The 139,188-nt window shown below is 37.9% G+C and overlaps 14 protein-coding genes and 2 non-coding genes across 23 annotated transcripts in view; 12 read left to right on the top strand and 4 right to left on the bottom strand.

Moving 5' to 3' along the window:
• dram1 (DNA damage regulated autophagy modulator 1) overlaps positions 1–3,137 on the top strand; it is a 6,015-nt gene extending 2,878 nt beyond the window's left edge. Inside the window, exons 6-7 of the mRNA XM_005811946.2 lie at positions 1,590–1,682; positions 1,755–3,137. Coding sequence (XP_005812003.1) covers positions 1,590–1,682; positions 1,755–1,793 — 132 coding nt within the window. The 3' untranslated portion in view covers positions 1,794–3,137. The remainder of the gene's footprint in view (positions 1–1,589; positions 1,683–1,754) is intronic.
• On the bottom strand, positions 2,921–7,193 carry washc3 (WASH complex subunit 3). Its single transcript, XM_005811934.3, has 7 exons — positions 7,059–7,193; positions 6,077–6,175; positions 5,918–5,983; positions 5,700–5,837; positions 4,899–5,018; positions 4,743–4,807; positions 2,921–4,655 (listed from the first exon to the last, which is right to left on the bottom strand). The coding sequence occupies exons 1-7, from the start codon at positions 7,107–7,109 to the stop codon at positions 4,568–4,570; spliced, it is 627 nt and encodes a 208-aa protein (XP_005811991.1). The 5' UTR covers positions 7,110–7,193; the 3' UTR covers positions 2,921–4,567.
• Positions 7,194–7,423: 230 nt separating this feature from the next.
• Positions 7,424–13,809, top strand: LOC102237212 (zinc finger protein 23-like). 4 transcript variants are annotated; one of them, XM_023349833.1, is made up of 9 exons: positions 7,424–7,536; positions 8,026–8,228; positions 8,306–8,386; positions 8,464–8,562; positions 8,642–8,752; positions 9,613–9,730; positions 9,799–10,432; positions 11,053–11,111; positions 11,641–13,809. In XM_023349833.1, exons 1-9 carry the CDS (start codon positions 7,503–7,505, stop codon positions 13,098–13,100), a joined length of 2,799 nt encoding a protein of 932 aa, XP_023205601.1. In that variant the 5' UTR covers positions 7,424–7,502; the 3' UTR covers positions 13,101–13,809. The 4 variants fall into 4 exon arrangements, with proteins under 4 accessions (XP_023205601.1, XP_023205602.1, XP_023205600.1 ...); XM_023349834.1 differs by having other exon boundaries at positions 8,306–8,401; positions 8,521–8,562; XM_023349832.1 differs by having other exon boundaries at positions 8,306–8,401; positions 8,467–8,562.
• Positions 13,810–15,884: 2,075 nt separating this feature from the next.
• On the top strand, positions 15,885–17,260 carry LOC106700044 (tetraspanin-7-like). The gene has a single exon (XM_014473656.2). It carries the CDS (start codon positions 15,946–15,948, stop codon positions 17,032–17,034), a length of 1,089 nt encoding a protein of 362 aa, XP_014329142.1. The 5' UTR covers positions 15,885–15,945; the 3' UTR covers positions 17,035–17,260.
• Positions 17,261–20,850: 3,590 nt separating this feature from the next.
• LOC102236690 (differentially expressed in FDCP 6 homolog) lies at positions 20,851–31,533 on the top strand. The gene is made up of 12 exons (XM_005811943.3): positions 20,851–21,315; positions 21,891–22,031; positions 24,360–24,542; positions 26,260–26,490; positions 26,570–26,716; positions 26,830–26,938; positions 27,856–28,085; positions 28,166–28,273; positions 29,048–29,214; positions 29,300–29,498; positions 29,588–29,678; positions 30,917–31,533. Exons 1-12 carry the CDS (start codon positions 21,220–21,222, stop codon positions 31,102–31,104), a joined length of 1,890 nt encoding a protein of 629 aa, XP_005812000.1. The 5' UTR covers positions 20,851–21,219; the 3' UTR covers positions 31,105–31,533.
• An 826-nt stretch (positions 31,534–32,359) lies between these two features.
• Positions 32,360–35,870, top strand: mcat (malonyl-CoA-acyl carrier protein transacylase). The gene is made up of 5 exons (XM_014473650.2): positions 32,360–32,927; positions 33,522–33,609; positions 33,706–33,923; positions 33,996–34,133; positions 35,518–35,870. Exons 1-5 carry the CDS (start codon positions 32,514–32,516, stop codon positions 35,788–35,790), a joined length of 1,131 nt encoding a protein of 376 aa, XP_014329136.1. The 5' UTR covers positions 32,360–32,513; the 3' UTR covers positions 35,791–35,870.
• Positions 35,871–39,620: 3,750 nt separating this feature from the next.
• Positions 39,621–50,667, top strand: ttll1 (tubulin tyrosine ligase like 1). Its single transcript, XM_005811933.2, has 10 exons — positions 39,621–40,387; positions 40,513–40,630; positions 41,537–41,745; positions 41,821–42,001; positions 42,106–42,243; positions 42,359–42,467; positions 43,338–43,481; positions 44,265–44,351; positions 46,954–47,117; positions 48,809–50,667. The coding sequence occupies exons 2-10, from the start codon at positions 40,518–40,520 to the stop codon at positions 48,936–48,938; spliced, it is 1,275 nt and encodes a 424-aa protein (XP_005811990.1). The 5' UTR covers positions 39,621–40,387; positions 40,513–40,517; the 3' UTR covers positions 48,939–50,667.
• Positions 47,717–47,802, top strand: trnay-gua. The gene is given in 2 exon segments: positions 47,717–47,753; positions 47,767–47,802. It is a non-coding gene; the product is annotated as a tRNA-Tyr (tRNA).
• On the bottom strand, positions 48,573–48,659 carry trnay-gua. The gene is given in 2 exon segments: positions 48,573–48,608; positions 48,623–48,659. It is a non-coding gene; the product is annotated as a tRNA-Tyr (tRNA).
• A 1,807-nt stretch (positions 50,668–52,474) lies between the features above and the next one.
• Positions 52,475–74,371, top strand: pacsin2 (protein kinase C and casein kinase substrate in neurons 2). 2 transcript variants are annotated; one of them, XM_014473652.2, is made up of 11 exons: positions 52,475–52,605; positions 61,033–61,109; positions 61,404–61,560; positions 62,627–62,862; positions 64,301–64,456; positions 64,549–64,724; positions 64,818–64,938; positions 66,988–67,118; positions 70,660–70,791; positions 71,774–71,955; positions 72,830–74,371. In XM_014473652.2, the coding sequence occupies exons 2-11, from the start codon at positions 61,053–61,055 to the stop codon at positions 72,940–72,942; spliced, it is 1,461 nt and encodes a 486-aa protein (XP_014329138.1). In that variant the 5' UTR covers positions 52,475–52,605; positions 61,033–61,052; the 3' UTR covers positions 72,943–74,371. The 2 variants fall into 2 exon arrangements, with proteins under 2 accessions (XP_014329138.1, XP_023205902.1); XM_023350134.1 differs by lacking the exon at positions 70,660–70,791.
• Positions 74,372–75,329: 958 nt separating this feature from the next.
• Positions 75,330–84,840, top strand: arfgap3 (ADP ribosylation factor GTPase activating protein 3). Its single transcript, XM_005811931.3, has 16 exons — positions 75,330–75,479; positions 76,039–76,157; positions 76,821–76,893; positions 76,977–77,108; positions 77,226–77,306; positions 77,685–77,778; positions 77,867–77,926; positions 78,042–78,088; positions 79,048–79,202; positions 79,284–79,415; positions 79,496–79,621; positions 80,473–80,628; positions 81,762–81,888; positions 82,038–82,125; positions 82,677–82,801; positions 82,902–84,840. Exons 1-16 carry the CDS (start codon positions 75,411–75,413, stop codon positions 82,917–82,919), a joined length of 1,602 nt encoding a protein of 533 aa, XP_005811988.1. The 5' UTR covers positions 75,330–75,410; the 3' UTR covers positions 82,920–84,840.
• Positions 84,841–85,167: 327 nt separating this feature from the next.
• LOC102236191 (inhibitor of nuclear factor kappa-B kinase-interacting protein) lies at positions 85,168–87,807 on the top strand. Its single transcript, XM_023350478.1, has 3 exons — positions 85,168–85,745; positions 85,825–85,942; positions 86,689–87,807. The coding sequence occupies exons 1-3, from the start codon at positions 85,534–85,536 to the stop codon at positions 87,586–87,588; spliced, it is 1,230 nt and encodes a 409-aa protein (XP_023206246.1). The 5' UTR covers positions 85,168–85,533; the 3' UTR covers positions 87,589–87,807.
• Positions 87,808–90,618: 2,811 nt separating this feature from the next.
• LOC111611852 (inhibitor of nuclear factor kappa-B kinase-interacting protein-like) lies at positions 90,619–92,006 on the top strand. Its single transcript, XM_023350480.1, has one exon. The coding sequence runs from the start codon at positions 90,814–90,816 to the stop codon at positions 91,348–91,350; it is 537 nt and encodes a 178-aa protein (XP_023206248.1). The 5' UTR covers positions 90,619–90,813; the 3' UTR covers positions 91,351–92,006.
• A 104-nt stretch (positions 92,007–92,110) lies between these two features.
• ckap4 (cytoskeleton associated protein 4) lies at positions 92,111–96,216 on the bottom strand. The gene is made up of 2 exons (XM_005811940.2): positions 95,451–96,216; positions 92,111–93,638 (listed from the first exon to the last, which is right to left on the bottom strand). The coding sequence occupies exons 1-2, from the start codon at positions 95,766–95,768 to the stop codon at positions 92,460–92,462; spliced, it is 1,497 nt and encodes a 498-aa protein (XP_005811997.1). The 5' UTR covers positions 95,769–96,216; the 3' UTR covers positions 92,111–92,459.
• A 1,356-nt stretch (positions 96,217–97,572) lies between these two features.
• Positions 97,573–138,830, top strand: uhrf1bp1l (UHRF1 binding protein 1 like). 4 transcript variants are annotated; one of them, XM_023350058.1, is made up of 23 exons: positions 97,573–97,951; positions 108,684–108,846; positions 110,882–110,920; positions 112,429–112,520; positions 112,713–112,902; positions 112,997–113,137; positions 114,014–114,181; positions 115,151–115,331; positions 115,423–115,506; positions 115,579–115,755; positions 116,123–116,235; positions 122,918–123,059; positions 123,169–123,362; positions 124,127–124,849; positions 125,933–126,573; positions 127,590–127,673; positions 129,761–129,909; positions 131,106–131,263; positions 131,341–131,491; positions 135,176–135,465; positions 136,326–136,428; positions 136,513–136,664; positions 137,554–138,830. In XM_023350058.1, exons 1-23 carry the CDS (start codon positions 97,908–97,910, stop codon positions 137,680–137,682), a joined length of 4,308 nt encoding a protein of 1,435 aa, XP_023205826.1. In that variant the 5' UTR covers positions 97,573–97,907; the 3' UTR covers positions 137,683–138,830. The 4 variants fall into 4 exon arrangements, with proteins under 4 accessions (XP_023205826.1, XP_023205829.1, XP_023205827.1 ...); XM_023350059.1 differs by having other exon boundaries at positions 97,574–97,951; positions 135,176–135,435; XM_023350060.1 differs by lacking the exon at positions 127,590–127,673 and having other exon boundaries at positions 97,574–97,951.
• On the bottom strand, positions 120,007–122,902 carry LOC111611825. Its single transcript, XM_023350062.1, has 2 exons — positions 120,185–122,902; positions 120,007–120,027 (listed from the first exon to the last, which is right to left on the bottom strand). Exon 1 carries the CDS (start codon positions 121,349–121,351, stop codon positions 120,350–120,352), a length of 1,002 nt encoding a protein of 333 aa, XP_023205830.1. The 5' UTR covers positions 121,352–122,902; the 3' UTR covers positions 120,007–120,027; positions 120,185–120,349.
• Positions 138,831–139,188: the final 358 nt, after the last annotated feature.

The following is a 139,188-nucleotide window of genomic DNA, read 5'->3' as shown; positions in this document are numbered from 1 at the left end:
TTAAAAAAGCATTATGTATATTTTATTTGCAAAAATATGCATAAAACCCTGGCTGCAACACTTTATTAATACATGCACAATGTTGAACACTGTGACAGGGATATAAATTTAACCCATAAGTTCCTTTCTCCTCCATCACCTTGTTATACTTACTAATTTATCTTGGCACTAAGAGCAGTTAAACTTTCTGTTAATTGATTTAAAAAAGACCGTATGTATTTATTTTTAGAAAAAAATATCTGTTTATGTCTTTAAAATCTATCCAAAATATACAAACCAGAGCAAAAGCCACAAAAGTCACATTGTGAAAGACCAGCGCTGTTTGTGAATAGCTTTTTTCTACTGTCTTTAAATTCAGAAGTTTTTATTTATACTTTAAGATTACTATGCTTTTAATCAGTGAGTAGAAACCCAGATGAGGAATTTAATCACTTTGTACGTTTCTTTAATTAATTTGAAACACACATATGGATGTATTTAAAAAGCAACACCACAAACACTGGAAAATCAAACGAACTTAGCAAAGATATCAGGAAGAAAACTGCGATCAAGCAAAATGTCTGTTGCTAGAGTATGTTAGAGTTAGAGTTAGAGTATTAGTGTCAAAAATCTGAATGTTCTTAAAGGGCCAGATGTGCCAGAATATATTGATAAAACCCATTAAACTGTTAAAATATCAATAAATAGCTCCCCCTCTAGGATTTTTGTAATCGTTTGAGTGGATTTTTGCAATCAGAATTACAGATTTAGAAATATTTGTAAGGAATACACACATAAAAATGTACAGTGGACAAGATTTGGCCCCAGGGCCTTAAGTTTGACCCCTGTGTTTTAGAGGAAAAAAAACTTGAAGAATAAGAGACCAATTCTAATCTAACTACATAAATGAGACAAAGAAACAACTGAACGCCAGGAATCTGGAAAGTAAAGAATCAACTAAATCTGGAACAAAAATATTGAGAGAACAATAAATAATCACAAAATACAAAATCCAGATTAACATGAAACTTAGACTGAGAAACACCATCTGAACTGTGAAGTATGGAGGTGGCAGCGTCATGATGTGTGGGTGCTGCACTTCACAAAAAAGTGTGTCAAGTAAATGTGGAAATATTGAATCAACATCTCACATCATAAGCAAGACGGGGGCTTATTTTACTTATTTTGTCAGGAACTTTGGAAAGCCTCATCATTAGAAAGCTGCCATATAAATTAAAAATCAAAGGATAAAAATATATTACCATAAAGCCAATTCAATTACGCGGGTAAATTAAAAAAAGATGAACGAGTTTGACTCAAGTTTAGGAAAGTTTGGAAACATTATTTAATAATACTAAAATATTTAGTTAATATTTAATAAAGCATCATTGTATCAGATATTTATAGGTCTCCATTATTTTGTGGGTAATATTCTGTTAAATGGGTCATCTGGTCAAAAATATGGGGTTCCATTAGTGCCAAAAGTATGCTCATATTCCATACAAAAAGAGTGAAAAATATGGAATATTTTTGGATTAATACCTCATTAATTCGGTCATTCAGATATTTCTGTGTGTATCTGTGGCTTATTCACATCTGACTCTATGCAGGATTATCCGTTCCACATCGCCAGTGCCGTCTGCGAGTGGATCGTTGCCTTCAGCTTCGTGTGCTTCTTCCTCACATACATTGACGATTTCAAAGTGAGTATCACAAGCCAGAAAGGTGTTCACTTTTTATTGTTTTCTAAAAGCTTTGTTTTTGTTTTCCTGCAGACGTTTAAGTTGCAAGTGAGGACAGAATATGAGGACTAGACGATCACCAACTTAATTTCAATGAATTTGTGTATTTTATGTAATTTTTTGCACCAGAGCTTTTTATACAATCAGATATTTTTATCACTTGAATTGTTTCACATAATATTTTCCTATGTCTGATCATTACTGGTGTATTATTATTATTTTTTAACCTTTTTATACAATCATTTTATACGAGTTTTAACTTTTTCCTGTTTAAGCACCACTTTGCACTTTGACTGTTGCCACAGACCTGTGGCCACTAATAAGAGAAGTTCATCACACATTTTACATGTGACACATGCAGCGCATGAGGGAAAACAGAAAAACCACTAAAACTGAATCGAGGTTCTTATATTTGGTGCTTCCTTCACAAGTATTGTACAACTGTGTTCAAGTTTTTTTAAATAAATTAAACTTTTGTTGCAGTAGCACAGTTACAAGATGAGAAGTTCCTCCTCTAGTTTATAATTTTTAAAAGAGAGGAGCAAGTTTTAACTGGTATTTAGTTGTAACTATCCTGTTTTACTTGAATGGCATGTTTTGTTTTTACCATTTTAAAAAGCAGCCAAGCGCGTCACGTCAAATCTATACCCTAAGGAAACAGGAAGTCATGAATATACTTATTGAAACTGTAGATACTTGATCAATTCAAAAGGTAGAGCAGACAAAAATGTTTAATCTTTTATTTATAGGAATTGTTAAGGAGGAAAATAATTGTGCCAAGTTTTTTCTTTTTTGGTGGTAAAACAATTTCTTAACACTGGATAAAATTTGTTTAGTGTTGAGAATCTTTCAATGCTTATGCTCAAACTTCAGGTTGGATTTTTCTAAATTTTTCAGTGTGAGATTACATTACTGCAACCAAGGGTTAATTTATTTTAAGGTTTTTATGCATCAAAGATCGCTGACAGCAGAGGAACCTGATATATACTGTATATATGCTGCGTAAAAAGTCAATCATTTCCTGAACTTTAAGCACCAACATGGAGGCCTAAAAGCCGATCAAGAAGACTGAAAACTTACTGTGACACAAAGTAATAAAAATGTACGGTATGGAATATATTTAAGAAATAAAGTGCCTTTCTTGTGTTATTCAGTGACAATAAGAGGTGAAACATGTCCAGACTGCATATAAACTCATCCAGTTTTTGTACTTAGATGTTTATTTTTGTTCAAACTATGAGTATAAGTCATCCTATACAGTTTTCCAGGTAATGTGGACAAAACTCACCTTCACTACAAATGTTTTTACAAGAGAAAATCTAACTGTATCCAGCAAACTACTGTCGTACTTTTGACTAAATGTACTGTAAAGATTATTTTAAACATCTGAAAAATAAACTGCACGTTTTGTATCAATACATTCATCTTTAATGGAGACCAACAGCATTTCTTTATATTTTATATCTTTAATTAGTGACTGCTCATGTAGTGTTAGTGCTTTTCCTCCTGACAAGACAGAAGGTTTGGTAAAAAAAATGTTTTTTAACTAAATAAAGCAGTAATACTTTGCACTCCAAACTTACTGACCCCTTGTAAAAATGTCTGAAAAGACTCAAAATAAATTGCAGCAGCATATTCTAATTTATAGGAACTCAAAACGCAATTGCATGTTTTAAATAATTCTTTAACTTGTCTTAAATTAGTCTGAAATTTGATGTGACGAAAAGACCCAGTTCTCTTGTGCTTCAAAATGGGAAACACAAGAGTTCATACTAATAAAGCGAAACAGAAAATCAACTTGTAAAGAAAATAGATCTTTAGCAATAACTAAAAATCGTTTACAATGTTTACTGTTAGAGCTGCAGATATTTCAGTGCAAGAAACAATTAATTTATTTATATAACCCCAAAAAGTTTGGTGGCCTTAATATGAAAAACATTTTTTAAATGATTATGCTACTGAAGAACAACAACCAGAAAATACATTCATTACCTATAACTAAAAAAAAGGTGAATTATTTTGACTCACACAGCAACATCAAGAAGAATTTATGTTTAATTTACATTGAAATAATAATTATGAAATAACATAAAACTAAACTAATTATTGTTTGGTTTTATGTCCACCCAAGTACTAAATATCATACAGTCAAGTTTGTGCAACAGGATAAGATTTATTTCCCCCAATATAAACACCTCCAGTTTCATAATGTCATGAAATTAAGAAAATGCTTTAAATCTTTTTAATTTCCTCATTAAAAAATTTAAGTAAGTGTATTTTTTTCCAAGATATTTGAGCCAAATTAATCCTAAATACCCCAGAGAGAAATGTTTAACTGGTAAATCTTACAATTGGTTTCCTGGTGCAGCAAATATCTCAGTTCAAACCAGCATTAATAATAATGAGGATTTCGTATTTCGGTGCCAAACCTTAATGCGCTGCACAGCGCTAAAGGTGGTGCTGATTTAGAGACTTGATTTAAATGTTTAATAGCTCCTAAGGTCAAAGTTCATCTCCCACTGCGTCGTTCTTAATGCTAACTTGAACAGAAATAGTAGCTTTTTATGTGAAAGCAGGACTCCACCTACTATATCGTACAAACGGTACTGTGTTTGAACGTTGTAAGTTTTACAGATTCAATCCAAAATAATTCCAAACAACTGAAAAACAAACATAAAGTTAGCTTTCTGACAAGCAGCAAAGGGATTGTTGACCATTTCCAGAAGAATTGCAATTATTTAAGCACCTTCATGTGAACGTTTTCACAACCTGCAGCAGCAAACAGCCTGCAGGATGCGCATGTTGCAACGGACGGCCTTGAACATGGAGCTGTGCAGAGGCAGAAATCAGTCGCTGAACGATGATTCGCTGTCAGAGCTGGTGGCAGGAATATCCTCATTCTCTGCTCCATCAGGCACCGGAGCGTCAGGTGTGCTGTTGTTGGCAAAATATCATTAAATTCAAGTTTATTTGACAGGAAACTGTCAATTTGAGACTTAAGAGTTAAAAAATAAAACCTACTCAAGCAAGTTTGGATCCAAACCTTCCATAAGCATTTTATTACGAATAGCCATTGGCGGTACTCCCTGGATAAACACATAATTAAAAATATTTTTAAAAACCCACATTTTCTTTAATGAAAGTTTTTTTTAATAGTTACATTACATAACACCGTACCACTTGAACCATTTTCAGGTAACGTGCATAACGTTGGTCCTTAGCCACAGTCATGACATTCTCTGGAACCACTTCTGCTTTTTCTGGTGCAGGTGCAGCTTCTGGGTGACTCTGACCGGGCTGCAGCACAAAAACACGCAAACAGTTCTTCACAAAACCAGAAGCCTTTGCTACGCACGATAATTTGACGGTGAAAGATGCAACTGCATTCAAATACAGAAACCAGAGTTTTTATTTCGGCACACAATTCCAACCAAAACATGTTTTCTGTTTTTCTGATATTTGAGTTTTTTCTTTATCCATCTAATTAATTTTCTTTCATCTGAGAGGAACGGACCAAGGAACCAAAAAGACTGGAAAATTCTTCAAAATTAATATAGGATCCTGTTAAATCTGTTTTATTTTTTTCCCAAATTCCACTTGTTTCATTTTAATTTTCCTGAATTCTATTTTAACCCAAAAATATGCAATAAAGGTGAGAATGTGTGAAAAAAACAACCAATCTATTATAATAGAGGTATAAATTGACTCATATTCTGTACCAGCGGTTCAACAGAACATTGGTTTTACAAGGAATATTTTTTTAAAAACGCGAACATTATCTGCAAAATTAAGAATTTGGCTTTTAAAAATGCTTTAGAGTTGAACTACAAGAAATAAAAGTTTGTGCACATTTAAATAATGATCAGTAACTTTATTTTTTTTTTCTCTTAAATCTGCAGCTACAGCACTTAAAAATCAAATGCAAAAATATTTGTAATAAGTCAATAAATTTGTTTGTGGTTGGGTCTGTTTTCCTACCTGTGAGGGAGGAGCTCCCCCTGCTGTTACGCCGTCTGATTGGTTCTGACTGGCGCTAACCGGTCCATTAGACTGGACACTTTGCTGCTGGTTGAGTCCATCCACTGTGACTTCCTCCAGTCCAGGGATGGATGATAACTGCTCAGAGTAGACCATAAATCCATCAACAAAATGGCAAACATTCATTAAAACTACTTGTTGTTCATGTTAGAACTTACTTTGGCCTCCAAAATACACAAAGTGGTTTCAATTTGTTGTATGCGAAGGGAAATATTTGAAAGTTTCTGTGGTGGAAGGGTTAAAATAAGATGATTAGTGACTTCAATCAGACAATAAATGTTTCCTGAAGTAGAGAGAAAGAAAAGAAGTGCACAAACCTCCTCGCACACAGTAGAGAATCGGTTAAGGAAGCGAACTGTGTGCACAACAAACTGATTGAGGTGGGCGACGACTCTCCTTTGTTGTATAGCAGGAACCTAAGACAGCAGAAAACAGAGATGAAGGACTCTACTCACAGTTGAAAGGAAATCTGCAAGTACAAGTGTCTAAAAAATTATGATAAACAGACATAAAGAAAGGATGATCATTAGACAGTAGCTGGGTTTCCATTTCAAATCTGCACACAACTTCGCAATTGCAGTGTTTCCATTAAATAGAAAACTGTAACCACACATGAATAACACTGTTCACAGATAAGTCATTAAAACATGCCACTCAGTGATCCTCCAACTACTTCCTGTCTTCTTCTTTGTGGTTTGTTCCAGTGGCAACCTCCGGTTGGTGATTATGTGACAAAAAAGTGTTTCGATTTTCAGATTTACTGCAACACTGACTGCTACAGGAGATCCTACTTGGCCACATCACTACAACTCTTTGAAGACAATTAGATTATATGAGTTAAGACAACATTAATTATTCCTTTGGGATAAATATGTATCTATGAATTTGAGTTTGAAATGGACGCACTTTAAGATCTCTCCCACCCCTCAAAAATTATTTATTTACGTCTATTCCTTCCAGTTATTCAATTAGTTGCTACTTTGTGCTGGCACATCACATAAAATCCGAATAAAATACATTGACGTTTATTGCAACGTCTCAAAAAAGTAGGAAAAATTCAACTGCCATATTTTTGGAAGACAAAGATTACAATGAATGACAGATTATAACCGATGTCAGTTTAATATTTGAATATAATTTAAAAGTGGACAACTATAAGTAACTTACAAACGAGCCAAAGTTTTCCCTGCAGAAACCGAGAACATCCTAAACATCACTTGAACAGACGAACTGTTTTGTTATGCTTCTACTTCCTCGGTCAGCTTTTAAAATGACAACCAAGGAGTTTAAAACACGAACCTTCGTGAGATCAACTCCAGAACCAACGATTGGCAGACCGTCTTCGTCCATGTCGGGTTTTCAAAACTGTAGATAAAATAAGATATTAAAGGGAGGAAAGACTGAAAGCTGTGACCCGTTCATGTGACTCCGAAATGCGTGACCTTTGCGTCGTGACGTCACCAAAATGTGTTTATTTTGAAGACGGATTTTTGTTTTTAAATCGTTTGATCCGACTTTAACAACCACGTATCGTTAAATTGACTCCCTTTACACACGGCCTAGATAATGTAGGCTGTGTAGTTAGTCTATGTGGGAAAAAAAAGGAAAATAGTTTCGTATTATTGAGGCTTTTATTTTGAAAAGCGGAAACTCGATAAGGGAGTTGAGGAAGAGACGATTGCGTTCTAACAACGCAACCGTCTGAAACATAAAATATTTTACAGCAGATTTATTTGTGCGCTAATGGAGGCTCTCAAATCAAAACAAAAAATGATCGGTATGTATCTTACTGAAATGCTTTTAATTAAATTTATCGCTGACTATGTTTTAACTACTACTCTGATACTTGGGGCCCGTCTATTTAATGAAATCGTGATATTTTTAAACAACCACCCTGCTACGCAATGGAAATTGTCATCATATTGCTTGGGACTTTTTACATTATTAAATATTACACTTTGTTGTTTAAGCTAGAGCTGTTAATTTATTAGTCGGCGCAATTAAATGAGATCTCTCCAGGAATGATTCCAGTTCATAACCGGTCAACTCAGATGATCACATATCGAACTGAATATATATGAATTAATAATTGTGTGTTTGTCTTGTTTAGATAGATTACTACTTCTATAATATGTAATTAATGTGAAGTATTTTAAAAAATCGAAAAATTAAAAAGATAGCTGCAAGTGAAACTGCGAACTCCTACTGAGTTACTTATTGCTGCCCTCTAGAGAGCATTTGTTCACACTACACCTTTCTGTTCCAGACCCATGCTTGCCTTTGCCACCCCTTCGCCTTCTGGTGCCCCCTTTGCAGCTTCAGTCTGCTGCCATGTGGCATGTGGTGAAGCAGAAGGACGTGATGAACTACTGGAAGGTGCAGGAGTTTGTGTGCATGGTGACGGACGCAGTGCCCCACCTGATCAACCAACAACAGAGAGCACAGCTCCTCCTCGGCCTAAGAGCCAGGGTCAGCAGCAGTTTGTGTCACAAGCAAATGTTTTCCTTTCTCATATTAGTAGTAACACAATTTATTGGCATTTCCAGTTGATCTTGGAGCTCTGCAAAGGCTCTGCTTTAGGAGAAGTCGATGCTCAAGGAATCCAGAGTTACTTGGAGAGGCTGCCTGTTAGTTCTGCAGATGTAAGTTTTAATAAATTACTAACGGTTTAACTCACACTTGTTTAACGATGCAATCTCCGCAGCAGTGCATGGATCCAGATGTTAAAACGACCCAGTTGACTTTTGTTGCACTTGTTCAGAGCTTGCTTAAAGATCCGGCAGAGAGGGCCTATTTTTTCCAGGTGAAGATGATCTGAATTCATAATTTCTCTGCTTTGATTTAAGGAAACAGTTTTAAAGATGCTAAATTGTTTGTGACAGGAGGTGTTCCCTGCTGAATATGGTCAACAGTATGATGCAGCGCTACAGGTGTTATTGTGGGAGCTGCTGTCAAAGCTGGAGAAGCTACTTCCGATTCCGGACCTCAAGCAGGTACAGCCCCGTTCAAAAATATTCAGACCAATGTAAGGTAATGTATAGCTTGGAAGTGTAAGGAAAATGATGCATGCTTTTCAATACTTTTAATGACAACTTCATTCTAATTTAGGGTATCAACGTAAAGGGGGGTGAACACCAATGCATGTTACAGATTTTTTAAAACATATTTCGGTTTCCTTCCACTCTTATCACATAAAATCCCAGCAAAAAAAGTTTGTTGTTGTAAGGTAAAAAAGCCTGAACATGTTCAAAAGATATTATTATTTTGTACGTTTTTGTACTTCCATTTGGATCTCAGTGCTTCTAAAAGCAGACCAAGTATTTTTTTTAAAAACACCCAGCTGTTTTTTGGCAATAACTCATTGCATAAGCTGTTTTAAAAACCTCCCAATCATTGAGTCACACTCCACTGTTACCTAGCAACCACAGCTGAGCCCAACACTGTCACCTAGCAACCCAAGCTGAGTTCCAGCATGTTTGGTCAGCTGGTTTTACTGCCGTATGCGTTGTACAATGGCTTCTGGAACAGACAAGAGTTTTGTTGTTGACTTACCATCCGGAATCCACTTGTTGCATTCTTGTTGCTTGTGCAGGAGGCTCCACTTTTGCTTTTCAAAAATGTACGGTTGTATAACTGTGCATCTGTTTGCAGGCATTTTTATGTGCGTTGAGTTGCAGCAGTTTTTTTTTGGACCAGCTCAAAATACATAGAACTGAGCAGACTGATTTCCCATTATCTAAGAATAATTTTACACAAAGGTAATGAACATGTTTTGTATAGACCATAGACCTATCCTGACATGTTCAAAGAAGCTTAGTAGGTCACCTTTAATAGGTCTGCTCTGTTTCTGCAGACGAGCACCTGGCTCATCTCTGCTCCGTCTGTTTTGGAAGACTGCATCCAATCGTCATCAGAGGAGCTAAGCTCTGTCTTCAAGCACTACAAGAGCTCAGGATTACTGAAGATGACATGTAAGTTAAGACGAAACAGCACACCATTTGGAAGTATTCTTCAATAAAATATTTTTTTTCCTTCACAGATGGGCCATGTTCTACCACTGGTAGCTGTATCATGTCTGCTCTGTCAGTTCCTCCCTCACAAAAGTCAAATCTATCCATTGGACAGGATTCTGTTGACAACTACGCAAACACGCTGACCCGTATCACTCTGGCAGAGGCAGGGCAGTGCAGCGTTGTAGCCTTTTACACCGAAGTGGAAGTCAGAGCGTCTGATCTGGACGCAGAATCACCTGAGATTCAAGTTCAGACAGAGTGTTACGAAGAAGAAATTGTTGCTTTGAGTGCAGGTGTGAGCGGCGGTGGTGAGGAGGAAACCGGGGAAGCTGCGGGTGTCGCTAAAGCTTTGGAAACTTTGACCAAAACGTTTGCATTGAGGAAGGAGAGCTTAGGAAGTGAGACTGGGCCATTGTATGCATCAGATGAAACAAAGGACAAAACAGAGAGAACAACAGAAGACGACACAGAGATGATAGAAGCTGTGGACAACTACCAGCCTGTCGTTCACCAGGACATTACAAATGACTTCAGTGAAGCAGCTGCTTTGCAGGAACCCGACATCTGCACCGCCACATGTTCACAGACAGGTTCGCCAAGATGGCAGAAGATGGAGGAAATGAAGATGACAGCAGGAGAAAAGAACGACGCAATAAAAACGTACAGAAACATTCCTGCTATAATTGTTTTGTCAATTTCAATTTATATCACAAACGACAGCTTGTGTGAGCTTTATTTCTTGCAGCTGCAGCATAAGCTTTGCATTTAAATCCCTTCAGATCCATAATGCACTCTAACTCATTTATGTTAACTTTGTTTGAGCTCAACAAATACACTCTAACCATTACAAAAAACTGTCTGCAGAACAGAAAATTAAAGAATTACACATTTTTGTCCTAAAATCTGAAGCACAGATTTCAAATGTCTTTTAAACATTATTGCAAGTTTAAAAAAAGCAAAAAAAAAATACTTATTGTTTCTGCAAATATTTAACAATAATGTAATATTAATAGTATGCTACTGCTGACAGTCGGGCTTAGATTCTATACTTTATATAATTCTAATAGTGTTGTTCATCATATATCTGCTATATTTTTTTATTAAATTTGGTTAAAGTGGTCAACTAAACTAATGAAATTTATTTACTACACTGCTAACAGAAAGTACATATTTTCTAGATTTTTTTTTTTTTTGGCAAATCTGATTAATCTGCAACCTGTTTTTCAAGTTGTTGAAAAATATATGAAAGTTTTTTTTAATTGTGGGTTTTTATTTCACAGGGGTGCAGCTGATGTGACCTTTGACCCTTCTGTGGTTGCAGTGAAAGGAACAGACAAAGGTAACCTGACTTGTCAAAGAACCGAATTGATAATCCCACTAGAAATACGTTGTACAACTCCTTTTTGCCAACAGGACAGGTCTTACCCTAATCTTGTAACACATCAAAGAAGGGATAAATACAGTTAATCAATTTACAACTGATTGTTGATTAATGGTTCATTAAATTAAATTTACTTCCAGATGATTAACTAATAATGTTCGCTAGACCGTCTTTTAGTGTTGTAGTTTGACCTCCATCCAGCAGAGGGTGCTAATGGTCATCCTTAAGCATAGACTTTTTCCCCATTTCACAAGTGAAATAAGTTGCCATAATATTCATATGTTTTCTGAATATTAAGGAGTTATTGACTTACAACAAGCCCATAAATCTCGTCTTATTTCATGTACACTAAGATGTTTGAACTAGAAACTAGACCAGAAATACTTTGTAAGATTTAGGTTTTTTTGCAGTGAGACTCTTAACCAGCAGTGCCAGTGATTAGGTAAATGTTAAATGATTTCACTCTTTACTTTCTGTCTTTATTCAGATGAGGTAATGTCAATCATCTTCACCTGCTCTCGCTGTCCCTTCCACGTCTCGGACGACGCCAGTCCTCCCCACTTCCACATGCAGAGCGTTTGCACCGATGTGTATAGGAGTTTCACAGGGGAGAAATTTATCCCGTCACCGTCCAGTTCAGATGAAATATTCACGTCCATCAAGCTTTTCCCTAAAGGAAACGCCGAAAGCCAAGATGGCGGTCCCCAGGCTCACAGCAGGAAGAAATCTCTGACGTGTGAAACGTGCGGAAAAACTTTCACTCGGACGTCTGACGTGAGGAGACACCAGCTCACGCATACAGGGGAGAGACCCTTCCATTGCTCACAGTGCGACCGAACCTTTCAACACTCCTGGGATTTAGCGAAGCACGAGAGCAAACATCACGGCGTGGCAATTTCCTTCTCCTGTCAGCTGTGCGGCGGCTCCTTTGCCAATCTGCGGGCCCTGACCGTTCACCACAAGAAATCGCACTTGTCGGAGAGCCAGCTGCCTCACATCTGCTCCATCTGCAGCAGGGGCTTCCCCACCGACGACGAGCTGCTAGAGCACAGGAAGTCCCACGTCAGCATCAGGCGCTACATCTGCCAGCAGTGCGGCGACAGCTTCGACACGCTGCTGGCCCGCGCCCAGCACAGGCAGGCGCATCGGGTGAAGCGGCAGTTCAAATGCCCACAGTGCGAGAAAACATACACCCGCAGGTCTGACGTTAAGCGACATTTATCCACTCATACTGGGGAACGACCACATCAGTGCAAGCAATGCAACAAACGGTTCTCTGTTCATTTTATGCTGGTCAAGCACCTCCGGGTTCACACCGGTGAGAGACCTTTCCATTGCTCCCACTGCTCCAAAAGCTTCACGCTGGCATCTGTGCTGGCCCGACATGAGCGGATGCACACGGGGGAGAAACCGTTCCTCTGCTCGCAGTGTGGGAAGGGGTTTTTATCGCAAGGAGAGCTTTCCAAACATCACAGGTCGCACCTGGATGACAGGCCCTACTCCTGTCTGCAGTGTGAGAAACGATTCAAGAGCAAAAAAACCCAGCAGGAGCACATTGCCTCCCACAGCGGTGCACGGCCATACCCTTGCACCCACTGTGGGAAGGGCTTCTCCAAGCCGTACGCCCTAACCAGACACAACCTCATCCACACCGGGGAGAGGCCATTCCCCTGCGGACACTGCGAGAAGTCCTTCCTGACGCTCGGCGAGGCTCAGCTGCACCGCAGGATTCACACCGGGGAGAGGCCGTACCCCTGCGACGCCTGTGAGCTCAGGTTTAAGAGCTCGTCGGAGCTAGCGCGCCACAAACGCAGCCACTCCGGGCAGAGGAGGGAGAAGCCGACCTGCGAGCTGTGCGGGAAAACATTTCCGTCAAAGGCCAAACTGAACAAACATATGGAGACGCATATAGAAGCTGCTGACCTCAATAAGGAGGCATTTAGATAATCGTATGTCGTATGTATGAAATTATAGCTTCATTTAATGTATCACCCTGTGGGTAAATTATGTGGAAAAATATATTTTTTAACTTGCTTGACAGAAATCAATCCAACATTGTATTTTTTTGTACTTTACAATTATGGTGTAAGTTAAAGTCATAGATGAGTTCAATAAATGACTTTTGCTCCATGAGTGTTTGCTTCATTTTCTTAATGTTTTGTAGTATAAACATGTCATGATTCCAGCCCTTCAGCTCTGCCTTGGCTGTGCTGATTGCTCATTGCCCTCACCTGCACTGAGCTGGTCCCTATTTAAACAACTGCTCGTCACCAGCTCAGTGCGAGATCGTCTGTTGCCACTGTCACAGCTTTCAAGCCTTGTCTCATGTTTCAAAGAGTTTTCTGGTTTCTGATCCTGCCTGTTTTTGACCACAGAGTTTTGCCTAATCCTTCTGCTGTTGAAGGTCCTGTTTCTGACCCTGCCTCCTGCCTTCTGGATTCTGGATTTTCACTGCCTGAGACCCTCCCATGCATGACCCTGGACCGTTTCATGACTCAGCCTCTGGTTGGTGGATTTTGTTCCTGTCGCCTGTTTGTCCCCTGAGACCCCCACAGATCTCCCCTTGTCCATTCACCCTCCCCTCCCCCGGCTGGACTCCTGACCCCTGTGGATTCCTCGTCCCTGACCCACTAGTGTGACCACACCCTTCTACACCATTTACTTTAGTAATAAAACTTTTTGGTTAACCATCCTCTTGTTGGGTTCTGGCTGATTCTGCTTTTACCATTACATAAACATAGTCTTTAACAGACAAACAAACAAACAACATATATTACATTTCTGACTTTAATTATGAAGAATTTGTTGTTTTTCTTGTAAATGTGTGAAATTAATGTGGAAAAATATATATATTTTTGTCAGAAATCTTTCTCTTAGTGACTACATTTATTTATCATTTGAAGTAAACATATTACCCCCAATTTAAGTAATATGTGCCTTAACATTATAAGACATCATTGTCTAGAAGTACAGTTAAGTGAAACATTAATGTTGATCATTCTAACTGGTAATCAAACAAAAAGACGAAACAAAGTCCACTGGCTTTGGGATTTTTTTTCCTTTATGTCAGGTGATGTTTTTCCTTATTCGAAGAAGTAAATGAATGATTTACTTAGCGGATAATAGTGCAACAGCTTAAAAGTGTATGACCTCCAAATATTGCTGCTGTAACGCCAGAATCCACATATTCCCCGATCAGCCATAATGTCAGTGTTATGGTCCTCCTTATAAAAGGCATAATCTGAATGAGTTTAATTAACTGAGAGGTTTTAATGAGCTCTGGCTGATTGGGGGAAAGCCATTCGTCGAGCAGGAATCACCTCCATAAAACCGGCCCAGCCGTTAAACGGGGCACCAGCGTGTGACTGTGTCGCCCACTCAGCCGACAGAGTGCAATAACTGCACAATAATAGTGGAAAAGGGTCAGAGGTCTGAAATTGGCTTTCTATTATTAGATCAGCAGGTGTTTGGAGTGAATCCCAACAGACTGAATGTTGTGTGAAAAAAGAATAATGGATACTGCATGCAAAGTGAGGTCCATATGTTGGGTTAAAGTCATTTATAGTTATATTTATCTGAGAGAAATAACAAAATGCTGCAGCATGTAAAATAAAAAACTAAATTAAGACCAGTTATATCACAAAATTGACCAGAGAATGTTGTTGACTTTGTTTGGGGTTATTCATACAAAGATTTTAACTCAGCAGAATAACATGTATGGTATTTCTTTTGTGTGTTGCTATGACATAACACCACACCCTCCATATTTATTGAAGCATTTTGCACCAAATAGTATGTTCTATAATATATTAAGCAAGTCCAACATCAACATCCAAGTTGCGGTTTTTATAACATTGTTATGAATCACTAAGAGCAAAAAAGAGTAACAAAGTAATAATTTGCATATCTGTTTCTGATAAATTTAAAGTATTTAGTCATTTGAATTAAGTGTAGAAAGCGCACCAGCATTATTTCTCCATATTTATTGATAAATGGACAATAATTTAACACATATTTCAGCATTACCTATATAATAACTTTTACAACCCAGTTGTTTGGCTTGTAAAAGTTGTAATTCTTGTCACATTATGTAATTTCCATTAATTTTCTTAATGTGAAAAATTCTAGAATATTTTAACCATAACCATATTTGTCAGTCATACTAAATATTTATACTGTTAATAATTAAAACAAAGAAAGAAGGGAAATTTTGATTATTTCTTTCTGTAGCTCTAATTGGTTTCACTAATGATTTTTTTTTTAGATAAAATACTTTCAGAAAAATATGTATTTTCTACTAACCAACAGGTGTTCATTCATTGTTTTTCAAGAATTGTTGGTGTTTAAGAGTCTCTGCAGGCTTCCTCCATATTGGAAAATAATAAACCTGGAAGGAAAACCTCCTCCACGCCGAGAGAGGGGGTCCATCGGTTTACTCTCCCTCTGCAATCACCGGACCGGAGCGAGGGGCAGCGGCAAGCAGACAGACGCCGGGAAGTAACCATCAGCGGAAGAAGTGGAAGGACCGTTGACCATGCAGGTGGAAAAACAATTTCCAAATAAACGGATAAATAGAGCAGCTGCGGATGCAGATAAAGACCCGACTCGAGTCCCATCATTGTGATTTACAGTCTGGGTGACGTTGGAGCTAATGGTGGCGGATTAATAACCGGTCGTAAAGAAGAAGAAGGAGGAAGAGGGAAGACTCTGATAAAGGAAGGAAGACAAAAGGGGGAGTGTGTAAAAAAAAAAAAGAAGAAGGGGGAGAGCGGATAAAGCCTGAGCGGAGATCATGAGCTCCGCACTCCCTTACGACTCGCTGTCGGCCCGGCCGAGTCCCAGCAGACGGGCTTTGGATTGGGAACGGGAGCAGCTAGCGGTCAGAAGACTTTCCTCCCCGCTTGGTGTGAACCTGCTCACTCCTCCTCCTCTTCCTCGGCGACCTTCGGCCATCCCAGGCTACCTGCTGCCTCCCTACCAAGACCAAGAGGAGCAGCTTCACCAGCAGCACCAGCGTCTGTCCTTGTCCGTTTGCTCCGAAGCCTCGCTGGCGCCTCCCGCCCCCCCGCCGGTGGGTGCTGCCCCACCTTGCTGTCGCCCAGTGGGAGTCATGCACCTCCTCCGTCTGGGTCTCCTGGCTTTCAGCTGCCTCTTCTGGGCAGCAGGGTTGGCCATCTTCACCCTTGGTGTTTGGGCTCAGATCTCCTTGGCGGACTACATGACCCTGTCAGCCAATCGGTACCCCAACGCCCCTCTTATCCTTCTCTCTACCGGGGCAGCTGTTACTGCTTGGGGGTTCCTCGGTTGCCTTGGGGTGGCTGCAAACCTGCCCTGTGTCCTGAGGGCCTATGGGTTCTTCCAACTTGCTACTCTAGTCGCCGGTTTGGCCGCTGGTCTTTCTGGGCTCTTCTACCGTGAAGACATCGCTGGAGGATTTCGCAGTGGCTTGCATCGAGCCGTGGCAGGCTACACAGAGGATGAAGGCCGTGCCGACGCTCTAGATAGTCTGCAGAGAGCTTTGGAGTGCTGCGGTGCTGAGGGTTGGCGCGACTGGCTGAATTCGGACTGGGCCATCCAGCACATGACTTTCCTTCCCGCTGAGAATGGCACCTCGGTCTCCCTTCCCGACAGCTGCTGTGTGAGGCGGAAGGGTTGCAGGAATCGGCCGCTCCTGTCGGATGACAATGACGGAGTGGCGGCTGCAGGAATCCATCCACACGGCTGCTTCCGGAAAGTCTTCAGCTTGGTCAACGACAACGTCTTCCATATTGCTGCCACTGTTTTAGGGTTGGCCTTCACACAGATCGGGGGCATTGCCCTGGCTTGTCTTCTGGCCAACAAACTGACACCCAGACAGCACGGACGTGTCGTGGCACACTAAAGACTTGACTGATCTATTGACAGGTTGGTTCTGAATGAGGGATGACATCTCAGAGAAGTAAAGTATAGGAACAGGAGGTTTGTTGTTCAGGACGAAAGAATCAAAAATGTGACCTATTATGCTTCCCAGACCAGGTTAGGAGAGATTTACGGGTTAATCAAAACAAACTAATTACATTATTTATTTATTTTTTAGCACAAATTCATTCTTAGATATTGAGATTTTAGTCTGCATGAATGATCTGTTTTAGAGCATTTTGTCACTTTAAATCCAAATAACCTGTTGCTGAGCATGCCCCCCAACTCAACACTTACACTCACACACAAAATGGCTGCAAACTGATGCACAATTATACAACCATGCATCTTTGAAAAGCAGAAGTAGAGCCTCCTGCACAAGCAACAAGAATGCAACAAGTGGTTTCCGGATGGTAAGTCAACAACAAAACACTTCTGTTTTCCAGCAGCCATTGTACAGTGCATACAGTGGTAAAACCAGCTGACCAAACATGCTGGAACTCCGCTGGGGTTGCTAGGTAACGGGCAGCGCTTGCTGATTTGTGAAGTTACTTTCTAGAGGTTTTTGAAACTGCTCATTTCCCAGAGACCAAAAAACATTAACGTATTGCCAAAAAACAGCTGGGTGTTTTTTTTTTTTTTTAAATGCTTGGGCAGTTAAGACCCAAATGGAAGTACAAAAATGTGCAAAATTTAAATAGGTCCCCTTTAAAGCTCATAGATGGCAATTTGCTGTAAATTGTTGTACTTGGTATGCAGAGAGATTTCTTAAGTTCTTATAGCTGCAAATCCGCTGTTCAGAAAATTTGGCCCATTTGAGGTGAGTATTAGAAGATTCAACAACTGCTGCTCATGTTTAGAAACAGCTCTAGCTCATCATTTTCTCCCTTAACTAATATTTCTTCAGCCTTGACGTTTGCACAAGTTGGGGCCAAAACGTTGGGTACCAGATATTTAAGCTTTCTGAGAGGGAAGAAAAGAAATTTAGGTCGGACCCATGAAAGGAAAAAATGAAGGCAGTCAGGATATACAGAAAGAAAGAATAAAAGACACACGGGATAATGGGAAGTTGGAAAGAAGGTGGAGACATAGGAGGAAGAAATGAAGGATAAAAAAGGAAGGGAAAAGACAGAAGGTAGGAGGCAAAGATACAAAGAAAGGAAATAAAGACATGAGAAAGAAGGAAAATACTGAATACATATTCCAAATTTTTCCAAACTTTGTAGGAATCCTGACTTCTTCAGTCTCTCTTCCTTGGAAGTGGACAGAAATTGTCTCAATCTGAGCAACTTCTAAAACTTGCAGCAGCTACAACTAGGTGCCATGGCGATGACAGTGTTCAGTAATAACAGAATATAAATTATCTATATATGTATATATTAAGAAGTGTCACTGATTGTGTGATTTTATGTGAATTTTCTTTGCTTTCTTTGTTCAGCTAAAACCTGAAGGTGAAGGAATTCCCCTGTCTAAATATTTAGGCTCTTCTCTGCTTCATTTAGTTTCCCCATCACAAAAACTTTCATGCTGTATATAAACCCGCCTGCAGTCATATTCACTGGATATTTCTTTCAGAAGCTTTTATTTTTTTCCAGATGTCACTGCATCGGTAGATGACCCCAGAAAGAAAAACTGGAATTTATTCCAAGATGTGTCGCATGTACAACTATTAGCATGAAAACTTGAAATGGGATTGAGTGCATCTCTAATGAGTGTAAAGGTGTTTTTTAATTATGAAGTTTTGCATTTCTTTGCACAACTCTAGCCGCTTACATGTATTTTGTGTTCATTAATGTCATGTTTCTTGTTGTTCTTCCTGTCAGCAGCATGACTGAGACTTTAAGCTATATCTGTCGACTATAAATGAAAAATCTTTGCTACATTACATCCTATTGATTAGAGCGGGGGATGGAAATGTCAAGGTCTGCTGCCCTTGAATGGATTAAATGTATAAATGGAGGAATCACTCTTGCAATGCAGCAGTAACTGCATGCAAACACAGAATTACTAATCAAGCATATATATAAAATAAACTACTTGCTATGCATTGCCTGGAATTCAATGAGTTCTTATTTTTTCACTGCTGATTGGGTTTTACAGAGCTCGGATTTTCCATGTAAACTCATCGAAGTGTGCCAGAGTTGTAAATTCTCTTTCCCAGGAAGAAAGCCAATCATCATCAGGACCTTTGGCCAAATAACCGTGACTTACAGCCAAGTGAATGATGGTTTGTTTCCGCCTTGCACCTGAGATGCCGGTGACTAAGTGGCCATAAACGACGGCTTCAGAAACAACATGAACGAAGCTGCATTTACTAAAAATCTAGAATCAGTCAATGAATTTACAGTGTTAGTGTAAAAACCACATGCATATATTGGGTCCATGTGCACAGGGTCTGGTTTTATAGGCTGGAACCATGACAACCATTTTCATGATCTAATTATTCTATTGATTAGCCTACTTTTGCTCCAGCAAGTTGTGTGGAGGCTTTGTGTGATCGCATGGCTAATGTTTGACCTATTTTCCTTGAAGGGACACCAGACCAGCAGATACAGTTCAGACCAGAGGTCACAGTCTCTCATCATGAGCATGAATATCACATTAATTTGGGGATTTTATTGATTTACTTTATTCTTTTTTCATTGTTGACGTATGTGCACCCCCAAAAATATTGGGTTAAGTTGCAGCTTGACCACAAAATTTTTATATTTAATTATCAATCTTTTGTCATAATTCTGGTTGGATAGTTTCCCGTTTTTTCTGGTATATCTACGTATGTTTTAGCACAATGTTTGTTAATGGTTACAGTTGAGAAACATTGCTGATTTAAGGTAAAGTTGAAAATACCATACTTGGCAGAGGGTAACGTTTCTTTAGGTTTGAAAGCTTTGTCTTTCTTGAACAGGTTAGCATAGCTTTACGGGCTATAGGAAGTTTTTTTGATTTTTCTTTGATAAGATTTTAGTCTGGTCAGCTCTTCTTTGAGCTGTTTTAGGTTTTAAGTAAGCTCCTGCTGGCAATGCCCCCTCAAACTCAATGTTTACACTCACAGGTGAAAATGGCTGCAAACATATGTGCAATTACACAACTTTGAAAAGCAGAAGTGAAGCCTCCTGCACAACCAACAGTAATGCAGGAAGTTATTTCTGAACAATAAATCAACACTAAAACACTTGTCTTTCCCAGCAGCTATTGTACAGTGGCTGCCATACAATGGCTACAGTACAGTGGTAAAACCAGCTGACCAAATGTGCTGGAGTTTTGATTGTTTGCTAGGTAATGGCACAGTACCTGTCAATTATTTGGAGGTTCTTGAAATGGCTCATTTTCTAGACATCAACACATAATAATTAATTTATTTATTTATTTTAGTTCTTGGCCTGTTTTCAGAAGCAGTTTAGTCCCAAATAAAAGTTTAAAAAATGTAAAAAAAATATATATAAAAAAAGGGGGGGAACTTTGCATAATAGGTCCCTTTAAGTTTGATTCAAGAGGGACAGAGTTTGGCCAAGGCTTTTAAAACTTTTGTTTGGAGTCACAACAGAGCAGTAATCAGAAACACACTTCAAAACCAGTTTCTGATTATATACAAAATGTTAAGCTAAATGAGCTCCACATCACAAACTCAATATCTGAATTAAACCTGGAGGAATATTTTTAGTTTTGTCTGGAACAACATCTTTAACCATGAAAAAACTGACGGAATAAACGTCAGACAAATCACATTTCATTTCTTGGAACATTTCCTGGTTGAATTCTCAATGAAACGTAGCCTTACGCTGAAAGGATGCGTTTCTAAACTCTGTACCACCGCACATGATCTGAATTCTCCTCCAAAATGTAAATATTATGCTTCCAACTTTCCATAGTAGACCGCATTTGTATCGCGAGCTGGAGAAAAGTGTGCGTAAAGGTGCGTTTTCTATCTTATGCATGCGTAAAATTGTAAGAAGCGAGCCTGCAGCTTTGGACTCTAGGCGTTATCTCCATTTACTCCGCCTCTTTAAGTTTGCCCTACATCTGTCTGCTATGGGCTCTTTACGTGAGCGCAGCCAGCTCTGAGCTCTGCCGTTATTTGTAATATCACCCCCGCTAAGCAAAATAAAACAAAACGAAGCGCACCGCTCGGAAATGTAATTCTTCTTGCTCACTAAGCGGTCTCCAGAAGATGGACCTTAAATCCGAGCTCCTCAAGTCGATCTGGTACGCTTTCACATCGCTGGACGTGGAGAGGTGCGGGAAGGTATCCAAATCTCAACTAAAGGTAAGCGGAGACCAATTTTACAGAAATAATCAGGCTCTGACTGATTTCTTCTGGGGTTATTTTTTTGTTGTTGTTGTTGTTTATTTTACTTTTTTATTTCGCATGTCCAAACTAAAGACTATAGCTATGGCTGATTTCCTGTGAGATTGTGTTTTGTGGTATGTGAAGCAACACTGGAACACACCTTTTGAGGACAAATATTTAAAACTTATACCAACAGAGGCATGCGAACAGATCCAAGTTCAAAGTCCAGCTTTTTTCCTGTGGCCTAGAAACAAACGGTGACTCAATATTTCTACTGTCAGGGGTTTTTTTTGCGTGTGTTTTGTTTTAAAGTGGGAAAGTCAGCATCTTTTCTCTGCAGTTTTTCCCTCTTCAGTAGGTTTTATCTTAATCGGTCCAGTCTCCACATGCCTTTGCTGCTCAGAGGAATCCCAGGAAGTAGCAGACAGCTGTCCTGACATGCTTCCAGCCACTGGAAGCTGCCCGTGTTTGTGTTTGTGAGGAAACATTGCAGAGTGTAGGAGCATGAGGAGATTTAAAGTGATACGCTTATACTTGTTCTTTCTCCTCAGGTCCTTTCCCACAACCTGTACACGGTTCTGAACATCCCACATGACCCGGTTGCCCTGGAGGAGCACTTCCAGGATGATGATGATGGTCCGGTTTCTAACCATGGCTACATGCCCTACCTCAACAAATATATACTGGATAAGGCACGGCTGCAACTTCTGCACCTTCTTTTGACATAAAACTGTGTGGATCGTTTTCCTCCTGAAAAAAACATCAGATTTTATTTAAAAGCTCCTGGTGTTTTTAATACTTCTGTATACGACATACGACCTGAGGAGATAAAATCAATAATGTTGAGATTATCTCTAAAATTTAATATAAAATTTAATATAAAAAAAACAAACAAGAAAATTTCTGAGTTTGAAAAGTCAAAATACATTTTTTTTTAGAAAATGTATGAGATTAATCTAAAAAAGTCTGAGTTTTTTTTGGGCGATTTTTTAACTTTTCAAACTCAGAAATTTCCATGTTTTTTCTAGCAAACTGTTGAATTCTAAAGAGCCTATATCTCCAAATTCTTTCTAGAAAATTAATGAGATTAATCTACTAAAGATTTTCTTCCAATTTCTTGACTTTTCAAACTCAAATTGTCCATGTTCTTTCTAGAACATTTCTGAGTTTTTGTTGGAAATGTACTCCTCTGTTTTTAAATCTACAATTGCCCTAAAATGTTGTCATGTCTATTCACTCTAAAAAAAGTTCCACATATCTGTGGAAGAGAGAAAAAAAAAACATCACAGATCCAACACCGTAAGTAACTTTATATATCAGATGCTTTTCCAAATATTTATCTGTTGTTTCACAGCAGACCTGGAGTTTTTGTTTTGGAAAAGTTCAATCTTAGTCTTATGTGACCAAAGCGATTTGTAGTTTGGTGCATTTGTGAGCTTTTGAGAAAGTATTTAGCTCCATAATCCTCATCAACACTCTGCAATGAAGCAGAAATAAATATTTGTCATAGTTCCAGCTGTTTTAAATTCTCTAACTCTTGCTCTGACTAGATATTTGCACATTTAGGTCAGGAGCAATTTTCTTGTAGACATTTTTTGACTCCTGTTCTCGTCTTTTAAAGTTGTGCTACATCATATTTACACTCGTGGGAAACAGGAAGTCGAAGGTTATTTATTTAAAGCTTGCCAGATAATCAACCAAAAATATACGTTTTAAAAATTCTTAAAATACATCTATTTAATAGGAATTGTTAGAGAGTCAGTAAGTGTGTCCGAAGTTAATTATTTTATATATGCGGTGTAATTTAGTTCCTGAACAGCAACAAATATCCCAGTTTCTTTCTATTGGAATCAGTTATTTAGGCCAAATTCAGCACTTCAAAGTAGCACAGAGTATTAATACAACTTTTCTAAACATCTTAAATAATTTATTAGTAAGTATTTTAGGATCAGTTTGAGGGCAGAAACTGTCACATGTCATAAGTTTAGCTCCTAAATAAAAAAATGTACTAATGCTGAAAAAAAGGGATTATTTAACTAATAAAAAAAATACAGCAGAATATAACTCATAATAATCCATGGTCTCGTTATTACATTTTGTTAATATTTGTTGCTATTTTGTAAAATCTTTGAAACTTTAGATTTGATCATTTAGGCAAGTGTGACAACATTTAATAAAACAAGACTAATATTTGCTCATTAAAGTGTTGACATTTATTTTGTGAGCGTAAATTCAAATAAGAAGTGATAGATATTATGTTTCTTTGCCCTGTATTGTCTTCCTATTCTGTTTTAAGAAAGAAGTAGCCCAGATACAAGTGTCGTAGTAAAAACTAGGGTTAAAATAGAGACAAAACTGTCAAACTAAGTCATGTTTGTGACCCAATTGTAGAGTCTGACTGAGGCAAAAAGGAGAATTTTAAATAAAAAATATAACAAGAAGAACTTAAAGAGCATGACAAAGCATGAAGGGAACCAGTGACAGCAATAGAAAACAGAGCAAAGAGAAATGAAAGGTAAAAGTACGGAAGAGGATTAGAGCCTAATCTTTTTTTTACTTTTTTCTCAGAATTGTGACTTTAATTTTTTCTTTTAAATCAAAAGTGAGAATTCTGAGATTAAATCTTCTAATTTAAAGTCCAGGTTCTGATTTTTTTTTAAAAAGAAGAAAAAAAGTCAGAATTATTTTTCTTTTTGATGGCTCTAATCTTCTTCCATACAAAAGGCTTTAGGAACTAGTTTGAAAAAGAAAGAAACGTACCATAAAGTGAGTTAAACACAAACGTTATTTTATTAACTGGAACCCATCAGCTGACTCATAAATGCATGTTGGATGAATTAAATTTTTAAGTTTTCCTTTACCCGGTAACATTAGTCATTATTGTGTTGGTTATTTTAAATAATAAATCTAAAAGAACACAAAACTCTCCAGTATGAATAATATTTTTGCAAACACAACATGTTAAGTTTAATATTAGATTTAGAGGAGACACATTTGATCACATGTTTCTGTACTTCCAGGTGAAAGAGGGGATGTTTGACAAAGAAAGATTTGACGACTTGTGCTGGATGATGACCATGAAGAAGAATTTCAACATGACATCGCAGAGGCTGCTGCTGTCGGAGCGGGACTGCTTTAAGCTCTTCTGTTTGTTCAACCTGCTGTCTGAGGACAGCTACCCACTGGTGATGATCACAGAGGAGGTAAAGGATGCTCCGATTTATCCACCCACACGCCTTTACCTGCTCTCATGTCTGTTTGTGGATGCAAATGGAGTAAATGGAGATATTCTGATAAAAGCTGAGAAATGGGAGATGTTTATCTGATGATAAAATCAATTTGCGGAAAGGATTTTGAACAAAATTGAAATTTCTAACCTCAGGTCTCATACAGAATCGGTGTTTGTTTTTCTTTCTTCTTTTTTTTGCAAAGCATTTCTGGAGTGAACATTCAAAATGAAAACATGACATTGTCTGATCTGTACATAAACGTGATATCAGAACTTTTCATTTTAACAACACACACTTTCTAGGAATTAACTATTTATTCTAAACAAGCTTTTACAGGTTAACTAGGTTTTGCATTTTGTACTGTTTTAAGAAATGCACCACTTGTGCTAATGTTAATAGTAATGTTAGAAATGCTCCAAAGCCACAACAAAAAAAAACTTCAAAAATCCTCAAAGGTTCACAGAACTTCTTCCCATTAAGTTTCCTACAGATTATTTTTGATTAAAAATCTTTAACTTTGCTGCTCAAGGAAAAATTTTGAACATAGATCACCATTAATGTCTTTACTGCTTTTGTATTTATCATTTCATCATTTTCATTTCTTCAATCAGCAGTAGTTCATGTAAAATGATGCTTCGCTACATTTTTTTTGTCTACAACAGTAAAATAATTCTGAAGCTTCTTCCTGTTTCTTTCCTCGTCCGTGGCATTATATTTGTGCCACTAATTTGAGCATGCAGTGAGACTGATCTGAGCGCACATATCTATGTGAACTAATAATAATTTGAGGCGTTTAAATCTCACATACGCTCGCTCTGGAACTAAACCCTGACAACTTTTGCTGAACCAGACAACTATCAAATTAAGAGTCCCACTTGGAGCACTTTTAACAGCGCTCAGAGCAGGTAGTTAGGTTTGGTTCCACTATAATTAGGATAATGTTTTACTAGCCTAACTCTTTAGTGCCCTACATGCAGTTCATTATGCATGTGGGCGGAGCGACGGCTCCTCTAGCACATCTAAAAACATATTAAAAAATGTTTGCTTTTAAACTATAAAAAATGTAGCCTAGATGTCAGGAATCATTTATACGTTTTTTAGACTTGTTTCTAATATGATTAATATAATCTAAACTCTGCTGACTGCTGATTAAATCCAAGTGACAGACCTTTAATGTCTTATTGTTACTCTCCTGATTTGCATTACTTTGGTGTGGAGTGCTGTAGAAAACCACAACCAATGCTCTTCATGTGAATCTTTCCGCTTTTATTTTCCTTTTTCCAGCTCTTCTGGGTCTGTTATTATTTATTCTTTGAAAAATGCAGCAAAATAAGTTGAAAAATAATTTATTTTTGTATATGTGTTTGTTAAATAATGCTTTAGAGAAAAACAACTAACCACATGATGAAAACACCAATAAGTGCAGCTCTGTCAGCGAAGTGGTTTCACATTTCTTCACAGTGAAAAAGAATTAAAGCGCAAGTAAGTTAATGAGGCTCTTCCTTCCTCCACTTCCTCCAAAACGATTTTGGTTTCCTGTAAGTCAGAGACAAAAATACCCCCTCTGTTGTACAATAAGCACAGCAGCATTCTCCTGGAGAAGTATAAAACCAGAGGCTTTCTCTAATCTAAAGTGCTTACAAAAACTAAACTAAAATAATCCCAGTTGTGACATTTTTCCTGCTTCTAGGTAGAATATCTCCTGAAGAAAATCTGCACAGCTATGAGCCAGGAGTGGGATGTGAAGCCCTTAGAGGACCTTATAAGTCGGGACCCCACAGTGCAGGAAGAGGGCATGTCGGTGTGGACGTTCCTGGAGCAGATGAGTACGGGTCAGCTGCTGAGGGTCACCAGCGTCGAGGCTTTCAGCTTGGCTTTGCACGAAGTCTTCCTGGAGATGTATCACAATGTCCTCAAGAGGGTGGGTCCTTCTGAATCCACTCAGGAAGCGTGAATGCGCTCCAAACATTTGACCCAGAGTGTGCTCCCCCGTTTCACAGGGCTATATGTGGAAAAAGGGGCACATGCGCAGGAACTGGACGGAGCGCTGGTTCGTGCTCAGGTCCTCCTCCATGGTCTACTACGTCAGCGAGGACTTAAAAGACAAGCGAGGGGAAATCCAGCTGGACAAGAGCTGCGTTGTAGAGGTGGGTGAGGAAACATCTCCGGCAGGACTTTGATCCGCCCAGAATTTGCGTTTCACAAACACACGTTTCAGAGTCTGAGCCTGTTTGCCTTCTTCTTTTTTTTTCTACTTCAGCCTGTTCCAGACAGGGAGGGGAAACGCTGCCTGTTCTGTGTGAAAACCCACAACAAAACCTACGAGATGAGCGCTTCTGACCAGAGGCAGAAGGTGGAGTGGACTCAAGGTGTGTGAGAGAGTCAATCAGCAAAGGTCAAATTAAATCTATACTGATGTTATCTGAGCAGGAATGATTATTTAAAGGGGAGCTTTTATGCAAAATTCACATTTTGCACGTTTTTATACTTCCATTTGTGGATCTCCTGCTTAAAAAAAACACCCAGCTGTTTTTTGGAAATAAGTTAACCCTTTATGACCTAAGTTTCAAATCTCCGCCTGGATATTTTTTGCTTATTTTAATTGTACCAAGTTCTTTAAATGTCCTGTGAGTAAATATATTTGCCCATTTCTGCATAACAACAGGAACCTTCTATATCTAGCAAGTTATTTTTGCAATTTACCATAAAAGAGCGCCCCTCACTAATTTCACTCCCTGCTACAGCGGGAGTGAAATTACCGTAATAACCCGATATTGGCTGGAAAGCGCAATGTCTCCCTTTTCAGAAATCGTTGGGATTTTTCAGATAACGCAAAGTGTGGCAGAATTACGGTACTGGAAATTTGGCTGGACTGTCGCCAAAACGTTCAGTCTGGAAGGGTTAATGTCCTGAACAGTAAATAAATAAACTAATAAATAAACAGTAAATAAACTAAATAAATGAGGTTAAACAGGACAAGAAAGCTTGTAAAAATTTTACAAAAGTCTTCCACCGTTAAATAGAGAAGCAGTGTTCAGCTTCTATGCACCACAAATTTGGAACAAATTTCCAGAAAACTGCAAAACAGCCGAAATACCGAGTTCCTTTAAATCAAGACTAAAATCCCAGCTGATTTTAACGTTAGAAATGAAACTTTAATCAAACATGCTTCAATTGTTGACTGTGAGTCCTAAGACTTTAGAACACACTTGTTTCACTTGTATCTTGTCCTGCTCAAGTGAAACTGAAATAAAACATCTTCATTTGTGTTTTCTTACCTTTGCAGCTATTCAAACAGCCCTCCGTCTTCAGCGTGAGGGTAACTCCTCCCTCCACCAGGAGCTGAAGCTGAAGCGGCGCGTCCAGCGGGAACACAGCAACCGGGAGCGCAGCCGCAGCACCCGGAGCAGCTGCAGCAGCCGGAGCAGCCAATCAGATGACTCCAACTTCCAAGAGATGGAGCGGATGGAGAAGGAGAAGGAGAAGCAGGATTTGGAAATTGAGAGCATCATTCAGGTGAGATGGAGCAGAAGGCGGAGTTTTGTCACCGTTACGCTTTGGGGATTTTGTTGTGCTTCACCTTCTGCGTTTTGCAGCATGCGCGAGAGTTGGAGATCCGCAGAAGGGAGTCGGAGGAGAGGGAGAGAAGGAAGCAGAGGGAGGTGCAGATGGATCTGGAGAGACAGCTGAAGGAGGCTGAAATGGTTTGTCAAAGTTAAAAAACTCAACCAGCTCACTCACTTACCCAATGTGAGAACAGCAGCAAAATATTAGCAGTAAAATAAAACTCTCAACTTAGTACAATACTAAACACCACTACTACTCTGGCTAATTTACCATAATAGTCAAAACATTAGTGGTGAAATATTAGTTTTTAGTCTTTGTTTTTTCTTTTTGTGTTTGTGTCCTCCATCCCTGCAAAGCTTACGCTTTTGGCGCAGATATTTAAAGATATGAGTACATATTCAGCTGTCACCTAAAAAGAACCATTATAGATGGCTGTGACCTTATAGACAAAAAATGTAACAAGAAATTCATAAGGAACACTCTGACATTAATTTTCTTAATTTGTTGCCATGTTACGGAGGGAGAACAGATTATTTCAGACAGGTAGCTTTGGCAGCTAAAGACCAAACATACCCAAATCCACATCCAATGATGAGAGAAATAAAAACAATTAATGAGTTTTTGAGAAAATAATTAGTTCCCATGTTACAGAGGGGGAACAAATTATTTCAGGCAGTTGAAATATTTGGTTCCTCCCACCTAACTTTGGCAATTAAAGAGCAAATGGTTTTTTAACTGGTTTTTACCACTGTATGTGGTGTACAACGGCTGCTGGAAAAGTGTTCTGTTGCCGACTTACCATCCAGAAACCACTTGCTGCATTCTTGTTGGTTGTGCAGGAGGCTCTGCTAATGCTTTTCAGAGATGTTGTTAAGGCTCCAGTTTGCTGCAGTGTATCTGTTTGTGTCCAGATGAGGGACAGCATGCAGGCTGAGATCCAGGAGAAGGAAAGGAAGGCCGAGCAGCAGAAGAGACGGATCCAGGAGCTGGAGCTGACGCAGCAGAAGCTGGAAGCAGCTCTCAGCATGGAGATCCAGGCTCGGCTGGAGGAGGAGAGGGCCCGACAGGAGCTGGAGAGGTTTCGCTTGGCGTTCTTACGTCACGTTATAATCGTGTTTGCAGAAATGTGTTGATGGAGACATTCTGTCCCTTCCTTTTCTCAGGTTGCTGGAGGCTGAAGAGGAGAAGAAGATGCAGTTTCAGCTCCTCCAGGAACAGGAGAAGATCTTGCAGCGCCTTAGCTCCACGTGCGAAGCCTCAAACGGGACGGTGGACGAGAACACGCCGTCCGCCCTCTACTCGGCCTCCGTGGAGCTCCGAAATTTGCAGGCATCTCGTAAGAGGAGCCATCAGCACCTTGAGGTGACAAAAGAAACACACATGAAGCAAAAAAAATTAGATTTGGGGGGAAAAAAGTCAAACACAGATGTGAAACTTTGTTGGATTTCCAGGAGATGCAGGAGAGGCTGAGAAACGCCAGTCAGCACGTACGCCACTGGAACGTCCAGCTGAACCGCCTGATGACGCCGATCACTCCTGCAGGTACGAGATGACTTCACCGCATTGGAGAACTTTTAATGCCTGCACATAAAAACTAAATTTTCCTAATAGTGAAATAGAAAACGCAAAAATTCTTAAAGTTCAAGGAAAGTTACTTTCTATTTTTCTAACATAGAAATTCACAGGCCTGTTTCATGATTTACACAATTCTCCAAAATTTGGGAAAAAATATTTGTTGCTAGATTGGATAGATTTGTTAGTAAACACCAACTACTCAATGAGAGTCAGTATGGATTTAGATCACAAAGATCCACAGCGAAGGCAGTTCTTCATTTAATAGAAGAGGTGACCAGTGCATTAGATAAAAAGAAATCTGCTGTTATTGACTTAAAAAAGCATTTGATACAATTGATCATGAAATACTCATCAACAAACTCGAGCATCGAAAATTTCTAAACTCCTCTGCCCTTCATATTCTGTACTGTTCATGTATTTTTGCCATATTACAGTGTGGAAGTTTGGGGCAACACTTACAAAACTTCACTTTAACCATTTAGACACTCCTAGTGTCTAATCAAGAAATGCTATGGCATTTTACTGGACAAATAAGTCTAGTTTGTGCTCACTTTTATAGAATCAAATTCAATCCAGACGAATCCAAATCATTCCAATGAATAGTTTTAAAACTATAAGTTTTACTCTTTATATAAACTTTATTATAAGACACATTTTTGTTACTGTCTCTCTTTAAATCAGACCAAATTTATCCTTTAACCCCTCTGTAACTAACAGATAGATAGATAGATAGATAGATAGATAGATAGATAGATAGATAGATAGATAGATAGATAGATAGATAGATAGATAGATAGATAGATAGATAGATAGATAGATAGATAGATAGATAGATAGATAGAGATAGATAGATAGATAGATAGATAGATAGATAGATAGATAGATAGATAGATAGATAGATAGATAGATAGATAGATAGATAGATAGATAGATAGATAGATAGATAGATAGATAGATAGATAGATAGATAGATAGATAGATAGATAGATAGATAGATAGATAGATAGATAGATAGATAGATAGATAGATAGATAGATAGATAGATAGATAACAATGGATTTAACGTTGACAAACTGGACCAATGAATCATATCTAATATTACTTGTTAATTAACATCTTCATTAATGGACATTTTACAAAATTAACTGCATAGTCAAAACAAAATCAAAATGTAGCTTTTTATTATTTTTTAAATTTTTTTGCAGAGCGTTTGGACAGTCGTCTTCAGTCAAAATATACTTGTCCCAAAAAAGAAGGAGCGCTGGCCAGCAACGAGTTCATCTGTAAATATAAGATAAGGAACGAACAGAACAACAGAATACGTGGAGACGAATCGGAGAATCTGGAGGTGCAGCTGGAGGCCGACAGCCTCTCAGAGGAATCAGGATGTTAGGAGTTTTAATCACATTTCAACTGTAATTTATCTTAAAACAGAGCAATATTTGGAATCACTCAAGAAACACCTACAATGTAATAGAAAGTGTACAGAGACGTTTTTCTTAAAAGCAGCAAGTTGGGAAATTTCTGTAGACGAACAAATAAGAGAAGAGGATGGAGTGCAGATGAATCACAGAGAAAGAAAGAAAGAAAGATACAAAAACTATTTCTGAAAGCTATTTAAGAGACAATGTTCTTCCTGCAGAAAGCATTGAATCATATTTACAGTATTATATTTTGAGTGTAAAGATGGAGAGCAATGATGATAACATAAGTCCCAGTCTAATTAGCACCGAGCAATACTAACAGTTTTCTACAATAAATTCTCTGGAGGTGTTGAAACAGTTTGTCATGTTTGTCGCTTCAATTAAAAGTCTGAATGTATTGTTGCTGGTTTTCTTTTGCTTTTTCTCGATTGTCGTCTGGTGGAAATTATGTGATGCAAACGGGAAGATGTTTTATTATCTTGTTTTTTTGTTCTAGAAGAGTTTTGTTATTGGACAAACAAGATTACATATAAACGTACATATAGTGTGCAAAATTTTTATTATTTTCCAAAGATAGTTCAGAGAACATTTTTGCAGCTAAAGGTTGGCAAAAGGTTTTCAGACTGAGATCTTGTTTTTTCACAAAATATACTGTTTCATTTTAATGGTTTTTAAATCCATTGGAAACATATTAACCTTGAAATGTTTATTATTTAACTTCATGAAGACAAGTGACAGAAAGATCCAGCACTGAAATAGTAATATTGTGAAAAACAAACTTTCTGTCAGCGTTTTGACCACAACTTACTTAAGTTATGCAGCATAAAAATAAATAAAACAAGACACTGCTTTAATTTTATCTCAGAAAGTGACTAATCGGTGAGATTTTACATGTTTCATTCTCAGTATACGTTTCATACGGGAAGATTGATGGTGATGAAGCCTTCCTACCTCCATTTCTTGTGAATAATCACAAGTTTCTGAGTTTATTAGGAATCTAATTGGTTTCAAGGTTTGTAGATATTTTTTATAAGCCCGTGTTATGATTTTTGAGGGTTTTCTTCAATCTTTTTCCGTATGATTGACGTCACAACATCAGTAATCATTTCTCACTGTTACAAACTTTAAATTCAGGCATTTAAGTTTGTAACTGTGACGCGGAATATTTTTTGGCCAGAGGGGGCGCTGCAGAGAGGAAGCACCGGATCGTGAACCGGAAGAGAAACAAAACCGCCCGAGTTTTCTAAACAATATGGCTGCTCCCTATGGCTGTCATGCCGAGCTGAGAAAATAGTTCAGTTTGAACTATTTTGACTTTTATGTTAGTTTTGCAGCTTGTTAAAGCTAGCTGTGAGTTGGTTTTATTCGGAACTAGCTCATGCTAGCACCGAAGGTTGTCGGAATGGCTGCAGCCTTCAGATGGAAGGTCAGACCGGTGCTGTATCTGAGCCGGAGACTGTCCACCCAGGAGCAGGCTGGACCTCCGGACTCTCCCCCGGAGAGCCAGTTACCTGCGGTCAAGGTGAGAAGACCGAGAAAGGATCCCAGGGGCCATTCCGTGCTTCTCTTCCCCGGGCAGGGTAGCCAGTTTGTGGGTATGGGTAAAGGACTGACGAAGTACCCCAACGTGAAAGAGATGTTCTCCGCAGCGCAGAAGATTCTCGGCTACGACCTGCTGACACTGTGCCTGGAGGGGCCGGAGAAGGACCTGCTGAAGACGGTGCACTGTCAGCCGGCGGTGTTCGTCACCTCTCTGGCTGCGGTGGAGAAGCTGCACCATGAAAACCCAAAGGTCACACAAGCTTTACGCGCTTGTTTAATTCCCATTTCTGTTGAAGTTTAACTCAAGATAAAGTAGAAATACATTTTAGTTTTCACCTGTTTTTCTCAAGTAAAAGTAAAAAGTACGCGTCCAAGAAATTACTCAAGAAAAAAAAAATGTGAAAAGGTTACTCACGTATTGAGTAACTGATCAGATCATCTGATTTAATATTTAAAAATGATGTCATCAGATTGACAAGAAGTATAAAAACATACATTAATGATATTTGAAAGTTTTGCCCCAGAAAACGTGCTAAGCCTGGTGGTTGGGCTCTAGGGCAGTCATTCATCCAGCGGCCCGCCGTGTTTTTGAGTTAAAAAATGCTTAAAGTTGACAGGAAATTTGAAATTATCACTTGATAATTTTGTGTTATTGGAAAGTTGGAAGATTAGTATCTGAACACCAACTATAAAGTCTTAAAAAATGCAAACATTTAAAAAGAAATGTAAATAAATAAGCAATCCTAAGCCTGGTGGGGCCACATGTAAAACCTGGTAGCCCGCCAGGCTTATAATACACTGAGGGAAACCATGATTTGTGCGTATTTTCCTCCGGTCTCAACAGGCTATTGAGACGTGTGTCGCTGCTGCAGGTTTCAGTGTTGGTGAATTTGCTGCTCTTGTTTTTGCTGGAGCCATGAACTTTTCAGAAGGTAAGAATCACTTTTTGTCAAAGATGTTTTAATATAGTGAAAGTCTGATGAGAGACTCTTAAAGTTTTAATGTTATTCCTTCTGCTGGTCTTCTAGCTTTGTATGCAGTGAAGGTGCGTGCGGAGGCCATGCAGAAAGCCTCTGAACTGGTTCCCAGTGGGATGCTGTCGGTCGTTGGCAGACCGCAGGCTCATTATAAATACGCCTGCCTTCAAGCCAGAGAGCACTGCAAGAGTCTGGGGATTGAGGACCCCGTTTGCTCTGTGGCCAACTATTTATTCCCGGATGGCAGGGTCATTGCAGGGCACCAGCAGGTACGAACCGGCGATGTTCAGCTGTAGATTTGGCACCAGTGCAATATTGATGTGGCTTTGGGTTTTGTTTAGGCCCTGGACTTCCTCCAGCAGAACTCGCGCCGTCTAGAGTTCATCAGGGCTAAACCTCTCCCAGTTAGCGGAGCATTCCACACCGAGCTGATGGCGTCGGCTACCAAACCACTAAAAGAGGTGCTGCAGCAGGTGGAGGTCAGTCAGCAAACGTTTCCTACACAACAGGCTGCACTTCTGCTTTATTACATCCACCTAACAGAACTACAGTTTTCTAGTTGCTCTGTTTACTCTGGTTCTTTTAATTTGTGCCCCCTCTGATGCTTTTTCTGTTGCAAACATATTAAAATTGAAGGGAAAATATGCCTTAAAGTCTCCTATTGAATGTTGCTGTTTTATGTGCAGGAGGCTAAAATAAAATGAAATCACATTTTTAAAAGTTATGAACATGTTTAATGAGTAAGAAAATGTTTGTTCCTCAAGTTAATTACAAACAAATGCTCTTCATTTTTTACATTTTATTTGTATAGTTCCATTTTTATTAAAAGAAAAATAATATTACAACTACTAAAGTTAAAAATTTCTGATTAGACTTTATTTTCCTGACATAATAAACAAACAAATTTTATATTTTATATTGGGGGGATATAAAAAGATTAAATGAAAATTACCCACATTCTCGTTAACTATTGAGAATCATATATGTTGTAGTTTAAACAAAAGCCAATCAGTAAATAATTTTTTAAAGAATTTAAGTAAAATTTATCAGTATATTATTATGTAGATACATTTTTATCAAATGTGTAAATATTCTTGGATAATATAGAATCATTTCACTATATACTAAGTTATTTTATGTTTACTGATCAACAGCATAGCGGGAAATAATTTAAAATATTAATTTGGTTCAAAAAGTAGGGATCAACATTTGATTGGTTAACCAACATAGCAAAACATTTTCGACCAATCACCGTGGCTCTAGCAGTGTTAGCTGTGCCTACTGAGTTTCATTTCTGATTAGATCATTTAAAATGCTCTGCTGCTCAGGAGTAGAATATAATTGATTAAATATAAGTGAATCATGAAGTATTCTGTTAAAATGTAGGAAATACATTTTTATATATTCTTGCCTTTTTCGAAACATTAGTTTTTTTTTATTAATGATGCATAGCTGTCCAGTTAATCCAGCTGCTCTACATAGTTAGAGTTTATATTGAGGAATGTTTATTTGCAAAAGAAAAATTTCTTTTTTTTTTGTTTTGGGCCTGCACAGGGGCAAAAGTGTCATTTTATTATTGCTAATTTTGTTATTTTATTATGTTTTTTTTCTCTTCACTAGTAGTAGAATTGTTGTTTTTATTATGATCAATAAAGTAATTAAGGTTGCATGTTTTTTTTTCTCCTTTACTACTACTACATCAACAAAAACACACCAAAAGAACTACAATGGACTCTTTTTTGTGCATTTAATTTAATTTCTATGTATCTTCGCTTAATCCAAACACCTGGATTTGATTTGTTCATATCACAATAATAATTTCTTTTAAAATTGCTTCGTTTTTCAACATTATTTTCCTTTCAGGTGCGACGCCCCGAGATCAGGGTCTACTCCAATGTGGACGGAAAGCGCTACATGAGTGAAAGCCACGTTCGCAAGCAGCTGGTCAAGCAGCTGGTGTCGCCGGTGAAATGGGAGCAGGCTCTGCATGAAATCTACGAAAGGATGCAGGGGGAGAATTTCCCTCAAACATACGAGTTGGGCCCCGGGAAGCAGCTGGGCGTCACGCTGCAGAAGTGCAACAGGAAGGCCTCTCAGTTGTACGCTCACGTGGACGTCACTGCAAGCGAAAAGTGACTCTAATGATGGAAAAGATTGTGTCTAACTGTGTATTTAATGAAATGTTTTTAAATAAACACGCCAGTCGGTTTTTCTCATCTTGAAGTTTATTTGTAAGACGTGGGGAAAAAAAAGCCTCGTCAAATCTGCAACAGAAAGTCCAGCTCCCGTCATTTAATCACAAGCAAAGCTACACATCGTTTGTAAAAACCTTGGCCTCTTAAACCAGTAAGAAACTGCAAAAGACTGCAGGCCAGCAACAGTCCAGTCATGAGAAACATGCTTTCTGATATCAGTGCAACAGCAAAACAGCCTTCCAGTGCTACAATGTTCTGGCTTTTCAGGAAACTTTTTAAAAACAATTAAACCAATCTGGAGGTGCTTCAGTGAATTTAGCAACACATTTTTTTAAACTCTAAGGAAGGCGATCCAGTCTGTCGTTAATGTCAATACAGCTCATGGAAATGGTATAAAAAAAGAAAAGTAAACAGCAGAAACAAAAATCAGCATTAATTTTAAATCAAATGCAAACTTAATTTTTTTTTTTTTCATCAAACATACGCAGACTTTCTTTGGGCCTCTTCCCAGGCCTCCTCTTACATCCACAGTCCACCAAAAATGCTTGCTGCTGCCAAAAGTGCTACAGTCACGAGTGCTCCTCTGGTCCAGCCAGGGCAAGCCACCACTTTTAAACTGCTCACCTTGAAAATAAAAGAAAATGATAAAAACAATGTGATTTTACAGCATTAAGTGAATAGATATTTTAGTGTATCTGGAAAGGTTAAGTGGATAGTTTTTCTATCTTTAACATTCATGACAGGCTATGCTAGCCGCAGAGAGCTAGAGGGGATAAGCAGTGCTACACTTAGGGTGATTGACAGCGCTAAGACCCGCCTTCTGGCTCTTGTTGGTTGTTTTTACTTAGCACTGGAAAAAGGCAGAGTAGCTTGATTTTTTTTGCATATTAACTGTCTTATACCAATCTGTCAAGACATAGTGTCAATTTCAACTAAAATACAAAAAATAATTTTTGATAAAAGGTTACATACTGCACCTTTAAAGACCCAACGCACGAAATCTGCAACTTTTTTTTTCTCAAAAAAACATAAAAGAACTCTTGTTTGTTCAACCAAAAATAGTTTTTGTGTGGATTAGATTTATGGAAGAAATTAAATTATGAGCTAACACAAAGCACAAATATAAGCCAGCTTAAAAAAACTGTTCAAAAAAGGAGCTTATTGGGAAATATGTTGCATAGGATGGGTGTTTTAAAGACCAAATATGCTATTGTTGATATTAAAAATGTATAAATAATTCTACTTTTAAGGATGAGACTAAGGTTTAAGTGTCATTCAACGTGGGAATAATTTAAGAGTTTATCTGGTGTGGGGAGATTTAAATGTTAGTAGGTTAATGATGATGAGAGGAGATAGAAATCATAAGATCTTTTATATTTTATCTGCCCCTTTTTGAACAAATTATGTAAAATTGCATGGCAATTTTACATAATTTGATCATTTGTTTTATTATTTTTTTCTGTTTTTACTTTTCCTCTGTTCAAAATAAATAAAAAATTGTATATAGTTTATAAAAGTCTGTTTTTCAAGAGCTTACTTAGAATAAAATATTTAACTGCTACTTGTTCTCACAAAATTAAACCTAACATAATCAAAAGAAACACTGCCAGGTTTCCCACAGTGTATTACAAGCCTGACGGGCCACCAGACTTTGCTTGAGCCCCCACCAGGCTTAACATTGTTTATTTATTTTAGTTTTTTTTTAAGACTTTATAGTTGGTGTTTAGGCATTAATCTTCCAGTATAACAATAACACATAACTATCGTGATATTTTCAAATTTCCTGTCAACTTTAAACATTTTTTAACTCAAAAACATGGCGGCCGGCTGGATGACTGCCCAAGCGCCCCGAGCAACAGTCTTAGCAAGTTTTCTGGGGGCAACCCTGCACTGAATCGAAGATCAAATAATTACCCAGGTTGCCTTTGCCTCTGCTCTGGGGTTCCCCGGCCCGGACGTAGTGCTGACAATCCAGGCCTTCACCGGAGCCAACAGGCTCTGGAAACCCCACAGCTGGTTGTGGAGATCCCTGTAAAACACCAACCAAGATAACAACCAAAAACATAAATATCCAACTAGAAATATGAGATCAAAACATGTTTTTGTACCTGTAGATGATCCGTGTCAGAGTCCGGGCAGGTCCCAGCAGGTAGAGAGGAGTTGGCGGCCGGTTTGGATCTCTCCTGGCCCACTCCTGGTCCAGAAGGTCTCCGATTTCAGCCAGCTGTCGACCAACGACCCTCGCTGCTCTGTCACGGATCCTAAACCAGGAAAACAGAAAGCATTATTAACTACCAACAATAAAACGTCTTTAAAACCCAATTGTTTGGAAGACTTGATCAAATATTTTCTCTTTGTCGTGCTTGTTGTTGGCACAACTCATCCGACATGGTGTGTTTACATGGAACAATGTGCTCAGGAACTGAAACAGGAGCAGGGAGTGTCCGTACTGTACCTGAGGCTCCCGTCCGCCACCTCTCCAGGTCCAGCCTGGAGGGTCACAGCACGGTTCGGATGCCTGGTTTGTTCCACCATCGTGTTTTCTGAGCAGGAGCAACATTTCCACATGAGTTCTTGTCAGATTATGTTGATTAAACACCACATTGATAATGCAGGATGGAAAGAGCTTGCACGTGATCATGCATTATCTCTGGACTTCTAACGTTCATAAACAAGCTGTGTAAACAGGAGAACATGTGACCAGGATGGGTGGCGCTTGTTACCAGGGAGAGAGTCCAATTAAAATAAAAAAAAAAAAGATCTGAGGTGGTGACTTCATCCTTCTGATGTCTGCTGCTGCTAAGCTGTTTCACTTCCCTAATTTATTTGGAGCTGGTTATGTTAGAAAGTGTTGCTCTAATAATGTTTTTATAACAAAACTTGTTCGATTATGTTTGTAGGTTTTACTTTTAACCTCCTGTGATCTCCTAAGCTGAGATCAGACCTGTTGTTCTCATGCTCTTTAATGCAAATGCCACATTTCCATAACCCAAATCAACCAAACGGCTCTTTTCTCCACTCAGCAGGGAGAAATACAGCGTCACTCGCCTCAGATAATCCCCATAAACTTTAAATAGGTTTACAATTTTTAGACAAATTTACCAAAAAAAAAAGCAGTATTTTTATATGTAAACGTGAGGTTTTATTTCCCTTAATATCTTTTTTACATAAAATATTGAGTTCAACAAGAGCAAAACTAATGCGGGCTGGAAATAACCCTTGTAGCCGCCCGTAGAGGTTTGCTTTAGTCATAACAAGAAACATGAAGTCATCGTTCATGCCTAAAACAAACAAAGGTCATTTTTGAAAATCACACTTAAAGGATTAGATATCAACCCTTCAACTCATAACATTTATTAGTTTCTTCATTTTTCAAACACGCATTGTGTTTCATTTTGTAATAGTGCTTTATTTGAATGTTTATCGAAAGTAAAGTGCTCCCACCCTGGCAAGTAAACAGGTGCACTCACAGTGAAAAAAGAAAGTAAAAATACCTTTAATGTAGATTAAATAGGACGCCGCCCTGTAAAAAATATAAAACCCATTATCATTAGCAGTTATCGTTAGTTATAAAATCAAATAAATAATCGAAAGGTGTTTGTACTTACAGCAGCGTCCTTTAATCTCGTTGCTCTCAGGTAACTGCTGCAAAGTACAATTGGCCACGCCTTTACCTGCTGCTAGCAAATTTGACCATTAGGGGGAGACAGAAACACCCGATAAACACCAATTGAGTCGTAACAAGTTATTAATTTTGGTTTAAATGTAGGCAAGAAATATATTACTCTACAACTATTTCTTACTGAGAATTCAACTTTCTTTTTCAGTTCAGTCCACCTCGGTTGGGTTAATATAGCACCGATTCACCACAAATCGCAGGTATTTTAAAAGACAAACAAATATTATTTATTACAGATCATCAAATTTGTACACTCATACAGACAGGTTTAATGAAATTTCTCCATCGCGTATGACGAATTCAACATATTTTGGCACTCTGCAGCCACCGGCCTGTTGTTAAAAATAGAAACAGTGAAATAGTGACCCCCTGTGGTAAAACGTAGCAATGACACCCCGCAGTGACATCACTGCGTCCTCCGTTGCTAGGTTATTCTCGTAATGCAACATCTTCTCGGCGTTCCTGAGACACACCCTTTTCAAACATTTATATTAATCATGCGGTATTTCACTAGTTGCACAGAAATTGTCCGGTTTTTAGCTCGAAGAAATGCCTCGTTGTAGTTTGGCCGTCTTGGGCGTTGTCGTCACCGCTTCACGTCGTCGGAATCAATAAGTGCCGCTACAGCAGCTAACATGGAGGCGGCGTTCGCTCGCTAGCTTTCAGCTCACGGTGATGCTTTACAAGCTGCCTGGCCGTAAAACTGCAGCCACCAGCCTGCGGATGAGACTGCATCCCTGACCCGGATGATGGCCGCCCAGTGTCTGCAGCAGCCCGGGGAGGATTCAGCAGCCTGCTAACGGAGCCCGTCAGAGCAGCAGATGCTGATGACTGGATGCTTCCTGGCACTTATTTGCAGGTAGCTGACTGTATATAAATCTTAAAGAGGATCCTAAATGATCTCACACACATCTCAGGCTGTGTTTATATAAATATGTTCGTGAGTATTGTGTGTTTGATATTTGTTGACATGATGTTTTGAAGGCACCATGGCCGGGAAGGTGAAGTGGGTGACAGATATTGAGAAGTCAGTCCTCATCAATAACTTTGAAAAAAGAGAATGGGTTCAAGTGACAGAAAACGAGGACTGGAATTTCTACTGGTAGGTTCTAGCACCACATCATAATTAAAAATACGTCTAAAATTTTTTTATAATTTCGCTAATTAAGCAAGGAAGAAATATCTTATGTAAGGAAAAAAAATATACTTTTTCTCCAAAATAACAATTATATTCACTCTTTATATCTGTTTATAAAGTCAAAGTAGTAATCTCAATACAAAAAAAAATCTTATCTTTAATTTTAACGCACATGCAGTGAAGCGAAAAACAAGTAAATAAATAATTGTTAAATAGAAAATCTTGAATCCTGGCGTGGCCGACTTCCTCTCACAGTCCAAAAACAACATAACTGTTTGGTTAATTGGTATTTCTAAATTGCCCTGAGGTTTGTGTTTTTATGATTCTTCATCCTGTATGGCTCCTTTCCGCCCTAAAGAACAGGCCATTCAAATAAGGCAGGAAATAGATGAAAGTAAACAGCTGCTCTGCCTAAACTTACATCTAAATTAATATTCCAACACATAACATTTTTAGAAAAATACAACATATAACGATTTCTAAGAAAAAGTGATTAAATGATTAATAAAAATGTGTGGCACACTTTTCAAAGAACTTGTTTATTAGTAATCCATTAATTTATTTTTCTGTGAGGTTTAAATTTATTATCCTGAGTTCTTAGCCACTCTTCAAAATGGGAATATACCATTTTATTTCAATGTTAATTAAAAGGAAAAAAAAAGCATACCTTATCTCGTGTTTTCCATTCTTTCTGAAGCTAATTCAAAGTGTTTCTTTAGAGTATGGCTGCTTTTTAGTTGGTTCTATAAATTTAATTAGGAGTTTATGCTCTTTTCTCTTACTAGGAAGAATTAATTGAATATTATAATTTGTTTGGTGGGAGATGGTCCAGTAATGAAGCTGTTTAACTTGATGTGTACCAACATGCAGGATGAGCATCCAGACCATCAGGAACGTGTTCAGCGTGGACACCGGCTACCGGCTGTCGGATGAGCAGCTGGTGAACCATTTCCCGAACCACTACGAGCTGACCAGGAAAGACCTGATGATCAAGAACATCAAGCGCTACCGCAAGGAGCTGGAAAAGGAAGGAAGTCTGCTTGCAGAGAAGGACAAGAACGGAAAATACATTTATCTGGGTAATGTTCCCCAGAGGTGGATATATGTACAGTCGTGAACAGTCCTGATGTTTTTCCTTTAACTTCCTTGTGCAGATTTTGTTCCTGTGACGTTTATGCTCCCGGCTGATTATAATTTATTTGTGGAGGAGTTTCGCAAGAATCCGTCCAGCACTTGGATCATGAAGCCCTGCGGGAAAGCCCAGGGGAAGGGCATCTTCCTCATCAACAAGCTATCGCAGATTAAGAAGTGGTCGCGCGACAGCCGGACGTCCACGTAAGTCAGGAAACGTGTTTCCTTTCAAGCTTTGGATGGAGAAAAACCACAAAAGAGTCATCATGGTATTCTCAGTGGGTGTTGCCGCTCCGTCCTGCCTCCAGGTTTGTTGCAGCATCCAGCGGGAAAGAGGCGTATGTGATCTCTCTGTACATCGACAACCCTCTGCTGATTGGCGGGAAGAAGTTTGACCTTCGACTTTATGTTCTGGTGACAACATATCGGCCGTTAAAGTGCTACATGTAAGCACCTTTCAAAACTATATCCTGTATATGTGTCGATTATCCGCCCAGGAAATCATATGGTGTTTAACAGAAAATATGAATTCGAATAAATCTGTCTGATCTGATCTGTTAGGTACAAACTGGGGTTCTGCCGGTTCTGCACGGTGAAGTACACACCCAGCACCAGTGAGCTGGACAACATGTTTGTGCATCTCACTAATGTGGCCATCCAGAAACACGGGGTGAGTTGTCATCAAAAGGAACAGCATTTTCCTCAACTTAGGTGAAGTACAGATCTGCTGCTGGTGCAGAAATATACAAAAATCAAGTACTGTCACTTTAATTTGAAAGCCTGGTATTTATTTTGCTAGTCTTATAGTTCCACAAATATAGTCGTTCATTTTAGATGAACTTCTTCATCATTCAAACAATCTGTTGAGACTGAGGTTGAAGTTATTTCTCTTAATTTGTGTAACAGTTGAGTTTCCTTTTAGTAATCTCAGTTTTATTGGTTGTTTTCCATTTTTCAAGCATTTTTCAAGCATAACCAAACAAATTATCTGCAGTAGGTAATATTCACATTCTAACATAAAGATATTCAAAGTTGCAGCTATGAAACAACATTCAGATTTACTCAGAAATGTCTGGAGCAGCCAGCCCCATCTTTGACTAATTGTTCTCCCCAATTTCTCCCTGTCTTTTTTTTTTATTTTTGTAAAGTTCATACTGGTTAAGTATTAGTGTTACTCATTTTCACTCTATCAGAAATGGTCAAATCAGCTCAATTCTTCACTGGAGGTCCTTCCAATAAATTAAAATTTTTGTTCATGACCAGAAAATATCTCTGATTTGCAACAATTCCATTATGTTAATGCAAACCTGCATCCTGCAGATTAGCTAACCGCTGAAACACCTGCTTTTAATGACAGCAACTGGCTACTACTTTCTCTCATCAAACACAGGGATGTAGGAATGACACAACAGTTTTCCCATGACTAAAACGCATCAAAAAATACTTTTTTTGGTTATTTTTAAGGTCGTAATATTTCTTTTAGTTTTTTGAATCTTCACAGAAAGCATCACATTTCCAGTTTATCTGTGTTTTCCAACAGGACGACTACAACCACGTTCACGGGGGAAAGTGGACAGTCAGTAATCTTCGCTTGTACCTGGAGAGCACCAGAGGAAAGGAGGTGACAAACCGGCTGTTTGATCAGATCCACTGGATCGTGGTGCAGTCACTGAAGGCGGTTGCAGTAAGTTTATAGCATGAATGACTGAATAAAAGAGTTGCTTATTTCTGATTATGTTTTCTCTAATTCTGACACTTCTTTCACACAACTTTTTCACATTTTGCCACAAAACCACCTCAAACATCAATGTAGTTTATTGTAAATGGGTTGAATACAAATGGATGCCATACTTGAACTTTCAAAAGTTTTCTAAATCCTTAAATTTTGCTCTAAATTGTTCTGGTTTCTCACATTAAATTGCAACGTAACGCACTGAAGTTTGTGCAAGATGTGTGAATGCTTTTGTAAATATTTATTCCTCACTTTTTCGTCGCTGGGGAAGTCTTGCGCTCACTTATCCATATTGTGTAATCACCTTTCAGTGTGCTGAACCTGTTTGCAGATACTTCCCTGTATGCACCTCTAGCAGAAAACAGAAACGTTTCACCAATGAAATATTACACCTCTAAAACCTGCAGGTGCTAAATAAGTTTTTTTTGTTGTAATTTAAACTTGTGCAGGCAGAATCCGAAACCTTTTACGTTGTTTTTTTAATGTGACAAAAGGCCGTCTGATTTCTGAGAGCTGTAAAACCACCTGCATGTCTTAATATTGTTTTAGCCCACAGGACACTAAACACACTTCCTTTTTTAAATACGAGCTCTTACTCACTTCCTCTCAAAGGCATCAAAGCATCTGCTGCTGATAGATGTGTGGTGTATTTATACTCTGGTTGTTTGATAACTGATGAAACAAATGAAAAATTATTCGTTTTGCTGATTCAGTCTGTGTTTTCTTCCCTGTTAGCCTGTGATGAACAATGACAAGCACTGTTTTGAGTGTTACGGGTATGACATCATCATCGACGACAAGCTGAAGCCGTGGCTCATCGAGGTGAGTCATTTGTTGCACACTCGAACAAAAATGATGTCGAGACATGCGGTTGTTGTACATTTTCTTTACTTTCTTTTTTTTCTTGAAACACGAACAACATCCATAGTCCAACGTGCGTCACACTCAGGCTGCTATCTACTACTCGGCTTCTTCAACACAGCAAGCACTTAGGACCCAAGGCTGCCCTACGCGCCTGTTCAAAAGTCCTGCTTTTCTAAACTCCTTTCACTCTCAGCCAGAATAGTTATCTACATATATATGAATGCACAGCTTCACATGGACAATGAATCACAGTGTTTTTCAATAACAAAAAAAGCAAAATATTCATAGGAACAAGAATAGAATCCTTTTAATGGAGGGGGGGGGGGGGGGTCCTTGATCTAAAGTCCCCAGCAACTGATCCCCCACACATTTCTCCAAGCCAGTCGCATTGAAATGTTTTCACCTCGTAAGTTATGAAGCCTAAAGAATAAACCCTTTCCTGCAAAGCTGGGAATCCAGCTTTGGGTTTATTTGGAGTCTTCTGTTGATCTGGGTTTTTTTTCAATAAATAGTTGGAAAACTGTCTGGATCAATACTTGGAAAATGTTGGATGGATGTTGGATGGATGGTTGGATGTTGTATGGATGTTGAATGCATGGATGTTGTATGGATGGATGGTTGGATGGGTGGGTGGATGGATGGATGGATGGATGGATGGATGGATGGATGGATGGTTGGTTGGATGTTGGATGGATGGTTGGATGTTGGATGGATGTTGGTTGGATGGATGGATGGATGTTGGATGGATGTTGGTTGGATGGATGTTGGATGGATGTTGGTTGGATGGATGTTGAATGGATGTTAGATGGATGGATGTTAGATGATTGGATGGATGGTTGGATGGATGGATGGATGGATGGATGTTGGATGGATGCTGGTTGGATGGATGGTTGGATGTTGGATGGATGTTGGTTGGATGGATGTTGGATGGATGTTGGTTGGATGGATGTTAGATGGATGGATGTTAGATGGATGGATGTTAGATGGATGGATGGATGGATGGATGGATGGATGGATGGATGGATGGATGTTGCATGGATGTTGGTTGGATGTTGGATGGATGTTGGTTGGATGGATGTTGGATGGATGTTTTTCATTACCAGCTGACTCAGGATGTTCCCTCTGTCTCAGTTTCTTCCTGTTTTCCTTTTAGGTTGTAATTCAGAAAACCTCCCTATTGTTTCAGGCTAAATAAAACCTTCATTATAAAGAGTTCCTGACTAAATAATCAATCATTGGTATTTTCTGATCAGTACTGTCTCTCTGGTAACCTCCAGAATGAGACTTGCTCATCTTCTCCCATCTTAGTCGCTCGTTTTGTGCTGCTGGTTGGTGAGAAGCTCTCTGTGTGTTTGTGACTCTTTATTCATCTAACAGAAACTGATGGAAACACAGCAGACACTTTCTATTTGCTGCTCTCTGTCTTAGCTCTGGTAAACATATCTCTCTGTGGCCTCGTAATGAGTCACAATGCACTCATTTGACGGTTGCACGTTGTGCTGCTGGGTTTCTAGGCTGTGTCTGAGTTATTTCTGCTAGCGGACACCGATCCGATCTATTTCCAGCGGCGCAAAGTTGTTTGTAGGGCAAAAAACGTTCCTCTGTGAGGAACACGTTCCAGAAACTCAGTGAGTCTGCTCCTCAGTCCCACCGGTTCTGAATTTAGCACTCAGTTACAGACGGTGAAATGGTTTAAAAGCCTCTTGTCATTTTTTGGTACTTTTCTTCCAAGCGGCATTTTTGATATTAACAACGTCGCTCATTGCCCAGTCGTTTTAGATTTTACGCACAGTGACATTTCACCAAGAATTCATCCTAATAAACAACAGAAAGTTGGATTTCTTTCCTTTTTATTTGGTAATCTGATATGAAGATTTCAAATATATGTTTTGCAGCTTCTTCTTTCATACCTATTAGCATCCTAACTATTTGAAAAACATTAAAATAAACAAAAAAAACCCACAAATTTAAAAACAAGTGTTTATTTCAGTGAAATGTATGTGAAATACATCAGTCTGAAACAATTTTTAGAAATATTTTAATTATTCAGGGTTTTGGGAATGATCATCAATTAGTTCTGATATCTTTTACTTGATTTAATATTGGAAATGTCATCATATTTATGTTTATATTTCTTATATTGTTTGCACTGTTTTGGTTGGCTTTAATCTCATTGTACATGTATACAGTGACAAACAATACATTTTAATTCTAGAAATTTGGTTTTAGTTAAAAATGTATTTATTTTAGTTAAAAATGAGAAAACTGAAAACGGATCATGGAGAATAATGTATCAAAATCATTTATTTAATTCAAATATTTCACATTTTATACCACCACAATAAAACAACTTTTAACATTTCTAATTATTTTCAATCAAATTTAAACAAAGACATATAGTTATAAAAATATACATTATGGTATTTAAATGTGAATAAATAAACTATTGCATTATTAATCACTTCCCACCAGCCGTGAACCCACTCAGGGTTTATTACAGCCTAAATCTCTCTTCTTCTTCTTCTACTTCTGTAAATATGGTGATGTTTGTGACCCACAGGTTAACGCCTCTCCGTCGCTGACCTCCAGCACAGCCAACGACCGCATTCTGAAATACAACCTCATCAACGACACGCTCAACATCGTCACGCCCAACGGGGAGATCCCAGACTGCCGCTGGAATCGCAGTCCGCCCAGAGAGGCCCTGGGGAACTACCAAGTCCTGTGAGTGACAGAAACCCTCCGCTAGCTCTTTGGGGTTAAAGAATCCATCATGGCGGACAAAAACATCCTCCAGCCTTTGGGTAGAACTGGCGATTGTAAATGACATAAGATGAACTGAACATTTGTCACATTAAAAATCCAATTTGAGCTGTTCTGCATCTGAAAGGAGCATCATTGTTGGTTTAATTTAATTTAATTTAATTTACAGTTTTTATTTAGATTTTCTTTATACAGAGTCTAGGTTTTTTTCTGCTGATCTATATCCTGTTTCGTGCCAATTACATTTTGATTTCCTTTGATAGCAGAGTGTTTTTAATTTTATTCCTAAAACTAACATCTTCTTTGATCTATAGATTTATTTTATTTTATCAACAAACTTTTATTCTTATCTGACAATTTATTTGTTTTTCATATATTCTATTTGGTAAGTCCTATTTTTGTTTTTATTTTATTCCCAAAACTAACATCTTCTTTGGTCTAGATTTTATTTTATTTTATTTTATTTTATCTTATTTTCACAAACTTTTTGAAAAAGATTCTGCACCATTCCCTCAGAGCAGTAATGTGTAGACTCCACTGTTGGGTAAACATTGTCACACCCTTCGATAGCTCAGTTGGTAGAGCGGAGGACTGTAGTGGACTATCAGTAATCCTTAGGTCGCTGGTTCGAATCCGGCTCGAAGGAGTTGCTTTTAGGTCAAAGGTTGAGATGGAAATGAATGTAAACATTAAGTTTGACCTGTTCAATTGATCATTTCAATCACAATTTAACCAATAGATTAATTCCTAAATGATTAAAGTTAAATGGAGACAAATACATTGAGAATTTATTAACTATATAATTAGTCCAAATTTTATTTTTGAATAAATACAAGATTGTTTCCCACTTAAAAAAAAATAATTTTATAAAATATCACTAATGTTAGTGTTAAAGGTTAATACTGCTCTAAACGGTGTAGCACATAAAATATTAAATTATTTAAACAAATCCAGAAATAATTACATCTGATTTAGAATTAGGAATTTCACATTTAATAATTTGATCTGAAATGTAATTATTCATTTATTCATTCCTAAATTTAAATGATTGTAAAGATGTTTATTTTTAAAGTGTATTTTTTCCTAATTTTACTTTAACTCTGACATGTGTAAAATAAAATACTTTGTTTATTTTCAACATGGGGGCATACAAACTCATTTCCAATCAGAAACAAACTTCTTGGTCGAATGAAGTTCATTTAAAACTTTTATTTGCCAGACGTATGATTAATTTTATGCTTAAATCTACATTTATCTTATTATTGGGAATTGCTATGGAGTTGAAGCTGATTTTGTGTTGATTGAATGTGAAGTGTTTCTGATATTTTTGTATAGGTGGTTGGTTATATGTAGCTAAACAGGGTTTTTTGTGTAGTTTTTGTTGTGAATGCAAAGTACTGGGAAGAAAATAAAAGCTCCTTCGAGCCGGATTTGAACCAGCGACCTAAGGATAACTGGATGTTCCACTACAGTCCTCCACTCTACCAACTGAGCTATCGAAGGCCGTTTAGAGGCAGTGGCACACACTTTATCCCGACGCTGTTGTGTTAATCCTGAAACCAGAAAGTTTTAGACTCGGTGTTTACACGCTCCATGTCAGAGCAAACAGAGGAGGAAACCGGATCTCAGTCGCGCTGTTTGTTTTCCATCAGGTATGACGAGGAGCAGGCCCAGAGCGAGAGCGCCGAGCATGACCTGAGGAGCCGCTCGGGTCAGCTGCTGGGTTCAAAGGGCACCCGGGGGAGTGCTGGCGCCCGTCCTGCCGCAGCCACATGGAAGTGAGGCGATGTTACTGACTCCGAATATGACTTCCTCTGTCTTACTGTTAGAGCAAGAAATGAAGACCACCCAGAGTTTTGTCAACGGCCAGCCTTCATTTCTCCAACTGTGGCACACTGTTGTTCAAATGTAGAGCGATCGGTAAAGTTTAACAGATGGAGACTTTGGGTATTTGTAGGGAATATCCTCATGACCCCAATGGTCTACGACCTGAACTATGCATGATTGTCGATTACTTGCACCTAACTCTGATCTGCCAAAAAGGGTGCTAACATCGAGGACAAAGTGTGTGAAGGTGAGAAGCTACGCTTGAAAAAAATAGAGGTATTATGAATGCAAATGGTTTTAAAGTTAAGAAGTTTATATGCAGAATTAGAGTTGCTAAATGTTTATAGATCCCAAATGTTTTTTAAATGCTCATGCTTTACAAGGACTGTATTCAGTGCAGAATACCGCACTTTATTTATTTTTTTAATTTAGACTTATGTGTTAGAATGTTAATAACTTCCATTTTGCATTTTGACAAATTCAATATGCATTACATCAGAGATCTTATAGAAAAGTCTATATGTAGTTAGAATGTACTTGAAACGTTCTTAAAGACTTTCCAATCATTTAAGCCCCGATGAGTAACAAAAATCAATTTTTTTAAAAAACTCAGAGGATATTGGAAGCAACAGATAGACAGTTGTTTAACATTGTCTTGTGACTAATCACTGTGTGAAATCACCTTCTAATGGACAAATATTTAATTTCCCTTTGATTTATTATGTGTTTTTGAATTAAATTGAAATGGGCAAAGGTGAAGCCTTTTCTCCCCATTTAAACAACCCAAAAATAATGACAGTACAGATACAATTTTAAATCTAAGTTGTTATAATTTTGTGAAATCAACAAGAAAAGAAATTTTGCTATTTAATTTTGACTGAAGTAGGTCATTCTGATACATCTTTAACCCTGCCTTGAAAAAGAAACACATTAGTTGTTTTTTAAGGTAAATGTTTAATGGTATGCTGATCACAATGTGGTTTTTATTTACAAACACAAAAAAATTATGTAACAGGATTCTTATTCTGTGCTCATGCTTATTTTTTCTTATTAAATCCTGCATTTTTACGTTGTTAAACTGTTCTAAAGACTCCTAAAGCCATTAATGAATGTAACTGAGACTATTTAAAACAAACTTTTTTTTTTAATCATCTTTGTTTTCTCATGGAGTCATACTTCATTATAATGTTTCTTTTGTCAATAAAAGCATGATTTCGCCTTATTCCCCACAACGACAAATGTTTCTTCATTCCTCATGGAGATGCTACCATATATATTAAGCATAAATGTGCTAATTTCTAACCAAAAATCCCCAAAGCACAAGGTATCAGCTGCACATCCACCTGTGAAGTTAAATTCAGTGAGAGATTTCGGAAATTCCCATTGTTAAAGGAACTGGGTAAAGCCCTACTTGGTTCCCACTGCTGGTTTTCATTACATGATCAGAAACAATTCAGCTTTTGTCACTACCTGTTTGCAGCTGTGAGCTAATTCTGGATGTGTCTTATTCATTATTTTTTTCTCTATCCCAAGAAACATTTCATTTTAACTGATTTAAACTCAGGTTTGAGTACATTCACATTCTTCTGTTGAAGCTCTGATAAGAAACGGTTAAAATGTGATTTATTATGTTATGAAAGTATGCACTGTTCTCTTTGCTAAATAAAGCTGTGGTCAGATTTCATTTTTAGTCCGTTTCTTCTTGCAGAAGAGTTTCGATTTGCACAGGTCTGTAAAAAACGGAAATGTAATCATTTAAGTTTCCTTTCTCTAAAGATGCGTTTTGGGTGTTTTGTTTCTAAAGTGGAGGGCAAGTGTAAACTATATGCGGGTTATTTTGACATGCACATCTGAGTATGTGGAAGTGAGCTGGTCTACACACAAGTGTGTTGCTACAAAATGCCTAATTTGCAATATTGTTCACCCACTACATGAACTTGGACTCTTCTGTGCCCCCTAAGACTCTGAAGATTTTTTTTTGTTTAGAATATTTAAGAAACTTTAATCCATTTATCTTGATTGAGGGAGCATAACAAGTAAATTTGCTTTTAATTAAAACAAATTCTCCCCACAGACCCACACTGCAACAACTGTAGTCTACCAGTGAAGACAGCAAGCCAATAAATAGATTTGGAACCAGATTTAATAACAGCATTAGGTGTAATCAGAATATGTTTTTAAAATACAAAGTGAAATGTAGTTGGTCTTTATTTTACTGCCTACCTCTGAAAAGGCAATTAAAAACTCATAAAACCTCCACAATATCTGGAAAGTAGTAATCCCCCAAATGTTTTTGAGGATGTAACGTCAGTAAGGCGTTCTACAAAGCTGCACTGACGTCAACTTCCGTCAGTTCTGTCCGCCTTCAAAATAAAAGCCCTTTACAACTATCCCAAAGAAACTTGTTGATGTTGCAAACTTACAGATAAGACCTAGGATAGCTAAAAAACATTATTTTTGACTTATATCAAATGTAATATAATATAATAATCAAATATCAAAATTCTGACTTTTTACTTGTAGTTCTCTCATTTGGCAAAGTCAAACACAACATCTATACTGAATATCTCTAAGCTCTTAAGTGCTAATTTTCAATGGTTTGTTATGATGTGTCGCTTTTTGAGATACTCCAGCCTCTTTCATGCTTAACTGGGGTATTGATTCAGCAGATGAGGCTGTAATCAGTCATGGGTTTGGCCTGCAAAGTGAGATTTAACTGGGTGGAGGGGGTAATTATACCTTCACTTAAGGTCAAATTATTTTAAATCCATTTTTGTCCATTACTAAATGACATCAGCATTTAAAAACAGGGTTCTGTAATGGTTGGCCTACCAAAATTACTCTAATTACTCGGCAATAACAGGTCACAAAAGATCCAGTTGTGACTTTCAGCTCAAGCTCCATCCTCAAAAATATAAAATTTGGTTAAATATAAAGCAGTTCTTATCATGTTTGAAGCAAGAAACTGCTCACTTCCATGGAACGTTCAACAAATATTTAGTGACAGAGTAAGGGAAAACAGTTTAAGAGGTCAATTCAAATAAAAATATGTGTTTGTGTACATACATTTATGGATATGGCACGAGTGAGGAGTTGAAACAAAGAACAAATGTAAGCAATTTTACCAGACAATACAAAAATATAAATGTTTGGAAAATATATGGTGGAAGAGGAGCTGTAATCATGATAGAAACTGAAGAAAATTTATTATTTGTAATCCATCTGACATAGTGGCGTGAAACTGAGGTGAAGGATTTTTGTAGCAGCCGATGTAACCTGAATACCATCAAGTATGTAAATAATAGATATTTTTACTTACAAATTATTGTTATATATTGTAAAAATGTGTGTTTTTTCACCTCTGCCTTCTCCAGTTTTGCTGGTTTTAGTCCAGTACTTTTGTGTTAGAAATATTGATAGTTATTTTATTTTGAAAAGCCTGACCGGATACAGAGTCACTCTCTCCGGCTAACTGAAATTAACTCACAGTAGACAGTCAGTTGAGCCGTAGTGCTTCTGAGCGGATAAGCTGGGAAAAGATTTGTAAACTGGAACCTCCGTAACGAACTACTTTTCAGTTAAACCCGGAGAGTAAAAACAAAAACGATAAGACGTACTCCAGGTAAGTTTTACACGAAGAGTTTTGGATTTTAACTGCTTTACTAACTTTTTGCTGTTGGGGCTGTGGCTCTTTCGCTAACATTAAAGCTAACTAGGGGCTAACTTAGACTTTCTTTCAAATAAGAGGGAACTCGATTGGCTGAGTAAAGTATAAAAATAACAATATTAGTTGTAAATATTGGTAGCAAATGTTCTGGGAATATGTGAACTTGATTAAAAAGATACACTTTTGAACTTGATGACATTTAACTGCCTGTGCTGCAGTATATTTAGTTTTTCAGAGCATTAAAAAGTTAACTGAATTAAGCAACGATCGTTGTGGCGTTGTTTGCTAAATCAGTAACGTCTGGTTAACAGCTGGTTCATTTATGCCGTTTCTCATCAGCTGCATATAGCTTGCTAGAGAGAGTCTCAGTGTTTCGTTGCCTGTAGTGATAAAGGGCGGGGCAGGTTTCGCAAGTGAAGATAAACTCCTGGTGCATGTCATGTTCAAGGCTCACAACATTGCAAAATTGGCCCAAGTACTCAAGAAAAAAATGGTTCTGCCTCCATAAATGTTTCTTGAAAACTGGATCCCTGCTTAGTTCAGTCAGCTTTACGCATTGACAACTGGGTGACAGGTTTAAGTCTTTGCATTTACAATGTACAGGTGTAACTCAGGTGACATTCATAAAAATAAATTAGGTGTGTGGGGCTAAGACAGCGAGTCTGAAACTCCTAATCGTCTTCAATTTAGTTATTTATTTACATTTATTTTTCATAATGGCAAGAAGCAGTGTAAAATAACTGGCATGGGTGTGTATTAGATTATCAGGTTATCATAACCAGGATTAAACATAAAGATTAAACATCACCAGTTCCAGCTTTGGCATGAATGGCATCTTGTATCCAAATAAAATAAAGGTTTTGTGAACATGTTGGTTTAATCAGTAGTTTTGATCTTAAACTAAAAGGAGCCAATTTTTTTAATATATTCTTTTAAAAAAGTGTAAAATAGTCATTAGGTTTTTTTTGTGCAAAACACAAACACTCAATCTTTATTTACTTGACCTGAGAAAAGGTGCGCCCCTCAGACAAGGGTACACTGGGTGAAGAGCCACTGCGACGCATGTTTTATGCACTGCCTCTATCACCACAATGCATACACACACAAAAATGAAATTGTATGCAAATTACTCTATTTACAATTAAACAGAGAAATATCTACACCGTTCATAAATTAATATACCCCTATGATTACAGTTACAATGCTATGTATTGCAAGGTTTCCCCCAGAAAACTTGCTAACCCTGGTGGTTGGGGGCTGGGGCAGTCATTCATCCAGCAGCCTGTCGTGTTTTTGAGTTAAAAATGTTTAAAGTTGATAGGAAATTTGCAAATATCACTCAATAATTATGTGTTATTGGAAGATTAATACCTGAACATCAACTATAAAGTCTTAATAAAATGCTAACATTTTAAAAAGACTTAAATAAATAAGCAATGCTTAGCCTGGTGGGGGCACAAGTAAAGCTTGGTGGCCTGCCAGGCTTATGATATACTGAGGAAAACCCTGTTTAGCATATAGCTTTATATCTTAAAGCAGTGGTCCCCAACCCCTGGGTACTGGTCCGTGGACCAATTGGTGCCGGGCTGCGCAAGAAATAATTAAATACTTCCGTTTTATGTATCGAGTCTGGAGGATCTTTTATTTTGAAAATCCTTTAACCGGATTCAGTCGGTTACATCTTGAGCGCCAACACTGAGCCCACAAGCAGCAGAATGATTTGGAAACAGCAGCAACAGCGTTGGTGTCGGTGCGCAGCAAATTTGTGAAGTGTTGTGTGCACATCCACCACCTCCTCCCCCTCCCCGGTCCGCAGCAAGTTTCTGAAGTCTTGACCGGTCTGCGGTACTAAAAAGGTTGGGGACCACTGTCCTAAAGCAAACCTTTAAGGCTTAAGTTACTTGTTACTACGACATCCTGAGTTACATAAAACAGGGAACTGTACTGAGGCTGGCAGTCAGCACCTAATGGGTCCTGGTGATTCAGTGGAAGCTTTCAGTCATCGTACACCTTCATTGTTCAGCGTGAGGTTTGTGGTTTTGTGTGTTTCTTGTAGGAACGTTGCTAGGGTAAAGCGGTAGTGAAAATTCGGAGTTCCTCTTTCTTTTAGAGGCCATGTGAACTGATTCCTTTGCCAAATAATCGAGCTAATCTTAGGTTTTCCAATTTAGAAAACACAGGCAGTGCTGCTTCATTGGGATTAATCTATTATTAGTGGATTCACTGGAAAGACCCATGAAGCAGTTCAAAGATCTCTTATTTGTGAGCATTGAAGCTTCAGTTTACGATCCGAACAGCTTTACTTCACACATCAAAAAGACAATTAAGTATCTTTTGCAGATGGTTTGTATTTGTAATGCTTTCCTGAAACGTTTTGGAAATAGTCGAGTGGTTTCCACAAGGTGGGAAAAAAAAAATGTTCCTGTCGGTGATGTAAGGATCTCCCCTTCCCTTTCATATAACACCGTTTCCCTCCATTATGTTCCCATCCACGTTGCTGGCATGGTCAGTGGAAAGTGCCTGAAGATGTGGAACAAACGGCATTGTTTTTCACCGTTCACGAAGCGTGCAGTAGGTGTGTGCTCGGCCCGTTATTTTGAGGTCAACCTGCTGTTGATAGACTGGTGGCTTTGATGCAAAAGTATGTTGCCTCTCGAGTACAAATTTAGTCCGGTGGCCTTTTAAAGCTCAGCGTATGTCAGTTTACAATGGAAAGTGTCCACATTTGGGCAACAAAAAGGGACCACGTCCTCGGGAGATCAGCAGTCATGTGCAGCTGTGGAGCTTGCACAAGGAAGGAGGTCAGAGGTGACTGAGAGGGAACAAGTTTATGTGCACATGAGATTTTTAAAATAAGTTATAGTGGGGATGTTTTTGTCTTGTATTGGCATGTTGAGCTTAAGCAATCTCCTGCTGTGAAGTTGTAATAAAAAAGGGATAGATCAGCTCAGCTGCCGTCCCCTCCTGTGAGATATTGCAACTTTTTTATGCAACATAAATGGAGTTAAAAAACATATCTTGTTCCTACCTGCTTCTGTAAGCAGGTTTTGCTTAATTGCTCAAATGAAGTTGTAAGCATTATGTCTTTTCCCCCCTCAGCTTTGGAGTTATATAATCACAATTACTTGTTAATCTTCTGTTTTTTTAGCTGTTCTCGTGTAGTTGGTGTTTAACTCTACCATACACCTGGCTACCTGCATTTAAAGCCATAGCAAAGGTAGTCAGTCTTATTTTTAGGCAAAATGGAAAACTTGTTTCTTCTTTGAAGTGAGAATCATTTAGTGTTGGAAAAACTTTTCTCCACTCACATTTGTTACGTTCCGACCACAAACTTCAACGCGTCTCGTTGGGATTTTATGTGATGGAGCAACACAGAGTACCATGTGATTGGAAGGTGGAAGAAAAGTGTTGAAGACGTTATTTGAAAAGATTTGCAGCTATAATGGAAATGAAAAGGTGACAAAAGGTATTTGCACAGGGAGGGTGAATACAAACTAGGGATGCAGCTTGCAAATATTTTAGAAATAGATTAATCCATCAATTCAATTAATTAATTGAATTGTCAATTAATTGGAGAAAAAATGGCACATTCTACAGATTTTTCATTCAACCACAAGCATTTTTTAACAATAAGCATTTAATAACAATTAACAATATTAGAAATACTTTAGAAGGTGTAAATAAACAAATAATCCAATTCCTTTTTTAAAGATTTTATTGCCTAAAATGCAATATCGTAGCTTTGCTTTAGTAAATCTCGTAGTTTTGACTAAAACATATTTATAGACGAGTGTTTTTTGTCTTAAATGCAAAATGTATAATTTTTTTGTACAGTTTGGCTTAACTACTGCATTTGAGTTTTTTTGCCACCAAATGGCCGTTTTTTTGGATATTGCGGTTAACGATTAATCAATTACTAAATTAGTTGACAATCATTTCAATAATTGATTAATCACAATTAATTTGATTAACCGTTTCAACCCTAATACCTTTTACACTTTATAAAAATGTTAAACTACTACTTTTTAACAGTAGTAGTTTGACGCTACGTGTTGCTAGATCAGAAAATCCCAAATAAAATACTACAAAAACAGTTGTGCTAAGTCGGGAAAGTTCAGGAGACATGAATGCGTCTACATGGTTTGATACTAAAGTTAAATTTGACCATAAAAACCTGGAAAATTAAACGCTGTGGATGTGCTGTGTTAACTTTGTGTTTGTCGTTGCAGTAAATTTTAATCCTGTGATGTAAACATAAACAGCCTTCAGACATGCGTGTCTTGGCCTGTCAGCTGTCAAATCAGTTCAGTTACGATCTGTTGCCGTTTTCTTGCTTTTCAACTCCATTTGTGACACTCTTGCCATGGCAACCCTCAGCGCACTTGGGATTAATCAACGGCTGTTTGTGTGAAGACTGTAAGGTTTGGCCATCTTTAAATTTAGCTAACGCAGCTGCTGTAATGTAGCTGATCACACATGCAGCTTGTTGCTGAGGTGTGAATCTGCAGTAAACTTTGGTCATCATCTCTTGGTAATCTTATCATTTGCCGCTACTCAAACATATCCCTCAATAAAACCAGAATTAGTCGATGGGATCTTGCATGATTGTGTTTGCAGCTTTGGTCGCATGCTTACATAACATGCCAAGGTTCAGTTTAGGCATGGGAGCTCTGAGGAATGCATTTGTTCACATCTATCTTAAGGCTGCTGCCAGCAGCCAGATTCCAGTGTGCTTAGCAGTTCACTTCCCTATCGACATTTAGTGGATATCATTGTTGGGCTTGATTATGTAATCTCCAAATCTTGTAATCATGTGGCGTTGACGAAATCCTGTTTTATCAGTTTAAATGACAAAACCTTTAGTGTGTGATTGTTTTATCTCTTTATTCTGGCTCCAGTGTGTTGTTTCTCATCTTCTCCTTATATGAGGCAGTGAACGTAGAGGTTCCCAGCAGAGTGGAGGACTGGGTGGACTTCAGACCGCCACTCAGTCAACAGCCTTGTTTACAGTTATGGGCCAGGCTGCGTTCAATTGTTTAAAACTGCCCCCCCTGTGTCACACGGAGCCAAGGGTATGCAGGCGTTTGTTTCCATTCAACGTTGATTACATTAGGACGAAGACAGAGCTTTGGTGAATGAGGAATTTCCTAAATATTATTACAATTGGGCTCTATTTAATGTTCATTTAAACATAGTTTTATTAATAATCAGTTCAATTGTATTTTACCACCTAAATAAGGCAAATAAATCTTAGCTGCGTGTATATTTTTTCTCTAATTTTATTTGTTTACTTATATTTCATTCTGGAAAGACTGTCAGGGGAATTTTCTGCTCGGGGCCCTTATTCTACGAAATCCGGCCCTGCCCAAGAGGTTCCAAAAATTTGCTAAGCATTGTGATGGTTTGGTTACCGTACTTTAAAACAAAAAGGGATCCAGTCTTCAGTAAATAGTTCACAAGAAGCCTGAGTAAATTTGAATATTTGGCATTCTCTTGAAATGGTGACGGATAACATCTGCTGCGCTCACAAAGGCTGGAGCATTTGTAAACTTTAAACCTGACTGTGAACTCAATCGGCATTAAAAGGACGATTGTTCATGTTGTTGGTGGTAACCACAAAGCAGCCCACTGTCCAGGAACGGCCCTGGAGGACGCAGACCACTGACCGCTCATCCTTTCGCTGTCCCACTCCTCTAAAAGAAACTCTGTGTGATCACACTTGGCTTCAAAATGGATCTTGTTCGACTGGAATTTGAATCAGAGATGGGAGTTTTGTTAGATAATATAATATTGACTATACTGTACGCTGGTTTAAAGAATACAACAAAAGCATTGTCTAATTTAGCCTTTTATGTGTGAATAATTAAAAAAAAATAATTCAGGCCTATATAATACATTAAGAGTAGTATGGAAATGTATTAAGAGAATCATTTACTATTTTATTTGACTAAAACAGCCCATTTTACCATTTGATACTTCTCATATGGTTTTGTTTTTAGTTAAATACAAAACTCCTTCATTATTTGTACCAACTAGAATGTTTTCTACTCTAATTTAACATCCTCTGATATGAAGTTACTTTCTGTTATCTACTCTTATCTGGTTTGGTCATCATGTCATATTTTGGAAGCTGACTGAGCTAAACATGGCTCACAACTCCAATTAATAAAAACAGGATGCAGTTTGAAGTCTTTAGAAAACAAAAGCACAATTAGGCTACATCTAAACTGGTTAATATCAAAGTTAACATGTTTGGTTTTAGTATTTTCCAGGTCTGAATAAGTGAAAAAACAAAGTTTGGGGTTTTTCCTGGAATTTTTTAAAGGACAAAAGAAAAAGAAAATCAAATTTTGCCTCAATTAGAAAGTTGTTTATTGTTTTGTGTTTGCCTTATAATTTCCCCCCATCATTTGATATTTAGGTTTTTGACTTTATGAGCTCATAAAAAACAACAATATAGCTATTTCCCTACTTTTGTGGGACTGTACATAACTTTAAACTCAAGTTGAACTGTACTTGCTGACTTTGTAGTCATTTGTAGTAAAATCTGCATCATGCAATAATAATGTTTGCATAATATGAATCATGCTAAATGATCAAATCCTTAACTTTATAAATGTGTTTCTACTTTGGGTTCATTGCAGACATGCATAATGTTTTCTTTCTGTAAGACTTTCCCACCACTTTATCTTTTTCTGCTGCAATAAATGACAAACGTCTCAAAATGTATTAGTAGCACAGGGAGCCTGAATGCAAAGTACGCCATTTACTTATTTGTTTTTATTGCAGCAATTCTTTTTGGCTAATATATATACAAGAACAACAGCACTTAGAGTGAACTGTTGCTGCTAATTATTTCTAAATAAAACTTATTGATCTGTTCAAAAGCTTAAAATATTAATGGAGAGATCATCAACACTCTCCGGTTCGTCATGATCTAATTCCCTTGCTACTTTTGTTTTCTTTTATTGGGAACAACAACATAAAAAAATGATCTCAAATAATTCCTGGAATCATTTAAATCCTAATGCAAATTTTCAGTTGCAGTCTGTTGGAGCTAGACGTTGCCACCGTCTGAAAATCTAATCACAAGAGAGTGAAAGGTGAAAAGAGGCAGATGAGGAAGGGAAGACGACCGAGTAACCAAGTGGAGAGCAAAATGAGGGGATGAATGAGAGAGAGAGAAAAGGGAGGCTGTGGAGTTTGAAATGATGGACGTGATGCGGAGACGACTAACAGAGACCCGAGTGTTTTGCCCGTCTCAAGGAAACGGAAGCCGCCTGCTGTGTATCCTCGACAGTCACTTTTTGTTTATCTCTGCCAGAGCAGAGACTCTGTGTGTGTGTGTGTGGGCAGAACCTTCCGTGGGTTCACTTCGTCATCAATAAAACCACATGAAAACACCCACCTGCTGCCGGGCTTATCTAACCAGATCACAAATGTATCTTTTGGTGGCTGTCTTTGTAAAAGTGAAAATTAGGCTTGGATTAAATCAAAGTCAGTTTGTTTTCACCTTTAATCAAATGTGTAAAAACTGAAGTCTTGAGATGTTTTCATGCCTTTATGAATCTATAAAAAATAAAAATTGCATTCTAAACGAATTATGTCAGAATAAGTAGAAATGACTAAATCACAAACAAAACTATTTTTAAGCCTATATCCTATATTTAAATCAGTTTAAAAATATTTTAGTTATTATAGCAGTAATATGCAATTTTAATTAAATCAAACTCCAAATAGTCCAAAAGATTAATTTACTATAAACTTTAAACGGTAAAGAAATTCTTTATATTTCTCAGATTTAGAAATATTTAGTATCACTGACATCATTGAAACTTTGTTCAGGAAGGGGAAAAAAACACCAGGAGCTAATAATGGATTTTATAGATATGTATATTTATTACCAAATCGTATATATTTTGATGTAAAAGAAAAGCACTGAAGCATTATCAAATATTTACAGTTTGAACAGCTCAGTTTTCTGAAATATTTTTGAAGCCGATTAAAGTCCAGCTTTTGTCAAACGTTTGATAAGTTGTTTATGCCTGACGCTGTTCCTGTATTTGACATTTCACATTTGTAAATCTGTTGAGTGAAAAGGCAGATTTACAGTTCAGAGTCAGGCACATTAATTAGTGTTTAAAGTGAACTGATTGTGGATTGTTTTTATAAACTTGTCTGACTTTCTAATTCAAGCAACGAATCATTCTTATCTAAAAGACTCCGCCGTCCCTCTTTGATTTAATAAACAACGTTCCACCATGACGATACAGAATTAGTCACTTTCTAATTGTAAAGCTTTTTTTCCGATGGGTGAATTTCAGATGATTTGTTTTATTTCACTTTGGTTCATGTTCTCTTTGTTTTTTTTGTTTTTTTTAGCGTAATCTTAGGCAGCAGCGATGTCGGGCGCCTACGATGACTCCATGAATGATGTCTCCAGTGAAAGCTTCTGGGAGGTGAGGCTTTCACAATCTTTTCCTCAAATACAAAATCCTTTTTCTGTCAAGTTTCTGCTGTCTTTACATGCATTCACAACTCCGCTTCAAGATAAGTTGAAGGCGAAAAACAAAAAAAGCTACTAGATTGTCGTTTGCTTTTTTTGTTGCGACGTTTGGGAATGAATAATCCTAATCTTTCAGAAAGGACAAACTATAAAAGAGAAGTTCCGTTCTTCCCAGCCAGATCCTGATTTATAACACGTTGTAAACCTTTCATCTGTGTATTTATTTATTTTTTTCTTTTACGCTCAGGTTGGAAACTACAAACGCTCGGTGAAGCGGGTAGATGACGGCAATCGGCTGTGTAGCGACCTCATGAACTGCATTCATGAACGCGCTCGTATTGAGAAGGCGTACGCGCTGCAGCTCACAGAATGGGGAAAGCGCTGGCGGCAACTCATAGAGAAGGGTGAGAATATCGGAGAACGAATGCTTGTTGCTGTTGAATTGTAGTTTTTTATATATAGGCACTTAATTTAGTCATATTTTCAAATTTATTGATAGTTATTGATACTGTCATTGAAAAACGGTGAAGGAAATGCTAAACTAATATGCTAATCAGTTTTTTAACATTATCATGGAAAGATATTTATTAAAATCAATGATAAACGACACAATAAATGCCCACCCGCATTTAGACCAACACAAAGTAGCACATGTTGCGAAGTGGAATAAACATTATATATTCAGCCTTCCAGAGTGAATTGATCTTTTTCTGCAATCGCAAGTTTAAACTTCCTTTGCATGTTGAAAAGCTGGATTTTTGCTACAATTTCAATTAATAATTTTTTTTTATTTACTTAACCAGGTAGGTTGGGAACAAATTCTCATTTTAAACAATTACCTTTCCAGAAAACATTAAAACATAATATCACAGAATATCATGCAGCAGGAGACAGAAAAAAATATAATAAAATGGAGAAAAAAATAAACATACAACCTTATTCATACAAGCTAAATGCACTACAAGTCAACAGCTTTAAAAGTAGGTACATGGATCATGAACTGTAATTTATTTATTTATTTTTCTGACTTGACAAAGGTTGATAGTTAGCGTGGTGAGCTTTATTGTTTTTTGCGAATTATGCCAATCATTGGGTGAAACGAAATAAAATGAGGATTCACTTAATGACCTACAAACTCTTGGGAGCGTCAGACTGATTAATTTATGCGAGTATTGTTGGAAATATTCATGAGCGATTCTAGTTTTATAGATTGATTTATACCAATTTATTAATCTGTACGAATGAAGTGGAAAGCAGTTAACAAGTGAGTATGGATGACAATGGCAGGTATTAAAAGAGGCATCAGTAATAAAACAGATTGCAGTGTTGGGTGAGATCTAACCTATGGAGCCGTTTTAGATGCAGATTTGCAGCAAGAACTTATAAAGAGCTTGCAGTGTGACAAAATGGAGGGAAAGCTGACGGTGCATGAATGTTTTTGCATTCAGTGTAAATAATTTTTGTGTGCAGGCCCTCAGTACGGTACGTTGGAGCGAGCGTGGGCCGCCCTCTGCACCGAGGCCGAGAAGGTCAGCGACCTCCACTTGGAGGTGAAGGCGGCGTTAATGAGCGAAGACTACGAGAAGCTGAAGAACTGGCAGAAGGACTCGTATCATAAACAGATGATCGGGGGCTACAAAGAAACAAAAGAGACGGACGACGGCTTCCGCAAGGCTCAGAAACCCTGGGCCAAGAAACTGAAAGAGGCGAGTTCACACTTCTGATGTAAAGAGCTCAAAGTGATTTTGACTTTTATTTTTTTCTAAAATATGAACAGTGACAAGCTAAAGGAACTTTTCACCCTTCAGTTCTCATGACTGCATTTTCCTGACTCACCGTTGTTTATCTTCTCTCACCGTGGCAACAATCTTATTTTTAAAAAAGCAGCAGCAAGGAAGCAGAGCAACCCTTCACTTTATCACCACGAGTTCGCCTCCAACATGCTGCCCTCTGTGTGTTTGAGTCAGAGTAAAGGAAGGAAACAGTGAGGGGTTCTGCTGCTCATTTAGCAGAGTTTTCTACTTTCCTTTGTTTCGATAAATGTGTTAGTAAGCACATAATCCAACAAGCCACTGAGGAGTCTGCAACTTGATGCTCTTTGCCCTCACTTCCTGTCTGTGATGGTATTCTGGTCTTGTCAGCGACCACAAGCAGTACGATAGTCATGTTGACTTAAGTGATCATAACACACGAAAGAAATCAAGCTAGCTAACAGAGGAACCAGGGTTCCCACTCTGGTAGCATAACTTCCTGTGTTAGCACGTCGCTCATCGAAACAGCTGCTCTGACTGAGGCTCAAGTCACGCGTTACATTCTGCAACTCATTCCTGAAATTCTTCCAGTTACTTCCCCCAACCTGTCATATAGGAGTGATAAATTCCTGTCCTCATAAATGAATCATAGAAAACTCCGCGAGCACGTTTGTTTTACTCGTTTGATTTCAGCTGCGCCTGGAAGAAATGAGTAATAATTTTAATAATGATGCCCATTCATCCCATCCATTTGATCAGTCCGTCCACCCATTCATCTATTTGTTCATCCATTAATATCCATCATATATTAGCATTTTGTCCATCCATTCATCTGGTTAATCTCCATCTATCCATTTATTTGTTTCATCTTATGTCCTTCTGTACATTAATTTATTCTCTTCATTTGTCCATCCATTTATTCTTCCTTTCATCCATTCATTTATGTATTCCTCCTTATGTTCGCCTGTCTATCTTATTTAATATTTTTTCATCCATTTGTTCACTTGTCCTTCTGTTATCCACCTGTCCTCTCACTCATCAATATATCAGTATGTCCATCCATTCCTTGTCCATCTTTTTTATTAATTCTCTGTCTTTATTTCTTCTGCTCTTTGTCCATTAATTTCTTTTGGAGGTTTCATATTTAAAATTTGACACATAAATTTGAAGTGAAGCGTAAAGTATGCAGTTTTGAAATTAAAGTCCTCAAACATGCAAAGATTGCTTCAAAATTTATAAAAGTTAATTGTGAATTGCTAATTATCTTCTTAGGGAATCAAATCTTTTAGCCCATGAATGCAGGATTTTACTGTCTGCTTTGCTCCTTTGCTTTGGGACTGGTGTTTTTAATTTTTTTAAGTGTATTTTACGTTGTTGATTCTGAATCCTGCAGGTGGAGACAATGAAGAAATCTTACCACTCAGCCTGCAAAGAAGAGAAACTGGCAGCCAGCAGGGAAACCAACAGCAAGCTGGAGAGCAACAACAATCCAGATACTCAAAAGAAACTGCAGGAAAAAGTGGAGAAATGTCAGCAGGAGGTTCAGAAGGTACGAGCGGCTATATATACAGCAACTGATCCCTTTATGGGGGTTTTAGATTGAAAATATGTAGTTCCTGTTTGCCTTTGCGTTGTTTCCAGACCAAAGAGCGCTATGAGAAATCCCTGGAGGAGCTCGAAAAGTTGACCCCTCAGTACATGGAAAACATGGAGCAGGTGTTTGAGCAGTCGCAGCAATTTGAAGAAAAACGTATTTGCTTCTTTAAAGAGCTTCTGCTGGAGGTTAAGAAGCACTTGGACCTTTCTACAAACTCCAGGTCAGGAGGGAGCACAAAATTAATCAAAAGGATATGGCTTGGAGTTAAATAAAAATGTTGTAAGTAATTTATTTTACTGTTTTGTCAACATAGATTCCAGACGGTTTACCAGACGCTTGAAGACACGATCTCTGCTACTGATGCTGAGGATGACTTGAAATGGTTCCGATCCAATCACGGCCCGGGCATGCCCATGAACTGGCCGCAGTTTGAGGTACTTGAACGCAGCGTAGATTCACACAATTAATTGTTTGAAAAGAAAACTGCACATTGGCTTTATTATGTTTTTTTTTCTGTAACTTGCAATGAATAGAAACATATTTGTATTTACACTAATTAACAGAAAAGCTAATGCTCAAATGGTGATAAATAACCTCTAACTGCAGCTGTTTGCCTTGTAAATGCATCCTTTGCATGACTGTGCAGCCTTTTGTTATTATTTCATCTCTGAGGTATGTTTTTCGGCTGTAGGAGGGTTAGAATGTGGTCGTTTTTCTTGTTGGGGAAATAGGAGAAAGACAACAAAAAAAAACTGCGTCTGCAGGCATTGGTATAAATTATTTTGCTGTTCAGTGCTTTTGATGTGAGGGGTCTTCCTACACCTTTTCTTTCTTTCTACGTTCACCTTAGACTTTTTTTAGACAGGATGTGAATGAAGAACAGCATCTCTGTGTTCAGGAAGGCTGCAGGTTTTTTTTATTCTCTTATTTAAACTTACAGGTTTGGACAGTGAGTCAGTAATCCTAATCAAACTTGCCTCCCTTTCCTCATGTTTGACAGAATTTGGACTGGTCAAAGCCTCGCTCCTTTAGGAGATGGTCCATCGTAGTGAGTTCTGCACGGAAAGGCTATTCTGTCACAGCAGCCATGAGGGGATTTCTATATTCCCGCTAACAATTTTACACCTCCTTCCATTAGTGTGTGTGTTTTGATGTCCCTCTATTTGTATTTCATGCTGAATTAAACGGCGGTACAAATATCAATCTACTGCATGGACACACGGCACTGACTTGATAATTAAAAGGCTTTTCTTTTCTTTCTTTTTTTTTTACAAACTTTACTTCCCCATTGTTTTCTGATTTTTTTACCTAAAAAATATGTAGGAAAGTGTAAAAGAACGAGGCAGATGAGACGCAGCTGAAAATGATTGAATGCATAACATTTAAGAATTTAATTTCATGAGGTAGAGATTTAAATGACCAGCAATGGTTTTAACTTTGGCTGGGGAAGAAGAAGTCGGGAAAATGTTTATGAGCAGTAGCTTGTAAACCTAACAAACCGGCACCATACCCCTTAATTTAAAGTAATTCTCGAGTAAATAAAAAAAATAAATAATTAAAACCAAATTCTGGTTGCATTCAGTGGGACATTATAATTTCTGCTCTGGGATTTTTTATTTATGAAGTCTTTCAAATAAATTTATATCAAAGGATACAAAGACCTTGAGCACCTGAACATTAACAGAAAAACTAAAATTGATGACAAAGAAAAATCCACAATATTACACAAGCAATATAACGAGTAAATGCATAAATAAATAAGAAAAACTGGTGCAAAGTTCATGACTATTACCTACTCGGCTGTTCATTTTATCTTTAAGATACTTAGTGAATATGGTTCAGTAAAGGGAGCATTTTGGTCGTTCACACATTCCAACACTGGATTCTTGCTCTGGTTTTGAGAAGCATTGCTACTCTGCTGTGCAAGATTGTCGACACTCTTATTCCTCCCACCAGCTGCGTCACCAAAATACTTATTTAGTCATAAAGTAGTTCAAAAGTCTCACTTTTCTACACATAATAATTCTGTATTTTACTTGTGGGGTTGTCATGCTATGACAACTGCTTTTATTGTAACGCAGACTAAAGGAAATGTTCATTATTGTGAATGTTGGTGTGGTCCATTATAAGAAATATTCATTTATAAAACACACAAGTTTTGTAGATGAATTTTAGGGCCTCCACTTTGTTGCTTCACGTTTTCTGCTTAGCCTTTGGTTGTGGGCAAATATTTCTGTGTTCCTCCTTTCAGCAGGTGATGGAAGCTGCCTTTGATCAAATATGTGATTTTTATCTGCCTTTTGTGCACACACACATATGCATGCACAGCCTTAATCTCCTAAGTGTGTCTTCTTGAATTAAGTTAACTTCACATGCTGTGTATGTGTGAGTGCAAGACGCTCTCTCTCTTCTTATGCTGCTGCATGTTTTTGGATTAAAAAGTCAAGCATTCTGACTTTAATGTTTGTTTTTGTGTCCACCAGGACTGGTCCGTAGACCTGAACCGAACCCTCAGCAGACGGGAGAAGAAGAAACCATCAGAGGGCGTCACCCTGACGGCCATCAGTCAGACCGGGTCGGACCAGCCGGTCCAACCTGCCAAGAGCAGCAGCAGGTACGCATCAACTCCGTTCTCTTCTTCTAAAATACCCACTCCTCTAAAACACAGTCAGCATGATGTTTCATTATATGGCCGTTCCCGTAGCAACGGCGAGCATTTTGTTTGTGTTCAGGAAAGGCCGCCCCTCCCCCTGGGATTAGAAGTTTGTTGTAGCTGTGCCAAAACTAATGTGGAAATATTTCTCACTCGCACAGAAATGTTCAGGAGCAATAAGTAAATAAATAAATAAATAAAGTTCAGGGAAGTTAAAAGGTTTAATAGCTTTAGGTGGAACAGCTTAAAGCTCAGTTACCACGCAGTCTGGAAAAAATCTGGAATCAAACAATTGAAGGTCTGGATAAGGTTCTGCAATGGAAGAAATGGAGGATGGAAAGACAGACACTCTCTTTCCTTCGTCAAATAGTTATATGCACTCGTCTCTTATCCATCCGTTTGCTTCTCCTTTTATCCATCGTTCCCTTCTTTTGTCCATTTATCCATCTTTTCATCTACATATTTTTTTGTCCATATTTCCTTTTATATTTTTGTCTGTTTTTAAACTGACCTTTATATATACAGGTTATCTTATTGAGATCAAAAAATTTAAAACACAATAAAAATGCAAATAAGTAAGAGATTTAACTCAATTAAATAAGCTAATAAAATATGAACTAAATACAAGGACAAGTTTCACCACATTTCTAATTTAGTCTTAATCGTCCCAAAGGAATCTATTCTTCTTTATTTTAAACCCTGGCCACTTTAAACATATCTGCTATAAATTTATTGAACTTTGTTTCTCTTCATGTTTGAAAAAATAAACTAAACAAACTGAGTGTGAAATTTGGGCCTGGAAAAATTTTGAATTTTCACCTAAATGCTGAAAAACATGAATATAAAAATTGATATTTGACTCCTGTGAGATTTAAAGCCACTAAAGGTTTTATTGTCTGTTTTTAATGACATGATTGAATCCCTCTGACCCAATTAGATAAAGCTGTTTTTGTCCTTGTAGAGGAATTTGCCGAAGATCCAACTATGTCAGGGAAAAGATGAACTGTAGACCTGATAATAAATCACACGACTCTCTCAATTTTGAACAGATGATTCCATTTAAATGCCTCTGATGAAACATTTCATGTTTAGTTATTGATTAGCTTTTTGTCAAACATTCCTTCCTCTTTTGTTGTTGTTGTTTTTTTAAATCGACGCATCTTCAGGATGTAGTGTGTGATGAGAAATTAGAGTGGTGCAGGACAGGAGTGTGTAGGGAGTCAACAAAGGGAATTCTAGTAATTTAAAGCATTTGACCTTTGATCTTTCATTTTACTGATTGCCTGACCCTCTTCCCACCATTGTTAGTGTTTCCCATCTTGTTTATGAATCAGTAGTGTCGCCACACAATGAGTCCTAAGAGATTTCAGCCCAGGTTTATGCCTCTTATCTTAACAAAAAAGACTCTCTTCTTAATTTGTAATTCAAAGATCTCATTTGTTGGCTCGAACTCTCTGAAGTTACATTGTGCCAAATTCCAGCTCACTGTGTTTGCTGTAATAACGCCTCAGCCTCGGCTCAACCAGCCTGGCATGACTGTGTAAACAAAGGCGGTTACTTTTTTGCGCTTCACACTCGAGAACAAACTGATGGCCGCCAGCGTTGCACGGTCCAGTAATTCAGTCAACACCAAGTAGAAACCCGGTGTTTCCTGTGGTGAAAGTTGAAGATAGGTTTTGTGCTTTGATGCAGAAATTTACAGTGGGTCTTTATGGTTTTGTCATCTTCATTAAAAGTTGCTCACGTACAGTGCTATTGATTATCTAATAAACATAACCAGTTAATGGATAACCTGACTAATTTAGTGTTATCATCTCTGAACCATCTCTGATTGTCACAAAAAGCAATAAATCAATTTATCACTTGGACAACAGTTGCTTAACGTAATGGAAAAGCCGCCATTTTGAAAAAAACCCCAAACAATTGACATTCAAATGCCCACTGTTGCCTGTTTTTCCTGTCCAGGCTGAATGATTATTGCTTTTTGAAATTCAGTTTTAGTTAGAGACTTCATAATCTATTTTACTTGTTTTATTTGTTTGTGTTTATAAATGTTTTCCGGCTCCAGTGTTAGATGTTCTTTGATTAGGTTTACTTGCATTTATCACTATTAGTTAGAAATGGTCTCATTTATCGCAGTAACTTCTGGGACAGTTAATTGTCCAGCAAAATTGGTTATAACGACAGGCCTAATCATATATATTCTCTACATGCAAACCTTTAAATGCTATTTGCTGATTTGATTTGAGCTAGATGCCTCCATTTTTCTGGTTGTTTTGTCGTTCAAGTTCACTGAAATAACTTCAGGGTCAAACTGTTACTGAAGATACTCGATCACAAAATGAGGGACTCCAGTCAGAAACAGAGCAGCATTCACTAAAACATTTCAGTGTAGAAAATAATCTTATCTTCTTCACTTATTGGTCGAACGCTTTTTGTGCATGTGACAAAGCATTTGCATGGATTCACTTCTTCAGCGTGAGTTTACATGTTGGATTTGCATCTTGCTCCAGTGTGTGTCAGAAGGTTACACACTTGTTTTTAAATATAATTAATTTTGACCCTTCTGCTTTTCATTTAAACTACTTTTATTCAGCATGAACTGTATCAAAGGACAAGGTATCAGAGTATCCTTAAAAAGCCTTGAATACGTGCATTTAAAATTAAACCCTTAAAATGTATTAAATTAATTAAAAAAACTAATTTAACCTTAGATCACAGTTCTTAAATGTTGTTGTGGCAGAACTATTTAATCCTATACTCTATATATTTTTATTCTTGTGGGACTTTTCTGTCAGACAAAAGTTTGAGACACATGCAAACATCGACTCACTGATAACGTACCTCTGCTAACTAGCTAGCTTTTTTTGTATCCATCATGGGTAAGTCCAAGTTTATTGCCAGTTGTCTGGACAAACGTCCTACGTTCTCTGGAGATAAAGATCTTAAATTCTACTGATTATTGACATAAAAAGTCTTAAATTTGAGTTTGTGAAACCTGCCGAAGCCTTGAATAAACAACTTGGACGGCTTTTAAAAGTGAAATCTGGTGATTAATGTCAAAATGTTGCAAAATAAAATTATTTAGGAAGTTGAATTTCAACTACAGGCTTTTTGTAGCCATCAATAATCTTATGCCATAATCGGTTGTGAATTTAAATCAGTTTGTTTCCAGATGTAAACCCAGTTTTCAGGCTTATTTTGTTACATTTCTGATAGGAAATTGGTTATGTTCTCAAGCCTGTCAACCGAAGGTCACATTCCTATTCATTTAGTTGAAATTTAGACACAGCTGGTTTAACAAACGCGACAGTTATCCCAAGCACAAATCAAAACATCAAACCCCAATTATTCACCCCAACCCAGTGAAAAGTGTCTTATCTACCTTTTCTTTTCATGCAGAATTATTCAATAAAAAGTTGGACATTGTCTTTGTCCACATCTCAAATATATATGTGTGTGTGCATGTTAATCCATATCTAATTGTGCTCCATGTTATCAGCCTGAATGTGGCTACTAAAACAGAACCGGTGGGCACAAACCCGTTTGAAGATGATGAGGAACAGGAGGAGATGGCTGAGGAGAAGCAGACAACCATCAACCACGTCTCTGTGAATAAAGAGGAAATAAAAATGTTGGTGAACAGGAGGAAACCCTCCGCCAACCCGCAGCCTCTTTTGTTCCTCTTCCTTTTCCATCTTTTACTCCTTAGATTGTCGTTGTGCTGCGTCTCCTGCATCTCTTCTTTTTCGTTTTTATCCTTCCCTCAGGGTTCAGGTTGTTGTGTTGCTCTGCATGGTCTCTGAATGGCACTGCACACAGTCAGTGTGTGTCTGTCCTTCATGCCTAACAGTTTCACATTTTTGCAGAGTATTAAATGTCGAGACGCGCATGGAGGCGCTCGTTTCTGCTGTGGGAAATGTCTTTGTCTTACAGTCAGATCTGATTGCTGCTACATGTATTCACAGGTTTAGAGACTGATTGCTTAATTCAGTTCATTTCCAATTGGCATTAAGTCAAAAAAATCAATTTGAAACAACTTTTGAATTTCTTTTTCTTTTTTTCTTTTTTTACTCCAAACCGGTCTGACTGTAACCCCCTTGTGTTGCTTTTCTGGTTTTCCAGCTATCAGAACCCAGTACTTTATATTTAGGTGGCTCCCTCTGCTGGCCGTCAACGTTAAAACCCCAATCATGCGTTTGCAGTGATGATTTGTCTTGCTTGGCCTTTGTTGTTTTTTTTGTTTCATGAACCTGCTATGTTTATGTTGCCATGTTTTATTTATTTATCGTTTTTGACTTGCCTTTCATCAACATTGCCAGCTCTTCATCTCCTAAAGGCATGAAAGAAATTACGTTCATTTGTCTTGAAACAAATGCTTAAGTTGAGCCGCTGCCACAAATAAGCAAATTTTACCCTGGATTTGACTGAAACCAAATGTTTTCATCATGTCATTCACCTGCACTTTGGGCTTTTGTGTGGTTTGTTCCTGCTGGTGTATTCGTCTTACTTCTAACTTTTGAACTTTTAAGCCTGGCATGCTGAACCTTTACCAAAAACAACACGGCAGGTTATTATTATTTTTTTAAGTGAGGATGTTTTGCCTGTCTGTCCAGCACCAACAGCACTGAGAAGACCCCAGACTGGTCAGACGAGGACACAGCCGGAAACCCTTTCTCCACCAATGGCGACGGCAATCCGTTTGAGGAAGAACCCGAGTCCCCGGTCATTTCTGTTCCCGTTAAAGCCCTCTACGATTACGAGGGACAAGAGCAGGATGAGCTGAGCTTCAAAGCAGGTTTGCAGCATAAATAACATAAAACCTCTGGTGAAGATGTGCAAAAAAATTTCAGTATCATAATCTAACTCGGACGTAAAAGACAAATCCAACTGTTGAGTATATTTAGTGATAAATACTTTTCTAATATAGTTATAAAGCTCATCCCTTGGACGTTTTACTGCAGTTCCTATTTTAAACAGTACATTGTATCAAATCTGCTTCTATTCAACAATTGATTGAAGAAGAATCTGCACATTTGACTATAAATTTTAACTTTTTAGATGGCTTTGTACCAATTATTCCCTCCTTCTTGATTTTAGTAGCTGTGCTAATCAAAGCTACACAATGTGGAGTCACCATTGTTGTTACAATTGTATAAACTTGCAAATATTGCCTCTAAGGACTAGTGGAATATTATATTTAACTTCAATAAATGTAACTTTTTTATGGATAGACTTTTAATGGCTATTTCTAGTTGCCAAGATGCTAAAACTCAGTAGTGAGGGACATTATGTTCAAGAAAAATGTGAGTTAATCATAATTCATGTCCTCATTGAAATTTTCTGTGCAGCCTTAAGTCTGGTGCTTTTGTTGAGCCCGGACATCCTGATAGCAAATATAGCAGATTCTGATTAATATCTTTTAAAATCTTATCTCCTTCTAACGTCTTCTAATATTTCTAACCATCCTGCCTCAAGCAGTCATTAGATATTTTAGGAGCAGAGACATGCTGCAGTTATCTAGCTGGGGGGTTTTTTCCAGCAAAAACTTGGGTTATCATCCAGTCTTAAATGATATTGTGAGTTAGTAATAAAAAGTAGACCTTTGACACATATTTTAGAAGTCAACCATCTTCCTCACCCTTTATTAATTCCCTTTTAACCTTTTGCAGGTGATGAATTTACAAAAATCGGAGAAGAGGACGATCAAGGCTGGTGCAAAGGCCGACTCAAGGATGGCCAAATCGGTCTCTATCCTGCTAATTATGTCGAAGACATCCAGTGAAAAGCTTCGCCTGACGCAACAAATGTGAAGAAAGAAGAAGCGTTCAGGCAGAATGGGCTTGATGTTTCTCTTCCTCCTTAGTAAATGATTAAATAAGCGTGTTGTACGGTTTGCATGAGGACCACTGTTGCTTCCCACAGATTGGCTTTGGTGTGAACAAAAGAGAGAGAAAGGAAGCAGAGCACATGTTACCGGATAGATCTGGGGGAACAGCTGCTGTCAGTCTAAGATGTTACATAAAATCACATTAATGCTGTTACAGACAAGCTATTCAGATGTGTGTTAGGTGAGATTCAATGAAATGTGTGTGTTAATAAATGTGTAAATATATATATATATTGTTTAAAACAAAACACTGGGACGACAACCTGCCTTGTGACGTCAAATGCAGCCTTAATATTTAAGCCCTTTTTTAATTCATTGAGGGAGGCTTTTTAGTTATTCTTGCTAATGGAATCCAGCCCGTTAATATGTAGAACATTTGTTTGCATAATATTGACCTCCATGTATTACCTTTTTAAATTTGCTCTTTCGTTTTGTTAGTTTTGCTTATTTTAAGGAATTATTTTGAGCTGTCGAGCCTCATCCTTTCTTCATCTTTGTTTTTCTCTTAAGGTTTCAGGTTAGTGCAGATGAATGTATATTCAGTGATTGTGTTTTTCACATATCTTACAGATGCTAGATGTATGCAACCACTGATTTATTTTTTTTTCCTGCCGACACACAGATTGCATAATTATATTGTTTATTATTCATGCAACACTGAATGTTTCTCTCACTTGAATCTGCATGTTTCAGTTCACTTACTAAAAGCTAATTGTCCTGCGATTGAAAAAAAAAAAAAATTTTAGTGCTTGTTTTAGCAATAAAAATGCATCCAAGCAATGTGTTGCAGACATGAATTTAAATAAATGCTGGGATTAAGCATATTGCACATGGATTAGGCATATTGAAGAAATGACATGTTTGGAAGTGGAATAATTTATAATCCCACAAGTGCTCGTGTTCTACTCTTGCTAGAATGCTGTAATTTAAAATACTTTTGTACATCAAATGATTGATTTGAGTATTTCTTGAGGCTGTTACTTTGTTATTCCTGTAAATAGGTTTGTTTTTCCTTCACAGAGCCATTTACATTCTTATACAACATGCATAATTTCTAATTTCATCCTAAGACCTTCGACATAAAAGCTCATATGTTTAACAACCCTGATGCACATTTGGATTTTTTTTTTACCCTCTTCAGAAATGGACTCCATCCTGTTCATAGCTTATATATCTAACATTGAGGTAGAAGATGTTTTTTTTTGTCTTTAAAACTGTTTTGTCATATTTTCAGGTTGGGTTGCTGTCGGTCGGCAGTAACAGCTGTACTTGCACATTTGTAAATGTTGTATCACAACATAATAAATAGATTTATTCAGCAAAAGATTTGCCTTTCAATATAAAAATAGGAATGCTTATGCCATATTTCATCTGATATACCTTATAGACATTTTTCAGTTCCTAGGTTTGGGTTTAACTTATGTAATCTAAAAAAAAATCACTAAATGTATCATTTTATACAATTTACATTGCTGCTTAAAGTAATTTTAGTTCTTTTATGATCATATAATTTTCAACACTTAATGCACTAATTTTATGGGTCTGTTTTGCTTTTCTTTTTTTAACTTGGTGCCAGTAAGCATATGCATTTTGTTGTCAGTTTTGTGATTAGCTTAACTTTTATTTAAGTCAGTTTATGCCTATAATAATTTTTGTGAAGCTATCACATAAAAAAATTCTAATTGTTGGATACTATTAGATAAGGGAAAATTATTTCATGAAATTCTATAACCTATAATTATGTGGATGCTAAGTCAGAATTCTGAAGTAGCTAAGTAATACTTTTTATTTTGAGTAGATCGTAATTATAAATATCTCAATTATGTGGTAGTTAAGATGATGACATTCTTATAACCATACTCTATTATCAGGTAGCTAAATCAAAATGATCAATATTTTATAATAGGATTATTTCATATTTATAGTGTAGACTATAAATATTTAATATCAAGATAGCGTTTTATTCATAAACTAGTTGAGTCAAAATTCTGGAAATACTACTGTTGATTTATTTAAGTAAAAAAAATTTTAATGTGATCATATCTAGTTAAAATGATAATCTTATCGTTGAGGATTAATCTTGAGTCAATCTATGAGACAATATATCACATTTATGTAATATAAATTCCAGCTTTTTCCTGATTGGTGAAGAAGACACGCAAACATATCTAGCGGTTGCTTTTCGGGGAAAACTACACTACCCAGAAGCCTTTTCTACAATAACACAACCACGGGCTATGCTCAGCCAATCAGAGCTGGGTCCCGCTGCTCTCCAACTGACGTGTCGCATTGGATTGTTATTGGGGGAAAAAACACGGAGCTTCTTCAGATGCCATTTCTTTAACCAGCAGGCAGCTGAAACCATGGCGGAACCAAGCAGACAGGACATTTCTGCCATTTTCAAGCGTCTGCGCTCCATTCCAACGAATAAGGTCAGTTTTTATGAACGACAAACGTTGGGGTGTCTTTAACAAGGAAGTCCGCTAAAGCTAATGAGATATATGACACGTCGCACTTTGTTTAAAAGGCCTGTGCTGGCTCGTTTTAACCAGATTAGTCAGCTCTTCTCCGCTTTTTTTGTCATGGTGAATTATCCTCACTGGTGGAAACATGTTGTTAATACATCCTAATTATGTTCTGGCTACAATTTAGTCGAAACGACCGTTTTTAAAAAAGTTAATTACTCCAAACAGATGTAGCGCTAGCCAAAACGGATAGACGCTCGTCTCATCAGTTTTGTTTGTTTAGGCTTAGTTTTTGGGCGTATAGTCCAAACTAAATACGGACACACGTCTCTTCTGGCGCCGTTAATGGAAATAAAAGCATTTACAGTCATTCAGACCCGGTCGGCCACAGCTGTTTGAATATAAATGTACTTCAGACCCCCACAGCTGTTTGACACTGACTCATAGAGTCGGACTATTGATTTTTTAAAAAATAATTCAGATACTACCTCGTTTTTGTGATCAATTCTTGCTCTTTGGTCCTCAGGTTTGCTTCGACTGTGCAGCTAAAAACCCCAGCTGGGCCAGCATCACATACGGGGTGTTTCTCTGCATAGACTGCTCTGGGACTCACAGATCACTGGGAGTGCACCTGTCCTTTATTAGGTAAGACTCTCTCCTCTTCCAACAATTGTTCAAAATCTTGGCACATTGGATGAAGAGCTCATGTGGGCAATTTTCAAGTTCTCGACTTTGACTGGAGCGTTTCAATATGCCTTGATCTAAGCCGTTCTGTTTTCGTTTTTATGGAACCAAGCTTTGTTACACTCATTTCTATTCATTCATATATCGCAAAGGTACAATCTATTACCAAGTATTTCTGGTTTAGTTTCGTGTGCATATTTATTAGTATACTTGAAATAAGAGAAAGCTAACTTGCAAGTAAGTTTTCAGCAATAAAGCTGAGCTTGTTTTTTAAGTTAACTCCTTAATATTGATGAAAAAGTTCTAGTTCCATTGGTAGATTATTTCACCTGTAACATGGGAAAAACATCTTCTTATAAGTGAAATAATCTACAAATGGAACAAGTACTTTTTCTTCAATAGTAACAGACTATTAACTTAAAACAAGCTCATATTTCTTGCTGAAAACTTGCTTGTAAGTTACTTTCCTCTTCAAGCGTACTGAGATATTTGTATTTTTTTGTATTATTTTTGTTTTTCTCTTTTCATCAATTTATTCTATTGTTTAATAGGTTTTGTACAGCACTTTTGTGCTGTTTTAAACCTGTTTTTACTCTTTAATGCTTTGTCTGTTCTGTTACACAGGTCCACTGAGTTGGATTTTAACTGGTCATGGTTCCAGCTTAGATGTATGCAAGTGGGAGGCAATGCCAGCGCTGTGAGTGCCGATAGAAGAGAGGAAACCTTCATGTTGCAGCATCATTAGAAATATGTTGAATCTTCTCTGATCGTTTTTGACAGATTGCGTTCTTCAATCAACATGGGTGCAAAGCTGGTGCTGCTAATGCTAAATACAACAGCCGTGCCGCCCAGCTGTACAGGGAGAAGATCAAAACTTTAGCCACACAAGCTACCAGACGTCATGGCACTGAGGTAAAGCGAACCCAAAACCAGACTCTGACATTCTTTGTGCTGCTTCCTTTGCTTATCAAACCTTAGTTAAAGTGTCTAAGCTAATATTAATTGCTGCTTTTGCCTTTTTCACTATAGCTGTGGTTAGACAGTCAGGGTCCTCTTTCTCCAACCTCACCAGAGGACAAGCAGGTGGACTTCTTCAGTTTGCATTCACAGGTAAAGAAATATCGAAAAGATGCCATTGTTTTATGATTATCATATTTTTTTTCAGTGCTTTGGTTTTAGTGTTGATTTATTCTGTCTTTGAATGCTTTTTGCTCCTTATGGTGCCTTAAAACTTGACTTTTTAACAACTTTTACAGTTTATTTAACTAACACTTTAACTAGATTTAGAGTCACTGTATTTTTTTATGATACATTTATTGTAGATTTTGGCTTTGCCTGTGAATGAATATGATTATTTAACTAAACTGCAATCACAACAAAGGGATAATTGCTGAGAAATCTCCATATATTTGTGCTGATGCATCAGTTATTCCTCTGTATGCTTACACTATCCAGTAAAAGGTTTTAACCTTTCTGTCTGTCTTCCAGGATGTACCTGAAAATCTAAACATGGCCAAAATGAGTCTCAGCAGCCCCACACTAGAAAAGCCTTTAATCGAGGAGAAAGATGAAGATCGAAATGGTATCTGTAGTAACAGTAATAAAAGATCTCTCTTTGTCATTTAAAAAAAAAAAATCACCCATCCAACAAACGTGCATTTTGATTTCAGGAAATTCAGAAGAAGGCCCAAGTGTTGAATTAATAAGTGTTTCCCCAAAAGCAAACCCAGGTTTGTTGGAAGTTTTGTTTTTAGAAATGATTCCCTTAAATGAATTTAAGTACATTTTTTAACTCTATTGTAATATTGTAGAAAAAGTAAACTTTTTTGTTGTTGTTGTTTCCAGAGCCTTCCTCACTTCTAAAAAAGAAGCCAGCTGCTGCCAAGAAAACTGTAAATAGAAAGACATGTTTTGGAAACTAATCTCTTATTCATTCACTCTAATTGTGTGTTTGCATTGAATTCTATTAACTCATCAGCAAGGTTTTGACTATTTTAAGTAATAAACCATACAAGTTGTTGCAGTTTATCAAGAATAACTCAAGCCACCATCAGAAATGTTTAGGTTTAGGATAAAATTATGAAGTCTATGTAACTATGCTTTTTGCTTATTTCCACTGGTAATCCTGTATCTGCCAGATGTATGAATATGTTTTTGGCTTCCATATAAATGCGAAACCTATCAGAAAAGATATTTTTACAGCTTTATTAGACCTATGATGTGTCATTAGCACAATAAAATAAATAATAATCAGAAAGAAAACAGATAATGTTTTTGTAAAAGTGATTAAACTTAAAATGAAATAAAATTTCAGTTTGATTGGGTTTAAATTTGAGTTGTCGAATTAAGAGTTGATCAAGGTTTGTCCAAAATACCTACTACTGAAAAAAAGAGAGGCAAAATGTCCAAAATGTTGTACAAATTCGAAAAACCCTAATTTTTCACAATTTTTCTTCACAATTTAAAAAATAAGAAAGTTTTTTAATTTTAATTTGCATTCTGGGGGATGTTGGCAGAGAAAAAGACTTTAGCCATCAAACCTCTCACAACAGTCGGCTAAGCTAGGTTGGTGGAATCAACTAGCTCACTCGCTCTTTGGTTACTTAGCAACCACTCTCTCACTCTTTGTTTACTTAGCAACAGCCTGTTGTGTAACGTCCGCAGCAGCAGTTTAAGGTTTCGTCACTGTGCCTCATAACTGCTTAAAAATAAAAAATGGACGCCCCCAGTTTAGTAGTGCTAATCAATAATTATCTATCAGCTGATATTAAATGCTTGTATTGGGCTACGTTTTTCAGAAAATGGACTTGTCTGCATACATGTTGAATTTAACTGGAATTTCTGTCTGCAGCTGGCCTCTAAGAAAGGCGGACTGGGCGCCCAGAAGGTCAGCAGCCAGAGTTTCTCTGAGCTGGAGAGAGCGGCTCAGGCTGCCGACAAACTCCGAGAGAAAGAAGAAAGCTCCACCGCAGGCGCCAAGAGGAACATCACAGCTGAGGACTCCATGTGAGAACACCACCTGAAATAACCACTGAAGCTTAAACCTGTGTGCTTTTTAATATGTCTTTTTACCCCCCCCCCCCCAAGTGCTCCATCCATGCGTCTGGCCTATAAAGATTTAGAGCAGCAGAGGAAAATCGGGGAGCAGAAGCTGAAGGGATTGGAGGGGAAGAAGAAGGAGCAAGCTGAGCGACTGGGCATGGGTTTGGGTATGAGGAGGTAGGATGATGACTAAAAAATCAGTTTGATTTGTCTGTATCTTGTCTCATTTGGAGTCTGTTTTGTTCGTTTCTCTGCAGTGGAGTTTCTCACTCCGTTATGTCAGATATGCACATCATCCAGCAGGAGAGTCCGCTCGGAGCCAAGACCACCAAGGGCCGCAGATTTACTGAGGAAGACGAGTACGACGGGACGTTTAGCTCAAGGTCAGATAAATCTGTATAAACACAGCTTTACGTTAAATTATTATTAGTTTTTGTTTTTATTTTATATATTTTATAAGTTAGGCTTTTGGTTTCTTTGTTGCAAGTTTTTAAAATAAACTTATCTAGATGGCATTGCATTCCCTTAGTCGTTTCTTGATAAGTTGGAAAGAATAATTATATTTACAACATATTTAGCTTTCAGAAAATTAAAAATGCTTAAAATGAAATAAATAATATTTCATTTGATATATGTAAAGTAGTTTTATAAAGTAAAATTAAACTCAATTATGAAATAAGTAAATGTTGAAATAAATAAATATAAATCTTTTTATTAAAAAAAGATAAATAGAAAACTTAATCTTGAGATAAATGAAAATAAATCATGAAATAAAGAAATCGTAATATAAATTTTTTAAAAATGAAAGATTTCTATTAAATGTTTTAATTCATGGGAGCATTTATTTATTTAATTGAATATTTATTAATAATATTTTAATATCTTTATTTATGTAATTAGTTTAGAATAAAATGCCTCTCCATATCCAGTTATTTCCCTCTGCCAAAATATTCTCCAATAGTTTAACTGTGGCTGTAGCATCACCTAAATAAGATGTTTTTGGATTTACAAGAATGCTGCAGCAGTGCAGTTGGAATGACATTCTGGTCTGGATATGCAGAATTTAAAATTTGCATACTATAAAGCAGAAGTCTACTACTAGTTTTAATATTAACTGGCTTTTTTAACGCCTTGTTCCAGACTTTTTGTGGGAACAAAACTGTTAGAATTGATTTAGTGTTGAAGCATCTTTCTGTTTTTTAAAATGACTGTAAAATTGTTTTTGTTTTTTGAGGAATGTTTCACGGTTTGAGGATCAAACGGACACCTCTGAAAGTTTCTCTATGCGTTGGGGAAATGATGGCGGCAGCGGAGGAGGCTGGATGAATGAGAGCAAGAAACCAGAGCCGGACTTCTTCTTGTCCGCTGCCATGTCTTCATTTGACGACAGGTAGGATGTTTTTGGTACTTAAATATTTTGAATTATTTATAGATACTTTTGGTGTTGTTGGTTATTTTAGCCCTTCACCAACTTGTGCTTTTTGATGGTAAGGTTATGTGTACAGCACCATTCATAGGATTATTCAAAGTGCTTTACAGGGAAAAAAGAAACATGGATACAAGAATTGGTGTTCACGCATCACTTAAAATAAAAATATGTAAAACGGTGGACAATAACATAAAACAAGTACCAATTTTTTTTGTCCTGTTTTCGCTGGAAGCCTTTACTCTACTAATACTTTATAAAATGCTGTTGAGTTGATTAAATTATAACCTTTATGTGGTTGTTAGTCCATCGCCTTTTCATTCTCTCTGATCTTGGTCATTTCTGATTTCTAACTTTGCATTTTTGGGAACAAAACGGTTACTTCCGTCTTTTCTGCAATTCTAATTTATTTTATAAAATATAAAGTTGCATAGAATCAACTTATATTTTATAGAGGATATTGTTGTGCTGCATAATCTGCGCTAGTTGGATCATGTAGGTGTTGAAAAGTAAAGTGGCTCGAGAACTGAGCCCTGATCAACCCACATGTGATCTGTTTTACTCTGATTCATAACTACAAAGTTACTAGTCTAATCTTTTTAATTTCATACATGAAATAAAACAATTGAACACGTCAGATCTGGATAGAATAATGTAAAATAACAATTGTTGAAAAACATCCATAAATACTTGATATTTTGAATTAAGACTAAATGGTGTCCAAACTTTGTAACTTTGATTACAGTTTTTAACTTATTCTCATACTGAAGAGAAAAATGTGCCTGGATATTTTAGTCACACAATGAGAAGATTTAAGTAGGAAATGATGGTATGTAGTAGAAAATTTATCCAAAATCTTTTAATTTGCTTGTTTTTAAAAGTTTGACTGGAATATTATGATTCTTGTCTTGTGATCTTTATTTCTTTATTACCTGAGGATTTCAAGTCAGCTCAAAGTGTAACAGAAAATTAAACATTAGACTTATTTTACAAAGTACTGCAAATGTAGTCATGTTAAAATGTATACAAAGTATTTTTCTTAGAAAGTTTCCATTTGAATAGTTGCATTCCTGTGATGTTTAACTTTTTATATACAGACCCGTTTCCAGGAGAAAAGCTGACTTGCCGTCCTACTCGGATTCTGGAGAAGCTCAGAAAAAGTTTGGAGATGATGTCAAGGCGATCTCATCTGACATGTATTTTGGAAAGCAAGACAACTCTGAGGTACGAAGTGAGCAAAATCTGCATTTTATTATTATAAAATGAATACAATTATTTCCACAATTATGGGGAAACTGGAGAAAAGGGCAATTAAACACACAAGTTGATTCACAAAAGTGTTTAAAAAAATAAAATGTTCCATTTCTCTTTAGTACGAAACCAGGACGCGACTGGAGAGGTTTTCAGGGAGTGCCTCGATAAGTTCAGCAGATCTTTTCGATGATCCAAAGAAAGAAACTGGTAAGACACAATTATGTTTTTTTGGTCAGTTTTTATGCATGTAGTACAGACATTATTAATTTATAAATTACACTTTTTTTTTCTTCAAATTTTCCATTTTAATCTATATTTCTGGACTTCTTCATGGTTGTTCTAGTCTTTCTAAATGTAAAATTGAGAAATGTGTCAAAAGGTGTGAGCAAATAAAAAACAAGGCAGTCAAAATGTGTACTGTAGCAGAAGGAAGTCAGGAGAAATGTCTGGATGTTGGACATCCAGCAAACCATCACCCTGCTGAGGGATTTAAAAGCTCCACGTTTTGAGACGATTCTGCCTGTTATATTCTGAAAGCTTTCAGAAAAATGTAGTTTCTTCTCTCGTGTCATCAGAGGAATTAATACCAGCTCACCCTGCAGTGGCAACCATAATAGTAGTGAATGGAAGCACCTGAAAGTCCCACTTTTCTACACAAGATCTGTTTGTGCTTTACTCATCAGGGATTTTCTTTTTTTTTTTTTTTTGACACGTCTGGACCTCTTCTCTTGTGTTTGACTCTCGCTTCATGTTTACAGGAAGTTCATACCGCCTGAGCAACGTGCTGCCCAACGCTCCCGACATGTCGCAACTCAAACTTGGCGTGCGCTCAGTCGCAGGGAAACTGTCGGTCATGGCTAGCGGCGTAGTCAGCTCAATCCAGGTTAGTCAAACACTCAACACTCTGGGAATAAAATCAGACTCATTTATATCTTGTTAATGACTTGGTTATCTTATGTTTCTTTTTTTATTTTATTCTTTAGGACCACTACAACTCCTAAGTGGCAGTGTGAACATAAATCGCATTTCCAGGAGCTCAGACATCGATGCTCGTAGCAAGTCTGCACGTTTACCACCAAAATTATTCTTTGTATATTTTTGGTATTAAACAACGTGTGCAGATATGAAAAAAAGGAAAAAGATGATTTTTGTTTAACTTGGAGACTTGAATACCAATTACTCTGCTTTAAGGTTTCTGGGTTTGTGTATTTAGAAGTGCTGTAATTAGCAGATGGAGTAGCTTCGTGGTCTCATGAAGAGTTTTTTTTTTTTATTTATCTGATCAAATCCACACTATTTGGGTTTCACCAGGTCATCATGCTGTTAAAGACTCCTCTTGTTGGTTCGCAAAAGCTTGAAAGTGTCCTTTTAGTCTCCGAAGTGCACTTAGGTTTGCTTCCTTACAGAGCGGACCAAAAGACGCCAGAAACCGTAAGGGACCAGATGGTTTTCTAAACGTAAGCTACTGTTGATTCTTTGAGTTGAGGTCATACAAATGAAGTTACCAAAAGAAGAACTGATTCATTAAGCTTTCATACAATATGGTGGGAGGTTTATTAACATCCATCATGGACATGAATGTCATTTTTTATTTTGGGCTTCAGTTAAACTGCTTTTTTTTTTTTTTTTTTTGATGTGTCAGGGTGAAGTTTTTAGGTTAACAAACAATTTTAGTGTCTTTAAAAATGATGGATTGTTTGGTATAATCATTCCACCTTGAAAAACAGTTTGAAATGCATCTTTAAAAAATTGGCAAATAATATTTATGCCCATATTTATGATGGAGTCGGGTGGTTAGCTCACTCAAACAGCATGAAAAGGCACAAGAAACTTTGTAAGGCTAAATTATAAATGTAAAACTGGTTTCCTCAAGTTATCAAGACAATATATTTTTTTTTTAAGTACCATTTAAAAAATCAGTTTACTTCAAGTAGATTCATTGCAATATTCAAAGTGCTTAACTATTGTAATATTAAACTTTACTAAAATTAAACGTGTGCCTTTAATGCTGGTATGGTTGGATTTTGTATATTTTACAAAATTCTTCTGTAGGAAATCTTGTCATTTTTGTTAGTTTTTGAATCTTCGTGTCTGCTTTTTATAAATATAAACCGTTCCATTGTGAAAATTGCCGCCTCTTTAGTCACTCAACTAATTTTGAAATATTTGTATATTTTGGCATGCAAGGTGGGTTTGATTACTCATCCTGGTTCAACTCAATAGTTTACTAATAAAAAAAGAAACGTCCAGGAATCCAAACAGTCAGAGCAGAAGTTAAACACTGCCGAGGATTTGCTTGGAAATGCGACAGTTAGGCTTTAGCTCCGGATTTCCTAAACAACCATCTGCTATTTTTTGGGGTGTTTTTTTTTGGAAGTCTGGTCCTCAAAGACCTAATGTTGCCGTCCAAATGATGCACTACTCATACCTCCTTAACTTCTATTATCCATTACTTGACTGGTCAGAGCTATTTTGGATAGGATGCTAACATTAGCGCGTTTTCTTTTTGTTTATTTTGGAGGCAAAAGTCAAAGAATTTTACACCGTTAACAGAATATTTGTTTGCTCCGATCACCACAAGCCTTGGGCCAAATATCAAGGTTCTTTACTTGATTGTAATGTTTTGGTGGGAATTCTTGTTTTCTGTTTATTCAAAATTAGTTTGGAAATTTGCACATGGCAGCTTTGGCCTGGTTGTTTTTGGTCTCTGAGTTAAAGATGCATTTATGTTTGCTTTGTCTCTTTTTGTATGACGTTTTTCTTTTTTTAATTTTGCATGTTCACTATGTAATTCGTACAAGACAAATCCTGAAAATAAGATGAAATCATAGTTTCCAGTAATGGCTGTGTAGTACAGTGTTGTAAAGAGCTTTTGGTTATCATTTATACATAAAATAAAGCTACTGATGATCATTATGTCCATTTTTGACTCAAATTTGATATGCCTGAACTTTTCTGTTATATTTTTTGAGCAAGTGGGATTTTGCATGTAGGCAAAAAAGTTAAATTTTGCAAACCAAAGAAAAACTAAGAATAGACTAGAAATCACTTTAAATAATCTATTAAAATGGCAGCTTTTTAATATAATCCTTATCAAAATAGTTGTCTTTCTATTATGACTTTTAATTAATTTATTTGTACCTAAAATATTCAAATAAATGCTTTTAATATTGATGAAATTCGTAACAAATTCTCTCGCCAACGTGGCTTGCTGCTGCGTTCATGGAAGCTCCTGCTCTGTCGGAACTTTTGCTATTTGGCACTGCTATACCTTGTGTGAACACAATGAAAGAGTAACTAAGATTTTAAACTAGGTATGGAATAGTTGTTTACGACTTAAGACGGAACTAAAGACTCGCGCAACTACTAGTGTATTAGTTGTACTGCTTTGGTACAACCACAACAGTTTGAATTTAAATTGACCAATTTCCCATGAAGGCAGCACTTTTCCTGGGATCAGTAGCGGTAACTTTAGCTAATCTCCGCTGGGAAAATCAGATATTTGTCGCTTAATTCACTATGAATTTGTCCTGCTTCATATGGAATAACTGACTGTATTTCTAAAGATTAAAGCCAGGTAACGATAGTTTAAAAGCGGGATTTTATAACTGCGAAATGCCTACGGAAATTAAACAGAGGAAAAAGACGCAATCTCAAAAGCAAAACGATGAAATGCCGCAAAATTCACCTGCAAACGGTAAAGGTGACGCACAAAAAGCGAAAACGGAAGACGGAGAGAACAGTGGGGCAAATAAAACGTCCTCGGGTCCCGACATTAAAGGTTTGATGTGTTTACTGTCGCTAGTAGCATGCGGGGTTTTGAGCTGGTAAGTTAGCACATTTATAGTTTTTAAATTAATCTTCCTTTGTGTGTTGTTCCTTGGCTGAGTGCGTTTTGTGTTTCAGGGTGGTGCTGCAGCAGAATGAGAGGTTTTCTCTAATGGAAGAAAAGTATAAAGCTCTGCACGGGAAAACCTCCAGGCTGCTGGACATGGAGGAAGAGATGGTGAAAGTTTCCAAAAAGGTACGGGTGGAGTTAGAGGGAAGCAGCTGCTAACTTAAGAGGCCGTTTCTCTCAAAATGTCTGAAATTTACAGATATTTTCGTTTAATTTTAAAGCTTAGTGTAATTTAACCCGAGTCGTCGTAATAGTAAAGTAATAAGCAAACTATGCGGCTGGTTTGGGCCGCCACAGCAGCAGGGTTGCCAGATCCGACAGTTTCCAGCCGTCGTCGACTACGTTCAGATTTGTGACAATTTGTGGAATTTTTTGTTGTTCTTTATTATATTCTGACCAGAAGCTGATCCTGTTGGGACTGCGAAGGACTTAAGACTCTTCGACTACAATCAGACTTGAGTTTTTTGTAGCTGTGTGTTATTTTAGTTTAAGATGTTGCCCTGGGATTTGTGTTTTACAACACTACTACATAATGACACTTGGTTAACTGTTGACTAATCATTGATGATGTCATATTTGACAGATTCTAGAGGTTAAAAATAAATGAACTAATGAGGTAAGTGCAATAGTATCGCATTTTATTAAACGTTTTGTTCTTTTCTGCCACACAATAACAATTTAGAAAGAATTTCTCTGATCGCTTTGTAAAAAAAAAAAAAACACCCAAAGCTAGTTTTTACAGCCAGATGTGTTGAAATCAGCCCAGTTGGGTGAAACCCCACCCAATCTGGCAACACTGCATTCAGTGTCACTCCTGAAAGAGTCAAAGAGCTCCACAGAAACCGAGCTCATTTTCTGTGTTGCGGCTGCAGCTCGTCGCATCCGAGGACGACCTTCAGGAGGCGCTCTCTACCGTCTCCACGGCAACCAGACTTCAGAAGGACATCTCCGCCCTCCACGCCGTCGCCATGGCGATGCAGGCCGACGAGAACTCGGCGTCCCGCGACCTGCAGGCGGTCAATGCCCGCTTCCTGAACGTGACGGAGACGTGGCAGGAGCGGCTGGCCGCCGTCACCGCGGACCTGGCGGCCCTGAAGGCCGAGTCACGGGAGGCACACGCTGGCGCCACGGAGCGGGTGAACGAGGCCGAGCGGAGGGCCCAGGCGCTGGCAAAAAGGCTGGAGGAGCTGGAGGACAGCACGAAGAGGAACGCCCGCGTTCTGGAGCGGACGGAGGAGGACGACGCCAAGCGGGCGCAGGAGCACCTGGACTGGAACACCAAGCAGATCCACAAGCTGCAGGAGCAGATCGGCAGCCTGAGCAAGAGGGAGGCCGAGCTGACCTCTGAACTCCAGGAGCACATCCCCCGCGCCCAGCAATGCGAGGAGCAGCTGCCGAAGGTGGAGGAGGCGGTGCGCTCCATCCTGAAGCTGAACGGCGACCTGAGCGGGGCGGAGAAGCGTTTGGAGGAAGTGACGCTGCAGGTGTTCGGCGCCGAGGACAGCATGCTGAAAGCTCTGAACGAGATCCTGGAGATCAGGCAGGAGCTGGACCGCCTGCAAGCCCACAACAGCATCCTGAAGATGAAGAACGAGCTGTCCGTGGTCAAAGAGGCGGTCCGTGAACTCACCATGGTACTGAGGGGAGACGGAGGCGGGACCCTGACTGACTCCGGCACTTTGGAGGATGAGGAGTGGAAGGACGAAGAGGAGGAGCCGTGGCTGGAGGAAGAGCTGAGCGAACTGACTGAACATCATCATGATGACGTTTAGGGCTGAAACGATTAATCGTGATTAATCAGGCTTTACAGTTAAAACTCTAAAAAGTGTTTGTGATACTTTGTAGAACCGTTTTTGTTGCAGTCAAAGCTGAATTCGTCTCTGATCAGGTGGATGTGCAGCTTTAGCTTTTTCTAGTTCTGAAACAATTAATTGTGATTAATCGTGTTTTTGTGTTTTTTAAAGTAATGGTCAACTAATTTTGCTGCAAAAACACAAAATCTTACCAAGTATTTTTGGTCTAGTTTCTAGTGTAAATATCTTAGTATCTTAGTAAACTTGAAATAAGACAAAAACATCTTACAAGTTACTTTTTAGCAAGATATTGTTTACTTAAAATAAGTAAATAATTCCTTAATATTGATGAATAAGTCCTTGTTCCATTGGCAGATTATTTAAGACATTTTCACATGTTGTAAGTTAATTTATCTGCCAATAGAACAAGTTCTTTTTAATCACTATTTACTTAAAACAAGCCCCTATATCCTGCTAAAAAGTTGCTTGTAAGTTAGTTTTGTCATATCTTCACTAGAAACTAGACCAAAAATACTTAACAATAAATAAACAATAAATACATTTACAAATAAATAACATACTCAGAGCAGGAATTAAACCAAAATTGTACAGAAGATATAGGATTTTTTCATTTAAGACAAAAAAAATCTGTTGTCTCCTTTGTTGTTAGTTTTAGCTTCACTCTGTTACAAACCATGTTTTGCTATCCAGTTATTAATCGGTTAATCCAAAAATAATAAATAGATCAGTCCTACAATGTGTTAGTGTGAAGTCAAGCAGAAAAATCTGAGCTTTTCATATGTTGATGTTAGAAGTATTTATTTTAGCTGCAAATAAGAGTTCCCTAGAGAAATGCCGTTATTGAATTTTAGATAATAAAATGTTAATGTTCTTCTCTAAACGTGGAATTGAATTGTTTATTTGCATTTTAAATATTGTATTAAAAGGTTTAAATGAAAAATCTGCAGAATAATTGACAGGTTAAACAATAACAAAAATATTTTTTTACTGACGTTACAGAATGACTAATTTAAAGGAGGATCGCCAGTGTCCTTTTCTAATGTTTTCTCTTGTTGTTTTTTTAGTTTGCTCAAGTGTTTTATTTTACTTATTTACCTCAGACGTTGTTACTGTACTATCGAGTTCATAGCACTGATTAAACATTTGACGTCAGTCATGCAGATGTCAAAAGCAACACTTATTGTTTTTCATTTATTTTCAAGCACTGAAAAATTTAAGCATTTTGCTTGAGTTGAGTCAATAAAAAAATCATTTTAGAAAGAAAAATAAAACCAATTGAAAATATATTTTTTTTCCTCACTGTCTGAAGTTAAATCAGACTAAATTTATTTTGTTTTAGGTTATTGAGAGTTACCAAAATTATTTATATTTACTAAATGCCAGAAAACGTGACGAGAATATTTTTTAAGAAATCTTTTTCTTACTTTCTTTGTATATATATTTTTGCATTTAATTTGAGCAAGAATGTCTTTTACCAATGATTTGTTTGAGTTGTTTCGATATAATGAATATTTATTCATAATTTTTCAGTGACTTATTGATCGGTGTAAAGGAAATAAAATTAGTTTTTTCATTTTGTTGTTAAATTTGTGTTTTGTTCTCGGACCAGTCAGGTCAGGTATGGACATTTGAAAATGTAAAATCTTGTTATATTTTACTGTATCTTGTCCCTGCTGTAGGATATAGAATAATACCACAAAACATAAACAAAAGTAACAAATGAAATCATATAATAGTGAATTGAAATTTTCTTTATTTTTAGTTCATTTGCATTGTTTCTTAGTCCAGTTTGGTGCTGGAAGAGTTTGAAAACTCACCTTTAAAATGCTTGAATTTTACTGTGTGAAAAGAGAAAAAAGTCCCTTTTTTTCCCCTCCCCTTTGTTTACATTTGTTTCTTCTGGGTGGTGAACTGTACTTCCTGTTTCAGTGTGAAGCCGTGCAGCAGATGCTGGAGGGTCTCGCGGCCCAGCGGGGGAACCTGCAGCCCCGCCTGGAGGTTCTGGAGCGGGACGTCATCCAGCTGAGCGACTGGGCCGCCGGTCTGAGTGAGAAACGGGATCAGCTCCATGGCAGCTTGACGTCGCTGAGAGACGCGGTGACGCAAATCGAAGAGCGAACCTCGGCCATCACAAAGGACTTCGCCAACAAGGTGTGTTTGATTGTTTTGTTTTTTTTCTCACAAATACGTTTCTGGAAAAATGTGAATGATTTTATTAATTTTCCCAGTATTAACACAACTTTTTCCTAGTTTTAAAGAAGAATTGTCTTTTGAAGAGTTCTGTCCCAAAGTTGACTAAAACCCTCCATTACATTGAATCAGTTTTTAATGTTTCTTATGAACTCTAGTCTGAAATATAAATCTTATGTGTTTTTAGGGTTGTATACACTGCAAAAACACAAAACCAAGTTTTTTTTTTGGTTTACTTCTTAGTGCAAATATCTTGAAATAAGACGAAAATAAGCTACAAATAACTTTTCATAAAGATAGAGGAGTTCGTTTTATGTAATTGATGCAGGTGGGGAATTATTGTATCATTTATTGTGAGAAATTTCTTATTTGATTTTTGATATATCCCACAATAAATCCCTGTAATGTTAAAAAATCTGATTAAAAGTTGTTCTATTTTTTCCACAAAAGCATCAATAAATATCAGCAAATATGAAAGTATGATGAGCTGAAGTCTCCATTTGCAGTTTAGTGATATGAACCTGTTTGTGGCGCTATAAATTCTGTCATGCAGTTAATACTTTTTTTAATTAGCATTTTTATCATAATCACAATAGTACTCCAAAATATTGTATTAAAATTCTAACTCCACATCATTAATACTGATGAAATTTCATTTGAAATAAAAACATTTTCCTGTGTGATAAGTGAAATAATCTGCCAGGAGAACTAGAACTTTTTTTTTTACAATATTAAGGAATTATTGAAGTATACTGTTATCTTGCTGAAAAGCGAATTGTAAGTTAGTTTTGTCTGTTTTCAAGTGCACAAAATGTTTACACTAGAAACTAAGCAAAAATACTTGGTATCATTTTGTGCTTTTGCAGTGTATCTCTTAATTCCTCTAGTTTGTCCTGTATTTATTTTCTTGTTAACGCCTAATTGGTGGAACTGTGCGTATATTTTCCGGTGCTGGTTCTGCAGGTTTCCTCAGTCAGGACGGACGTGCGTCGGATGGACGGTCTGCGGTCCGAGTTGGACTCCGTGTTGTCGCAGGTTGGAGATCTGGAGGACAAAGCCAGTCAGGTGGAGCGCAGCATGGTCAAACGCATCGGAGACGTCCTGGGCAGCAGTGTCGACCGAGTTTCCAATCTCCGATCTGCATCCGAACGCAACACCAAGGCCATCGACCAGCTCCGCAAGCGAATCCCTGAGCTGGTCGCCATGGACGACCAGATATCAGCTCGCCTGCGGGAGCTGGAGAGCGGCCGCGCTCGCCTCGTACGGACGCTGACGTTCGCCGCAGACCTCAAACCGAAGGTGGCGTCCATTAAACGAGACTTCGGAGCGTTTGAGCCGCAGGTGTCCGACTTGACGCTCAGGATAGGACGACTGGCGGAGGATCTGTCAGAAAGAGAGCGCGAGATCGCTGAACTCCGACAGACTTTGCTGAACCTCACAGCAGTGGAGGGAGATTTAAGTGTTACGACTAAACAGGTCAGTGCGATAGCTGATTTATCTGACATCGGAGAGATGCAAAACCTAAAATAGTTATGTATTTTATCTGATGATCACCTGTCAAACTACTGCAATAAACATTTTTAAGAAAACAAATCTAAACTAGCGTGCTTCGCTAGTTTAGAAGCTCGTTTCTCCTGCATCTGATTGAACAGTAAGAAGAAAGACGTTCATCAAAAACATTTCACATTATATTTCTATTCTTTCAAATTGCAAAAACAACCTACCTGATAATCCAACACCAGCAAATAATGACCGCTAGCTATTGATTTGTTCAGAAAATCCTCACTTTGGGTTTATAAAATCTGGTTAAAATGGGAAAAACTGGAATTCAGAAAAATTCAAATGGGAAACTTTGTAATTTGGAAATTGCAATCACATTTGTCTATCAGCTTAAGACTGAAAGTTTTTGCTCACGCTTTGTCAGACTGGATTGAAATGGCCCCAGGACTTTAAATTAGACTGGAGTTTGACTGGGACAAATTTGAGATGTGAATATTTTGTTGAACTAAACCAATCAACTGTAGTTCTGGTCGTGCATTTTGGGTCGTCACCCTGCAGGACAGTGACTTACAGAAGCATCCCACAGCTTGATGCTGCACGTCACATCCTTTCTTAGCTTTTATTTAAGCAGACAATTATGCAACAATTAGATTTTGTTGGTTAAAATACACTAAATTTTGTGGCTGTAAAATGTAACTAAAAATAGTTACAATGTAAGAAGGTGCGGTGAGCAGCAAAACTTAAGACATAATTTTATAAATTTCACACCCTTAAAATAAAAATTCACGGCTTCAGGTCAAACATTTGTTTTTTTTATTCTTCTAAAACAAACAAAGGAGTGCTTAAAATCGCAATTGGAGGTTTAAAAAAGTAAAAGAAAAGAAAACTACAGTGCAGAATGAGTGTAGATTTGAACTTCACAGATCAGGAGTGTCAGCTTTTTCTCACTCTTTTTTTATTTTGTTCTAACAAGAAGTGCAGCATCAAGACATCAGATTCCAGCTCCAGAAAGCAGATCTTCATAACAGTAACTTGGAGTTTTGTCTCCTGTTTTGGCATCCTGATGCGGCGTTGCATGACTAGTAGTCTGTGTGTTTTTTCCCCCCTCATCCTGAAAGCCCTTGAACGCCTCATGTGGTCTACATCCTGTCCTCCAAAGCGGTCAGTCTCTTCTCCAGATCCTCCAGGCCGCTTTGTCCTTCATCTCGTTGACCTTCTGCTAAACCAGCGAGCGCCTGCGTCGTCTCCTGCATCGCCTCTTGCAGGGCGTGAATGGCCTGGTTTTGGCTTTCTATCGTGTCTGCTTTGCTTTTCACTTCTTCCACTGCAGTTTTTAAGCTCTCCAGCTCTGCCCGTAGGAAGGTGGAGCCCTCTGCAGGTGGCTGAGTCTGATCCAGCGCCTCCATTTGGGTTTTTATTTCCTCCAGCTCCTGCTTCAGGTCCGTTCTTACTCTCTCCACTGCCACTCCCTGTGCAGATAAGCTGCTTTCATGTCCGTCGTATTTAGCGAGCAGCGACTCCACCTTGCTGCTAATGTCAGACAGCGATGCAGTCAGTGATTCCCCGCCTTCCTCTGATGATTGAACCCTGACCTCTAGATCATCAGATCTTTTCTGAGCCTGAGCCGCCGCCGTGTTCACTTTCTCCTCCACGGTGCGGACGGCGTTGGAGACCTGCTCCAGGCCGCTCTGCAGGGTGGCGGTTTGGTCCTCCAGGGCCTGAACCCCGGCCTCCGCCGCAGACAGGGCCTGCCTCAGGCTGCCGGCGGCGTCTTGCATCACCGACCTCACCGACTCGACCTCCTGGGACAGAGAGGCGACCTCCTTGTTGCGCGTCTGGAGCTCTTCCCTCACTGCGCCGATCTGGTCTCTGAGGGAACTAGAGGCTGCGTCCGCTGCCTGTTTGGCCGTTTTAATCTCGGCGACAACTTCAACGATGGCGGACAGCTCCTGTTTGACGAGCGCGGGGTCCGCGGTGTCGCCCAGGCGGGCTTTGAGGTCGGCCAGCTGACGCTGCGCTTCGCCCTGACCCTCGGCGAACTCGGCCACGCTGGCGGAGATGGACTGGCTCACCTCGGCCAGACGTTCCTCCACCGTTTTCTCCAGAGAGGAGAAGTCCTTCTCCCGGGCCTCCTTGACCTCCCTGACGCCCTCCGCCAGGTCCCTGAGGAGGTTGTTCTGCAGCTTCTGGAGCGCCTCCTCCACCCTCCTGGTCTCCACCTCGGCTCGCTTCATGCGGCTCACAGCCGCCTCCAGCTCCACCCGCGTGATGCCCAGCGATGACTCCAGTCCGTCCACGTTGCTTCGCAGGGACTCCACCTTGACGAGACGCGGGAACAGTCGATGAGTAATCAGTTAATCGGAGAAGAAATTGGCTCATTCTGGTAAAAACCATCTGCTTGTCCTACGCCAACGGTGTCCAAACCTTTTAGCATGCGGGCCAAAAAACGTCAAGTTGAAAAATTTTAATACCAAAAACTATTTTATTTTATTTCTTTACCTGTTAAACAATACACTAAACACACAATATTTTAATGAGATGAGCAGATTTCTGAAGACAAGGGATTTGTAAATTATAGACTTAACACCAAAAACAGGTCCTGCAGGTTTGCTAGATTAAAAAAACTCTAAATTTTCACCTTTTTCTGGATTTTTTTTTTTGTCTTTTTAGTAACAAGAACAGAATATTACTCTCTTTCTTAATTTTGACAAGATGGCTAAGGGTTTTAGTTAAACCCACTGGATATGTTTTGTATTATTTTACTATTAAAATAAATTAAATTCAAAGCAAAAACCTTTGCGTTGCACTTTATCTGGCATCAGTGAAAACTGTTCTTAAATCTGCATCAACTTCATTCAATATTTGGAGGTGTGGCCAACACAACTTCTTCTGCTGCCATTGCTAAAACTACTGGCAGAAAATCGGCCTAGTTGAAGTTTCTACCGGAGGAATCCAAGTCAATAGAAGAAATTGCAGACTGAGCTGTTGAAGTGAGATTAGAATCTAGCAGAAGGAAAGCTGAGGCTCGTCTACCCAAATACATTAAACGATGCAAATAATTAAGTTCCCTTTTTGAATAAGGAAATAAACATTTCATTGCCTAATATGCAGCAACAAAGCATTGTTTTGTTTTTTTATCTTAAATGCAAAATGCATGTGAATTACTTTTGAGAATTGCACTTTCAAAAAATTGCCTTTTTATCAGTACATACTACAGTTAGGGATTAATTGTTTCAGCTCTAATATTAACTCTTGTTCAGTAGATTAACTGAATTGTTAAGACTCCACCATCCTCATCCACTTTTGAGTGTTTTTTGCTGAAGAAAGCCAGACTTGGCCTCATCTTTTTGTTCCTAACCTCGCACTTTTTTGTGAATATCAGCGTTTGTAGAGGTGAGTTTTTTTTGTGATTCATATATTTTGTTTATCTTTGGCACATAATGACATTTTTAAAGATTTGCTATCTAACTACATTCTGTAAACTGATCTTATGACCTTGTCTTTCTGTCGTGTTTGACGCCACCGTGGAGATTAGAAAATGAGTATTTTGAGTTCTCCAGGGTAAAAAATGTAGAGGCAGGAGACTTGAGCATGGAAAATGAGGTCTAGTCAAAGTCCAGACCTAACACCAAATGCTCTTTAAAGATGTCCTCTAACAAATCTGAGCTTCAGCTGCTACAATTTCAGCAAAACGTTAAAAGACCAGCAAAAGTAACAAAAAGATGGCTCTACAAAAAAGAAGCCATGCTTTTTAGATTATTTGTGAATAAAAATAATAAAATAAAGTGCTTTAGCATATATTTTTTTTAACAGAGGATGTTTTAGTTCACATTCACACAATCTGAGACAAAGGGTTGGGTGTCTCTTGGTTTTGCCACTTGAGACTGAAGTAATTAATCTCATTTTAAGAAGTCCCGTTCAGATTTAAATTCAGCGGCAGATTATTAAAACATCGAGTGAAGTTATAATTACAGAGTTTTCAACTGGTTTTCATTCAAAACTAATTAGAATTCAGCAGCGAGTTTGATCTTTATAGTTGCCTCCAACCTTAGATATATTACACAAACCCATCTACACACAATAACGTAACGTTTCAGTCATGTTTAATCGACTCTTCATTTTTAACTCACCTGTTGAAGAACGTTCTCCATTTTGGTACCCAGCTCCGCGCCTCTCCGTGCGCTCTCCTTGTGCTCTGCGTGGATCTGACGGACTTCCTCCACGACTTGTTGTAAATAAAAAGCTGCAAATCCCGCAGCCCCTATCATTGCGGCGTAAAACACCGCGTTTACCAGAAGACCGAGGCAGCTGCCTGAGCGGGGCCCCTGAGGCCCGGGGCCACTCACCCCGTTGGTGGCGCCTCCGCTCTTCTGGCTTTTCTTGGACGCATCGTCCTGGCTCGGCGCTGCGCTCTTCTCGCTGTTCTTTGGTCGGTTTTTTGTCGTCATCTTTTCAGCCGGAGGTTCGGTCCAAATGAGTGCGAGAGGAAGGAGGTTGCGCTGCTTGTGCCGTCGTGGATGGAGAGGGTTCCCAGTTCAGCCCCACTGTGGAGCAGCAGCGTATCAGGGAGCGCGGCGTGTCTTTCCACGGGGCTTTTCAGTGTCGAGGTATGCGGATGGGGGCTGTCCTATGTATCCAAAAAACAACTCTGCGTGGGTCTGGGTAAATGTCCTAAACCCACCAGCAATTCGCGAAACAGTGAATGGCTTGTGACGTTTTAAAACACCAGTGAGGCGTTAGTTTTGCAGGATTTTATCTTTTCTTTGGCGCCTTTTGTAACTTTTTAACTTGTCAAAACTTCTTAGGTTTCAAAAGTTGCACTTTTCACTCCAGAAAGCAACCGCTTCTTCCAACCACGCTTGAAGTCGCCTGTTATACACGCGTTATTACTTCTGCATGATCATGCTTGACTGATGTAAACTTGGTGCAAACGGTTGAGAGCAGCGCAGGGAGGAGCGCCCCACTTTCCTCCACCATGCTCCTCCTTTCATACGTGGCAGCTGCGGTCTGCATGCGGCCACATCCCATAATTACATATCTGTTCTGAAACGTGCATATCTGAAAACCCAGAACGTCAATGCTCTTGACTAAAATGTTAAAAGTTGATGCAATGGTTTCCAGTTTGCCTTTATGGAAATGTACACATATTTTTCTTAATACTGACTGTTAAACATGACAATAAACTTTTAATTTCTTTGTAATATTTGTAATTTTATTTTACAACAAAGCTCCATTCTGGGAATAATTAGTCGCAATGATGAATGTGTTAATTTAAGTATACTTTTCACCACCAGGTGGCACTAAAGTAGCGTTTAAGTCTGAGCCAGACGTCTTTTCTGTTATTTTTAAATTGTTTTATTAACTTTTTACCACTTTATTACAGTGTTTCATATTACTTAAGTTGTTCGAAGTCATTGTGATTATTTTCTACTGTGATTTTCTTAGAATTATTTTGCATTTTATTATCTTGAACCTACTTTGCAGAAAAATCCAACCGCCAAATTGAAATTTTCTGTCTTTTTCCAGATATATTTATTGGTGTTCATGTATTTCAGAATGTAATAAATGTAATCTAACCAGCTTCCTTGTTGCTATAGAAGAAGGTATCCACCAGCATCACCATGTTTCATCATGATGGGTGATGTGTTCAGGGTAATGTGCACACAAAGCATTTTGCATTTTGTAGGTTAAAAAAATTAATTACATTTGGATTTATCTCCCATAGTGTTTTGCTGTGTCAAACTGCACTTCTCTGACTCTTTATTTTTAAATTAACTTGCCACAATACCATAAAATATGTGTAAATTACACGACTAAAAGTTGACCTTTTGATAGACTTTGAAAATGTGTTTGCTATTGTGAAAAACTCAATTTTTAAAAGATGGATTGTTTGATCAGTAATGAGAAGTTCAAAATGATTGCTTCATTACTTAACCTGCCTGCTGGTGTTTACGATTGAATACGTTTACTAATGTTCTCCAACATCAAACCTCTGATACCTTCATAGAACCGCTGTGTTTATAATGACATTAATAAACCCAAAGGTAGATTCTATTTACTAATTGGGTGTCTTATGAAGGTAAAATAGATTGTTTTTAAGGTATCTAATTTGTGCCTGTCACATTAAAGATTGTGGCCGGAAATTTAACAAAAATAGAGGCACGTTAGAGAAAACTTACACTGCGAATGCTGCTGTTTCCGAGCGGACCTTGAAGGCAGCAGCTGTCTCCGCCCGGTGGGCGCTGTGGCAGCGGCCAGCCGCAGTTCCCCGGATGCTGTAAGACCAGGTGCACTCTTTATGACACTGCAGAGACCTGCACCGTCCCCGAACCTCATCAGGACACCCGGTAATGCTTTGTCCTCTTGCCGGGACTGCCTCTCGGACGTCTGAAATGTCATTTACCCGGCGGCCTCCACCCTCCCTCAGAGAATAAAGCGATGGGACGGCGGTGAAATGAAGACCGACACCGGGAGAAGAATTTGAGCTGCTTGTTTATAGCTCGAGTGGAGGTGGGGAAGCTAGCAGTTAGGCTGGCCAGAAAGCTCGTACCCGGCGACGGCGGCTCAAATATCGGATTAGCTCAACCATGGCTGGGCTCATCAAGAAGCAGATCTTGAAGCATCTCTCCAGGTGGGTGTTTAGTGGAGGTTAGCAACAGAGTTGTAGATTCAGCTGTCAGGTTGCCATAAACTGGCTTCTAACACATTATTGCTGTTATTTTGGGAACAAATTCAGCTCAACGTGGGATGTTGTTACTTACAATGTGCCTGTCAGACAGTGCGCGGGGTTTAGAGACTGAGAGAGACGTTAGCTAAAGGGTTAGCTCCTTAGCTAGCTCTCCTTTGCTAAAGCAGGTTGAACGGGCTGTGAGTGAATCAACAATCTCAGCTTTCACATGCTGTCACATTATTTCCAGGGTGGCGCAGTTAAGAAACAACTTGACGTATTTTTAATACATTTTCGCACGTTGTAAACGGTTTAGATTAAATTTTCGTGGTTAACTATAAATCCATTTCCCTGGACAGTCGGTTGAATTAAATTAACAGAAACACAAATTGGGAGACGTAAAAAAACACACATAAAGCAAATAAATAATTTAAGTTTGATGTAGTTTCTTATCAGGAAGGTAGACCTGATTCAGTGAGTCGTTAAGATCCCCTCACTGTCTTCTGCAGGGCTCTCAACACCTTCCCCCATTCACAGCCGTGTTGATTTTATTATATATATAATAAATAATAAAAAATATTTATTCTATTTTTATTATAAAATATTTTATTATATTTCATGAATATAATAAAAACACAGAATACTCTAATTTATTATTACTAATAATTTGCTTATTTTGACATTGGATTAAGCAAGTCCTATAAGGATCTTTGTATTATCATTATTATTGCTATTCAGTTACAGTTTTCTTAATATGACAGATATTAAGAAAAACAAAAAGAATATCTTTAAACCATAAACTTTATTTTAAAATATATAATTTCCCCTTTGATTGCAAAGGATTTTATGCCTTTAACATTATTTTTATGTGTGTTACTTTGTACCTAAAGTTAAATGAATCTTAATTTTTCCTCAGAAGCTAATAAATGGCAGTAGAAGGGTGGATTTGAGTTATTTATAGATTGTATGTCCTGCTGTTATGAGTAGCATTCGGCTCCACAGAGCTTTCCATGAATTATTTATTTTTTCCACCGTCTCTCGAGGGACTTTCAATGCTTCCCTGTTTTGTTCCTGGGAAACCTTGAAGCATGCAGGAAACAGAATTTATAAACATTTTATTTGAAATGAATTTTAAGTGGATGTAATTTATCTTTGGGGTCTGTTGAGTGTTTAAAAACTGAAGCAGCTCGATGGTAGTGTCAGAAACGACTCTCTAGCTCAGGGAGTTGGACTTTGACACCGAATTTCATCAGCATGCTGCTTTGTCCTTCACACACCTAAAGCCAGAGGCAGCACTTGTCCTCCTCTGTCCTCGTGTACTTGTGTGTATCGGCAGTGAGTAAGTGTGTTTTTGTGTGACTGTGCGTGCCCTCAGCAGCGTGAGCAGGAAATGACTGGAGGAGTAGCGATGTCGTTCAGCTTTTAGGCTGTTTGCGTCGGCCTTATTGGTCGGTTGCAGAGCAGACGCTGACCTCTCTCACGGGCAGCCAATCCGGCGCCTGTCCTGTGGAGTGACATCACAGAAACGGTGATGCTGTCAGAATGGCAAAGCACCATTACCTCATTTACTCCTCTTTGAGGGTTCAGCGATTGTTGTATACTACGCGCCGGCATGTTTCTTCACCTGCATCACTCAGGAACAGTTTGTTCTCGAGCAGCTTATTTATACCCACCATAGGTTGTGCTTACACAGCTACAGGTTATGGAGGAGGTGTCAAAATTTGAGCTCAACCTTCACACCTATGTGTGGCAGAGGACATCTGCCTTTCTGATTCTCCTCAGGTTTGCATCAGATTCAGAGTAGCGTCACAAGTGAGCCTCCCTGTGCTAGAGGTCAATCAATAAAGGTTTTCATAGAAGGATATGTCCAGGTAGCTCCTAGGGGAGACTTGAGACTAACTGTGTGTTTTGTGTGCGAAAGAGATCCGGGTTTGTGAATCGACGCAGAAGTCTGGCTACTGGCCAGATTCTGTTACACAGACACAAACAGCACACCCCTCACTGATTGGCACCTCTAGGGAAGATGTGTGACAATGCTTCATGATGAATAATCTAATAGTCACTTCATACTCAGAAATGTAGAGAAATCCAGTCAATTTCTCACAGAGGGATTTTGTTCCCACTTAAATTATAATCTATTGTTAGGAATGCAAACAAGCAATTTAATTTTTTTTTTACCCCTCCAGGGGTCTTTTGTGGGCTCTAGTGTCCCTTATATGATAGTAGGCTGACAGGAAACGGGGAAGGAGAGGGGGGAAGACATGCGGCAAATGTCGTCGGGTCCGGGAGTCGAACCCGCGACGGCCGCGTCGAGGACTCAAGGCCTCCAACTACGGGTCGCGCTAACCGCTACGCCACCACGGCACGCCCCTAGCAAACAAGCAATTTAAGATTAATTGTCAATGTATATTAACCATTTAGTGTTGCAGTTTGGCTGCCATCCCTCAGAGGGCGCCACTGGTCATCCTGAAACGGAGGTGATGATACAGAAATAAAGATGGCGGAGCTATCCCAGTCCGATAAAGAGAAACTATGGGATGCAAAATGCACTTTATTCGGTTCTGTTGTGAAATATAAGCACTCGACAAGCTCCTTAAATTTCAGTGTTTTTTTTTTTTTTTAAATCCAGCATATTCTGAAAAATTTAGCCCTTTACGTTATGGAAACAGTCAATCTACTTCATACAAGAGAAAACTCAGGTTTTTAAGAAAATGGCCACTTATCAATTAATTGTTAATTGATCAACAAGATTAGTCAACTTTAGATTTACTCTTTAATCAATAACTTGTCTCTAATTGCTATAAATCCTGCTGCAAACATTTATTTGCACACCAAGCAATTGCTGTATAATAAATGTAATTAAAGCTTTTATGAATTTTATTTAATTGGTCTGTGACCAAATAGTGCACAAATTTTTGTTTAGTGTTATTGCTAACTTTGAAAATGTTTATTCCACTTAAAGTTAATAGTCATATTACTTTAATAAAATATGCTGGTTAAGGTTTATGACCGAGGAGGTAGCGCTTTTATTAAATATCTAAACAAGTCCTCCTTTTTTATATCATACTCAATGCCGTCTTTGTTGTATTTATATGAAGTAATAATCCTGACATTGATGAGTCAAGATGATCCCACCCTATTCCCAGATGACACTAAGCCGAAAGTCTCTTTTCCGTCCCTGGAGGATTGGTTTCACCGTGAAAAGTGGCTCCATTGTTGCTGCTGTGTTTGTCATCGTGAGCTCATTTTTTTCATCCTGCAGTAAGCTGTGTGATGATGATGCAAAGCAGCGATGAGCTCCGCTACGCTCAGTGTGGTGGGAAAGCTATTACTGCATGAGTCATGACCGAGTGTGGGGCAGTGGGTGTCTAATCAGCACAGCTCTGTGAAGCCCTTGTAGGGGTGTGTGTGTGTATGTAGGCTCTGTGTTAGGAATGTGTGTGTATTCTACGTTTGGCCAGGATTCCTGCAGACTTTGGCATCCAGCTGCTGTGTAACCAGGGTTTAGCTTCTTCTAGGTGAGACCTGCAGCTTTGTTGAAATGGTTGTAAATATTGGCCATTGTTGGGTTTTTAATTTCTGCTTTGGGATCCTGACTTCAGGTAGCTTTGAACTCTAAAAACCAGGAGACGTGACGTTTTAGAGCAAAACAGGAAGTTATTCAAAGTGAATTCAAAATGAGGTCAGCCCTAAGGAAAATGTAACTAAAATGATTCAACCCTAACAGTTAATTGGGTTCATCAGCAAAAATATACAAGTTAACAGCTGTTTGCAATTTCAATAGCTCAACAAAACTAACATTACATGTAGTTTCTCTTAGGGATGCATGATTTATCTTTTCCACTTCCGATATGTGAGGATTAGTATCAGCCTATACCAACTGATCTGATTCAGCAAAACAGCTGAATTGATGTAAAACATTTTTCTTTTTTTTAACAGTCATAAATGTACTAAACTACAAATTTCTTTGATACCTGCACCAGTGCAGCATTTAAATACGCCCCTAGCTTCATAATATATTGGAGTCAGTGTAATTAGGAGTACAACAGCAGCGTTTACCCCAGTGTATTATAAGCCTGGCGGGGCACCAGGCTTTACTTGTGCCCCACAGCATTGCTTATTTATTGAAGTTTTTTTTTTAAAAATGGCATTTTTTAAGACTTTCCACTTCCACTTTATAGTTGGTGTTCAGATATTAATCTTCCAATAACATGTAATTATAGAGTGATATTTTTAAATTTCCAGTTTATTTTAAACATTTTTTTAAACTCAAAAACGCAGCGGGCCGCTGGATGAATGACTCCTCGAGCGCCACAACCACCGGGCTTAGTAAGTTTTCTGGGAGAAACCTTGCACAGCCAATGTAAAATAAATGGTAAAGAAACTAAAAGTGACAAAAAGCAACAAACCTTCAGAAAGTGCAATTAGGAATTTGAACTATAAATAAATATATATCAGGACTGATATATCTAGTTTCCCTTAATTAAATACTTCTGCTTATTTATCCAGCGGTGAGCAAATTATGAACTTTTAGGATACAGTTCACAGCCTTTAACAGCTCAGGTATTTGAGGTGCTCTATTTCTAGCACATCTTATGCAACTAATGAAGCTCTTAATTGTTTACATCAGTTCTGTGCCAGTGAGACCTCACCTGGTTTGCAAATCTCTGCTCTTCATTATAATATTATTTAGAAGTTGGAATAACGCTGCAAAGATCATTAAATGTATTCACTCTGCCTTCTTTTAATTAAAATGAATAAGCACAGTAGGGTGTGTGCTTTTCTTTTTTTTTATCAGTCACTCACTCCATCATTTCTCATCTTTAGTAATGTTTGCATTTCAATCATATTTGTCTAGATTTCAACCTAATGTCTGACATCTACATAGATTACCAGGAACCGTGTCCAGAGCAGTAAATCAAACAATCAACATACAAAAACAGAAGATCCATACGATGCATTTCTAGATAATAGATAGGTTATTTTATTAAATAAATTTAGAAGGAATGAGGATTTAAAATGTGAATTGGCAACATACCAGAAAAATAATGTATTACTTGGAGCAGACTTAAATCTGAACTCTTGTGTTTTTTTATTTTTTATTTTTATGGTTAATCACATCCGCCTTGCTGTAATATAGATAACACAGTCTGTGAGCTCCTAAGAGCGATTTGTTCTTTCACAAACGCAGTCTGCGCCTGGTTCTTCACTTCTGCTCACTTAGAGCCATGAAAATGGTTGCAACCCCTGAATTCAGTCATTTGGAAGAAAGACACAAGCCTTCTTGGGAATACTTTATACACATTCATGGAAAAATAATAACCTAAATAAATCCAAGAGACTCTTTGTTCAGTGTTGTTTTCTTTCTCTTTTATTCCTCGGTAAACTTTGCCTGATTAAAATTCTCACGCCTTTACAGCAGAGCAATGCCCTGTGGATATTTGTTGTTGCACATGCCGTCTCTCCTGTTTGTCTTTTTATATATTTCACAATTTAGGCCGCCTCCGTCTGGGTGGATAAAATAAGCTGGCTGTTGTCTGACTCACTCTGGTCATTTTTCCTTAAGGCCAGACTCCTGCTGGCATCGCCGTCATCAGGCTGCACCACAAATTCATCATCAGGGTTACGCAGAAAAGCTGTTTCCATTTTGCAAATCCACAGACGTTTGCACACAGTTTGGTGTGCCAGAAAGTCTTCAGTGTGTAATTAAGAGAAAAGATGCATTCTCATAGTTGTAGACATGTTTCCGTTTAATTTAGCAAAACTACAAACCATAAGAGGAACTGGTTTGATAGCTGAAGATCTCTTTAATATGTATTTAATTGATGAGGTCTAAAATTGAACATAAATGCTCAAATAAGAGACTTGGGTTACATTTTTGCAAAGCTGGTTCTGATTTTTCTGTAAGGACTATAGCATTTATATTTCAGGCACCCGATTGATGGTAAAAAATCTAAACTTTGAGTCTTTTTCACTCACTAACAACCTCCACTCTGAATTTATGAGTGTCACCTGGAATGATGCATTCACTAATGGGAGAAATTATTGGATTTTTTAGACTCTTACTGGCCAGTGAAGCAGAAAATCATCTCAGCTCAGTTACTAGCCTGTTTCTATTGGCTCTCTGGTGAAAACTTTGTGTGGTTTATTGTGTTAAAATTGATTTAAGAGAAGAATTTTATAATCTTTTCTCTTAATAAAGAATTAATTACATTTTTTATTACTTCACCAAAATATGCACCAAAAAATTGGTGCATTTTTTTTTTTTAATTCTATAACCTTTTGGGACAAAAGACCTTTAAGTTGATCTTTATGTCAAAGGAAAAAGTACTTTTGGAAAGTTGTGCTCTTTAACCTTCAAATGGGACTAATGCAAGTTTGGATATTACTGTTGAGTCGTTAATATTTCATTTAAGAGGTGGAAAACTACTCCACAGTGGTCTCCTATAACCTTTTTACGAACCTGGTTTTGGTCTGATGAGCGCAGACTTGCTGGCTGGGATAATGGCTGAAGTGCATTGAGACGAAAAGGACGGGAAATATGACTCTATACTCAAACTGTTGTATTGGGAAAAAGGTCCGCAGGTGTGATTTTTCTTTAGTTTTAACTCTAATAGTACTGATGGCAGTGCTGCTGATTGCAAACATTTAGCAAAATTACAGTATTGATTTATTTATGGAGTTGAAGCAGGAGGTGACCAATGAGAGGCTGAGAAGCCAGATAAGGAGCGAGAGGGTAAGCCAAACTAGCTGCTTGATACTTGATCAGCTGCTTAAATGAATATTTCACTCATCACATGGTGGAGAGGCTCCCATAGCATCATCCTCAGAGACAAACTTAACGTGCCTTTCTCTGAGAATCCACATTTTACTTTTTAAGGGCCTGTTTTAACTTGTTCTGGTGTGTCGGGGATTTGTTTATGACCCTAAAGCTGAATAATTTACCTGGATTCCAACACAGTCAGGAGATTATGTTGAGAGGAAAACAACCCTAACTTGACTGAATCAGCTTGTTGAATCAAAAGGCTGTTCAGTGGAAGGTTTCTTCTGTTCTGCTGCTAATGAACCTCCTCATTATGTCTCCTGCTGGATGTAGCTTTTATCTGCCTACCTGAATCCAATTACTTACTGGTGTTTGGTTTGCACATCTTTTGTTTGGAATTTGGTTAAAGTCTTATTCTTTTGGTTCTATGTACCTTTTGATTTGGGTTTTTATATTTATTTGTATCATAACGTCAATGTCTGATTTGGAAAAATAACTAGCCAAAGTCAGAATTCCTTGTTCATTAAGCTTCGTCATCACCTTGTTGTATTCAGCCCTCTGCTGGTCTATAATGTTAGGTAATTTAGAGATTCTGGTTCCAATAGGTCACATGTGTCAAACTTAAGGTCCGTGGGCCAAATCCGGCCCGCCATAGCTTTGTATGTGGCCCTCTAGATTCTAGACTAAACACTAAATGTGCTTATCAATGAACTCAATGTAGTTTTTATGTTTACTGCCAAATTATATCAATCAGTCCCTCCAAATTCACACAAAATCAACAAATCCCAACACTTTTTTGCGCTAATACATACTTGGGAGTTTATTAGAGATTTTTTTTAATAATTGTCAAAAACTTTACTTGTACTAAACAGCTGCCTCAGCCTTAATTGATGTCAGATTATAATCCATCATCTATACAGCGAGTAATAAAAAGTCGTATTTACTGCACAAATATTTCCAAATTAGATTTTTATTGCAAACAATCACACAAAGTATCACAAAATCTTGAAGATGTTCAGTAATATTATTTAACTTTAGGAATTCATTGATATTTTAACATTTTGTGAACACGTTTTATGAACGCATTCTGGCACAACCGGCCCTTTAAGAGCATTCATGGTCTTTATTTGGCCCAAAACTAAAAGGAGTTTGACTCCCCTGCAGTATTTTAACTATCCATCATGTGCTTCTTGAATAATTGGCTCCAGATCGAGTCATTCATGCACTATTGCAGGGGTGCCCAAAGTCGGTCCTCGAGGCCTGGCATCCTATAGTTCTCTCCCTCATAGTACCAACAACATTTCCAGCATGTCAATGTTCTTTGTAGGCCTTCTAACGAGCCATCGTTTGATTCGGGTGCGTTAAACCAGGGAGAGAACTAAAACATGCAGGATGTCGGCCCTTGAGGACCGACTTTGGGGACCCCTGCACTATTGGCTTGGGATGACAAAGTTTCACAGCAGCTACATGTAACACACCAAAGATTTAGCAAAAAGCCTCAGATAGGAATCCAGTTCTTTGCTTTCTGTGGGATCAGCCTGACAAGTTTTTCTGTCTGTTAGCAGCCATCTTGGAGCTAGCTACCTAACGCATGCTTTCTGCAATCACTTAAACTGTTAACTGGTGTCTTTCAATGCTAATTCAAGCAACTATGACAACCATAAACTTCTCAATCTCCTAATTTCTAGTAGATAATGTGAACTCCTGAATTGAGCCATGAGCTCATGTGTTAAGCTAGCTAGGAGCTTAGTGTTCAACCCGAGGCTATTGGGTGACTTGCTAGGATTGCCTAGCAAGTTGTCGACTTTAGAAAGATTTAGTATAATGTGATCAAATATAATGGAGTTACGGCACATTACTGGTCTAATCCTTAAAGCCATCCACTCCAAGCCCTGATGCTACAATCCCACATGGAAAATTTATGGTTTGTTACCAACTTCACCTCAAAATCCAACCTGACTACCATTAAAAACAGTTTAGTTTATATCTCATCAAATCAGACACCTAGTAGTACTAGATAACCCTTGTTGCAGTGAAGCTGTTTGAATGTATCAAAACCATTGTTGATGAATTGAGTTCCTTATAGCCTGAACAACTAGAAACCCATTTAATTGGTTTTCTAACCTCCAACCGAACTGGGGCAAATATTTTTGCCAATTTGGTCCAGAGATCTTCTTACAACTAGCAATTTAATTTCTGTTTATTACCAGTTACCAACAAAGGTTTTTATTTACAGTCAAAGTATGAGCTTTGATCCTGTCAGTGGGCAGCTTTAGTCTGATTGTGTGTGAAAGATTCGCTAACTAGCAAGCTTAGTGTTGCCTCAATTATTGGTGTTATGCTCTTTCTTGTGTTAAAGTATAATTTTTATTACTTTTGTGGTGCAGAAAACAACAATTTATATCTGCTTTGCTGTTTGATGACCAAACCAGGTTGTCAAACATTGTCAGTTTGTACTGTAGTAGCAGATGGTGAGATTGGTAAATCATTTCATTAGATTGAGCTGCAGAGATTAGTGGGTCAATAAGACCTTTAGTATCAGACCACTCTGGTAACTATTAACTAATGGTGTGGGTGGAAACACTCAGGTCATAGGCATCCCGGTTGTGTGTTTAAATGTATCAAAGAGACCAATATTTGCTCACAGATCTTAACCTGGAACATTTTTTATTAGCCTGTCTTTATTATGTGGGTGCAGAAGCCACATTGTTTATGTAATTTGTGTAAAAAGCCATTTTTAAATGGTAGTTTGAATTTATTTAGATAAAAAAGCAATCCAAAACAGACTGGTCCCACGTGGAGGAAGTAATTGCCTTTTATACCCAGACTGTCACCTTTGACCTCAATAAAGTATTGGTGTTTATAACAGCTTGAATTGGGTCTTTTCCATTTCAGTGGCCCATTGCTCCAATTTGAGGGTTTTTGAGCATAATTTACCTGTTTAATGTCTCAATCAGATTTAAGTTTTGACTTTGACTAGGCCACCCAGAACCTTTGTCTAGACTGACTTTAGTCTATTTGGTCTTGATCAGCTCTGATAAAAGAAATGACTATGACAGTTTTTGGGCAACTCTATTTGTTTCAAAGTGATTACAGGTTATAACCTAAGTAAAGTCTTTCCAAACTGTAAATAATGATTGTTTTAGGGCTGAAACGATTTGTTGAATAAATAACATATTTAGAGAAGTAATAAAGCCAAAACTGTATAAGTTACATACACATTTTGAATTTAGAATAAAAGCACTTTTGTCTGTAAATATGTTTTACACTAATCTCCTCAAGTGGAAAAGTTTTAGCTTCACTTTGTTCGAATTCACTAAAGGAATTTTGTGTTATTGCATTTAACTGCAAACCTACAGTTATGTTTATTTGCATGTTTAAATGTTTTTTCTTATTGTATGAAAAAACTTAAGAGGTTAAATGAAAAATCTGGAAAATGTGGCTTTTTTTTTATGAGATTAATTTATTAATTGTCAGAAAGTAGTCGTTAGTTGCATCCCTACATTGCTTTAATTCTTCTCAAAGCAAAGTTTTAATTCATGTGGGTTGCCCTGACAACACTGCTCAAGGTAATAGTGTGAACATTCATGAAACTCATGGCTAGATACAAATTAAAATCCAAAACAACAATCAAAAATAACACACAAAACATGATAAATCCAGTTTTTACCATTTGGGAATATTTCTACCCTGGTAGATTTATCCCTGGTTCCAACTAGAAACTATAGAAATATTAGTTTATGTTAAAATTTGAGTTTTGACATTGAGTTTTGACAGGACACTTTCCAAACCCTTAGACGTGTGTGTTTTCTTGTTTTGTTTTGTGAACATCTCATGCACCAGCAGCATATCCGGTGGCGACTGTTTGCCAACAACTCCCCTCCTATAAATATCCTCAGCCGCTAAGCTTGGCGCTGTCTCGTTGTCTTGTAGGTTTGCTAAGAACCTGTCGCCGGATAAGATCAACCTGAGCACACTGAAGGGGGAGGGCCAGCTGACCAACCTGGAGCTGGACGAGGAGGTCCTGCAGAGTCTGCTGGACCTGCCCACCTGGCTGGCAATCAACCGCGTGTTCTGCAACAAGGCGGCCATCAGGGTGAGGGCAAAACAAGGATTTCAAATTATGCCCCAGACTTATTTGACATGGAGTTATTTAAGGACTCAAGTGAAGTCACGTGTGTGTATGCACACTTGCTACATCAGGCAAATCTGGCATTATTATTTTCGTGACTGGTGAGGCACAGATTGCCTCAGAATCAAATGTACAAATCTAAAATCCAATATAGGAGCTAATACTTTAATTTTGACCATAACTGATTAATGTTTTTAATCAATGTAACATTGCAATAAGCAAGAAAAAATATATTTAAAATTTTTTTTTTTTTTTTCTGAAAAAAAAAAGCTAAATTGTATATTATCCTTTACTTGCAAATGAAGACTTTGAAATATTTATATCACAATGTTATAAAATAAAACATCCTTCTCTTTAATTTTTCCTTCATTTTTAAAAATCTGGCAACCACAAGAAGAGTGGTCTTTAAAGGTTCTATTCTGACTGTATTCTTGTATTTCTTCTGCTGTTTTCAGTCATTTCAATGTGTAGAAGAGCACATTTTGCCTGTTGTGCTCAGCACTGCCCCCTATCAGTGAGGCATGGTACTTTCTGCCTCATTTTCACAGAGCATTTATGGCTGATCAGAAAGACTAATTATGTTATTCGCATTCATTAAATGTATTAGACAGACTGTAGAAGATGTGCAGTTCCTCCTTCCTGCTTCACTTACTGTGTGACACAGCGCCCCCAGAGGTGAGGCACAGCACTGCACTGCCTCAGCCCAAACTGTTTTCATGTAGTTCATGCATAAATTCAGCCATTTTGACCATGAAATTATTACCAATAAAAGAAAAAATAAGTCATGAAAAAGTCAAGTGGAAAAATAGATTTTGTCTCATTATTGTTTGCGTCTATGTACCTAATTTACTTGTAGGGATTATGCTTCCTCTGATTATATGTCACTGGCGGTTATCTTAGTCTCTGACTACTTTACTCTACTTTTATGCTCTCTGTTTATTTCATAACCTGATCTGTCTCAGCTTTGCGTCACATTCATGAGCAGACTTTGGCACACCCTGGAAAAGTTGAAGAAGCTGTATAATTTACTTATGACTCCACATTTGCACAGGCCAAGGTCAAATTTCCACCTCTTCTTCTCTTCTTGGACTTTCTCTACAGTTATTTTAGCTCACTTTTAGTCGCCATTTTGTCAGGGAGCAACACAGTAAGCGCTGTGCTTTGTTCATCCTTGATCGCCCTCCTTTATTGTCTGTTTTTATGCAGACTTTGCTGTTTTTCAGCTGTAATCATTTACTGGAAGTTTTTGTGCTGCGGCAGATTTCTTTATGACAGGTGGAGCAGAAACCATTTTTACTGCTTGGATACATTTCACTTTTTTTACCTTTTCAGTTCAAGCTGATTTAAAATATGAGAACACAGATTTTTATCTCACTTCCTCACATGTTCAACTCCCCGTCTCTTGTATCTTCCTCTTACAAATCAGCGAAACCCAGTATTGTGTCCTATTTAGCTTAAAAATGCTGCAAACAGAAGATATCTGATGCTTGTCCTGGTTAAATGAAGTTTATAAAATGAGGACATGTTGAGTGGATAAACATATGGAAAAAGCCTTAAATAGATTAATCTTTATTGCAGTTGCATAATCTCTCACTAGAAAAGAGAAAAATCCAAGCTTTTATTTTATTGTAGCTTAGTGAAAAATGTTGACTTCACTATGAATAACTGTTTAGAGTGCAGATTTAATGCAGGTTCACATTGTTGTAGTTGTCGACTCAGCGATGGATGTGAGCTAGCACCCCCTGCTGGTGACTTTGATTATTTTTGTTTAGAGCAAAGCAAATGAAATGTTTCATTCACTTTAACAGTCAAACACTGATTTGTGACTCCTTGATGAACAAGTTGCTCTGTCAAAATAAAACTTGCCAATAAACACTTGCTCTGAATCCATTCTGCTGTGTAATTTGACGTGGACTGTAACTCATCTGGCTTTAGTGCTTGTTTTACTTTCATTAATTTCTCTTTTGGCATTAAACATCTTTTGGGTTTTCATTAACAGATACCATGGACAAAACTAAAGACTCACCCAATTTCTTTGGTAAGTTTATGTTCTTGCTTTTTATCTACTTTAAATCAACCCGAATTGAAAAAACAGACTCCAGTTTCTGTCAATTAATTTGATAGAAACTGCAGGTTTCCCTCTGTATATTAGCCACAAGTAAAGCCTGGTGGCTTTACTTGTGCCCTCACCAGGCTAAGTATTGTTGATTTATCTTAGTTTTTTTTGTTTTTTTAAATTATTGCCTTTTTTAAGACTTTGTAGTTGGTGTTTAGGCATTAATCTTCCAGTCTTCTAATAATGCATAACTATCAAGTGATATTTTCAAATTTCCTGTCAACTTTAAATGTTTTTTAACTCAAAAATATGGCGGGTGGTTGGATGATCTCCTAGCTCCCTGAGCACCAGGCTTTGCAAGTTTTCTGGGCAAAACTTTGTATTTAGTCACTTTTAGTCACACCTGAATCCAAAATGAAAGATACCAATCTGTGATTATCTAAGAAGATTTGTCTTCAGCCATATATTGGGTTCTGAGTTCATTCTGACAGCTTTGATCGACTGGTTCTTCTTTGTGGCTTCGCTACGGCTGCCATCTTTAAGGGAGCAGGTGTCGGGTTTACAGACTCAGTCCCAAGATGATTGTTTTCCCTGCTGTCACCTGGGCTCCATCTTTACTGCTCCACCCGATGTTAGAGCTCATACGATGCATGCATTCAAAAAATATAATTTTCTTTTATATCTTCTCAAGGACATTCACAGACTGATCCTAAAGCCTCTATAATATATCTTGCTCTGGGTCATTGTCATACTGAAAGCTAAACTCCTGCCTTTTTTCGAGTTTTTAAGGGTTTTTAAACTTTTCTTTTAAAAAAATCTACATTACACAAATAAAAATCTGACAAGAATTTAAAAAAGTGAGTAAATGAGATTGGGGATTATTTTGCAGCAAACTTTAAGGCATGGTTAAGCTATAAAAGCAAACATCTGCAGACGTAAAATGACATGACTGTCCATTTAACAGGCAAAAGGAGAGTTAATCAATTAATAAGGTGCAAAGTGTTAACTTTTGAGGAGTTGTAAACATCTGCTGCTCAAGTGGAATCGTGTTGTTGAGGTTTTTAGTCTAATAGACTAAAAATCTGAAGACGGTGACCATTGTTGAAGGAAAGACTGAAATCTGATGAGACCAAATATGAAAACATTGTGGACAAAATCTAACTTTTCAACACTGAAACACGGTGGTGGTAGGGTGATACTGTGGGGATTGTTGTCTCATGCAGAAAAAAGTTGGGCAGACTTCATAAGGAACTCAGTGAAGGTAAAGGTAGAGAAAATAATAAAGAAAGAGATCAATGTCAACTCTTGTGATAATTTACACTTTTACGCATTTTTGTTTGCTGTGTCCCTTCATTTTTGACAAACAAGTTGACATTTATTTATTGATGTATTCAAACTAATGTTGCCTAATGGTAGAGATTTGTTTTATGAACACTAAATAATGTTTTCTTTTTGTTGGTGTTAAAGTAAAGCTATACGTTCTCTTGTAGACCCTGGATAAGGTGATAATGGAAATGAGCACGTGTGACGAGCCTCGTCCCCCTAATGGTCCGTCTCCCATAGCAACGGCATCTGGACAAAGGTGAGCTTTTGCATTGCAGGAAAATGAGTTATTTGGTGCCAGAAATCTATTACTCTGATTTCTAAAATGCAGAAAGATGCGGCAGATGCATTGAAATCAAATTTAAAAGTGATGCTTTTACTTAATCTCTTTACAAAAACCCGATATTAGCCCACATTTACTTGCTAATCACCCTGTTTGTTGTCTGCGCAGTGAATATGGCTTTGCTGAGAAGGTGGTGGAGGGAATTTCCTTATCCATCAACTCCATCGTCATCAAGATCAGCGCCAAGGCTTTCAACGCCTCCTTTGAGCTCTCCCAGCTGCAGGTGTACAGCGTCAACACCAGCTGGAGCATCAGCGACCTGCGATTCACCCGCATCCAGGACCCTCAGAGGGGGGAGGTGGGTCGACGCCGGCTCCTTTCAGAGGAAATGGCTCTGATTAGGCCGCCTTGTGTAGAGATCTTTGACTCGTCAACGTTTTTTTTGGCTACAGATCCTGACGTTTAAAGAAATCAGCTGGCAGATGATCCGCATCGAGGCTGACGCCATCCAGAGCGCCGAGCACGAGATGCTGAGCGCCCCGATCCGTCTCATCACCAACCAGTCCAAGATCAGGGTCACTCTGAAGAGACGGGTTGGTGTCCGAGAAGAGAGAACGTCTGGATTTCTCTTAATAATTATCCACCAAATTAGAGCTGCAACTAACGATTGTTTTAGTAATTGGTTAATATGTCAATTATTCTGCTAATCAGATAAAAAACTAGCACATTCTACAGATTTTTCATTTAACCACCTCAAAATCTGCAGAACGTACCAATTTTCTGGCCGTTTAATTATCAGAATAATCGATAAAGCATAAAATTGTGACAGACCAATATAATGTAGTACATAACAAGGAAATAAAAAACAAGTATTTTAATTTGTCATCTAAATAAATAAATTGTAAAGTGGAGAAAAACGGTCCTGCAACCCTCGATTGTTCTAATAATAAATTATTTTAATGATTAATTGAATAAAAAAATTGGCACATTCTATATATATTTTATTTAGCCACTTAACTCTTTTTTATACAATATTAGAAATACATTAGAAGATGCAAATAAATAATTAAATTCCTTTTTTAAATGAGAAAATAAACTTTTTTCTGCCTGAAATGCAATAACATAGCACTGCTGTAGGTTAAGCTAAAACTACTTGATGAAACAAAAAAAAGGTTTGTCTGTAAATGTATCTTAATTGCATCTTAGTGTATATTTTTTGCACAGTTTTGGCTCAATTACTTCTCTAAATATGTTTTATTTTTCACCAAATGGCTTTTTTTGAGTCTGTATATTCCAGTCAACGATTAATCAATAACTAAATTAGTTGATGATTACTTAAAAAAATCAATTAATCACGATTAATTGTTCCAGGCTTAACTCATACAATGATAAATTGATCTGAAAAGTTTCGTTATGCTGTCAGCCATCTTTGTTTTTCATGTTTATACGAGCGTTTCTTCCTGATGCAGATGAAGGACTGCAACGTTGTGGCTTCAAAGCTGATTCTCGTCTTGGACGACCTGCTGTGGGTTCTGACCGACTCCCAGCTCAAAGCTATGGTTCAGTATGCAAAGTCCCTCAGCGAAGCCATGGAGAAGTCTGCTCAGCAGAGGAAGAGCAGGGCTGCAGACGATCAGGTACGTGTTCAATGAACAAATAACTCTTTCTAAAGCTGGTACAGTGATTTTTTTTTACCTCTCTGTACTTCCTGTCTAAGTTTTTCTTCTATTTAATCAGAAAACATTGTTGTGCTACTCAACATTCACACTTACTCCCCTCCCACTACACTTTCCTCATAATCACTTAATGTCTGAAATTTACTCTAGTATGCCCTCTGGTGGAGACATTGAGCACTACATGTTTTACACAATTAAAAGATGTTAAAAACTTAAATCAAGCATTTATGCACTCAGTTTTTTTCTTTTTTGTACTGGTGCTTGAAATCCTTAAAAATTTTAGAATTTCAGTTGGATGTTTTCAAGGTTTAGAAAGTGCCTCATTTTTGTATAAAGTCCTTGAAAGTGCTTAACATTAAAACTGCACAGTTTAGTATGAAGTGCAAGCTAATGTTTTATTAAAAATTAAAAATTTGGAAAACATTCTTTACAATTCAGACCAGATATTTACATACACCTAACAAAAAGACATAAAGTTAAATCAGACTAAACCTTTCTTGTTTTCTGTTGGTTAGAATTTAAAAAATTATTTCTATTTGCTGAACACAGAAGAGGTAGAGAGAAAAATTCTTTAGATTGTTTTTTGTAACTTCCTTTGTATATTCAGTGGTAGTTCCTAATAGTTCGGTGGCATATTGATTGTCTTATATTTTACACAGTAAACAACATTATTTAAATTGGGGATTTTATTTTAAATTAGTGTTTTATTCTTGGAACAGTCATGTGTGCAAGGTGTGTGAGAGACATTTCAAAACATAAAAACAGACTGTATATAATAGTGAATTGAAACAGTCTTTCTCTGCAAAAGTTTGCAAACTTACCTTAAAAATTCTTGAAATCTGCTTAAATTTTACTGTGTAACAAGTGTATGAACCCAGGTTAGTACAAAAGAAAAGCAGAAGTCCTGAAAGTTGCCGTTTTGTTCACCAGACGTCGTCGCCGCCCCAAACTGCCCAACAAGTGCGCACCCAGCAGGCGTCCACAGCTGCTGACCAGAGTGCAACCATGGCCAAGCTGTTCAGCGCCTACGATGTGTGTGAGACCTCACACCACCTCCAGATCACACACCTGGATCTGCACATCTGTGATGACATCCACGCCAAGGACAAAGGTATCAAATACACATTAGAAACACAGTAGAAAGAAAATAATCCAAGGTTTTTACTCTTGCCTAGTTTCATTTTTCGCTCTCTTCTCCACAGCTACCAGTAGGAGGATAACAGGTGGAGCGATGCAGCTTTCCTTCAGCTCCATCACCCTCGACTACTACCCTTTCCACAAAGCAGGTCGGTTCTTCGCTTCCTTGTTTGTGGTAAACCTTTCACTGTCTGCTCTCATGTTTCCTTTCCTTTTCTCAGGGGACAGTTGTGTCCACTGGATGCACTACAGCGAAGCCACTAAAACCAGAGAGACCTGGGCCAAGAGTCTGCTGGACGAGTACAAAACGGATGTGGAAAGGTTAAAGGGCGTGGTTCGAGACCGACAAGGCCCCGGCGCTGCACACGGCTCCCCGCGTCACGGCTCCCCGCATCACGGTAAGCAAAATGCACTTCTTCATACGCTGCAGATGCTAGCTCAGCAGGACATCATCCCTGTGGGTTTTCTGTCCCTCAGTGTCCCTTATGGACGAGTTTTATGAGCCTCTAGGAGGCCAGGAGGGTGCAGAAGGAGAAGTAGGGCTTAGGGAGGCAGATGAAGGACTCCTAGATTGGAGCCCCTACACACAACCTCCACCCCAGTGCTGCTGGTGCCTAGAACCAGGTACCACTGTGTGTGTGTGTGGTTTTTGCGCACACCTGGGTGCGGTGATGCACACTCGTTGAAGAGCCCATCTGCATTTGTTTTCTTTTTCTTCCCTCCCTTATTTTTTCTTTTCTTTCCTGTTTCGTCCATTCTCTCCAGGGAAGATAAACACCTCCTCCTCCTCCAGCGCCTCCTTCAGCCCTCCGCCTCCAAAGACGCAGCTCATGTCCAGCTCCTTCGTCCTCAGGATGGCGGACTTCAGCATCTACCAGGTCACTCAACACACCCTCAAAAAAAGAAAACAAACAAAAAAAGTATCATTTTGCTTCCATTTCACAGTTATGAACTCTTTATGTTGGTAGCAGAAATTTAAGTTTCTTCTAGAATAAAAGTCTGAAAAGTACGACAGAGGGCCACTGAAAAAAATAAACCTGTGTCAAATTAAAATAAATAACCTAATATCTTTTAAATATTTGTCAATTATGTTGTTGGTATATGAAAAGAATCAGATAACAGTTTCTTCCTTGTTGCAGGATGTGTAAATCTGCACTTTATTCACACTGAACCCTATCCCACATGTTTGGTTGATTTGAGTTTTAAAATATTTATTTGCTTGATGATGCATAAACAATTTAAACAATTCTTATTCTGAGAAATTTTATATATTTTTTTCTGATGGCCCCAATACTATTTGGAAAAGAATGTGGCATGCTTTTGTCTAGATTGTGCTAGATTATTTGTAAAAAATATATTTATATAGGTCTAATTTGCCTTGATATCACCCACTGAAGAGAAGCGTCCCCTCAGCATCATGCTGCCACTTTCATTTTGAACCGACATTACAGCTAATGTCACGTCAAATTTATTTATGTAGCCCTTTTAAAAACAGGTTTAAAATGGCACCATAATCCTGTACAAAGATTATAACAGAATAGAATAAGTTGATGAAAAGAAAAAAGTTAATACAAAAAATAAATAAGAGTAATACTAATAAGTAAATAAAATAAAAACAGAAAAGTTATCCTCTCTTCTGTTACTCTGCCGCATAAAATCCCAGTAAAACATGTTTATGGTTGAAAGGTGATAAAATGTGGAAAAGTTGAAGTGTAATAAACAGCTGAGATAGTTCCTCTGACTTTTCTGGATTTGTTTTTGTGTGTGTGTCTGTGGTATTTAAACACTAGAAAGACTGCCTGAGAGGAAAATTAAAAAAATAATGGAAATGAAAGAAATCATTATAAAATATAGATACCTTATGCTGAATTTATTTGTTGGTAACCAACATTGCGTGCAATTTTGTTCACTTTGGCTAATAACTTATTTTTAAGCAGTTATGAGGCACAGTAACTTGACAGGTTGTTGCTAGGTAACCAAGAGTTAGCGAGTATGTTGCTAGGTAACCAAAGAGTGATCTTGTCCCTTTCATAGCATATCATACTGAATGATGTCAGTGACATCAGTAGCACCTGTGATGTCACCAGCATGTTTACTTACATTGAATTAATCTATTCAATATGGTAAATATTGCTAATAAATATGAAATTATGTAAAATGATTATTTTAGGTACAAGGCTAATGTTAGCATAATGGCTATCATTAGCATATTGAGTCACTAGCATGTTGATACTACTTGCATCACTTAAGCTAACCTTAGCATTTTGGATCATTTTAATTTATACACTAATGTTAGCATACTGAATGATGCCAATGACATCAGTAGCACCTGTGATGTCACCAGCATGGTTACCTACATTGACTTAATATATTCAATATGGTAAATATTGCTAATAAATATGAAATTATGTAAAATTATTATTTTAAGTACAAGGCTAATGTTAGCATAATGGCTATCATTAGCACATTGAGTCACTAGCATGTTGATACTACTTGCATCACTTAAGCTAACCTTAGCATTTTGGATCATTTTAACCTAACTCAGTACTAAACAAACAAGTTTAAAATGACCTAAGTACTAATTTAATTATTTTAAAACGACCTAACTAACTACTAAACCAACAACTTAAAAAAAACCCTAAGTACTAATCAAGCAAGTTTAAAATGACCTTACTAAGTACTAAAACAATTTTAAAAAGCTCTAACTACTAAGCTAACAATTTTAAAATGACCTACAGTGGATATAAAAAGTCTACACACCTCTGTTTAAATGCCAGGTTTTTGTGATGTAAAAAAATGACAAGACAAATATTTTCACAACTTATTTCTCCTTTAATGTGACCTATAACCTTTACAATGCTATTAAAAAACAAACTGAAACCTTTCAAGCAGAGAAATATAAACTAAAAAACTTGCAATAACCTGGTTGCATAAAATATGCACACCCTTAAACTAATACTTTGTTGCAGCACCTTTGGCTTTTATTACAGAACTCAGTGTTTTTGGGTAGGAACTTATCAGCGTGGCACATCTTGATGTGGGAATATTTGCCCACTCTTCTTTGCAAAACCGCTCCAAATCCGATAGATTGCGAAGGCATCTCCTGTGCACAGCCCTCTTCAGATCACCCCACAAATGTTCGATGGGATTCAGGTCTGGACTCTGGCTGGGCCATCCTCAGACCTTTATCTTATTCCAGTGAAGCCATTCTTTTGTTGATTTAGATGTGTGATTTGGATCATTGTCATGTTGAAAGATGAAGTTCCTCTTCATCTTCAGCTTTCTAACAGAAGGTCGAAGGTTTTGTGCCAACACTGACTGATATTTTTAACTGTTCATAATTCAGTCCACCCTGACTAAGGCCCCAGTTCCAGCTGAAGCAAAACAGCCCCGAAGCATGATGATACCACCACCATGCTTCACTGTAGGCATGGTGTTCTTTTGGTGATGAGCATTGTTGTTTTTGTGTCAAATATACCTTTTGGAATTATGTCCAAAATGTTCACCTTGGTTTCTTCAGACCATAACACATTTTCACATGTGTTTGGGAGATTTCAGATGTCTTTCTGCAAGATTAAGTTGGGCTTTGATGTTTTTCTTTGAAAGATAAGGCTTCCGTCTTGCCGCCCTATTCCATAGCCCAGACATATGAAGAAGACGGGAGTTTGTTGTCACGTGTTCTGCACAGCCAATACTGGCCAGAAATTCTTACAGCTTCTTCAGTGTTGCTGCCTCCCTGACCAGTTTTCTTCTCGTCTTATCAATTTTGGACGGACGTTCTGTTCTTGGTAATGTTACTGTTGTGCCATATTTTCTCCACTTGATGATGATGATAGTCTTCACAGTGTTCCATGGTATATTTAATTAATTGGAAATTCTTTTGTAGCCTTCACCTGACTGATATCTTTGAATAATGAGATTCCTCTGATGCTGTGGTAGCTCTTTGCGGACCATGGCTTGTGCTGGATGATGTGGTTACAAAAATGTCAGGACAAGCTGAACAGCTGAACTTTTCCAGAGGCACTTTAATTGGTGACAGGTGTGTGCTGACTCCAATTTAACATGAGTTTGAATGTAATTGGTTAAATCTGAAAACAGCCACACCCCGAGTCCTAAAAAGGTGTGCACACTTAAGCAACCACAGTACCTCAGTTGTTTATTTTTATTCCAGCTCCCTGAAAGATTTTTGTTTGTTTTTCAATTGCATTGTACAGGTTAAATGTCACAGTAAAGGTGGAAAAAGGTGTGAAATTGTTTGTCTTGCTGTGATTTTTACATTAAAAAACCTAACTACTAAACAATTTAAAAATGACCTAACTACTCAACAATTTTAAAAGACCTAACTAACTGCTAAACAATTTTAAAAGACCTAACTAACTACTCAACAATTTTAAAAGACCTACCTAACTACTAAACAATTTTAAAAGACCTAACTAACTACTAAACAATTTAAAAAGACCTAACTAACTACTACCAATTTTAAAAGACCTAACTAACTACTAAACAATTTAAAAAGACCTAACTAACTACTACCAATTTAAAAAGACCTAACTAACTACTAAACAATTTAAAAAGACCTAACTAACTACTACCAATTTAAAAAGACCTAACTAACTGTTCAACAATTTAAAAAGACCTAACTAACTGTTCAACAATTTAAAAAGACCTAACTAACTGCTAAACAATTTTAAAAGACCTAACTAACTAGTAAACACACAATTGTAAAATCACTTAACTAACTACTCAACAATTTTAAAAGACCTAACTAACTACTCAACAATTTAAAAATGACCTAACTAACTAGTAAACACACAATTGTAAAATCACCTAACTACTACCAATTTAAAAAGACCTAACTAACTGTTCAACAATTTTAAAAGACCCAACTAACTGCTCAACAATTTAAAAAGACCTAACTTACTAGTAAACACAATTATAAAATCACCTAACTACTACCAATTTAAAAATGACCTAACTAAGTATTAAACAAATTTAAAATGACCCAATGAATGGCTCCACAGGTGTGATCTCATCAAATTTGGGCTCTGGCTCGAAATCCTCTTCCTGCAAGGTCTTCGTGTAAACGAAGGCCTCCCTGGGTATGATTTCAAATCTTGGCTCCAGTTCTAATGATTGTACCTGTGAGCCTTTGGTTGACAAAATCTCTGGTAGATAGGTTTCTAGATCTATGATGTCTGACACATCATCTTGAGGAATGTAAGCCTCCACAGGTGAGATTTCATGACACCTGGCCTCCAGGTGTAATTCCTCTTCCAGCAGATCTTTGGTGAAGATCTCTGGAGGAATCAAGGCTTCCATGGCCACAGTTTTGTTGGCCATGATGTGGGAGATTCCTGGTTTTTCTGGTAGGTTCACCGGAGCCACCCTAGAAGAATGTTTCCTAGTGAACTTGGTGAAAAAACCCTTGATCCTTCCTTTCAGACCTTTGAGCATAGATTGTGGCTCAACTGGGCGGACAACGGCTTTCCTGGGTTCCTTACTAGATGCGTGCAATCTGACAAACAGATCCTTAACCACTACTTTGATTTCGCCAACCATATCGTTGATTGCTTCATCAACGTGATTGCGTGGATTGTCGTTAGAGTCAGAGTCTAAGATGGAATTGACTCTTTCCACCACATATTTGACAATGAGATGGTTTAAATTGTCAGTATGTTCTGTTCGGACTTCTCCGCCAACCTTTACGACCTTAGCAAAGGCTTCAGGCAACTTGTTGCCTACGATTGCTTCAATTGCTTCAGTGCTGCAGTTGTCCTTAGGAAGACTATCCAGAGCGTTGGCTATAAAGAGCTCCAGGATATCTTTCAAAATCCTGACCAGAATGCAGGTGGTGGTGCGAGCGGGGTCCCCTGTTGCCAGAAGCATCCACTCCATCCAGGTTAAGTTGGTGAAAAGTGGGTGGATTAAACCCCTCAGGATGTTGACTGTGATGTTCCGGGTCTCTACAATTGGAGAACGCATTCCGCTTGGCATAATTGCTGGTTTGAGGATAGGTTTCACGTTTTCTGCTCTAACAGCGAGATCAACAATAAACTAATCCGTACTCTGCGACAAACGACTGCAAAGTGAGGATTAGAGAAGAACAGAGAGCAAATAAACATCTATATGACGTCCGTTCACAAGTCATAGGCATCAAACCCGCCGAATTCGATGTTCTCACGTAATAAGTCACGTTTTCTAGACTTGTGTTAAAAGCTGTTTTCGAATTCTGGGTTTGCATCCGGGTCCTTCGGAGACCGGAAGAGAGAAGCTATGAACAGTTCTAGCCTTTAGCTAGCAAAAACAACCAATGCGCTCCTTTAAAGTTAGCCAAAAAACTGACATGTGGTAGCCTAATATCGCTTTTATTCAGTTTATTTCACTTTAAAAATGCTCACAGGATGCTGCGCGATGGGCTACAGAAACGGATAAGGATGAAAACCAAACTTGCCATTTTATTACTTAACATTTAAAGAGGAACGACGCGGCGGCAAATGATAGCAGCTGTCAATCATAATGACTGGCAGCCCTCGGTGTAACAGTGAACAGTTTTTGTCAGGTAAGAAGACTACCTCACCTTCTCCCCTTTCACAATAAAAGTATACATTCGGGTGTGAAATATATACATTGTATACGCCACAATGTACTTTATTAGTTAATGTAATTAGAAAGATATTGCATTATGGAGAAGGTAAGCGTCCAACCATTGGTAACCATGGAATCAGTGCCGCACCGTCATGTAGCCTAGCATGTATGGACAAACTGGCTAGCATCTCGTCTTTTCTACGTTTTTCTACTGCTTTTCCGGTTTAAGGGGAAACAATGTTTAAGACATAGTGATATAAATCATGTGGTGTGAATTCAGACAAAGTCGGTACTTTGATCAGCACATCAGGAGGGAGGAGGTTAGGGTCGGTTTCTAAGCTAGCTGTTTCCAAACTTGGTAAATACCGCCGTCTATGAGCCCCAACCAGGTGTGTTACGTTCACAGACAAATTAGCTCGACTCGAACAAGTTAGAAGCCATGAATAAACTGGCAAAATAACTTTGGAAAACAATTTCAATTGCTCTGTTCAATACTTCGTCCCTCACTTCCGACGTCTGTCATGGCGCCTCGAATGATTTAGTGACGTAGTTGCAAAAGTAGCTTGTTGAGTTCATCAACCTTGCTTAGCTGGCCATGAAAGCTAAAGTTTTTCCTCTCATCCATGGGCTTTAAAAACCTGGATGATTTTGTTTTTGGGATTATCCAGCAGAAGTCTCACTTGAACCTGTAGCAGGTTCTCGATTTTTCTTTGGGTTTTTTAAGGATCCTTGCAATCGGTTTCCTTTCCCATGCATCATTGGTGATGTTTCAGGAGAAACGGTTGGGTCACAGTAAGTCTGATCTAGTAAGTTATCCTCTACTCTGTTACTCTGCCGCATAAAATCCCAGTAAAATGTGTTTATGGTTGAAAGGTGAAAAAATATGGAAAAGTTGGAGTGTAATAAACAGCTTAGGCCGTACAGATATTCTCTCTTAGATTGTCTTTTTTCTTCTTTTTTTCTTCCCCCCTCCAGGTGTCGATGGCAGACCAGCGGCGCTCCAGCCCAAAGACCATGATCTCCTGCAATAAGAAGTCGTTGTATCTTCCCGCGGAGATGCCGGCCATCCATGTCGAGTTTACAGAGTATTACTTTCCAGATGGAAAAGATTACCCCAGTAAGACTTTTACTCAAATAGTTTTTAAGTAAAAAAAACTATTCCTTCCCTTTATGTGTAAATTTTACACATTAAACCTCTTCCCTTCTTCCCCCTCCTGTTCCTGCAGTCCCGTGTCCCAACCTCTATGCCCAGCTCAACGCCCTGCAGCTGGTTCTGGATCCCCGCAGCCTGGTGTGGATCAACCTCTTTGCTCTGGACTTGAGGCAGAGTCTGGAGCAGTTCATGCAGATCTACAAGCTCAACGACTCGCAGAAACCCGACGAACATGTCGACATCAAGGTGGACGGCCTCATGCTGAAAGTAAGCATTAAAGCATTCGCTGCCATGCAGAAGTATCCACTCTCCCCTCAAACCTTTTCCGATTTTATGACATTGGAATGACCTAGAGAGTGATATTCACAATGCCAGATCACTGTACATATTTAAGAGAATGCTAAAAGATATTTCAAGATATGTGAATTGTTTTTTGAGTTTGTTTTTGTTCCCTATTGTTTTAATGTATTCTTAGGTTAAATGAGCAAATATCAGATTTTTTCTTGTTTCTGCTCCCTTTCATTTTATTGATTTGTATATTTTCCTGTTATTTTTATATAATTGCTTTGTTTTTTATAATTGCTTTGTGTTTGCTATTAACAGATATCAAACACAAACCTCAGAGTTTTGCATTGCTAGCATAAAGTAGCACATGAATGTTTGGTGGCAGGAAAATGATACTTGCCTTTAAAATGATTTAGAAAGTGCATATAATTATTTGTAGAACCTTTTTTTCTGTTGTTGAAGCTTAATACTTCTCATACTCCGATCAGGGGGTTGTACAGCGTTAGTTCTTTTCTACAGCTGAAACAATTAATTTGAATAATCGATTTTTTGCAATATGTTTATATTTTTTGCTGGAACACTACTTAAAAAACTGGCGGTACTTTAAGCAAATTGTCTTTTTTGTGTCAATTAATCGATAACTAAATTAGAAGATGATTATTTCAAAAGTTGATTAATCACAATTATTTGTTTCAGCTCTACTTAAAGTCATGTAAAATGTTTTCTCTGATGTTTGATTGTTTTAGTTGGTGGTTCCCACGGAGCCGGACGCCTCCTATGCTGCAGACTTGCCTCGCTCCGTCTCCATCCAGACATCAGAGATGGTCGCCACCAACACCCGGTACCCCCCCAACTGCACCCGCTCCCACCTGGAGGCGCTCCTGCAGGCCTTCGAAGGGGAACCCTTCTTCTCTCCTTCTTTCTCCACTTTCCCCCGCTCGCCCTCCTCCGTGCCCGTCCTTCACCCCGTCTTCCAGCAGCATGCTCACGAGCAGGACACCAAGCTGCAGCACATCCACCGGGGGCTGGTGGAGCCCACCATGGCGGCGGACGCCCTCAAAATGCCTGCAGCCGCCGACTTCTGGGCGCTGCACTTCGCCCAGTTCTGGGTGGACTACGAAGGCAGCCGCGGGGGCAAAGGCCGGCCGCAGCCCTTCGTGGACTCGTTCCCTCTCACGGTGTGGGCGTGCCAGCCCACCAAGCTCGTCCAGCACCAGGAGAAGCTGAAAGACTCGGTGGGAACTGGACTGTCCAGGAGCTCGTCAGCGGAGGCGGTCGCGCGTTTGCAGAGGAAGCGAATGTTGAAGGAGTATTACAGCACCGATAGCGCGCCAGCATCAACACAAAGTAACGGCCTACATAAACCTCACTCACTGGACAGCGTCCCCAACTCACGCTGTTCGTTGTCACCAAGTAACGACGCAGACGTCCATCTGTTGGTGCATGTGCAGAAGCCGCTAAGCGCTCAGGTACATTTGTGTTTTTATTTAGAAAGACGTGGTAGTTTTGTGTGAGATGATCCATATATAGTAGATTGTACTGATTGGTTTTTGAAGATTTATTTTTTGGATTCACGCACTTCTTGGGTTTCCATAGTTCAGATGTCAGCACTGCCAGGGCCGCCATCTAGTATGACAAGGTTCTATTTATTTGAACTTTGAACTCAGGTCAACTCTGTGATCGAATATTAGGGTCAGGCTACAAATTTTTTATCTTTTTATATTTTTATATAATGTAGTTGTAAGACAATAATTCGAGGATAAAGTGTTAAAATTACCAGAATAAAGTTGTAATAACAGAAGAAAAGTTTCGACTCTCAAAAAAATGACATCACATCTTATTACTCTAGAACCTTTTTTTGTAATTAAAATTACTTTTTTCTTGTGAACTTAAAATAAAATTGTATCTTTTTTCTGCTAATTTTATGGCTATATTCTCGTAATTAAGCAAAACTACAGCCTGTGGTCCAACTCGGAGAACGGATGATTGAAATTAAAGTCACTTCTTGAAGATGTTCTATCTTTTGTCAATTATTTTTTAGGGAAACAAATGGATCTGATATGAAAAAATTCGAGATGTAATTTTCTGCCTCCCCATTGAGACATGTTCATGACGACAAAGTACCAAGAACATTTTAATTTTTATTAAGGGTTTTCCAAAGTGGGGGCCAAAGGGGAAAAAAATATAAAAACAATTAAATTGAAAAATTTTTTTAATTTAAACAATTTTTTCATAAAATCTATTTTTCAATCATTATTATAAAATATAACTTGATAATTTATTGCACTGGCGTTTGACAGGCTCATCTTTCTCACAGCATAAAATATGAGGCAGCACTTTTACTAAATGAATGCAATATATTTTTTTATTGAGAATAGAAAGTGAGAAAAATCATCCTAAGAGTTGTTTTATTACATAATTTGTATCATTGTCTGCCGTTTTGCCAGTATTTAATGTTGTTTGAGGGGACATGGGAAAGTTTGCGAACCCCTTATTCAGCAAGTAATAAGTTTAATATGTCATATTCGCTTTTATTCAAATCTGTGTTTCAGGTGAGCCATCGGCAGTATGTGTTCCTGATGCACCTCCTGCGCAGCCTGAAAACCCTGCAGCAAACGCTGCAGCAGGATCTGGAGAGCATGGCCTCCAAGAGAGAGCGCAAAGACGCAACGCACCGTCCCGCCGACCACAAACCCTTCACCTTCTGCCTGGGCCTCCTGCTGAAGAGCGCCGAGGTGTCGCTCCTCATGAAGCCCATTCCCCAGCCTGAGGGTTCAGGATCTTCTGCTGGGTCAGAGCTCTCACCCTCGGAGAGCAGAGGAACGCTCGAACCAGCAGGTGACGTGGCGGAGGGGCCAGGAAAGGCCAACGAGGAGCCAGGGTCTCAAGACGGAGGAGCAGCCAAGCAGCCTTGCACTGTAGACCAGCTGTTATGTGGTGAAGGTCCAGAAGGGGGCACCACTCTGTATGCTACCCCATTAATTCCCTCATCGACTTGTGAGGAGAGGACTCCGGTGAAGAACCCGGACAGGGGGGCTTCAGAGGCAGTGGGGGAAGGCTTGGTAGATGGGTTAGGAACCGGGGATGAAGCGGGTTCTGGGCTGGACCCGAAAACCGCTTTGACCGACCCGCTTTCTGACTTCAGTGACAAAGAGAAAGCTGCAGCTGCAAAGATGCCTCAGTCAATTTCCAGGTACATTTTTCTTTATTTCTCATGGCAGATGCAAACTTTAATCATGCAAAATGATTCTTTTTCAAAGCTAATAGCGATGTGAGTCTTTCAGCAATTTATTTAGATATTTAGGGCCACGATTTGATTCAGAATTTATTTTTAATTCAGAAACTATTCAAACAGTCTAGAGATTCTGTTTAAAACAATTCTGTAAGTGTTCATACAGTACCAAATTCCCTCAATTTATATATTTCTAAAATAAAATAAAGTCAAAGAATTATTCAAAATGCATAATGCAGGACGGCTTTCTGCGGTGGCATAAAGCGATATGCAGAATACTCACAAATAGGCAAAGACGTACAACTTAAACGCATCTTAATATTTATTTTTGAGCATTTTCAATCTGATTCAATTCTGATCGAATTCAGAGTTGATTGATTCTGAATTCAATCAATTCAGAATCAGGATTAGGAATTATGACTCTTTACAGAATATTTTCTTTTCCACTGTTTTGTTTAATATCCAACAATTGAGTCTCTTCAGGAGTGAATGCAACCTGCTTTTTAAATATTTCGTTTCTGATCCATGTTTAAGTCTTATAAAATATGACAGATTATGACCACTGCAAAATAATGGGTCGCATTTATCAACAGAATTATTTCTTTCAGCAAATTTTAAGAAATATCTGTGTCTGTAGTTGTCGTCTTAATCTTAACAGCAGCCTTTTACACACTGAGTAATGAGGGGAAACTAAATACAACAAGCAGATTTATTTCTGTCCTCATAAAATATGACTTTCTTCTCTCTTGCGGTGTTTCTGAGAACCGTTCTATCAATAACCTTCATGTCTTTCTGTCACTGATCCAATCTCTTCCTGAACACAAGAGCTTGGTGTCTAAACTTCCAATGTCAGTCATTTCATGTTTCAACCTCATTCATTGTCCATCATTTCTGAGCTCATTAACTCTCTTTTCTGCCTCTTGCCTTTCACTTTGACCGATGTGAGGTGTGTGTGTGTGTGTTTTCTCTCTACCAAGGAAAGGAAGTTTGTCTGTGGTTTCTGATCTCCTCAGCTCCTCAAACTCCAGCAGATCCACCTCCCTTTATTCCATGTCTAACATGTAAGGCTCTGGATCTGTGACTAGATATGGTAAAGAGTTGACTTCACACCTGCAGCGTGACGTGTGTGAGTGTGTGTAGTATATAAAGTGTTTTATTATTTTTATCTCCACATCAGTGCTCACAGATCTTAAATTTCTTGAGTTTGGTCTGGTTTTTCACTTTTCATACCCATCTATCAAGTAAACAATGTTACTGAGTATTTCTGGTCTAGTTTCTAGTCCAAATATCTTAGTTCACTTGAAATAAGACAAAACTGACTTACATGTAACTTTTCAAGCAAGATACAGGAGCTTCCTTTAAGTAAATTATTTCTTAATATTGGTGAAAAAGTAGTAGTTAAATGTGAAATTTATATTTTTTTGTCAATATTAAGGAATTATTTACTTGAAGCAAGCTCTTACGTCTTGGTGAAAAGTTACTTTTAAGTTTGTTTTGTCTTATTTCAAGTGTATAAGATGTTTACACTAGAAACAAGACTAAATTTACTTGGTAAAATTCTTTGTTTTTTCAGTGTAAATGGCTGGACTGTATGATGTGCCATTGAGTCTTTAAGAAAAATATGTTTTCTTGGTCATAAAACACTTACTGCTTTTACTCGTCTGTTTTAAAACGCCTCCATCTGGACACACCAGTAGATGCGTCTCCACTGACCCTAAAATTGCCCAAATTGGAATTACAAAAATAAATTTGCTTAATGGAAACATAACAGTTTTGAAAAAAACTCATATTTTTTTAAAATTAAAAATCTTTTGCAGTAGGATGAGGTGGTTTTTCAACTATATCAAAATGAATATTTTTTGCAATATAAACACTTCGCATCACTCGAGTCACATGATTAGCAAATATGTTACTTCTGGTGGAATCAACAAAGAAGACAACAGGAAGTGGTAGGAGGAAAATGGCTGACATTTTCTAAATAACTTATGTGAACAAACTTATTCATGTGTGATTTTAATACAATTGTTTTGTTCAATCGACACACTGAAATTGTGAAAGTTTTTCGTACATTTGTAATGGAAATGCAGCTAGTGTGGCTTTGGTTCATTGGATCCAGGTCCTACAAGCCTGTGGGACATTAATGCAGTTTTCTAACTAAAATTCAATGTAAATAAATTAGGAAATATCCTTAATTAGATCACATGCTCATGTTCTGATCTATAAATCCTAACATTTGCATTAAAATCATATTCTGCTGCACATATTTGATAAATGAGATCCAGTAAATCCCGTACTTCATACTTTTGCAAATCTGGTTTGACGTTTGTTGTATTTTGCAGTTGAATCAAACTGAATATATGATTAATTTACAGCTAGTCAACTCTGGCATTTCATTCTTAAACTCTGTAATTAAATAAAACCCAATGTATTCCTGCAGATCTTAAAGGAATTGTAATGTATGGAGAATGTGTAAGTTGATGGACAGAAGATGTTCTGCAGCAGGGACTAAAAAGGCGGTGTGAAAACAGGAAGGAACTCGAACATGACACGCCGCCGCTGTGAAGTCAGCATCAACTGTTTGTGTGTGTGTGTGTGCCGGCGTGTGTGTCTGCGTGTGCGTACGTGCCCGTGTATGATCGTGTCCTTGTTCTCGTAACGGTCTGGTGAATAAAATCTGTGCACATGTTTGTGGATCCCCCAGTGGGCATTTGCATGTGTGCACGACACCCTGTTTTTATTGTCTCTCTGATCATTTTCTTTTATAACAACCTTTTTTACTGTTTTGATGTTAAAACAAGAAGCTTTGTGTCGTCTTTGTCCGTTTTAGCCTTGTGTTCTCTGATTTAGTTCTGGTTTTATTTCCAATCATTTGTAGCCATTAAGAGAGTAGACATGACCTTAAACAACCCCACACAGAGGAGATGATGCATATTTAATTCACGGCTGCCTCACTGAGCTCTGGGAGCACAGTAGCTTCAAATCTCATTTGTCAGCATTATAAAATGTATTTTAGACCTAATAAAATTGTACCTGCTTTTGTTAATAGATGTCTAATTTGATCTAGATGAAGTCGTGTTAGGAATTGGTATACATTTTCTTCTGCTTCGTGCATCACTTCTTCTTACGTATGTGTGTTTTATTTTTGTAGCGGTCGTTTGATGCGCGATCGCTCCCAGTCCAGTTTCTCTGTGTCCTATAAGAACATGAAGAAGAGCCCGTCCCTTCAATCTCTGGACAACATCTCCATAGACAGCTACTTGATGGAAGACGGAGACACTTACAGCTTAACGGAGAGAGGTGGACTCAGTTACATCCTTTGTATAAAAACACAGATATACTTTTTCTTCCTTTTTTAACCTTAATGATGGAAAAACAACAACACTGTTTTAGGTTACTTAGTGTTACCAAAATTATCTCTCTCTAAATAAAAACCAAATTATTGAGGCCCATATAAAGATATCAATGTAATATTACAGTTTATAAAGACCTTAATTTCTTGTTTTATTAAATTGTAAATATTTGGCTATATTCTCAGTTGTTGCATTTGGAGGACAGATGTAATGCGTTATAGGCCACTTTTACAGTGAACAGAGGAAATTATAGCGTTCTGAAACATATGATTTAGCAATTAGAAAATAGTTTGGTAAAACTAACTGACCTAAAACAGGAAAACAGGTTTGGTGTGACTGTTTGCTTCTGACTTTTCAAAATGTATATGAAAATATGTAGTTTCGACTCTACTTTAAAATTTTTCAATCCTGTTGAAATTTTTCACATTTTGTCACGTTAGAACCACCAACCTTAATTAATTAATTTGGATTTAATGTACAAACGTTATGCATACTTTTTATGGTTGTGTTCTAGCAAAATGTATTAAATTTATTTAATACATTATGCACAATTATGAACAATTTATCATTTAGCAAAATTTTATAATAAATTTTGCTAGATGATAAATTGTTCCAGTAGTTATTACAATAAACATTAATATTGTTGTTTTGAGACCATTTTCAAGTAATATATTGCTAATTGCTAAGTTTGTCCACCCAAAGTCCAATAAACATTTAATTTTGTAAATTAAACTTAACACTGAATCTGGAAGATATTTTAATTATAAAAATAATAAATAAAACGGAAACAAAAACACAAGGATTAATAAAATGAACTATAATGTCTCTGTAAACAAAATATTATCAGATTGTAGCTCATTTCAATTGATTATGCTAATAATTGATTGATTATTGCGACAGGCTGAGTTGTATTGTGAAGAAATGTTCCATTTTCCAAGTTAGCGTCCGTAGCTAACTTTAATAAACGTCTTGTACATTTTGCATCTCATCTTTTGCACAAATCAGGAGAAACAATACAGATGTACCTACAAGATGCTTGTCACTAACAGCAGGGGGCAGCGTTGTGCTTATTTTCAGTTGAGCAGCTTGATAGGAAACCATAAAAGTCTTATTTTTCTTCCTCTTATTGTATTTTTGTCACAGACGATGTGTCCATCTCCGGCTTCAAGGACGCCATCAGCGAGCAGAGCGTCCCGGAGAGCGCCGCCGAGGCAGTGACTGTCCAGGACAAGGACGGGGCCGCGTCCCCCGACAGCGTCAGCGCCGCCTCCCAGAGCATCGACGAGCCAGCCAAAGATACGGTGAGAGATCCAGGAAGTCTTTGACACAGAAGAAGTCAAAACACCAGGAGATGATGATGCTGACTGTCCTCCTCCAGGTGTCTGTGCTGGTGCTGAAGGTCCAGACGTTGTGTGTGGGCATGGAGGCGGTGGGCGAGAGCTCAGCCGTGACCCTTGAGGTCGGTCGGGTCACTCCTAACCAGCTGGGCAACATTGGCCTCAGAGAGTACCTAAGCAACCGCAGCCTTGGTAAGTAACAACCATCGATACGATTTATTACGGATTCTGCATGTTTTCCACGTTGCACCCACATTTCACAGCTTTTACATATTTTATCTGTAATATTATTTTGTCTTGTTTCATGTGGGACTTCTTTAAATTATAGCTAAAATTGGCATGTGGGAGAGGTTGTTGAACATACATTTAGAGCTCCTGTTGGTGTTTTTTTTTTTTAACTTCAGAATAATTATGAGACAATTGTGAGACGGAAAGAGAAATGAGTAGCTTTTATCCAAGAGCAGGAAGCTGCAGGATGTTACTGGAAAGGTTAAAATGCTTTTCTTAGAAGAATAAAAGGAGTTCCTGTACTATAACGGTTTTAAATTAGCTTTTATTATCATCTAGACTAAGAAAAACAGTGTTTAAAAAAAAACAAAGTTTCTTAGAAAGCAGATTATATTTAAAATATTTACATTATTTTGATATTTTAGGCACTATAATTTTAGTTTGAGTTAGAAGCACAGAACCTGGGAATATGTCCAAACGTATTCAAATTTAATTCGCTTTATATCAGCTTTAAGGTTCAGAAAAGCCAAGTTGATAATTTTATTTTCACGTTTTCTGAATTTTCACAAATTGAGATTAGAGATTATATTTTAAACTCGGAACTAATCAACGTCAGGTCAGATACCAAAGATGCCAAATCAGAAACCAACAATGAATTGTATTTGTCTTTATGTTATTTTAGAAGAAATAAGTATTGAGTATGTATGTACTGTATATGTTGTTTTTTTTAACTCGAATGCCCAGAATAGACAGAGATCAGAAAATGGAGAATCTTCAGATTTTTACTGAAACTATTACGATTAAAAATTAAATAAATAAGTCACCACACCCACCCAAACGAAGAGAAAATAAGAGTAAAATGTTCAAACTTTGCATAAAATTAGTGTTTTTAAAGATGTACATAACATGGCTTATCACTGGTTTAGATTTTATTGAATAAACTATGATATTAACTAACATCGCATTACATAAATGTGTATAAAGTATTAAAATTATTAGACAGTTTAGGAAAATATCTATTGTTACGCTGATGATACTCAGCTGTATTTATCCAAAAAGCCCGACCAATCAAAGACTGCAATTAATATTTATACTGTAATAAAATGAACTGGGTTAGAATGTAATGATATTATTGGATTAAATTTGATTGTGAGCAACCTATTCAGGTGAGATTAGGAATATAATCAGAAATGCTTAAAAACTAGATGACAAATTAGGTTTTCCACTCTAACACACCCATCCCTGCTTTTGTCTTTATTTACCTCCCGTAACCTCCCCACAGGTATGGTGTGTTCAGTACCAATACCTGCTCAGAGCAGCCGAGGTAACCGCTGGGTGTTAATTCACCATGTTAATCCTAACATGCATGCTTGGCTCCGCGCATCTGTGCCTGTGCTTAACATGTTTACACACATGAAGCGTGTGTGTTTGCTCGTTTTCCAGCAGCAAACGGGGAACACTTGAGTGTGTGCGTGTGTGTGAGTGGCACTTAATGAAGGCTAGATTTGTCTGTAATGGACTGAGTGGTCCCATTATTTGCAACATTAGGCCCCCCAGACTTTAAACACGGCAGATTTAAATTAACTTCTGGTTTTTGCGCGGACAGATTTAACCCCTAATCCTCCCGTTCTCTTCTCCGTCTAATTATCTCCATCCTCCTCTTCCTCTCTCTCCACTGCAGCAGACTTTGCAGTTTCAGTCCAGTGATTCAGGCAATGAGAGAGACGCCAGGTTTACCCCCCTGCCACCTATTTCTATCGCCCATCCTCCCTTTCTTTCCCTCCAATTTTACTCTCCCTCAAACTCCCACTCCATCTTCCTCCTAATCCTGTCGCTCAGCCCTCCATCTCCACCTTTCCTTTTCTTCTCCAGGCCATCTTTTCCCTCTCCTCTCTGTCTTATCTCACTCATTCAGTCCTTCTGAATAGCTTCTGGCTTTTTCTCGTTTTGCATTTTCCACCTTTTTTTTTATTTTTCTCCAACTGTAGCTTCTCAGAACAGAGAAAATGTCACTTCATGTAGGAAAAGCTGACAGCTCTGCGTATTTGTGCAGATCTCTGTGTTTCCTCTCCATTTTAACCCTCTATACGTTCTTTCAGAGCTTTTTAAGTGGAATCAATATGTTCATTTCCATGACTTGCTGAATGACGTTTTGTGACTTGTGATGTTTCAAGTAAAATTATGTCTCAACTTCAGCTTTTATCACATCATTTTCTCATCCTTTTCAGGAGTTAGATTGTTCATACATGAATAGTTAAAGCAGGAAGTTTATTTGAACAGCTAAAGTCAGGAAACATAATTAAACATGACTGTCAGCTGGAGCCTGTGGGACGGTAAAAAGCCTCTTTCAGTTCTTTCTTCCTTCTAAGGGAATCTCTGCCTTTTGTCTCCAACTCCTCTTTATGATCTGCTGCTTCCTCCTTTACAGTCGCTTCACGTCTCTCTTAAAGCTGCTTTTAAACCCGACATCAAAATACTCCACACATCACTTCAGCGGCTGCTTTTGAAACTATTTACCTGGAAGAAACCATCTTAAATGTCTTGAAACATTAAGTTCATAAGGCTATTTGACGAAATAACAAAACGTTAGCAAAGATTAAAGAGATGTAGAGCAGGCAAGATATTGACTGCTCATACCATCTCAACACATCCCACACAGTGTTACAATACAGAAAATAACTAAATAAATAATAGTTATTTAAATTTCACTAACTGTTCACCTCTAAAGAAAATAAAATTGTATTCAACTTACAGAACCATCAACATATTTATTTTATTTTATATTTAGGTCATGTTTTTATAATTAATTTTACACGTTTTACATTTTATATTTATATTTGCTAATATTTAACACTTTAGATGAGAGTATAAATTGTCAACAAATGAGCACTTTCCCCTTTGGGATCAATAAAATATTTTCCAAAATTCTGTTACATTTTATTTGTATTTATTTTTCAGAGGCAAGTGTCACACATGGACTTAAAATAAAGTAAAATATTAAAACCATGTTCTGTTTTAATGTGAAAATTACAAAAAATGTAATAATGCTTCTATATAATATAAAGAAGTACATTCTTATATATATATATATTATTCAGTAATTAAAATATTTGAACAACTGGTAATTATCCGTTATAATATCTTTAATAGGTTACATTTTTTAATTTAACCTATTAAAGATATTATATGTTAAATTAATAGCTTAAATAAAAAAATTAATTAAATTTAACCTATTAAATTGAATAGGTAATTGTTTTTAAATGTAACCCATTAAATTTAATATGTAAAATAAAAATAAGTATTTTTTTATTTAGTGTATGAAATCTAATAGTTAATTCATTTAAACTATTAAATGTAATAGGTAGAATTTAAAAAAGTGCTTTTTTTTTATTCAACCTATTAAAGAATTAGATATTTATTGATTTTTTTTAAATGTATTTTTTGTAATCTAAGCTCTGAATTAAAAAAAAAACAAAAAACGTTTGAGATTAAAATGTATTTTTGTTTCTGGGTCAGTAAAGTGAAACTGATGCAGAGTAGAATAAAGTTACAAAAGTTACATTTTACGCTCTGGAGTATTTTGAGGTCAGAGGTCAAATCGGAAACGACTCCGATTCTGAGCGTGAGCCGCTGTGTTTTCCTCCACAGCGGGTGGGGAGACCCGCTCTGACTCCAGCCGGGGTCTTTACAATCCGGAGGTCCGGGCTCGCCTGGAGAGCGGGCCGAGCGCCGCCACTCACTCCCCGCTGGCGGAGCGCAACGGCTTCCTGCAGCTGCATCTCCATGGATACCAGGCCAGATTCATGATGGCGTCGCTGCGCAACCTGGCGCTTTTCCTGGAGGGCGACCGCTCCACCGACGTGATGCCCATGGAGATCAGAATCAGGGACACACACATCAACTTAGAGGCGAGGAAACCCTGTAGTTTACATTTGAAGGTTATGATCAGCGTTACATTTACTTGAGTGACTTTTTGAAAAACAATTTACTTTAGGAGAATAAAAAAAACCAAAATTTCAAACACACACCTGCAGTTTTTGTTGAAGTTTTATACGTTTTTTATTGAAAGAAACTGATTTAAACATTTTCTTTTGTTTGATTTTGTTACTAATATGAATTCTTGACATTTTTGTCCTTAAAATACCAAGATTTCCACTTAACTTTACATTTTGGTCCATCTGATGATGTAATTTTTAAATATTAAATGATTGGTAAAATGTTTACTCAAGTACAGAGTAACTGATCAAATTATCAAATAGTTTTTTTACTCTTATTTAAGTAACTTCTTGGACGGATACTTTTTACTTTTACTTGAGTAGTTTTAATATGAAGCACATTAAAATTCTAGTCTTAATAGAGAAACATTTCTGGGTTTTCTACCCACTGAATGAAAAACAAACATGTTTTAACCAAAAATTCACCAGACACAGACACACGCCTGCAGTTTTTGTTAAAGATTTATAAGGTTTCTTATTGAAATAAAAGTCTCTTTTGCCCGATTTTGTTATTTTTTGTTACTTATGTGAATTCTTGTCATTTTTGTCCTTAAAATAAAAAACAATTCCACTTAACTTTATATTTTGGTCCATCTGATGATGTAATTATTAAATATTAAATGATTGATAATTTAATCCGTTACTCTGTACTTGAGTCAACATTTTACCAAAAGTTTTTTTACTCTTATTGGAGCAACTTCTTGGATGGCTACTTTTTACTTTTACTTGAAACGTTTTGAGTACTTTATTCACCTCTGGTTATGTCATAAAAAGTAAATTTTGATGTAATTTCCTGTCTACAGCAGGGAGACGACTCCGCTGACAATCCCGACGCAGAAACAAACACGCTACACGTGGACAGCCTCGTCGTACGCAGAAATGACGACGGCTCTTTCTCTGTCGGAGGTAAACGCAGCATCTACATCAAATCTCCCAACTCACTCAGCTGTAATTAATTACAAACTCTCTTGTCCTTCGTTCCCGTCGCAGTGGACGGCGCCGCAGACGCCAAACCCAAGAAAGCGCAGACGGACAGCATGCTCAGTCCACTTCCTGAGGCGGGGAGCGGCGTCTGCAGGACAGCGAAGGCGACACAGACTCAAACGCCGCCCAGCAGCCCCAGACCGACCGACAGGGAAAAGGTCAGACTCTAACGATGAAATAATCTGCAGTTTGAAGGTTAAATTTGTACATTTGGTGACATTACAACTTCAAACTTTAATGTGTTTTATTGGAATTAGAACGAGAACCAAACATGGAGAAGCAGCATTCAGCTTCTATGCTCCACAAATCTGGAACAAACTTCCAGAAAACTGCAGAACAGCTGAAATCAAGCCTGAAAACGTACCTATTTAGAGTTGCTTTTGAACCACAATAAATGGAACGTTGTCCAACATATTTGACGTATATTTACGTGATGATTTTCATGACATCATTTGACAAAGTTTAATGTTTATTGCTTGTTTTATAATTGGTTTCCATATTGTTTTTATGATGTAAAGTACTTTGAACTGCCTTGTTGCTTAAATGTGCTAAGCAAATAAGCCTGACTTCAATTTGTAGACAGCAGTTTTCAAGTCTTGCCACAATTTGACACTTCTATTAGCATCTGGACTTTGACTAGACCACTCTAGCGCATGCTTTCATTTGAAAGATTTCTTGTTTTACCTCTTGCTGGATGTTTAAGATTAGTTAAAGGTTTTAAATATCCAGGATTTATACTTTTTTCCCCATATTCCTGCCAACCACTCTGACTAGCTTCCTTGCTTCTGCTGAAGGAAAGCCCATATCATAATGCTGCCACCACCATGTTTGTTCTTAGGTATTGTATGTTCAGAATAATGGTCAGTCTTTCATCTGCATCTACGCCTAGATGTTCAATTTTGATCTTATAAGACCACATTTTTTAGTGTTTGATTTGCAAGATGTTAATACTTTGAACTTTTCTGGATTTTGCCACAAAATGTAGAGGATCATCACTTCTTTTTTGGCTTTTTTTACACTGGGATCATGTCTCTGCTGTGCTTCCAGATGCTGCTGGAGGAGAACGAATGCCTGAAGGTGGAGCTGTCCAGAGCCAAGATGGCGCTGGCCGAGGCTCAGATGGAGAAAGACTCGCTGCTTCACCGCATGAAGAGCCTAAAGATGAACACCAGCTAGAACTGCCTCGTCAGTGACGAGCTCCAACTCTGACTACAAAAAAAGAGGACTTTTTATTTTATTTTTTACTTTAACTGCACACTTTGTCGAGGGAGATACCACAACTTGTGACTTTTGAAGACTAAGAAATGTTTTGTTCTGTTTCGTCGAACAAATGCAAAAGAAGAAGAAGATATTCTGTTTTAAAGCTTGTGAAAAAGATGGTAGAAATCTATCATGTTTTTGGTGCCTACAGTAACTCGTCCTTTACTACTTCTGTTATTAAAACCACCACAGAAACCTGGAGATCTGAAAGAAAACTGAATGTCGCATCTTTAGAGGAATGTCAAAAAAGAAGGTAAAAAGACGACTTACTTTGCACTGCGCTGAGTTTTCAGTGCGTTCAAATTCAGACTCTAATTGTACAAGAATGTGAACATGTATTTTCTACAGAACCTTGAAAGGTTTTGTAGTGTTTGCAGTTGAATGTGATTTTTTTTTGTGTGTGTGTGTGTGAGTCTCAGACAGAACAAGCATTTTGTGACGTGCGGAGGACAAACATCGGTTCACTTTACAGCTTTTTCAAATGCCTCCGAATCAGCTGTTGCCTCCACGTTTGTCCTATTTTTATATCTGTAAATATTCAATGCTGCACTTTTTAAAATTGAGGCACTGTAAATACAGCTGTGGGAGAACAATTGGAGCAAAGCGTGAAAAAAACGGGCCACTTTGAAGCTGCCCAACTACATGTGTGTTTCTTTGTGTAAAAACGAAGAGGAAAAAAAATCCACGTATTTGAATGACTTTCATGGACAAGCAATGACAATATTTGCTGCTTTAGTCATCCCTGTGTGATAAATTACATGTTCATAACTAAAATCAACTTATTTTTCTAACAGCAGGAAAGTGAAGGTAGGTTTACCTCTAATATTTAGCTGTGATAAATTTAGTAAACATGTGCAAAACATCTAATCTTTAAAAAAAATCAATTTAAAGTTCTTGTTCCTCCAAAAGAAAATAAATTTAAAAACTGAATCAATATTTTTGCTGCAATCGTTTTCTCCCCTACTTACTAGGAGGAAGTAAGCAAAAAACGTATTTTTTTCTGTCAAAGCTGCTGAAATACTGATAGAAAATAAAGGATCCAGTTTGAAAGTTTCAGCTTTTTATTAAGTTTCTGGTTTGAATTTACTTGCATTTTGTTAATTTACTCTATGATCTAACTTTTTTTTTTTTTTTACACATAGGTTCAACTTTTATTAGGTACAGTGGGTAAAATAAGTTTTTAACATCTTTTTTATTGATGGGTACCTGCGATAAAAATGACAGACTTGAAAATTTGGTGGTGTAAAAACAGATTTTCTCCACTGCATGTTGTAAATTTGTTGCCAACTGCTTACATTACTAAGTTATCTTTTTAAAAAAAAGACTTTTTTTAAGGATAGCTGATGCAATTTGTCTTGCATCAGACTTCCTGCCTAAACAGCATAATGTGCTTTACAATAACATGCCGCTTAACTCTTTCTT

Source organism: Xiphophorus maculatus, chromosome 17, assembly GCF_002775205.1.
Source record: "Xiphophorus maculatus strain JP 163 A chromosome 17, X_maculatus-5.0-male, whole genome shotgun sequence".
NCBI lineage: Eukaryota > Metazoa > Chordata > Actinopteri > Cyprinodontiformes > Poeciliidae > Xiphophorus > Xiphophorus maculatus.
The sequence above is the reverse complement of the archived record's forward strand: the minus strand, read 5'-3'. Positions and strand labels throughout refer to the sequence as shown.

What these genes read in the sequence shown, in the direction of transcription:
- washc3 (XM_005811934.3), bottom strand. Translation starts at nt 7,109, where the DNA reads ATGGACGAAGACGGTCTGCCAATCGTTGGTTCTGGAGTTGATCTCACG. An exon ending in TGTGTATTTTGGAGGCCAAA is followed by an intron (nt 5,838 to 5,917) that starts GTAAGTTCTAAC and finishes TACTCTGAGCAG; the next exon opens with TTATCATCCATCCCTGGACT. An exon ending in TTGGATCCAAACTTGCTTGA is followed by an intron (nt 4,656 to 4,742) that starts GTAGGTTTTATT and finishes TGCCAACAACAG; the next exon opens with CACACCTGACGCTCCGGTGC.
- LOC102237212 (XM_023349831.1), top strand. Translation starts at nt 7,503, where the DNA reads ATGGAGGCTCTCAAATCAAAACAAAAAATGATCG. An exon ending in TGCCTGTTAGTTCTGCAGAT is followed by an intron (nt 8,402 to 8,463) that starts GTAAGTTTTAAT and finishes CAATCTCCGCAG; the next exon opens with CAGTGCATGGATCCAGATGT. An exon ending in AGAGGGCCTATTTTTTCCAG is followed by an intron (nt 8,563 to 8,641) that starts GTGAAGATGATC and finishes TGTTTGTGACAG; the next exon opens with GAGGTGTTCCCTGCTGAATA.
- LOC106700044 (XM_014473656.2), top strand. Translation starts at nt 15,946, where the DNA reads ATGAGCTCCGCACTCCCTTACGACTCGCTGTCGGCCCGGCCGAGTCCC.
- LOC102236690 (XM_005811943.3), top strand. Translation starts at nt 21,220, where the DNA reads ATGGACCTTAAATCCGAGCTCCTCAAGTCGATCTGGTACGCTTTCACA. An exon ending in TGGTGATGATCACAGAGGAG is followed by an intron (nt 24,543 to 26,259) that starts GTAAAGGATGCT and finishes TCCTGCTTCTAG; the next exon opens with GTAGAATATCTCCTGAAGAA. An exon ending in GGAGCCATCAGCACCTTGAG is followed by an intron (nt 29,499 to 29,587) that starts GTGACAAAAGAA and finishes TTGGATTTCCAG; the next exon opens with GAGATGCAGGAGAGGCTGAG.
- mcat (XM_014473650.2), top strand. Translation starts at nt 32,514, where the DNA reads ATGCTAGCACCGAAGGTTGTCGGAATGGCTGCAGCCTTCAGATGGAAG. An exon ending in TGCACCATGAAAACCCAAAG is followed by an intron (nt 32,928 to 33,521) that starts GTCACACAAGCT and finishes CGGTCTCAACAG; the next exon opens with GCTATTGAGACGTGTGTCGC. An exon ending in TCATTGCAGGGCACCAGCAG is followed by an intron (nt 33,924 to 33,995) that starts GTACGAACCGGC and finishes GGTTTTGTTTAG; the next exon opens with GCCCTGGACTTCCTCCAGCA.
- ttll1 (XM_005811933.2), top strand. Translation starts at nt 40,518, where the DNA reads ATGGCCGGGAAGGTGAAGTGGGTGACAGATATTGAGAAGTCAGTCCTC. An exon ending in AGTCACTGAAGGCGGTTGCA is followed by an intron (nt 43,482 to 44,264) that starts GTAAGTTTATAG and finishes CTTCCCTGTTAG; the next exon opens with CCTGTGATGAACAATGACAA. An exon ending in TGAAGCCGTGGCTCATCGAG is followed by an intron (nt 44,352 to 46,953) that starts GTGAGTCATTTG and finishes TGTGACCCACAG; the next exon opens with GTTAACGCCTCTCCGTCGCT.
- pacsin2 (XM_014473652.2), top strand. Translation starts at nt 61,053, where the DNA reads ATGTCGGGCGCCTACGATGACTCCATGAATGATGTCTCCAGTGAAAGC. An exon ending in GTCAGCAGGAGGTTCAGAAG is followed by an intron (nt 64,457 to 64,548) that starts GTACGAGCGGCT and finishes CGTTGTTTCCAG; the next exon opens with ACCAAAGAGCGCTATGAGAA. An exon ending in AATAAAGAGGAAATAAAAAT is followed by an intron (nt 70,792 to 71,773) that starts GTTGGTGAACAG and finishes CTGTCTGTCCAG; the next exon opens with CACCAACAGCACTGAGAAGA.
- arfgap3 (XM_005811931.3), top strand. Translation starts at nt 75,411, where the DNA reads ATGGCGGAACCAAGCAGACAGGACATTTCTGCCATTTTCAAGCGTCTG. An exon ending in TGGGAGGCAATGCCAGCGCT is followed by an intron (nt 76,894 to 76,976) that starts GTGAGTGCCGAT and finishes CGTTTTTGACAG; the next exon opens with ATTGCGTTCTTCAATCAACA. An exon ending in ATGGGTTTGGGTATGAGGAG is followed by an intron (nt 79,416 to 79,495) that starts GTAGGATGATGA and finishes GTTTCTCTGCAG; the next exon opens with TGGAGTTTCTCACTCCGTTA.
- LOC102236191 (XM_023350478.1), top strand. Translation starts at nt 85,534, where the DNA reads ATGCCTACGGAAATTAAACAGAGGAAAAAGACGCAATCTCAAAAGCAA. An exon ending in GCATGCGGGGTTTTGAGCTG is followed by an intron (nt 85,746 to 85,824) that starts GTAAGTTAGCAC and finishes TTTGTGTTTCAG; the next exon opens with GGTGGTGCTGCAGCAGAATG. An exon ending in TGGTGAAAGTTTCCAAAAAG is followed by an intron (nt 85,943 to 86,688) that starts GTACGGGTGGAG and finishes TTGCGGCTGCAG; the next exon opens with CTCGTCGCATCCGAGGACGA.
- LOC111611852 (XM_023350480.1), top strand. Translation starts at nt 90,814, where the DNA reads ATGGACGGTCTGCGGTCCGAGTTGGACTCCGTGTTGTCGCAGGTTGGA.
- ckap4 (XM_005811940.2), bottom strand. Translation starts at nt 95,768, where the DNA reads ATGACGACAAAAAACCGACCAAAGAACAGCGAGAAGAGCGCAGCGCCG. An exon ending in TGGAGAACGTTCTTCAACAG is followed by an intron (nt 93,639 to 95,450) that starts GTGAGTTAAAAA and finishes CGTCTCGTCAAG; the next exon opens with GTGGAGTCCCTGCGAAGCAA.
- uhrf1bp1l (XM_023350058.1), top strand. Translation starts at nt 97,908, where the DNA reads ATGGCTGGGCTCATCAAGAAGCAGATCTTGAAGCATCTCTCCAG. An exon ending in CGGACTTCAGCATCTACCAG is followed by an intron (nt 116,236 to 122,917) that starts GTCACTCAACAC and finishes TCCCCCCTCCAG; the next exon opens with GTGTCGATGGCAGACCAGCG. An exon ending in CGGCTCTTTCTCTGTCGGAG is followed by an intron (nt 136,429 to 136,512) that starts GTAAACGCAGCA and finishes TTCCCGTCGCAG; the next exon opens with TGGACGGCGCCGCAGACGCC.
- LOC111611825 (XM_023350062.1), bottom strand. Translation starts at nt 121,351, where the DNA reads ATGCCAAGCGGAATGCGTTCTCCAATTGTAGAGACCCGGAACATCACA.